This window comes from Oncorhynchus mykiss, chromosome 2 (genome assembly GCF_057628025.1).
Source record: "Oncorhynchus mykiss isolate SJ-2025 chromosome 2, ASM5762802v1, whole genome shotgun sequence".
Lineage (NCBI taxonomy): Eukaryota > Metazoa > Chordata > Actinopteri > Salmoniformes > Salmonidae > Oncorhynchus > Oncorhynchus mykiss.
This window is the reverse complement of record NC_143023.1, coordinates 70,953,756-71,072,302: the sequence shown is the minus strand read 5'-3', so window position 1 is coordinate 71,072,302 and position 118,547 is coordinate 70,953,756. Positions and strand designations below refer to the sequence as shown.

The following is a 118,547-nucleotide window of genomic DNA, read 5'->3' as shown; positions in this document are numbered from 1 at the left end:
AACATTAAGTTCCTTAAGAGTACATCTTGGGCTATGTAGACCCCTGAAAGATAGACAGTAATACTGTGCTTTCAGGTGGCGTTGGTCCATTCAAGGGGATAAAATGCCCTCATTGGAGTTTCTTTATGCATTGCATTGCCATAGATCTATTGGAAAGTGAAGTTGCTCCTAATATTTGTGTCTGCAAGCTCTTGTTCCACCTTGGCAAATCAATAGGGTCAAGGATAGGCCGACTGCTTGTTTGTGCAGGCTATAACACTGATCACATGCATGAGATGGAATGAGGCATTAATCATATACAAAAAGATGGTCAGTGTTGTCCTGGCTAAATCTAAATGATTCAAGACCCCAGGCAGTATTCCATTTTAATAGTTTCAGAACAAATTGTTATTAATCATTTGTAAATGCATTATAACCCATTAATGAATGGGTAATAACAAATTGGTCAATATAGTGTGATAGCCAGTCAGTGCTTGCCAAATAGTGAGCCAATATTTATTAACAATTATAAATGCACTTACAAATGAGCATAATATTGAACCGTTATGTATCATCATGCAACCTTATTTTCAATCGCTGCACAGTTAAACAATAGTTATTTTCTCACTTTGGGTGTGATGCATTGATGCTCTGTCCCAGAAATGGTTGGTTTTCAGACCAATGGTCAACTCCTATGATATGTGTTGCCCCCCGTTTGAAAGCCTGATGATACATTTGTACACTGATTTATTCCAGGAATGAAGGACTCGTCTGAAGAACTCAATCCATATTATTAGTGTGGTTCGCTGGGTTCTGAGAAATTTCCTCGATTTTGTGAAATCTGCCCATCTGTGAAACGAATTTGAAATACAGACGCCCTGGAACATGCCCAGAATGTTCATGTGACAGTGTGTCGTGAAGAATCAGGATGGACATTGCTATGAAAAGTGTGCAAGCGCCAGACAGAAGAGACTGAGCGAAATAAACGTTGTTCACAAGGTGCACATGTTGACAGAGTCGAGAGGGTAAATTCTCGATACAATTTGTTTCACTTTTGGATACAGAAGTTCTGCTGGAGGATTTAGCGCTCTGCTCATATAGCTAAGTTGCTAGCTAGCTAACGTTTTCTAGGCCCCCTTCCTACCTAGCTAATAGGAAACGTTAGCTAGCTAGCATTAGGTAAAACCTCAAATTAATTTTTGAATATGGAAATTATGCTAGACGATTTAGCACTAGTTAATATTTAGCATGATATAGTTAGCTAGTTTGATGGCTAGTTAGCTTTGCTAGCTAGGTAGCAAACGTTAGGTGCCAGCTAGATAGCCAACATCAACATGACAGAATTTTCATGCGTTTTTGGATTAGTACGCTAGCTAGCTAGTTATCTAACCTTTAAACTCAAGTAGCTTTGTCTAGGTAGGTAGCTGATAAGTTAGGTAGTTAGCATCCTTTGTCAGCAAACTAGTGGTTCCATTTTTAAGAATAAAGTACTATCTAGCTAGCTAACTAGCTAGTGTATAAGCAAAATTGTGATAACTAGCAAACCCCTTTAATCTGTATTAGCTAACGTTAGCTATTCGTGTTCGCAAGTAATGTTGAACACTAGCAACGAAAGCTAGCTATTATTGTTATTATTAGCTAGCAGTGGATAACATAAGTAGCTAAGCCTAAATGGTATAAATCATGATAATGATGATACTAGAGTTGTGTTGCTGGAGTGTCTATGCTAAATTGTCATAAATTCCTTTTCTCTCCCACAGATCCCTCAGACTCCAGGATGGGAAATGCTTAACAAGAAATAAAAAGGTGGAGACACAGAAGGATACCATGAGACCCTCTGTTTTATTTTAAATAGTTAATCTGTTGACATTTTATATTCTGACTTGTAACGTTAATGTTTAAAATAGGTCGAAAAAGACACCCCCTGTTTATTTAAATTAGCTAGGCTACTCACTATACCAATGGTAGGCTACAGATTTGAGTCACTGCGGTTAAAATTGTTTTCCCAATGTATCTTTCTATTACATTACATTTTGTTCTTACTATGTATTACATGTTTGAGGAGAGTGTGCTATAAATGTTTGCAACTCGTTAATAAATAGGCAGAATGTTTCCACTTTTTAAGGTATATTTTTCAGCAGTTATAAATGTTGGTAACTCATTTGTTAATGGTCAGATGATTGTCACTTTAAAATAGGGTATCATTTTAGCAGTTATAAATGTTGATGACTCAGTTATAAATGTTCATAGGTCTGACACTTTAAAATAAGGTATACGTGTAACAGTTTACATGATGGTAAATCATTTATAGATGATTTGAGAGCTCACTCAGTATTAGGTACTTATCACTACATTCATGAGTGTCTGCCAAATGAATAAAATGTCAAATAATAAAAAAAATACAAATTGTGGGTATGAAGAACAAAACATTCAACGTTGTGAGAGAATACCTCCACTGTTTTACCAACCAAAGGTATTACAGTTACCATTTCACATCAGAGACTTCACCATACTTGGACTGTCACAGAGAATAGGTAAGTGTGTTGAAAATATCTGGTAAGGGTTAATATGTTAGGAATGATGATTGAATAATGTTCCGTATGTACATTTGGCCAGGGTCTCAAAAGTGGATCAAGACACATGAAAACCAACATTTCCTGTTCCTGGGAAAGCACCAATTCATCACACCTACTACAAGTGTGAAAATAATTGTTTCAGTGTGCAGCTATTGAAATTAAGGTCAAATGATGATACAAATGGGTTAATCTTATAAGCATTTGTACCTGCATTTATAAATGGTTAATAACTAGGTAAATATTGGCTCCGTTTTTGCACTATATTGACGCGATATAACCGTTTATTTACATATGATTAAATCATCGTTAATAGCGTAATTAAACCCCTTATTAATGGAACCTTATTGTAATGTGTCGGATATTAGCCTGCATAGAGATCAAATAAACTAAAATATATTTTTTACTTAGGCGGTATTAGGCTTGGGTCGGGCCCTACCTTGACCTTTGTTTCAATGTGGACAGACCTACCTTGGTTGGTATTTGAAAATGCTAGTGAGACAGGAGTGGTGTAACTGGTGTTGCTTGTTTTAACAAGCGGGCGCGGCGTCTGCCACTGGATCCCATAAATCCACGCATCGAATGATGATCACCCAAGGATATTTATTTAGACTAAACTATGTTATAAAAAAAAGCCCAATCTGCTCCCTTCCTCTCAACCTAACTTTCCCTCACAGTCCCCTTAGTTCCCCCCCAGTCCTGTTATGGTGATATCGCACTCACTCAGCTGTCCATCACAGCGCTTTGGTTTCAGCCAATCAGTGTTCCCAAAAGCAACCTTTATTATTCAACCTTTATTTAAAAACAAATTCTTATTTACAATGGCAGCCTAGGAACAGGGGCAGAACGACAGATTTTTACATTGTCAGCTCGGGGATTTGATCTTGCAACCTTCCGGTTACAAGCTCTAACCACTAGGCTACCTGCCGCCCTTAACTAGTGTTTATTACCGTGTTCAAAACCATCCGACTTCAGTGCGTTCAAAACAACTGCGACATCTGGAAAAAAAACAGGCTTCGATTGCGAAAAATCGATTTGGATTCCAACTCGCGAACTCTGCTTTCCAGCCTGAAAAACTGACGTCATGATTTGACCTCGTATTTTTCCAAGTTCCTAGTTGTTTTAAACGTGACATTAGTCATCGGAAGAAGACAAGTATTGGATGGTAACCAAGTGTTTACTAGGAAGATTGTGCGTGCACGTAGAAAGTGAGTTATGGGGAAAACTGTTGGTTTTTTTATGCTGCTAAACGATGCTTAGTTACTAATAGTACTTGTTTATTTTTTATGTAACTAAGCAAGTCAGTTAAGAACACATTATTATTTACAATGATGGCCTACAGGGGCAGAACGACAGATTTTTACCTAGTCAGCTTGGTTACTGGCCCAACGCTCTAACCACTAGGCTACCTGCCGCCCAAACTGTGCAAATACTCATGCAATTAAGGCAATGCTGGCACTTAGACAATGTAAACAACATGCACAATCTAAAATAGACAAACCTTAGCTGCAAGATAACAGTACTGTTACAATACAGTTACACATAAGTCATTTAGAGCTGGTTATTTGTATAGCCTGTATGCGCACGCTACCACTGCACTTTCATAGTTATTGCTACTGTTATTCCATGGTGAATTCTAGAACCTGCTGGAAGTCTCAGAGATGGTACTTTGGTCTCATAGACTAGATGTAACATAGTCAACGTCAAACCCGGACACTCATATAGTATGATATGTTAAGTTTGGTATGGTTACATAAGATAGAAGGTTACTTAAGGCAAAAAGGAAAGGAGGGTTGTATAAACCGAATGTCTAGCAACCCAAAGGTTGCGTGTTCAAATCTCATCATGGACAACTTTAGCAACTTTGCAACTACTTACTACTTGTTACAGTAGGTACTTTGCAACTACTTGGTTAGCTAACCTTAACCCCTAGCTAACGTTAGCATTAGCCACAACTTAGTGGAATTTGTACCATATCATGCGTTTTGCAAACTCGTAATCTCAAATCTTTCGAATTGTAATTAGTAACATATCATACAAAATTAATGATGGACATCCACATATTAATATATAACAATGAAATGTAACATACCATACTAAATGAAAACGTGAATAAAACTGTAAATACATAATGCTCCATGCATACATGCTGTATACTACAGTAGAAACGACAACATGATATACAGAAAATAAGGCACGTACTTTGATAGGAACGCACACATTATTATTGTTATTATTTGTTAGGAAAACAACAATGAAGGCAATGCGAGCGCCAGCCAGAAAATGTATTAGGGGAAAAATGTTTGTGCAAGACTACAGAAATGTCTGCTTACATGATCTACAGAAACACTTGGGAAAGTGCTTGGGCTCTCCTTGAAGAGGCAAGTTTGTCCGACTCAGTAATGCCTCAAACATAAATTGCCTGCAACAGTGAAATGGGATACTTCTATGTGAATTAATGAGGAGGCCAGAACACACCTCAATTCAAACTGTTGTTAGAAAATAATTAAAAATGTACAGGTTGAAATATAACCTGCCCTGCCTGCTAATTATCTGTAGGCTAACTGTCCTGTTGCGTAACAATCACATTTTGTAACAGTGAGTGCATTCTGACATCACTTGCATAAAAAAACTCAGGCTGGGGCAACCTTTAGAGATATTTGGAGTGTGAAAGTACCAACAAACGGGTGTGATCGTTCTATAGTGGTTCCTGTTGTGTACGATCAAACCGGTGTGATAAGAACGCTTGATTAGAATGCTTATATAGAACGTCCATTTTTGGATTGACACAACAATCAGCATTTGAGCTGGCCACACTTTTTTTTTCATAGAAACATTTTGCACAAATCCACTGGCTACAGGTTATCTACAAGTCTCTGCTAGGTAAAGCCCCGCCCCATCTCAGCTTACTGGTCACCATAGCTGCACCCACTCGTAGCACGCGCTCCAGCAGGTATATCTCACTGGTCACCCCCAAAGCCAATTCCTCCTTTGGTCGTCTTTACTTCCAGTTCTCTGCTGCTAATGACTGGAATGAACTGCAAAAATCTCTGAAGCTGGAGACTCATATCTCCCTCACTAAGCTTTAAGCACCAGCTGTCAGATCACTGCACCTGTACATAGCCCATCTGTAAACAGCCCATCTATCTACCTTCCACATCCCCATATTTTATTTATTTATTTATCTTTCTCCTTTGCACCACAGTATCTCTACTTGCACATTCATCTTCTGCAGATCTACCATTCCATTGTTTTAATTGCTATATTGTAATTACTTTGCCACCATGGCCTTTTTATTGCCTTAACTCCCTTATCTTACCTCATTTGCACTCACTGTATAAAGACTTTTTGTTTTATTTTTTCTACAGTATTATTGACTATGTTTTGTTTATTCCATGTGTAATTCCGTGTTGTTGTATGTGTCGAATTGCTATGCTTTATCTTGGCCAGGTCGCAGTTGCAAATGAGAACTTGTTCTCAACTAGCATACCTGGTTAAATATAGGTAAAATAATAAAACAAACAAACACAGTCCTTACAAAGTTATGTCCAGACTGTGACCAGTTTCTTTTTGGATGCAATGTAAAGACATTCACAGAAGTAGCTGCAGCATAACACAATCATCCAAACCCGGAAAATGTAGGCTACGTTTGTCCTAGCGCTAACTAAGAGATTGACTTAACACAAGCGGTCATATTTTTTATAACTCTCAGCTGACAGAAACTACAAAATGAATTAGCTAATAGCAACTACTATATATAATTAATCACATCACGGGTGAGCTCACCATTGATTGAAATAATTGAGTAAAATCGAAAGAAATCCGAGGATGGGTAGCTTGTATGCATGTTGAAGGGGGTGTGTAGTCTACGATTATCCACTTCCTGTCACGACTCCTACCGAAGGTGGCTCCCCTTCCCGTTTGGGTGGTGCTCGGCGGTTGTCTTCACTGGCTTACTAGCTGGCACTGATTCTCCCCCCCGCCCTTGTCTGTTTATTGGTTACACCTGTTGTGTATTTGCTGATTAGTTGGACTTTAGTAGCCAGCCGGCCCGCCTGCTCTTTGTGCGGGATTGTTTTGTGTAAATTGTGTGCACGTCTGTGGATTACGTGTTTCCCATTTCATGGGTTTTGCTGGACAGTTTAAGTCCCCGTGTTTGGGGCGTTTGTTTTGTTGTACCCCCTGTGTTTTCGTGGGGTTAGCTTACAGTGCATTGCGAAAGTACTCGGCCCCCTTGAACTTTGCGACCTTTTGCCACATTTCAGGCTTCAAACATAAAGATATAAAACTGTATTTTTTTGTGAAGAATCAACAACAAGTGGGACACAATCATGAAGTGGAACAACATTTATTGGATATTTCAAACTTTTTTAACAAATCAAAAACTGAATAATTGGGCGTGCAAAATTATTCAGCCCCCTTAAGTTAATACTTTGTAGCGCCACCTTTTGCTGCGATTACAGCTGTAAGTCGCTTGGGGTATGTCTCTATCAGTTTTGCACATCGAGAGACTGACATTTTTTTCCCATTCCTCCTTGCAAAACAGCTCGAGCTCAGTGAGGTTGGATGGAGAGCATTTGTGAACAGCAGTTTTCAGTTCTTTCCACAGATTCTCGATTGGATTCAGGTCTGTACTTTGACTTGGCCATTCTAACACCTGGATATGTTTATTTTTGAACCATTCCATTGTAGATTTTGCTTTATGTTTTGGATCATTGTCTTGTTGGAAGACAAATCTCCGTCCCAGTCTCAGGTCTTTTGCAGACTCCATCAGGTTTTCTTCCAGAATGGTCCTGTATTTGGCTCCATCCATCTTCCCATCAATTTTAACCATCTTCCCTGTCCCTGCTGAAGAAAAGCAGGCCCAAACCATGATGCTGCCACCACCATGTTTGACAGTGGGGATGGTGTGTTCAGGGTGATGAGCTGTGTTGCTTTTAAGCCAAACATAACATTGTTGCCAAAAAGTTAAATTTTGGTTTAATCTGACCAGAGCACCTTCTTCCACATGTTTGGTGTGTCTCCCAGGTGGCTTGTGGCAAACTTTAAACAACACTTTTTATGGATATCTTTAAGAAATGGCTTTCTTCTTGCCACTATTCCATAAAGGCCAGATTTGTGCAATATACGACTGATTGTTGTCCTATGGACAGAGTCTCCCACCTCAGCTGTAGATCTCTGCAGTTCATCCAGAGTGATCATGGGCCTCTTGGCTGCATCTCTGATCAGTCTTCTCCTTGTATGAGCTGAAAGTTTAGAGGGATGGCCAGGTCTTGGTAGATTTGCAGTGGTCTGATACTCCTTCCATTTCAATATTATCGCTTGCACAGTGCTCCTTGGGATGTTTAAAGCTTGGGAAATCTTTTTGAATCCAAATCCGGCTTTAAACTTCTTCACAACAGTATCTCGGACCTGCCTGGTGTGTTCCTTGTTCTTCATGATGCTCTCTGCGCTTTAACGGACCTCTGAGACTATCACAGTGCAGGTGCATTTATACGGAGACTTGATTACACACAGGTGGATTGTATTTATCATCATTAGTCATTTAGGTCAACATTGGATCATTCAGAGATCCTCACTGAACTTCTGGAGAGAGTTTGCTGCACTGAAAGTAAAGGGGCTGAATAATTTTGCACGCCCAATTTTTCAGTTTTTGATTTGTTAAAAAAGTTTGAAATATCCAATAAATGTCGTTCCACTTCATGATTGTGTCCCACTTGTTGTTGATTCTTCACAAAAAAATACAGTTTTATATCTTTATGTTTGAAGCCTGAAATGTGGCAAAAGGTCGCAAAGTTCAAGGGGGCCGAATACTTTCGCAAGGCACTGTACATACATACATGCATACATACTGTATGCGCCTACACTAGAAATGACAACACAATATACAGAAAATAAGGAAATTACTTTGATAGGAACGCACACATGTCCAAAGTTGTTATTTGTAAGGAAAACAACAAGGAAGGCAAAGCGAGCGCTAGCAAGAACATTTTCCAATTCTAGCAAGACTGCGCAAATATATGCATACTTGATCTGCACAAACATGAGTGAAGTGCAGTGGGTTTGCGATTACCAGCACATATTCCTGTTGATAGATATGCCACCGGTTATTATGCGATTACCAGCACATATTCCTGTTGATAGACATGCCCCCGGTTATCACACAATGAGACACAAAGAAACGTTACGTTGTATCAACAACCTGCGGCCTACTCAAGTTTTTCACTACTGCAGATTGTTTGTAGACTGAGAGTGATTTGGAAAGCATATGCTGGTCACCTTAGATATTATCCAGCAGGTGCGTGCTGTGTTATATGCTGAGGGTTGTTTTCCTAATATCTTTATCCATTGAATATTTGTGATTTTAGGCTATGACCGGTTAGTGTGAAATGTATAATGTATTTGTTATTGGTATATTGGCTTTTGAGAAGTAATGATTATAGATTAAATTCCTGTTCAGTTAGGCCCTATGCCTAGTTTGGAGTCAGTGGTGTGTATCCATGGATGCCAAGGGAAGCCAGGCTTCTCCAAATATTTGACCAATAAAAAATGTCAATGATAAAATAATGTATCCTTCGTCTCTCTGTGTTTTCATAATTTCCCTTCAATTTGCAAGTGGCTGAATCTCACCTGAGAAATCATCCGAATGAGGGAAACAGTGCCCCTCTGTCTCAGTATGTGTAGCCCATGTTTCTGACACTGTCTGAACCAAAAGAGTATGACATGTTGCCACTGTAGCATTTGATTGATTGAAGCCAGAAAGCATTTGGCCTCCCTTGATAAAAAAAACGTCTGAAAAAATTAGTCAATCAGTATTGAACTGAGCTCAACTGTGGGTTGTCCTGGCACAGCAAAACGCCCCCTCAAAGGGGAGGCCAGTTTGGATTTGGCTTCCAGCCAATCAAATCACATCCAACGCAAAATGTAATTCTCAGAAAAACGTGTCGGTCTCTGGTCTACTTATTTTGTCATCCTGCAGAAGCTAGCTTTCTAAATCATCCTTTTCCTAATCCATGGATGGAGATGGGGATTTGGACTTGTTGTTTTGACTTAGATGTAGACTATGCTCACGTTAACTATACTGAACAAAAATATAAACGCAACATATAAAGTGTTGGTCCCATGTTTCATGAGCTGAAGTAAAATATCCCAGAAATGTTTCATACAAACAAAAAAGCTTATTTCTGTCAAATTTTGTGCACAAGGTTGTTTACATCCCTGTTAGTACGTATCCTTTGCCAAAATAATACATCCACCTGACAGGTGTGGCATATTAAGAAGCTGATTAAACAGCATGATCATTACACAGGTGCACCTTGTGATAGGGACAATTAAAAGCCACTCTAAAATGTGCAGTTTTGTCACACAACACAATGCCACAGATGTCTCAAGTTTTGAGGGAGCGTGCATTTGGCATGCTGACTGCAGGAATGTCCACCAGAGCTGTGACCAGATAATTTAATGTTAATTTCTCTACGTAGTTTTAGAGAATTTGGCAGTACGTCCAACCAGCCTTACAACCGCAGACCACGTTTATCCATGCCAGCCCAGGACTTCCACATCCGGCTTCTTCACCTGCGGGATCGTCTGAGGCCAGCCACCTGGACAGCGGATGAAACTGTGGGTTTGCACAACAGGAGAATTTCTGCACAAACTGTCAGAAACCGCCTCAGGGAAGCTGTGTGCTCGTCGTCCTTACCATGTTATTGTCCTGACTGTTGTTTGGCATTGTAACCCAACTTCAGTGGGCAAATGCTCACCTTCGATGGCCACTGGCACGCTGGAGAAGTGTGCTCTTTACGGATTAATCCCGGTTTCAACTGTAGCGGGCAAATGGCATCGTGTGGGCGAGCGGTTTGCTGATGTCAACCTTGTGAACAGAGTGCCCCATGGTGGGATTATGGTATGGACAGGCATAAACTGCAGACAACAACCACAATTGCATTTTATCGATGGCAATTTGAATGCACAGAGATAACGTGACGAGATCCTGAGGCCCGTTGTCGTTCCATTCATCCGCCGCCATCACCTCATGTTTCAACATGATAATGCACAGCCCCATTTCGCAAGGATCTGTAGACAATTCCTGGAAGCTGAAATTGTCCCAGTTCTTGGCCTGGATACTCACCAGAAATGTCCCCAATTGAGCATGTTTGGGATGTTCTGGACGTGTACAACAGCGTGTTATAGTTCCTGGCAATATCCAGCAACTTCGCACAGCCATTGAAGAGTGGGACAACATTCCACAATCAACAGCCTGATCAACTCTATGTGAAGGAGATGTGTCGCGCTACATGAGGCAAATGGTGGTCACACCAGATACTGACCGGGTTTCTTAACCACGCCCCTACCTTTTTTAAAGTATCTGTGACCAACAGATGCATATCTGTATTCCTGTCACGACTTCTACCGAGGGTAACTTCTCTCCCTGTTCGGGCGGCGCTCGGCGCTCGGCGTCGCCGGTCTACTAGCCACTACCGATCCCTTTTTCTTTTTCTGGTTGTTTTGTCTGTGTTCCTTTTCACACCTGGTTTTCAATTGCTTTGATTTCTGTGGGTATATAGGGCAGCTGTTACCTGCCGTAATTCGTGCAGGATTAGACTTGTGTGTATTGCGTTCGATGGTATTTGATGTTTGTTGTTTTTTTCGCATTTACGCACGTGTATGTAAAGTGTCGGAACTGTGTTAGTTCCTCCGTGTGTTTGCACGATTATTAGAGAGCGTAGTTTTGGGATTTTTGTTCTGTGCCATTTGCATTGCTGGACTATTATTAAACACGCTCCTCAGACATCCCTGCTCTCCTGCGCCTGACTCCTACACCTCTCACCAAGACGCATGTTATCACAATTCCAAGTCATGTGAAATCCATATAATAGGGCCCAATTAATTTATTTCAATTGACTGATTTCCTTAAATGAACTGTAACTCAATAAAATCTTTGAAATTGTTGCATGCTGCGTTTTATATTTTTGTTCAATGTAGCTAGCTAACTTAACTGGTTCATTGTTGCCCATGTGAGGAAGTTAGGCTAGCAAGCATTTCAGCCTATGACAACAAAAACTAAAAGCATACTGTATAACAGAGCCAAAGCCAACACTTCCTTTGGCTGCTTTTCCTTCCAGTTCTCTGCTGCCAATGACTGGAACAAATTGCAAAAATCACTGAAGCTGGAGTCTTATATCTCCCTCTCTAACTTTAAGCATCAGCTGTCAGAGCAGCTTACCGATCACTGTACCTGTACACAGCCAATCTGTAAATAGCACAGCCAACTACATCATCCCCATATGATTACTTAACCTCTTGCTCTTTTGCACCACAGTATCTCTACTTGCACATCATCATCTGCACATCTATCACTCCAGTGTTAATGCTAAATTGTAATTATTTCGCCTCCATGGCCTTTTTATTGCCTACCTCCCTACTCTTCTACATTTGCACACACTGTACATAGATCTTTCTGTTGTGTTATTGACCATACGTTTGTTTATGTTTAACTCTGTGTTGTTGTTTTTGTCGCACTGCTTTGCTTTGTTCTCAACTGTCCTACCTGGCTAAATAAAGGTGAAATAAAATAAATACAATTTTAAAAAGAGCCATATACTGTTTTGCCAACATGAAAGAGAGGAGGATGGCATTGGGCGTTCAACTAACTAGTCTACAAGTAGCTTGAGTCCCAAAAATCGTTTTTACACACACACACACACACACACACACAATTCAATACCGTGGACAGCCGCATGATATTTAGCAACATTGATTTGACTAAATTGTTTCAGGTATCTTCAAGTTTGTTTTCACTGTATTAAACAAAGCATATAGCCTTGTTGATATGATGATGTAAATGTTTAACTTGAAATGGTGCTGGAATAGCTGAGGCAGTGCTGCTGTTATCTTTCTGCTGATTGCAGTAACTCCGGGGTTCTAAATCAGTAGTTGACCATGCTGCTGGTCATACCTGTTTGTTACATGCAATATTTACTTTGTGGACTTTGTGATGAAACCAACGTATGTGTAGTTGAATTTATTCCGCCACTGTATGACTGTAGTGTTTTTGTTGTCTCTGCCTTATTGTATATCACGGTGGCGTATGAAGAAATGGGTTATAAAGCAAACAACACAATTATGACAACAGGTTGTAATTATGGCTTTTTCACTGACTTGGCTTGGCTTCCCAACTGATATTTACCCATGCACCGCCACTGTTTGGAGGCGATCTGCAGAAGCCAGTCATAGCTTCAGTTATTGGCTATTTAGTTTAGGCCTATTGTCTGTTATTTTAGTCTTCATTCTAGGACAGAGTTCGTAAACATTTTGTAAATAGGCCTACTCATGGATCCAGCTCACCTAGCCCAAAACCTGTAAATAAACAAAATAAGCTAAATTAAATTTTGCACCTGATTCCATCTGACTCCTTATGATTCACACACCCCTGACAGTAGGGTCCATTATTTACTGGTCGTAATAATGTTAGCATATTCATGGTGGTAAATAAATTGAATGAATATGGTCAGGCTATGCAGGAGTTTCCAGTGTTAGATATGGATGTGAATAGATTGCTTTTACACCACCTGCTGGTAAGTATTGGTACTGCACTCTTCCACACTAGTTCAACCTTCTTGCCTGTCTACATCATAGTTTTCCCAAAATATCAGTGAAAGTTATACTAAATCAGTAATAGCAATGTGAACTATTCAGTTTCAAAATGCACTTACTGCACTTATGTATTATGAGAGCCAACTTGGGCTGATCTATATAAAATGATGCATGTGAATAATTATGACACTCCTCTCCATCACTCCCTTATGAAGGCACATGGAGTTAGTGTTTGAGCACATATTGAGGTGTTTAATAATGCTGACAGCCTCTACTGTTTGGGACATCACAGGTGGACAAAATCTAGGTAAGAAAGTTGTTCACTTAATTTACAGAATAAGTGAGAGAACCTAAAATAGACAGTAGAAGCCAATAGTTTTACTTTAGTGAATGTAGAATACACATTTTTACAACAATCTCTAGCATGGTATCTTAGTCATTCAATAAAAAGTTCACTAGAATATTTATTGTATAATGAAGATAAAACAACACATTCAAGGGAAATAAAATGCAGATCAACTTAAAATTCTCTCTTGATTTTGTTTCATTCATGGCAACAAAGTCCAGCTTGTGCCGCCAAACGGTTTGAGTATCCAAACCGCAAACAGCTTCTTGAAGTGAACTATTAACTACAAACAATTACCAAATACATAGTTCTGTTTATAAAAGCCATACAGCAAAGCAGTGTACTCTTGCACAGCAAAGTGAAGAACGCTCTTTCAACAAAGTTCCGTTGTCTGATATAATCCTGTTCTTTCACATTCAATAGTTGTGCAGGTTTTTACACAGCACATAGACCAAAAGAGCAAGTGTATCACTTTACGTTCTCTATACATTCCTTGTGTGAATCTTACTTCACGGGAGGGCAGAGTGGGAAAGACGAACCAGTCTCTATGTTCTGTAATGTATGTCAGCTGCATTAGCGGCGTTAGTTTGGAGCTATGTGAGGCTTTTCTTGATTTATAACATGAGTCATTCTTTGGGATAAGGCTATTTTCTAACCGTGCATATAAAGAGTGAAGCTAGAAAAATTCCCTGATGTCCTATCAAGTGCTAAAGTGTGCATGCCATTTGTAATGAAGCTATGAATAAAAGACTGCTAAAGTCTTGTTGGAATAGTGTAATGGTATTATTGCTGTTCTGTAACCTGACATGTGTTCAAATGGATATTAAATCAGTTATGCTGCGTTTCTTATGCATGTCTAAAATAATTCAGAATTGATCAAGACTGAGGAAAATAATTTGTTCAAAAAGGTAGACATTGATAAAATATTATGTGCAACTGGCTATCCAGCTCCCTGACTCTATGGGACATGCAATAACATTTAATAGTAGATTGGACCCTTGAAGTGACGTTTTTTAAGGGTCCGCATCTGGGCAGAGTATGAGTTGGAAACTGCATAGATCACTATTGGCTTATTGCCAACTGCTATGGATCAAATGAAGGGGTGGAGGACAGGCGTGGAGGAGAAACACACAAGGGAAAATATAGCAAACGTAAAGAGATACTCCTTTTGTACAGCAAACTTCTCGTACAAATGTGTGCAATCCAGCAGTGTTGGATCAAGTCTATTCTGTTGCATTGTCTCTAGTATGTATTAGCTGCTGAATTGTCTGACACTTTACCACTGTGGGGATGGGGTATAATGCAAGCCAAGGCTACATGTAACAGACAATGACGTACATGCTTGCATGGTCTGATATGCCCACACAGGCAAATATACAACAGTGAAACAGAAAATGGCTGCTGCCACTCACCAGTACTACACACTTATGGGATCATGATTTCAGGGTTGTTCATTTCCTACTAGTGATGGGCCTCGAACATAGGGTATTTTGCTGTGCCAATTTATAAAACTGATTAATTTTATACATAATCATGACTGAGGATTACATTTAGGCTATGCTATTTACAATGTTTGCAACTTAATTTACTCATAAGTGTGAACATTTTCACCAGAGAGTGATCCATTAATGGATCATTTAATTAACCATAAATGGGTCGTTCCACCAATTCGGTGCCTTTTGAGAAGTATTAACTTGGTATACATTTTTTTTTTTGATTCCACCTACTTTTTAGATTCTGTCATAAAGAGCATACATCATCTCAAGATGTTAGTGTGGGAAATACGGGTGCTGAGGGTGCTGCAGCAACCCTGAACAATCTGAATAAAACTAAAAACTAATCAGCCATAAATCCCCTCGTGACAGGGGGAATGGAAGCTTGTTGTGTGCAACAGAGAGTGGCAATTGAATGCAAGCTTCACACATTTAAAAAATAAAATAATAATTCTAGCCTGTTTATCTATGAGTAAGAAGGTTGACGTATAATGCTCAACCCACTCAGTTTTCCACCACAAAACACCAGATAATTGCCAAAAAGAGTAGAACCAGTTCACCTGCTTTTACTGTATGATTTGACCATTAGATGTTCAATATTTATTTTGAAAAAATGTATATTTAAAAAAGAATAGTTTCACCATATTAAAACGAGAGTTCAGTTCCGTAACTGGGTTGACCTTAAATGAATGTAAATTAATCATTATCACATGAAATAAATAATCTCCAGGAATGACTTTGTCAAAGCAATGAAATAACTTGGGCTTTACAATGATGGTGAAACTTGGAGAGATTTTGCGATGAAGTGGGTTAAAATCTTCCTTGAAGTGACACGGGACATGCAGATTTTGGGATTAAGTGGGTTAAAATCTTCCTTGAAGTGACACGGGACATGCAGATTTTGGGATTAAGTGGGTTAAAATCTTCCTTGAAGTGACATTGGACATGCAGATTTTGGGATTAAGTGGGTTAAAATCTTCCTTGAAGTGACACGGGACATGCAGATTTTGGGATTAAGTGGGTTAAAATCTTCCTTGAAGTGACACGGGACATGCAGATTTTGGGATTAAGTGGGTTAAAATCTTCCTTGAAGTGACACGGGACATGCAGATTTTTGGGATTAAGTGGGTTCAAATCTTCCTTGAAGTGACACGGGACATGCAGATTTCGGTCACTTTAGAAAGCCTTTATTCATATTAAAAAGTATATTAGTGTACAAAACGCTTTCCATGACAGACTGACCAGCTTAATACAGGTGAAAGATATGATCCCTTATTGATGTCACTTGTTAAATCCACTTCAATCAGTGTAGATGAAGGGGAGGAGACATGTTATTAACTAATGATTTTTAAGCCTTGAGACAATTGAGACATGGATTGTGTATCATTGCCATTCAGCGGGTGAATGGGTAAGACAAAAGATTTAAGTGCCTTTAAACGGGGTATGGTAGTATGTGCCAGGCGCACCGGTTTGTGTCAAGAACTGCAACTCTGCTGGGTTTTTCACACTCAACAGTTTTCTGTGTGTATCAAGAATGGTCCACCACTCAAAGGACATCCAGCCAACTTGACACAAATGTGGGAAGCATTGGAGTCAACATGGGCCAGCATCCCTCTGGAGTCCATGCCCTGACAAATTGAGACAGTTCTGAGGGCAAAAGGGGAGAGGGGGTGCAACTCAATATTATGAAGGTGTTCTTAATGTTTTGTACACTCAGTGTATATTAAAGTGCACTTAATTTAACATAACAGGCGTTTAAAATGCAATATTGGTGCACAATTTCTACTTCAAATATCAAAGTGACGCAAAAGGCACTCTTTTCGTGGAGCGACCCAAATAGGTTTATTGGCATGGTTCATGAAATGGCATGTCTTTCAATCGAGCAAAGCACAATCACAATGGATGGTTTTTCAATGCTGAGATGGGACCTTGGGTTTGAAAGTTGGCAGTGTATTCAGCAGCTACAGGTAAATAGCCTAACCCTAAACCATATTTTCCTCAGCGTTGAGATTATCCTTCACAACATAAGATATAGTGGAACTTTAACCTTACATCACTGTTATTACAATTTCTTAAGGACAGACATTCACCACTATTAAAGGGAAAACAACCTTAAAAACTACTCTCTGGAAAGAAAATCACTGACTATAATGGTAGTAATTCAATTTTGAAGAAAGTACAGTATAATTAATAAAATAGTAAATATTAACCAGTGAATAATCTACTTAATAAGGATCTCGCCCTGTAAACATGGCAGTAATCCACAAAAATATACCTTTTTCTTGAATCTGGTGATGGTACAATACATACGTACTTACACCAAGGTGATATATATATATATATATATATATTAAAGTTGCTATTTACATAACAAAAGAAAGTGTTTGGCTCAAATGTTTAATTTAACAAACAGAACAGCAAGTGTTCATGGCTTGAGATATTGATTCAAGATCTGGCTTGCATGTCTTTATAATGTTTGTAACAAAGCACAGTAAAAACAAAACTAAAATGAACAATTGTTTTTTGAGAGAATTGCTAGGAAACCATAGCTACAAAATAACAGAAAGAAACGTACAGTACAGCTTTGGCTTACATTACCAATGAATTGTTGGAGCAATGAGAAGATGCCTTGCTATTACCATGTTACCAGTTCAACTGGACAATTTCCCATCATGTTAATGTCCCATATATCAGATTATAAAATGAATGTTATTATTGCAATATACTTTTTCCTATTTATTTTAGAACTAAACACATGACTCTGAGCCATGTCCTTCCCATACAGGGCTTTTCCTGTCTAAAACCACACAAGGGAAACCTCTTTCAAATGAAAAACAACTATTTTTAGTCTCTGAGGTCGAAATTGTTTTAAAATTTGATTCCACATCTATTGATTTAATAAGTTCATAGAAGAGACAAATTGAGACAAAGTTGTATGAGATTAAAGTCGTATGAGTTTACACCATGTAGTGAAACATGAGCTCTAACAGTGGACGCCACAAGCAGGGGCCCTCAGCCAGCAGGCAACACTCTTGACTTTTTGGATTGTTTGTAACTTGCAACCACAACAGCGAAAACAGCAACTACAAGTGCCAGACTAGACCAGTGACTACAATAATCTAGATTCGTTTTTTTCTTCTTTTTTTTTTCTTTGAACATCAGACTCCTGCAAACATCTAATTCGCACCCAGTACCTGATAACATCTGTTTGTGTACATAATTCAGTCCAACTTCTTGATTGTTTTTCTTATTAATGTGAGACGTATTTAATTTATTTGCCATTCTCCTTCTTACAAAATGAAATGGAGTTAAATAATAATATTATAATGATAACTATAAGGACCTTTCCTACCCCATCCATCTCTCCCCCAAGTCTACCACCTCCCTCCCTCCGTCTGACTAGCTGGTGACTGGAGGCCTGACTGAGTGACTCTATGTCACCCAGGTGTCCATGCGCATGCGCTTGACAGAGGGGCTCTCCCTGTTGTCCTCGGTTCCGGCTGGGGGTCTGCCCAACCCCATGGACGAGGAGTGGAAGTCCGGCCGGTGGTCTTCGCGGTCGCTGCCATCGTACGAGCTGCAGGAGGAGCTGAGGCTGTCCACAGGCGAGCGGCCCAGGTCCTGCCGGCTGGACGCCTGCTGCTGCTGCTGCTGTTGCTGTTGCTGCTGGGGGAAGCCAGAGGAGGTGACGCGCTCCCGCGGTGGGGAGATGGGCTCTGACTTGATGTTGATGTTCTGGCTGGTGTTGATAGAGAGGTTGGAGCCCTGAGGTAGGTGACCACCACCCCTGTAGAGAGGAACAGCACGGGGTCAGTGGCCATTTGGATAGTAACATAGATCAGGTGCTTGGAGTGGTGGTTGGAAAATGGACATTTGAAAGAGTCCAAGCTATGTACTTTGAACGTGTATATAATGTGTGCACTGAATATTCTATTAATGTGTGGGTGTCTATGTGTTTGTGTGTGTGTTTGCTAGTGTGTTACTCACACCAAAGAGCTGAGAGCTGCCTGGCCCAGTTGATGTTGTTGCCATGCCGACATGGAGCCCAAAGAGAGCCCTGGAGAGCCGAAGCCCTGTAGGGAGGAGATCTCTGCACTGCTCAGGGAGTACTCTGCAACAACAACAGCACCAGAGAACAGTGAGTTACACACACTCCCCCTCCCACTGCTACTGCAGCGGCACCTCTCACCACAGGAGACCAGACCAATCAGTAACAGCCAGACAGGCAGCGCCGTGGCAGGGGACAGAGGGGTAGACTCACCGGTGTTGTAGCCGGTGGGCATGCCTGAGTAGACCAGGCCTTGGGGGGGCAGACTGGGGGTGGTGACAGACACTACTGGGGTGGCGAGTAGCTGGGACTGGGAGCTGCTTATCCTGTGGGTGTTCTGTAAACAGTACAAAGAAAACAGGTTTAATGAACAAAACAACCCTGTAGGGTGCTGTGAAGGCTTACTGTAGTGAACCCAAAGTGCAAGATGGTAAATTGATATAGCTAAAAACATGTTACAGATGTGTTGTGCATAAATTAGCTGCACTGCATTTTTTTAAAGTCATAATATGATAAGACTATAATAACTTAGCAATGACAAATGCAATACTACTTCCCACCAAGAGGTAGCACTGTAGCTTCAGGTCACATGTAGCTACAATCCAGATAAAGTATTGAGCCATGTTTGTATTATATGATGACTGTTTGACAATATGTGTAATAAGAAAAAAACTATATCCCATAAAGACTTAAAGACTGTTTTTGTCCAATATTGATCAATTGAATGTTGTTTGTGGGTAAATCTGTAAACAGATTATCAGAAACAGGAATAACGTTTTGAAATAGAAAACCGTTTTACACAATAGTGGGATTTTGTGCTGACATGCACTCGTTGTTGTATTCAGATTTCCTTACAAGCTAAGGCAAATGCTCTTCAGCACTCAAATTGTTTATAGACTGTGAATAAAAAAAACGGTCAATTCAATGACTACCAAAGATGTCTAAAAAAAAGAAAACAGATCTCTTACAACTACTGCCAGAAAGAGAGACAGGTCCTTAATTTTTCATAACATATAGTAGCTACTACATATCTCCTAAAAAAAACGCAATCCTGGGTGCAGTGGCTGCATGCTGTCCCAAGCACACAGTCACAAAACACAGTGCCTTCATGCAGCAGCAACAGGATCACACAAGCTCTGAGAAGGCCAATCATGGTAGTCACTCATTAGGACCACAAACTTACTGGTCAAATGTTGGGTCATTTATAGATCTATGGATTCTTTAGTCAAATCTTCTGAGAATATAGTATTCTGTTCATTATGTACCCTCTAATATAAACGTTTAATGCTACACTTGTTTGTTCTGATGTGAAAGTGAGACTATTTTGCTAGCACCTAACAGAGGCAAAATGGCAGAGTTAGCATGAGCTGCAGGGCTGTTTGTGATCTGGGGGGTATTAACATCAAGAGACACCTTTTACTGCATCAATCTAGGAAACACATACAGCATGTCATATCAAATGATTACTCTGTGATCTGGGCAGCTCTGGTGTGGCAATTTGTAATATAGTGCAGTTGAGGTTTCATTTGAGGCAATATTGCATCATGACAGTTTGATAACTTCCTTGGAAATATCCGTTGCTCCTACTCTCTCCAAACAGATGACATCATCCAAAAACAAGCTTCTCTAAGAATTACATAATCCACAATGAAGTAATCTGCCCCTCCCCATGAAGAACAATCCAAGATTTGAAATCTGTTCTTTGGAAATTACTTTGTAATTTTATACATATTACAAAACCTTTTGTTTAAAACAATTCTACTGTTGAAGTCAGAAGTTTACATACACTTTAGTCCAATATATTTAAACTCAGTTTTTCACAATTCCTGACATTTAATCCTAGGTTGGGATGGTGTTCTTCGGCTTGCAAGCCTACCCCTTTTTCTTCCAAACATAATGATGGTCATTATGGCCAAACAGTTCTATTTTTTTTCATCATACCAGAGGACATTTCTCCAAAAAGTACGATCTTTGTCCCCATGTGCAGTTGCAAACCGTAGTCAGACTTTTTTATGGTGGTTTTGGAGCAGTGGCTTCTTCCTTGCCGAGCAGCCTTTCAGGTTATGTCGATATAGGACTTGTTTTACTGTGGATATAGATACTTTTGTACCTGTTTCCTCCAGCATCTTCACAAGGTCCTTTGCTGTTGTTCTGGGATTGATTTGCACTTTTCACACCAAAGTACATTCATCTCTAGGAGACAGAACGTGTCTCCTTCCTGAGCGGTATGACGGCTGCGTGGTCCTATACTTGCGTAAAATTGTTTGTACAGATGAACGTGGTATCTTCAGGCGTTTGGAAATCGCTCCCAAGGATGAACCAGACCTGTGGAGGTCTACAATCTTTTTCTGAGGTCTTGGCTGATTTCTTTTGATTTTCCCATGATGTCAAGTAAAGAGGCACTGAGTCTGAAGTTAGGCCTTGAAATACATCCACAGGTACACCTCCAATTGACTCAAATTATGTCAATTAGCCTATCAGAAGCTTCTAAAGCCATGACATCATTTTCTGGAATTTTTCAAGCTGTTTAAAGGCACAGTCAACTTAGTGTTACATCCGTTGTTAGAAGGAGACCAAGGTGCAGCGTCGTAGGCGTACATTTTACTTTATTTTCAAATGACACCAAAAAACAACACAATACAAACGAACGTAAAGTACTGCAGACTCCACAGCAACTATGCAAAAACAAGATCCCACAAACTAAGGTGGAAAACAGGCTGTCTAAGTAGGATTCCCAATTAGAGACAACAATAGACAGCTGCCTCTGATTGGGAACCATACCTGGCCAACAAAGAAATAGAAAACTAGAATGCCCACCCAAATCACACCCTGACCTAACCAAATAGAGAAATAAAAAGGCTCTCTAAGGTCAGGGCGTGACACTTAGTGTATGTAAACTTCTGACCCACTGGAATTGTGATACAGTGAATTATAAGTGAAATAGATCTGTCTGTAAACAATTGTTGGATAAATTACTTGTGTCATGCACAAAGTAGATGTCCTAACTGACTTGCGAAAAAACTATAGTTTGTTAACAAGACATTTGTGGAGTGGTTGAAAAACGAGTTTTAATGACTCCAACCTAAGCGTATGTAAACTTCCGACTTCACCTGTACGTAACGATGTGTGTCCAAACTACTTTCTTGAAGTAACAAGACGCAGGAGTGATAATGATCTGTCTAATAGTTCTAGTGAATGTGTGCATCGTGTGCTCACTCACAAACAAACAGAAACATTAAAGCATTCCCTGAACAACACATGGGAGTGGCGGTGCACATGGGAGTGGCGGTGTTGTGGGGCACAGGACATTAGACAGGTTGAGGCATCTTGCCAGGTTCATAACATGCAGTGAAACACTGACGCTGCTCTTCAATTCTCAATTTAGTCTTTATAAAAACAAAATCCATTCAATCAAATAAATTCAATAAACTCAAGGTATTCAAATCTACAGTTCAAGAACAGCCTTTACTCCTGAACATGTTATTACTGATCTATTTGCCTCTTGTTGTTGTTATGATGAAATTGAAAGTGTGTTCATTCAGCCATTTTTCTCAAAACTCACCAAATCTATTTCCTCCTCCTCCGACTGCTCTCAACAGAAGAGAAGAAGAGAGGCAGGGTTACAAGAGAAGGTCAGGGTGGCTTCTACAGTCACCCTTTTGATGTTGAAAACCAACGTCTTAATTGCCTGATTGTATTCCACGAGTAAAAGTAATCTAGACGTGCCTGTCCTCTAGACTTAAATATTCACTCTGTCCTCTAGACTTAAATATTCACTCTGTCCTCTAGACTTAAATATTCACTCTGTCCTCTAGACTTAAATATTCACTCTGTCCTCTAGACTTAAATATTCACTCTGTCCTCTAGACTTAAATATTCACTCTGTCCTCTAGACTTAAATATTCACTCTGTCCTCTAGACTTAAATATTCACTCTGCCCTCTAGACTTAAATATTCACTCTGTCCTCTAGACTTAAATATTCACTCTGTCTTCTAGACTTAAATATTCACTCTGTCCTCTAGACTTAAATATTCACTCTGCCCTCTACTATTCATGTTACCTTGCAAAACCTTTCCTTTCTTTGTCAAAGGCAATACTGTACAATGCTTTGGATAAAAGTGAATACTAAATGACCATGTTATAACACTTTAGCTTGGGTTTGTGACCATTTCAGAGTAAGACCTATCGTTTTTGAACCCATAACTATTTGCTACTCAGAAGGTTACTGGTGTAAAACCAAAATGGGTCAACTTTAGAGTCAATTATTAAAGACACTACAGCAAGAATGGTTTAAGTCAGCAAACACACTTAATGACTTGGACTCACATTGAATAAGTGCTTAACCTCTCATGCATCCATCTAATTACATCATCAATCCTGAGGCTATAGCTTGACTCATTTGGAAGGCTCTCCACTTACTTTAAATAAAACTGAGTTCAAGAAACTAAATCTGACTAGTTAGGTCAACTCAATGCAAACTGTAATGTCATAAAATATTTGTAGCTATCTATAGAGTAGAGTAGTCAATGAGGTACAAGTCAATGTAATACATTGACACCTGCATATTGTGCATTTTTGCTTCACCTGGTAGATTATAGGAGTCTCTGTATGTGAGGCCTACTGTTCTGCTAGAACTGGAAGCCTTTCTTCCTTCTTCCCTGTGCTGAGGGACTGACTGTGCCCTGGCCAGGACTGTCTTAATAATACCCACACTCAATCAATAGCGACAGGAAGACACGACAAGGGCGACAAGATATTATCTGGCTCACACTCTGGGCCCCTGATTAAGCCTTCATCCCCACTCTGTCACACTGAGATGTGATTAATTTAATACCATTATGGCCTAATGACAGGCTGTCTGAAGACCTGCCAGCCCACAACGCTGCCTTAACCCATCTGGAACGCTGCGTTTACATTGACAGAGCAGAGCCGAGCAGGCCCTCCCTTTTGTCTCAATAGTACTGACACATTCAGGACTTCTAGAATCTCTCTGTCTGAAACATTGTAATCCTGCTCAATAGTTCTAATAACGAACACTAAGGCTGCATTTAGACAGGCAGCCCAATTAAGATCCTTATTTCACTAATTGGTCTTTTGACCAATCAGATCAGCTCTGAAAAAGATCTGATGTGAAAAGATCTGATGTGATTTGTCAAAAGACCAATTAGTGGAAAAAATATCAGAATTGGGCCGCCTGCCTAAACGCAGCCTTAATTGCTTTGTCCTTGTGATGTGTGAATCTCTGTGTTGTGGAAGCTACTCTGAGAAGATAGTTTACCAAGCTACCAATTACTTCACACTGAAAGAAGTTAAGCTACACTAATGCCACCCATATGGAAAAAAAGTTTAACTAAAGTTACTTTAAAAAAGTATTGTGTAGTTCCAGTAGTTAGCTACACCGCTACATGGTAAAACAGTAATTAACTACTGAAAACACTACCTAGATTTGAATTTAGTTCAACTACCACCAAGCTACTGCAAATGTAGTTAAATTACTATATGTAGTTCACTACTCTCCAACACTGGAAGCTCTGTGGTTTGGTTTGGGAGCTCCACCACTTCCAGATGTTGGCATGGTAACACACACATGTTGATCCCTTGCTCCAGGCTGGTAGATGTATCAGGGGTACCCACGCTATGGTAACCCCAGGTATATTTACCATACAAGTGTCTTGGAGGAACTCCCATTGCTGAGAGCTCCAGCTATCAGCAATGGGAGTTAGGTTGGAACGAGTCAATGACTGGTTAATGTCTGAAACCTTTTCTTCCCATTTAGATTTATGGCCATGGCAGTGTAGTGCAGCCTCAGATGCTCAATGTGGTCAGAGCTCTCTGCACATTCATTATCAGAATTAGAGAGGGCCTCTAATTTCAATATTTATAATTGAGTAACTGTTAACGCACCTGGGGCCTCATTTATAAACGTTGTGTACGCACAGAATATGCTCCAAAACACGCAAAAGTTGGCATTTATAAAAAAAGTAACTTGACTTGAGAATGTGCTTGTCGTCCCGCAATCTTTAGGCCATGCGTAGGACTACACATTTTCTAGTGGTTGAAGTATTGCATTGCATTGCAAGAAGGAAAAACGACCCTATAGTAGCCTTGTGCAAATGGGGAATATACTGTATGATGACCCTCTTATTCATAGCCAAAATCCGAAGCGTAGCTTAATTTAATGGTAGAACAGACGGCTCACCTTTTCCATTGACGTTTGATGCCTGAATACTGTAATGTGAAATTTCTTGAGTAGACAGTATTTCATTTATTTACATCATAACCATTGCAGCATAAATTCGTCACTTTCTCTGGCCACGATGAGTTCATAATCCCAAAGTGGCCGTACAACAAATGACCATGCGCATCTCTCATATAATTGGACCTATTAGATAGGCTATTATAATTTCAATCGTTTTTACTCTATCATCCAAAAGGGAGCGTGGTTTATAACTTACAGTAGAATTGAACAGGTGAACAGACAGTTGATCTTCCACATTGAAATGTGTAGACTACCACTGTAAGTAGGCCTATTGTAGTTTACATTTTTTCCCGAACAGACAATGTTTCAGAATTCACGGGCAGCGCATATTTTGGTTCGGGAAAAAGTACATGCAAAACAGTATTGAATTCAAACGATCTGTTTACAGGTCCACAACAATTTTCCATTGTTTCAGAAACGGTCAGATACAGCAAATGTCACTACAAAAGGAAACATTCTGCCAACACCTCCAAAAACATTTGATCACGTTTCCATTGCTATTTCCTTCAGATACTCTCTTGGCCTAATTCCAATACCTCCAAAAACATTTGATCACGTTGCCACTGCTATTTCCTTCAGATACTCTCTTGGCCTAATTCCAATACCTCCAAAAACATTTGATCACGTTTCCACTGCTATTTCCTTCAGATACTCTCTTGGCCTAATTCCAACACCTCCAAAGACATTTGATCACGTTGCCACTGCTATTTCCTTCAGATACTCTCTTGGCCTAATTCCAACACCTCCAAAGACATTTGATCACATTTCCATTGCTATTTCCTTCAGATACTCTCTTGGCCTAATTCCAACACCTCCAAAGACATTTGATCACGTTTCCACTGCTATTTCCTTCAGATACCCTCTTGGCCTAATTCCAACACCTCCAAAAACATTTCATCACGTTGCCATTGCTATTTCCTTCAGATACTCTCTTGGCCTAATTCCAATACCTCCAAAAACATTTGATCACGTTGCCATTGCTATTTCCTTTAGATACTCTCTTGGCCTAATTCCAATACCTCCAAAAACATTTGATCACGTTGCCACTGCTATTTCCTTTAGATACTCTCTTGGCCTAATTCCAACACCTCCAAAAACATTTGATCACGTTGCCACTGCTATTTCCTTTAGATACTCTCTTGGCCTAATTCCAATACTTCCAAAGTATGCATCAAATAAGGGGGTTATTGTTACCATAAAAGGTTAATAATGGTCATTTTTTAGGCGGCGTTAAAATGCTCGTTCACACCTGCACAGTTTTACGATAGGTCTGATTTACCGTATAGCGGGAAGAGTGTAAGTTTGGCATGCGCCAAGTTTAGAAATCACAATATTTTTGTAAAATGTACGCAAGGATTATAAATGTATCCCTGGGCCTCAGAGATACAGTATAGCCTAGCTAGCTGCTGTGCTGTTTGTGTTCTTGTCACTGTCCAGAGTCTAGCTCCTGTAGGTGATCAAATACAAATGCAGCATGAGAACGAATGCCGCTCGCCGATTTCTGTTGATGTAATAAATGAATCTAGGCTGCAAGTAAACCAGAAATGAAGCACGAGGTCCTCAGACAGCACTGATATCCTCAAGCAAGGAGGACCATTTCTCCTGCTCCAAAACATTTCCAACATTGCACACTATACCACAATAATACCATCACAATCCTGTGAGGGGGAAAATAAAACTCCCTCTGTTGCACACATGTGAGGTACAAAGAAGCCAAAATCGGTGCAGCCCCGAGGTAGATGCACGCAGTGTTCTACCAGTCAGCTCATGTGCAGTGAGGAGTGGGGACTGTAGGCTACTCACCAGTGGGGGCATCATGCCTTTGCTGGATGGGGGGATCAGCACTCTCAGGTCTGGCTTGCGGTTGCCCATCCCCATGTTCCCTCCAGGGGGCGGTGGAGACTTGGTGGGCATGACTTTCCCCAGGCCGTTCCCGCTGGTTGCGCCCAGGAGTCCCGGAGAGCCCCTAGGGTTGACAAAGCCGTTCCCTGCAGAGAGAGACAGAGACAGAAGCAGTCATGGGACTGTGAGACACTACAACAACAGTCATCTGCCAAATCTCCAACGCACCATTTCAAAGCTGCATAGCTTGCCACGGCACGCAACGTTAAGTGTTCCCAACCCTCTGGGAAGTTTTAATAGTCTCAGATAATTATCCTGCACATTTACCAAAATAAAACGTCCATTTCAGAATTTATGAGCCTTTCATTCTTGCTGTGAGTGACGATATCAAAGTCAACTCCTTGTATCCTGGGATGAGGAGCAATTCCCTTAACAAATGTACTGTGACTGCTATTTAAGATGGGAATAGCAATCCATTACAGTTGGGTAAAACTGTTTGCTAAGGATTGTTATGGTACTTTTTTGGTGTGACAATATGAGAATACAATGTCTTGCTACAGTGTGCAAGACTATCTATGTACTCATTGTACTGTATTCGTAGTACTATATACGTATGTGTGGACTGTCATTTCTTCTTTACTCTAATGGTAGATTTACAGAACAATGAGTCATAAGGCTGGTTTACCCCCCACCCAGAGTCACTTCCTGTGGCAACTGTTCTAAAACAAAGTGAAAGCAGGCACAGGGCATTGACACCATCTCAGAGCTGATCAGGAGAAGGACCAGTACAGCACATGTCACACAATGTCTGGACTGGGGCTGAAGTGAGCTATATATGCTCTGAAATCAATTACATGCTATGCTATGAAATCAATGTGAGAGTATTTGCAAATGCACTAGCAGTTTATATCTCTTTTTGATGCATTATTCAGCTATAACCATTCTGATGCATCAGAACATTGAAAAAATGGATATCAGAATCTGGAGAATAATGAGAAACAGAGGGATGAAAGAATCAATGCTATCTAGTATTTCATCAACAGATCAGTGTCACACTTCAACAAGTAACTGAGCACTCCATTGTGTTGTATAGAGCCCAGTGAAACACAAGCAGGCTGCAGGATAAGCAGGACCTAGTGACATAATGGAACAATCACCTCTCTAGCTACAGATAAGAACCCCCACAATACACGGCCAAATAAACAGTTATGAGACATACAATGGTATGTCACAGCTGAATCAACAGCTACTATCGCTCCCAGCACTCGCTTTCATCTTATACTGCAGTAAAAACTAAGGTGCACGCATATAATTAGCTATGTAAATTACCCAAACCCTACAAATATGAGACACTGTTATTGCTTATATTTTTTAAAATCCAATATTTTAACATAAATATAGGTTAATTGGAGGACGAGTACCATATGGGTCATCCACTGTTGTTTCACAAACGTGAATGTGTAGGCATTTCAGGCAGCAACTATGGCGTAATGGAGAAAAAACATGCTCCTTGAAGCTAGTTGTACATAGCCTACAGCCAGTTGTGCACAAAAGCAACATGCAGAATTGTAAAGTACATTTGTGTAGAGCATAATGCCTGAAATTGCTGATTAGCAAAAGACGTAATTGAAGCCAGTATCCATTTAAAACAGTCACTAAAACGGGGCACCATTACAAGACAGAACAACTGTTTCTACCTTAAAGTACATTTTAAAACAAGAAAATGATCACATGCAGAGATCACATGATCACACAAGCCTTTTGGCAGAAACATCTTTGCACATTTGTTTTCTGTGTGTTATCCGAACCAGTGGTTCTTCTGCCATCAAATCATCAGTGAATGAACCTAGAACATGTAGAATGTTTGGTTTCTGTGTTTGGGTAAATAAATATACTCTTTGTTGTAAATAATTAACACCGCCCACCGTGGGAGCAGGATTACATAAGAGGCTGTATGTACCACTCAAACATTTAGTTTTCATCTGAACGTAAGACAAAATAAACTCTGTTGACTAAATTGTGCTTTCACTAGAATGCATTGAAGAGCAAGTGATGCAGAACTGACCAGACCTGACTGTCATTAGGCAAACACCAGAGGAACTTGAGTCTCAGTGAGGGAAGAGAATATGCATACATGAATGAGAAAAGATTAATGGATGTGAATCAAGAGCCTCTAATAGATTAAGTGGAAAAGAGAGCAAATTCTAATAATAGCGTCCATTAATGAGCCTGGATAGAAACTCTTTAGCGGGTGCTCTGGTATTGTTTTGGCTCAGGAAACCGAGAGCAGGGCCACAGTTTGTGAGACTGCAGTGCAGTCACTCACTCACTAGTTAGTTGTTCCAAGAAATCCATATTCCACTCGGAGGGCCCCTTAGTATAAAAACAAATACAGTTTAGAATGCTTTCTTAATGGACAAAACACACACTGGAAGTGGTAATCCACTGGGAACAACGGCTTCCACGGTTCTCAAGAAATAGAGGAATAATATGTTCAGATAGACTCTTTTTGACACACAAACAGCCCTTGCAATCACTCTTTAAGAGCCTGTAACTCTCCAGTATTAATGAAGGAATCTGCACCGCTTGCAGGCATATTGCATAAGAGAGAGAAGAGTCACATCCCCTAACATTCTGACAAGCTCTCATTCTTAATGCTCAACAGAGTGAGAGAGAGAGCATGGAAAGAGTGAAACTGTGTGCAAAGCATCTCTCATGCATTGAGGAGTGTGACTGTATCACACAAAGAATTCCACATTGGATTGCTAATTAGGTGTAAAAAATGATATCACAGAGTTGCTTTAATTACATCCATATCATTTATGTTTGAGCAAAGCATAAGAAGTTCATAGCCTTCTCGTGAGCCAAGGTTTAGGTATTTGAACGAGAGCCAAAACAGATGGCTCATTTTAGACAGAACAATTGAAAAATAATTGCTATCAAAAACTGCTCTCTGAAAATACAGAATTAAAATACAGCTACAACAATTTGCCTGCAAATCCAGAATACTGCATGTGAATATTCTGTGAATATTCTGACCCTCACTAGGCTTAAGTCATGATCACTTAGACCCAGACTACCATGTGGAGCCCACTGCTCTCCTTATTGATCATGATTCATGTCTGCAGAGCACTGGGACTGAGCCACTGTGAGAACTCTCCACACTTAGAAAAAAGGGTTCCAAAAGGGTTATTTGGCTATCCCCATAGGATAACCCTTATAACCCTCTGTAGAAAGGGCTCTACATGGAACCAAAAAGGGTTCTGACTGGAACCAAAAAGGGTGCTACTTGGAAGCAAATGGTCCTTTCTACCTGGAACCAACAAGGTTCTTCAAAGGGTTCTCCAATAGGGACATCCAAATAACTATTTTAGGCGCCTTTTTTCCCTAAGACTGCAGGAAGAATAGTGGAGCCCTTCCCCCTTATTTAATCTTAAACACGGGCTTTTATGCAACTCATGTGCTAAATTAACATCACCCCTCTGCAGAGCCTCATTTACCTGAGGTGCCTGTAATGTTCTAGGAGTGAAATTACTGTATGAAAATCTCATTTCTGCTCCACGTAAGATGTGGTGTATTAACAGAAACACACTTTCATGTGTTAGTTTGTCAGCTGCCAAATCCTGTTATGATCTCAGATTGAAACCAGACTCATGTTCATTCTTAATGAACACATATAGTCAACTCATATCACATGTGGTAAAGACCTCCTTCACACTGCTGCAGAAAGGAAACTACGAAAACGGCTCCGAAAAGCTTTCAAGCTACAGTTCATATGCTTCCACAGTGTGGAGGAGAGAAAAGCTAAGGTGCAATGACATGCCATGTCATGTCCATGGACAAAATGATTCATTTGCACTTTGCCGCTGTACGTCAATATGAAGAAAGAGTTTTATTTCTGAGGACAAGTGCTGGCATATCAGATGAGATTAGGGTTTGGATCAGTGCCACCATTCCCTAGGCTTAATCAGCGATCCGGAGCATTTCCCAGGACACTCTCCGTGCTTGTAAGCCCCTCTTAGTGGCGATATCAAGCCACACCACCGGAGGAGAAAAGAGAGCGAGCAACAAGACAGAACTGGTGCAAAAGGCCTCTCCTCTCCCAATAGCTGCTGCTTGTGAAAAATCAGAGCTATGTAAGGAATGGCCATCTGACAGCAGCACTGAAGAGAGAGAGGTTTCTCTTCCAAGCAGTCTGTGTCTGCTGTTCTACCCAGTTTGGTACAAACAACAGCTGCAGTCTCCTGCCAGTGTGCCAACGGCTGACACCCCTCCCTTGGCATGGGGGCGGCACAGCACCCCACAACCTTACCGCTTACCCAGCACAGGGACAGGGCTCCGAGCACTGCCAAAGACCAAATACAGACAGACCAAATATTTCACTCAGCCCTGACTGAGAGCATCGAATCACCTCACCAACCACAGACTCAAACTTATACCCAGCATATCTATGCTCACGAAGCAGGACATAATTAAATGCATAATCTATAGCTTTAAATATAGCATCTGTTGATTGCATAATGTATTTTCACTACTATCATAATACTGTATCATATGATACACAGTGGCCTGTCTGGTAGGTAGAGGGTTAACGTCCACCTGCCTCTGCCTCTCACACAGCACATAGCAGCCATGACAGGCTGTCCGGTCATTGTGTACAGAGGACTTAGAGGGGTGTCATGGCCGGAATACCTCCAGGGTTCTGCTGGCCTAGGCATCTTGCAGGCTCTCTCCAGCCTTATAAGGGCTGCCATGGTACTGGGAAAAACAGATGCACCTGTCAATAGAGGGAAGGAAACTAGAGGGAGGGTCGGATGGAGGTGTCAGTCTTAAAGGAAACACTGTGTTTATTTACCTTCCAAAGAGAATCTGCCGCCTGAACCCTACCTTTTAATATGTTAACCCTTTCATGCACAAACAAGTTCACAATGAAAGGATAGTCCTAAGAAAATATATAGTGACTGTTGTCATCCCTAAACCCCAAACAAAACTTGTACCACAAACATGTTTGGAGCGACACAAAGTGAGCAGCCGATTGAGAACAAGAGGCATTCTTAATCTGTTACTATCCAGGAGGAACAGATGGACGTGTGACCTTCCTGGTGTCCTTGGTGGTTTGATTGTGTGTCACCATAGCGGTTGGCCAGACATTAGCAGCTGCTGCCATTTTCCTCTGTTACTGTACTCAACCATCTACGCCTCTTCTGTGGAACACATTGGCAAAAAAGATCTGTCCCTTTGGACTGACTCTTGGAGCTTTGGATGCAATCACTTCACCAACCTGTCTAGCTGCATTTTGAATAATATACTGAACATACAGCATCTCTGTCAGGGTTCTGAGGACAGAACATGCTGACACTCAGCTTGGCTGTTTTGCTATACAGTAAGGACAGTGTACCATCACTCTAACATGTACAGTGGGGCAAAAAAGTATTTAGTCAGCCACCAATTGTGCAAGTTCTCCCACTTAAAAAGATGAGAGAGGCCTGTAATTTTCATCATAGGTACACTTCAACTATGACATACAAAATTAGAAAAAAAAATCCAGAAAATCACATTGTAGGATTTTTTATGAATTTATTTGCAAATTATGGTGGAAAATAAGTATTTGGTTAATAACAAAAGTTTCTCAATACTTTGTTATATACCCTTTGTTGGCAATGACAGAGGTCAAATGTTTTCTGTAAGTCTTCACAAGGTTTTCACACACTGTTGCTGGTATTTTGGCCCATTCCTCCATGCAGATTTCCTCTAGAGCAGTTTATTTATTTATTTATTTTACCTTTATTTAACTAGGCAAGTCAGTTAAGAACAAATTCTTATTTTCAATGACGGCCTAGGAACAGTGGGTTAACTGCCTGTTCAGGGGCAGAACGACAGATTTGTACCTTGTCAGCTCAGGGGTTTGAACTTGCAACCTTCCGGTTACTAGTCCAAAGCTCTAACCACTAGGCAGCAGTGATGTTTTGGGGCTGTTGCTGGGCAACACGGACTTTCAACTCCCTCCAAAGATTTTCTATGGGGTTGAGATCTGGAGACTGGCTAGGCCACTCCAGGACCTTGAAATGCTTCTTACGAAGCCACTCCTTCGTTGCCCGGGCGGTGTGTTTGGGATCATTGTCATGCTGAAAGACCCAGCCATGTTTCATCTTCAATGCCCTTGCTGATGGTAGGCTTTGTTACTTTGGTCCCAGCCGTCTGCAGGTCATTCAGGTGGTTCTGGGATTTTTGCTCACCGTTCTTGTGATCATTTTGACCCCACGGGGTGAGATCTTGCGTGGAGCCCCAGATCGAGGAAGATTATCAGTGGTCTTGTATGTCTTCCATTTCCTAATAATTGCTCCCACAGTTGATTTCTTCAAACCAAGCTGCTTACCTATTGCAGATTCAGTCTTCCCAGCCTGGTGCAGATCTACAATTTTGTTTCTGGTGTCCTTTGACAGCTCTTTGGTTATGGCCACAGTGGAGTTTGGAGTGTGACTGTTTGAGGTTGTGGACAGGTGTCTTTTATACTGATAACAAGTTCAAACAGGTGCTATTAATACAGGAAACGAGTGGAGGACAGAGGAGCCTCTTAAAGAAGAAGTTACAGGTCTGTGAGAGCCGGAAATCTTGCTTGTTTGTAGGTGACCAAATACTTATTCTCCACCATAATTTGCAAATTCATTAAAAATTCTACAATGTGATTTTCTGGATTTTTTTCCTCATTTTGTCTGTCATAGTAGAAGTGTACCTATGATGAAAATTACAGGCCTCTCATTTTTTTAAGTGGGAGAACTTGCACAATTGGTGGCTGACTAAATACTTTTTTGCCCCACTGTATATGAAGACCATGTTAACTTACTGCCTTCAATGTTCCCAATACTCACAGACAGACAACAAATACAGTCCTCTCGCATGCAATAAATGACCAAGAACCTGACAAAAGCCACCGATGTCGCAGGCCATGTCGCAGGCCATGTCGCAGGCCATGTCGCAGGCCATGTCGCAGGTCATGTCGCAGGCCATGTCGCAGGCCATGTCGCAGGTCATGTCGCAGGCCATGTCGCAGGCCATGTCGCAGGCCATGTCGCAGGCCATGTCGCAGGTCATGTCGCAGGCCATGTCGCAGGCCATGTCGCAGGCCATGTCTCAGGCCATGTCGCAGGTCATGTCGCAGGCCATGTCGCAGGCCATGTCGCAGGTCATGTCGCAGGTCATGTCGCAGGCCATGTCGCAGGTCATGTCGCAGGCCATGTCGCAGGCCATGTCGCAGGCCATGTCGCAGGTCATGTCGCAGGCCATGTCGCAGGTCATGTCGCAGGCCATGTCGCAGGCACATGTACATGTATACAGACAGTGAGGTGAAGGCCTTTTGGGCAGAGCCACAGACAGTGAGGTGAGGGCCTTTTGGGCAGAGCCACAGACAGTGAGGTGAGGGCCTATTGGGCGGAGCCACAGACAGTGAGGTTAGGGCCTATTGGGCAGATCCACAGACAGTGAGGTGAGGGCCTATTGGGCGGAGCCACAAACAGTGAGGTGAGGGCCTATTGGGCAGAGCCACAGACAGTGAGGTGAGGGCCTATTGGGCAGAGCCACAGACAGTGAGGTGAGGGCCTATTGGGCAGAGCCACAGACAGTGAAGTGAGGGCCTATTGGGCAGAGCCACAGACAGTGAGGTGAGGGCCTTTTGGGCAGAGCCACAGACAGTGAGGTGAGGGCCTATTGGGCAGAGACACAGACAGTGAGGTGAGGGCCTATTGGGCGGAGCCACAGACAGTGAGGTGAGGGCCTATTGGGCAGAGCCACAGACAGTGAGGTGAGGGCCTATTGGGCAGAGCCACAGAGACCTAATGAGTTCCTCCTGGAGGACCTACTGTACCCGCTGGGCTGGGGCTCACGCCACGCTGGCACTGCCAGGTCTGTCCTACCCAGCATGCCACCTAATGAGATGCACGAAATTATATTATTAACCATCTGTATCCTTCAGCTGGGAGCCACAGGGATCAGGGAAGAGCTGCACTCAATCCCTCCAAAGAGGCTGGGGTCATTCTCTCAGTTATCCACTGACGTAGAGCATAATATGAGGTGTCTGGAAATGTTTAGGATTTAATAGTGGAATGCATGGAAACAACATGCAACACCATACAACTTCCATCACTTCTACCACTACTGGGAGCTATCAGTGAGAGGGAATGCATTCTCTCTGGTTCTATGGTGAGTGGGCCATTGGCCCTGTCCTTACTTTGTGCAGTCATCCAAGTCAAAGTTGCCAAGGAATGGCCCTAAGTTTTCTTTAAGGCAACTATGCCAGTATTCCATAGTTTGTAAAAGGGACATGTTCAGGTCCACACTTTAGTATTCTGACCACAACACCACCAGCCAGTAGCCTTGCTTTTGTTTACCTATTATGGTAATAACCTAGTACAAGGAACTGAACAACAAAATATTATTTACCTGTGAATCTACCCACTGAATAGGTATACAGCAGTACTGTATGTGTTTGGGTACAGTAGGTACTTTACAGGCACAGTGCACATGAATTCAGCTGTTAACTGGGTGAATGAGATGGCAGTAAGGCTAAAGACTGCCCTGCTGTTTCAGTGGCTCCCCAGAGAATAGAGAAATTGTATTTTACCCAGCTAGGTGGTCATGCTGCAGTTGTGGTTACCACTTTTCATGTGACTGAAATGAATACAAAAGTCACACATTACTTATTTCCAATGCAGATGGACTTCAAGCACAGTGCTATTTTTACCATACAGAACTCTGCATCCTGATGAGGCATGGACTGGCTGAATGCACAGACCCCTCCACGCAACACAGAGGATGTAGCTATTGTGTTAAAACATTACCAGTTCATCCCACTTCCTGTGAGCAATACAAGTCTTAAAAAGGTGTCAAACATGAGTCATAATGCAACCATTACTATAAACAAGAGCGGTAAACAAGTGGTAACATGAGCTCACTGACACCACTGGACATTTGCTTGAGTCATGAAAGATCCCTTCAAATAAGTGGGACTTTTTTTCATAAACTAGATGCAAATAGGCCCATTGCAAACATATCACATATCAGGCAAATATGGAGAAAGTTATATCTGGAAGAGCAAGAGTGAAACTGGTGGATAAAGATCTGAATCTTTACCACCATGGATGTAGAGTCCGTTGTAGTGAGAGAGAGAAAAACAGTGAAATGTAACAGTACTGACCTGCATTGCCTTGACTAGGGGGCCTCTGCTGGCCCCCGCTGGAGCCCACATTCCTGTGTAAGGAGGCCTGAGCGGGAGAGAGCATCCCACTGTCGCTCAGAGAGGCTACGGCCTGGGCCTGGCTGCTCATGGAGCCTCCTGGGTTGTAGGACATGGTGTTCTGGTTGGAGACTGGCACTGCCACATGCATGGAGAAGTTCTGCTGGGGCAGCGCTGTGGGCTACAGGAGGGAAACACACAGACATGGGGAGAATCAAAGACCTGGCACTGGGCTGAGGGTCACAGGGGGAAGGAGACGGCAGAGATGGCATCTGTGATGGTGCCACATCAATCATATCGGTATGGTTAACAGAGCAGTCCTATTAACTGATGGCAAATCAACTGCAGCTGGCAAGTTGTTCATGTTCCTAATCCAGGTTGCTTATTATACAAGTGTATCGTACACTCTTACACATTCACTTCCATTAACATCGCATTTAGTCTGAATGGCCAAGAAATGACCACAAATAATTATACCCTTGGTTTGTAATGGGATTAAATAATAACTGTCTTGAATAATATTCTTTAAAGTGGAATCTGAAAAATTGCTGTACTACATATGATGCTGTCATAAACTTGTATAATATATTTATAAATAATATTGCAAAAAATGTATAAATTAACACTATGTTATTGTAAATGCACAAAACAATCATTTTGCTATATAAAATCATTACACATCACTGAAAACATGACATATTCCAAAACATGCCCATTAGCTGTGTACCAGGTGTTCAGTCTTGCACTGTAATAGTCAGCACTGCAAAACAACGTTTTCTCTTTTAACCAGGATGGTGTAATTGTGTCATTTCCAACAATGTGAAAGCATTTTGGATAAAAACGTATAGTAAGAATGATGAGTTATAATCACGTGACGTTAATATTACTCTCCTCCATGTCTGTGCAGTGCTAACTATCCACAGTGTGTGAGAGTGACTGTTGACAGTGAGACCACTCCATTCAGCATAGTCCAGTGAGGCAGTCAGTTAGTGCTATTATTAGTGTGTTAATTGCAAACAGTGGTGCCCTCCATGTCAGAATTAGAGAAAACAACAGTTGAAGCACTATACTTTATGCAGGATTCTATGATTGCCACCCGCAATAAGATCACTCTTGTCTCAAGGTTAAGCTCTGTGTAATGGTAGTAGCTTGATGAAGGACTGGAAAATACACAGTGATAGTCCACTGATGTTGTACTTTAGGGGGACTGTACACTTTAAAAAATATCTCCCCTTTGCTCATTGTATGGTCTCTCCTAGTTCCCCATCTCCTAGTGGGGCGTCCTCCATTCACTTTGGAAAATCACACACTTAGAAAAAAAGAAGCCATCTAGAAACTAAAATGGTTATTCAGCTGTCCCCATAGGAGAACCCTTTGAAGAACCCTTTTTGCTTCCAGGTAGAACCCTGTTGGGTTCCATGAAGAACCCTTTCCACAGAGTGTTCTACGTGGAGCCCAAAAGGGTTCTTCAAAGCGTTCTCCTATGGGGACAGCCAAAGAAGATTTTAGGTTCTAGATAGCACCTTTTTTTTGTATGATTTGCTCAGGTGAATGGAGGACGCCCCAACAGGAGATGGGGAACCAGGAAAGACCATACAATGAGCAAAGGGGAGATAAACATTATTTTATTTCCCCAGTCACATGATCTGGCCACTGTGGGACTAAAAGAGATTCAATTTTCACATTAGCTTGGGGGTGAAAATTGAGTTTTGGGAAAAAAAACACATCAATCACTAAAGCTAGAGAACAAGTCAATATTTAAGCCAGAATGGGAATATTATTTTTTTCCAGGGGGAAATGTACATTGATAATAAAGAAGCTTCTCCTCTGGAATAAAAAAAATGCACTATCCTTTTCATATAGTTTTCAAATGTTTCAAATAATGTGAAGAAACGTGATAATTCCAAAAGATCTTTGAAAAGGTTAAACCTATCAACAACAATGTGATCTTATCAGGCTGTGCCAAAAAATAAGTTGCAGTACAAATAAACAAAATGAACAATTACACTTCCAATGAATGGAAAGAAAGGTTATGCTTGAATAGTCCATGGTTGCTTATAGTAGTTGACAGAGGTTGCAGGGTGGGATAATGAACAAATAAGAACAAATAAAAACCAAAAGGTCAAAATCCTTTGTGCCACAAAGCCAAGCAGCAAGAACATTGCATTTACTTACGATTTTATGATTTCTCATCATATTATCAAACTCCTCATTAATTTTTTTATACTTTTCTTCTGTGTGAGGGGTGAGGACATATGAGGCATCGGGGTCCGGGCTATCACAGCCTCTGTGTTCTTTCTTGTTTAGCGCCTGTAGTGAACATCAACATAAAAACAGGAATCAACACAAAATGGCAGGAGAGGGAGGAAGTACTTACACCACAGCGCTTGTACATTAAATCACTCTCTTCGCTTAGTTTGCCGAAACGGTCGTCCATGAGGGGGCTGTGCCCAAAACAGTCATCTGGATCAGGACTGGCACACAGGTCATTATGGCCTTTGTTTCTTAATTTCTGAAATAAAATTGCACAATTCACACACAATGTATACTGCAGGAAACTCAGTCTATTACCACATGACTCTCTGTCTAGCTAGGTTAAAATACATCCCCTACAAACCTGTTCCCAGAACAAAACATGAACATTGTCAAAAATATAAACATTTAAGACATCATTCAAGTCAAGACGCAAATTAATTTAATAATTTAATAATTCATAACGCAACCATTATAATAAACCTGCCCTAGCATGTACATTTATAAATAATAAAACATACCTTGAATTAATTTCTTATTTTTTTGGCCTGCCAGTGTGCTAGTGTGAGCTGTGAACGATACAGGTACTGTACTCCTATGCAATGGTTGACAATGACAGAGAAATTGAAATATCACTCCTTATCCTTTCATCATTTAGAGATCTTCAGCATGGGAGAAACTAAATATTTATCTGTCTGTGTCTCTGACCCTTTCTCTCTCCTCTATCTTCCTCCCTCTATCTCCCTCCCTCTATCTCCCTCCCTCTCTCTCGCTGCATGTGTGTGTTTCAATACATATTTCATTATCTTTCAGTTATCATAAGCCACCCAGCTGGAAGACACCACGGCATAAGAGGATCCCACAGAGCAGCAGTTCAAACCGTTGCAGACTTTAATTCTGCATGGTTGCCACTCGCAGGATCTTATCAATGTTAAGTAATGTAGCAAATAAAATAGTTTATTATATGTGGTCAAAGACGCTTATTAGAGCATGAAATGGAGCGATTATTGTAAGAGGAACGAGCACACAGTATGGTGTGTTGTGATATAGAAGTCCAATGAGATTTGTTTTACAGCTTAAAAGAATCCCACACTATAAAACAAAGGAAATAAAACCAGTGTTGTGTTTGTGGTAACTTTCTATCAGAGGAGTGGTTCTCTTGTCTTCGTTAAGAGTCTGAATGACGGTGCTTACATGAGCCGATGACAGCTCGGGACAGCATGTGATATCAAGCCAGTCAGAGCAAATCAAGCTTAATTTATATGTGTGTTGTTCAGGTTCCCCTAGCACACTGGTGCAGGTCCAGAGCTGTGACCTCCCCTGTCTCTGGGGTGCGTCTGAGCCAGATATCTACAGCAAGGCCACTGACTCCTTTGGATGGAGAGGTCACAGTGTGAGGGAGTGTAGTTGGGCCCAAAGACACTAATGAGCCCTTAGTCTCTGCCTCCGTCTCCATCACCCTGGAGGTAACGCACTGGCTGCTGTGTGTGTGTGTGTGTGTGTGTGTGTGTGTGTGTTCATGGTTGTTGCAGCAGCAGCTGGCGTCTGCTGACAGCTCTCTGACAGTACAGTGGTGTCTCGGCTGATCTCTATCTAACAACGTGTCTTACCCAACCCTGCTTTCAGTCGCTACCAACACGCTGACGAGCTCTGTATGACACATTACTGTTGGATTTCCTAGGCTTGAAATGTTGTGAAACATAACTTGGTTACAATGTACCTGTCTACCAAGGCTCAGTTGATCCCAGCAAATTGACCAGTACTGAATTAAACGACCCTCTACTCTAGTTTAGGCACATGATGAAATGGTGTAGAATATAAAAGCTTAAGCAGGAGAACTGAAAAGTACCTAAATCTCATCAGTCATTTCTGTCTGACAGTGTTGCTGAGGAGAGAGAGAAAGTCTCATGAGTAATGAATGATCAAAGCCGGCCCTAGCCTTTTGGGGGCCCTAGGCAATTTTTTTAGTGGCCCCCGTTTTGAATGGCGAATAGGAAAAAAATATGTTTCAGAGTTAATTTCCTGCAATTCTACACATTTAGCCATGACTTATGCCATGTTAATACGATATCTGAGTGACATTGACTAATAAAATCATTGGAGGCTCCCTGTAGGTCAGGGCCCTTGGGCAAGTGCCCTTCGTGCCCTGTCGATAATTTGACCATGATTACTACAAGTTTAGATAGCTGGCTAGAGTAACTTAACAATCTAAAAAAAAAATGCTGACTTGCATTAATTGAGTGACTGTCAGTGACTGACATAACATGAGAAAAACTGCTGATGCACAATCAAATGTCGAAATTGCACCTTGTGTAATCTACTATTCTAACTCTCAACAGTTGAGACCCCAACTGAGTTACCCTATAGGCCGGGGGCCCTAAGCAACCGCTTATGTCGCTTATGCCTAGAGCCGGCCCTGAGAATGATACACAACATGTGTAAATGTGCAGTTAGATGCACTTGTGTTTGGTGTGGTACAGAGCAGGGGCATTCTTCTTCTTCTAAAAAAAAACACCTTCCTGTTTACTAAGGCTGTTCTTTAGTTAGGCTCCCGTAAAGGCTGTGTTTACTACGGAAACTATGCACTTTCTCCACCAGACTGCCACAGATCTGATCAGGACCTGCAAATTAAAGTCCCGACCTGCTCATTATGTGAATAGCTGGTTTGGGCTGGTCGGCCATGGCTGTGTGAGATGGGCAGGGCAGCAGGCAGCACTTCCACAACAAGCCTCCAACCAGCCGCACCCCTCTGGCCCTTGGCCGTGATCACTCAGAGAAGGGCCAGTGGAAACATCCAGTGCCAGGGACACTCAGCATTCAGAACAAACCATGGAACATGTTGCACTGAGACTAAACAACACAGAGTCTAACAACGAGTGCTCATATCTAGGTCATTGTCCATAAGAGATGGATTCATAAGTAAATATTGATCACCCTGATTAGAGATGTCCTGAAATGCAACATCACTTAAAATGAGGACATAATCATGCATGCCTAAAGAAGAGTGAATATTTCCTCCGAGGTGCTCCTAGCTGAGCATGCTCAAGAGTGAAGATCTGGGACAGCATGGCCGTTATTCCTCCTTAAATGACTTGGCATGTTTCTGGTGTCCCACAGACGCTGCCCGCAGCTCCCAGTAAATGGATCACTAAATCAGCACATGGCCAAACAGGTGTCTCTCTACCAAACACCTGTCAGGCCCTGGTTCCCCGGCCCAGCCAATCACAAACAGTCTCACACCGACATGGCCTTAGAAGGGGCCACATGGAACCCTGAAGGCCATCAAACCTTCCCCCAGCCAAGGATTTTACTCCATAATACAAATACATCAAAGTATTGGTAAAGCAATTCAAATCTTACACAAAACCTAGAAAACAAAACCAACCAACTCTGAACGCATTGGGTACAGATGTCATTTCAATGTTTAGTTTTGATTTCCATTTGGTTGAGTTGTCGACTAACGTGAAATCAACAAAAACATTTCACCATGTCACTGCATTTAGGTTAAGAGTTGGGTGGAAAAAAAACATGAAATGATCTTATGTTGATTCAATGTCATCACAATTATTTTTTGTTGTTAAAATGACATGGAAACAGCGTTGATTCAAACAGTTTTTGCCCCGTGGGAAGTATGGTAAACAAAATCCAAAATAAAACAAGCCTCCCTTCTATTGCTTTTCAAATTCTAGCTCTGAAACAAATTTTCAAAAGTCATGTCAAGCTGTGTGGTTTTATGCTTATTAAGAAAGAAAAGTTGGAGGGGTATGAATACAGTTGAATGGAGAGATTTTCAACAACAACATTTATAATGGAGGTTGGGTGGGGGTGGTGGGTCTGTCTGTGTACGGAGCTGCAGTCAGAGAGTAGTGACGAGTGAACTTGTGTAATCTGTTCACAAGGCCCGTGGAGGCTCATAAAGTTCAGTGGGAACCAGGCCAGCAGCTATTTTCTCACAGCTATCCAGACCTGGATTGATAGAAATGTGTCTCTATACACCAAACATGTTAGTCGGGGATTCTGACATCAAACCAGCTGGACATCATAGTGAGTGTGTGAATTTAGCAGTAAGAGAACAGGCTTTCTGCTTTTCAGGCCTTGAAATGTGTCTCTCCATTCTCAGTATTGTATGCCAAACCAACATACTGACAATCTAGTGTACCTGTATCACTCATCTCCTCCATAGTGCCAATAATTGTTAATTAGAGCTCTAGGGGCGCTATTTCATTTTTGGATAAAAAATGTTCCCGTTTTAAGCGCGATATTTTGTCACGAAAAGATGCTCGACTATACAGTTTTGGAAAGAAAACACTCTGAAGTTTCAGAATCTGCAAAGATTTTGTCTGTAAGTGCCCCAGAACTCATTCTACAGGCGAAACCAAGATGATGCATCACCCAGGAATTAGCAGAATTTCTGAAGCTCTGTTTTCCATTCTCTCCTTATATGGCTGTGATTGCGCAAGGAATGAGCCTACACTTTCTGTCGTTCGCCCAAGGTCTTAGCAGCATTGTGACGTATTTGTAGGCATATCATTGGAAGATTGGCCATAAGAGACTACATTTTCCAGAGGTCCGCCCAGTGTCCTTTGTCTAAATTTGTGCGTAATCTTCAGGTGCGGGCATTTTCTCCTGGGATTCAGGAGAGAAAGCATGTGTCCAAGAACGATGTATCAATGAAGAGATATGTGAAAAACACCTTGAGGATTGATTCTAAACAACGTTTGCCATGTTTTCAGTCGATATTATGGAGTTAATTTGGAAAAAAGTTTGCGTTTTGAGGACTGAATTTATGGATTTTTTTTGATAGCCAAATGTGATGTATAAAACGGAGCTATTTCTAATACACAAGGAATCTTTTTGGAAAAACTGAGCATCTGCTATCTAACTGAGAGTATCCTCATTGAAAACATCAGAAGTTCTTCAAAGGTAAATGATTTTATTTGAAGGCTTTTATGTTTTTGTTAATGTTGCGTGCTGGATGCTAACGCTAATGCTAACGCTAAATGCTAACGCGAAATGCTAACTCTAGCTAGCTACTTTTACACAAATTATTGTTTTCCTATGGTTGAGAAGCATATTTTGAAAATCTGAGATGACAGTGTTGTTTACAAAAGGCTAAGCTTGAGAGATGGCATATTTATTTCATTTCATTTGCGATTTTCATAAATAGTTAACGTTGTGTTATGCTAATGAGCTTGCTGATAGATTTACACAATCCTGGATACAGGGGTTTTTTCATAGCTAAACGTGACGCAGAAAACGGAGCGATTTGTCCTAAACAAATAATCTTTCAGGAAAAACTGAACATTTGCTATCTGAGAGTCTCCTCATTGAAAACATCTGAAGTTCTTCAAAGGTAAATGATTTTTTTGAATGCTTTTCTGTTTTTTTGTGTAAATGTTGCCAGCTGAATGCTAATGCTAAATGCTACGTTAGCCATCAATACTGTTACACAAATGCTTGTTTTGCAATGGTTGAGAAGCATATTTTGAAAATCTGAGATGACAGTGTTGTTAACAAAAGGCTAAGCTTGAGAGCTAGCATATTTATTTCATTTCATTTGCGATTTTCATGAATAGTTAACGTTGCGTTATGGTAATGAGCTTGAGTCTGTATTCACGAACCCGGATCCGGGATGGGGAGATCAGAAAGGTTAATTTAGCTGAAACTCACAAACATACACAGGAGTATTTGGAGTTTTTGGAGCAGTGTGTCAATTGTACTCTTTAAAAATCTTTATATTTTTTTTATATTACATTTCACCCACTATAGAGTATAGTGTTCTATAAAGATCAGCGTTTATGTCACATAAAATAAACATGAATGTAACACTCAAAAGACTGACAGGGTATTATTTTTTTTATTTTTTTTTACAATTGGCTGAGTTGAACGCCAACCGCAGAGTTTATATCATAGCCCCATACACATTCAAAACTGAGGCCACCATCATTTCAGGAGTTAAAAATAAAGTGGAGCTGAGGCAGTTGTGAAGCTGTTGCGTAAGCCACCTACATTCCCTGTTCCTTGTGAAGCTCTTTCACTGAAACAGTCTGCCTTGGATAGAACACCATTACACTCCAATGCCCCCCACTTGTGTCAAGAGCTTTTTAGATTTCACTTATTCATGTACTGTACCTGAATAAAAGGGAGGTTGGAAGAAGACAGTGAATGCCGCTATAAAAGACAAACTTCTCAAATGTGGAGAGAAGGCAGGTAGAGGCTGTCTTCCAGTGTGCAAAGGTAGCTACACAGAACATACACCAATATCATACTTTAAGAGCCATTATTATTGTATTATAGTCTATACAAAGTATGTATAGTTGAACTATTTCTCCTTCTGTAGAGTTCATCCCCACCCTGCTCATTCTGCACTGTTGTGAATGAGCTTGTTGTGCCTGTTGCCGCACTAAGCAAGGTGGCATGCTAATCCTCATGACATCACCATTGTGTCCAGTCCGTTCCATCTAATGTGCTTATCAAAAGGGCCTCTTTGAGTGTGAAGGCAGTTGAGAATCAGCATGGGGAGGCGGCTGATAGCAAGGCTTTCATCTGCTCACAAATATATTTCTCTTATGTAACATCTTAAGAGACAAGTCTTTCAGTGTGAGTATGCTCCCATTTTTCCTTTGGTGCTGTAGATTTCACTTGAGGGGGGGAAAGGAACTGTTGGTTGTTCTCGTTTGCACTCTATCTAGTGGCTGTATGTATTGTATGCCATTACCAAGGGCCCTAAAAGCTTTTCCTGTCTACTCCCTGGTACTGGTCATGTTACTGGTATGGGAGTAGGGAAGTAGGGAGGGCTAGATAAGGAAAGTGGGTTTTGATTCCCAGACATATCTGGTTCAATCTCATGACCATTCCACATCATCAGTGATCTAAGTGATATCAGGATATGACCTCTCTGTCAGACCATTGTCTGACTCCTCAAATCAAAGGAAATGCAGCAGCAGGGCCTCCTTCTCAGTTGGATGGGACGGACTGCATTTTGTTTGGTTATTATTATCGGTCTGCAGCTGTTTGGGAAACAATATACAGTCTGTAATCCGATCCCCTCCAAAAACAGGACAATGGCGAGACAACAGTTAGTTCCAAGCTGACACACCAAAAATACTAACACATGCAGACATATAAAAGGAGAGTGAGCCTAACTGAGCAGTGGTCTGCGCGTGTCTAAAGGAGGCAGACAGGGAAGAGAAAGCCTCCGTCTCAGCTCAATGTACAATAAAGCAGATAATTACTGTGGTTGACCGGCTAGATTATCACTTTGATAAATATAGCCGCTATATTATTGAATAAGAATCCATTGCACTGCAGCGAGCAATACTTTTCCCTCAGAGAGACAGCTGCTCAGAGACTGTTGATTGATGGACGCGACAAAGATATTAGTTGCCACAGTCAAAGAGAACACACTTTCAATCAGCGGCGTGGATATTTTCAGAAAATTTTGCCAACTGGGAATTGAAGTCCAAATTGAGGATAAAGGCATCTCAAAGTCATCATTATCTACATCTTTAAAAGATTGGGAACAAATGAGACGAACACGCTCCATTACATCCAACTAGCTCTAGACATCTATAGAGCACCATGTGGGTATATTGTAGATGAAAATAGATTACATTCAACATAAAAAGGTGTAAAAACGTATACAATTAAAGTAAATAACCATTCACTAAGTTCACATCTTCCCCTCCCGACCTCCCTCACTGTCTCTCTCTCTCTCTCTCTCCCTGTCTTTCTCCCTGTCTTTCTCCCTGTCTCCCTCCTTGTCTCCCTCCCGGTCTCTCTCCGTCTCTCCCTCCCTGTCTTTCTCTCCCTGTCTCTCTCTGTCTCTCTCCCTGTCTCTCACTCCGCCTCTCCCTCCCTGTCTCTTTCCCTGTCTGTCTCTCTGTCTCTCTGTCTGTCTGTCTCTCTCTCTCTCTCCCCATCTCTTCCTCCCTGTACCCCCAGAGTGGATCATTAGCTGTCAGAGCCCTTGAAACCGTACCCCCGCCCTCAACTCCCATTCCTGCTCGCTTCTAAAATATTCATAAGGACAATTAGGAGTTCCGATAAGGCGGGTGTGGAGGGCAGGTGTGGGCACGGAGGGCTGGGGGCGCACAGCGGAGGGAAAGGGCAGGATGTGCCAGCAGGACGTCTGTTCTGCAACACTCTATACCCAGACCACAGACCTGGCCTCATCAATCAGCAGCCCTTCCTCCCTCCCTGACACCCCCTCCTCACTCAGGCAGGCTAGTCGGGGAGGGTGGCATGATGCCAGCTAACCCCCTCCCCCTCCTCCTTCCAAGTAACTCTGCTCTGCCCTCGCCCCTGGGCAGAGGGGAGGGGTGGGGCGTCTCACACTACCCATTGGGATGGGCTCGTGGCTGTTCCTCTGTCCATTCTGGTCACTGTGGTCTCTCATGTCAGCGCTGCACTACACAGCGGGCAGCAAGGCGCTCTAATGGTGGCATGTCTGTCATTAAAGTAGTTCAAACCAAATTAGGACAGCTCATGTGTGACCTATTTTACATATTCTGACGTTTATGACGTGTCTGTTAAGGTTGTCAATCTGGCTGTTCCTATATGAACCTGAAAGAATAATGAAGTGGTTATTCTCTGAACATGGTGTTGCATGTTGCCACTGAGCTGCATGTAATGAATTATTTTCATTACAAGTTAGGCCTTGCTTTACAAAGAGTTTTACCATACGCCATGGTAGGCCTGTGCCAGTTAATCAGTGCCATATGCCTCTAGAAACTAAAGAATACATCACTTAAGACATTTTAATAAAGTAAAACACAAAGGAATCATATATCATGGCAATGTTGAAATCATTCAAGTGTTTATGGGATGATGTCAGCTAAATGTAATCCACAAACATTTGCCAGAACAATGAGGTAGAGAGCAAAGAATTGTATTAGTAAAGGTCTTCATTCCTGGTGTTACAGTTATTACATTCAATCATGTATTTAAGTGTTGGAGATGCTTTCTCCCTCACGATCTCAAGTTGAATCAATAGGATCATAGAAATATTCCATTAGCCACGGTTTGATGCCTAGGGATGAGCTCTGGTGTTAGCATTAGCAAAGGGCTGGGGATGAGCTCTGGTGTTAGCATTAGCAAAGGGCTGGGGATGAGCTCTGGTGTTAGCATTAGCAAAGGGCTGGGGATGAGCTCTGGTGTTAGCATTAGCAAAGGGCTGGGGATGAGCTCTGGTGTTAGCATTAGCAAAGGGCTGGGGATGAGCTCTGGTGTTAGCATTAGCAAAGGGCTGGGGATGAGCTCTGGTGTTAGCATTAGCAAAGGGCTGGGGATGAGCTCTGGTGTTAGCATTAGCAAAGGGCTGGGGATGAGCTCTGGTGTTAGCATTAGCAAAGGGCTGGGGGTGAGCTCTGGTGTTAGCATTAGCAAAGGGCTGGGGGTGAGCTCTGGTGTTAGCATTAGCAAAGGGCTGGGGATGAGCTCTGGTGTTAGCATTAGCAAAGGGCTGGGGGTGAGCTCTGGTGTTAGCATTAGCAAAGGGCTGGGGGTGAGCTCTGGTGTTAGCATTAGCAAAGGGCTGGGGGTGAGACTTGTTAGAATGCAATGCAACGTATTATGCATTGTTTTATACTGAACAAAAATATAAAATGCAACATGTAAATTGTTGATCCCATGTTTCATGAGCTGAAAAGAAAATCCCCAAAATGTTCTATATGCACAAAAAGCTTATGTCTCTCACAGATTTGTTTACATCCCTGTTAGTGAGCATTTCCTTTGCCAAGATAATCCATCCACCTGACTGGTGTTGCATATCAAGAGGCTTATTAAACAGCATGATCATTACACATGTGCACCTTGTACTCGGGACAATAAAACGACACTCTATAATGTGCAGTTTTGCACACAACACAATGCCACAGATGTCTCAAGTTTTGAGGGAGCACGCATTTGGCATGATGACTGCAGGAATGTCCACCAGAGTTGTTGTCAGATAATTGAATGTTAATTTCTCTACCATAAGCTGACTCCAATGTTGTTTTAGAGAATTTGGCACTATGTCCAACCGGCCTCACAACCACAGACCATGTGTAACCACGCCACCCCAGGACCTCAACATCTGACTTCTTCACCTGCGGGATCTGAGGAGTATTTCTGTCTGTAATAAAGACCTTTTGTTGGGAAAAGCTCATTCTGATTGGCTGGGCTCGGCTCCCAAGTGGATAGGCCTATTTCCTTCCAGGCCCACCCGTGGCTACGCCGTTGCCCAGTCATGTGAAATCCATAGATTAGGACCTCATTTATTTATTTAAATTGACTATTTTCTTTATATGAACTGTAAAATCTTTGAAATGGTTGTGTGTTGTATTTATAGTTTTGTTCAGTGTATGTGTAATAATTAGGTTGAACACTCATGTTGTCATTTTCTATGCCTTGTTCCTTTTCCTGACAGAAAGTTTTCAATCTTTCTCACTTTGTGGATTCATAAATGAAGTGTTGGTCGACATGTAATAAGGTGCAAATGATTGCTTTATTTTTCAAATCAAATCAAAGTTTATTGGTCGCGTACACAGTTTAGCAGATGTTATATCGGAACGCTATAAGCGGAATGCGTATGCTACTAGCTCCTAACAATGCAGTAAAATGACAAATAAGTACACAAATAATTCAAACGTTTTAAAAAGGAAAAAGGAAAGTCAGTATGAATCCAATTAACAACCCCAATAGCACTGTAACAGCAATCAAAATGCAATCTATACTATATTATACTATATCATTAGACTATACTCTATATTCAGGTCTGTGTAGTGTTGCTTGTGTAAGATGCTGCTGCTCATGCTGTTGCTCAGACTCAGGCCATGATGAGCCAGGTAATCCAGCCCAGCGGGCTCTGTCCCCCTGCCAGGTGCCAGGTAACCTAGGGACAGGTTAGGATCTGTCTCACTTGCCCCAAGACTGGGTTCAAGAAGTGAACTGCACCCACACCAACCAGTTCTAACACAAGAGAGTTTAACAGCAACAAAAACATCAGTGGTTATATCACAAACATGTCTGAGGACATAAACCACTGAAACACTAGTAATACCTTTCAATCACACAGCGCCTTTCCCTAAGCTACGGACACAGTACATGACAAAGAAGCAACATAATACAAATCCTACTCAGATGAGCAGCAGAAGGAAAATGTTATATATATAACAAAAAGAGCCCGAATGCTGTGTAATTTGTCATTCAGTCTAAAAAACATGTACTCGTGTGTCATCTCTCTTTTTTCCCCTTTGTGAATGAGCGTGAGTGTTATTTGTACAAAGCTGCGAGTGCAGAGCTTCAGCACTTGAGATTAGAGCATGGCTCATTAGTGTCATTGGAGAGTAATGTTTACCGGGGACCGCCATGGCTGTTGTTCTCTCTCCTTTTATTCCACCCTCTCCAAGAAGACCTAGTTTTGAAATGAAAAATACGTATCACACTTGAGAGGGAAGGATGGAAAAAAAACTCTGACGTCAATGAAGCACGACATGTGCCCGAAAACAAAAAACTATTGGCTGTAACCTGGTAACAAGCATCAAAGTGAAGAGTGCAGAGGCTTTGTTGACGAACAGGGGCAAATGGCTAACAAACACACGTGCACACACTCTCACACTTCATTGGAGACTCTACTGGTTGTGATAAACTGAGGAAGATTTCACTGTTCATGTCCTCTGTTTTTCTCAAACACTGACATGGGTTTCCACAGCAACCAAGTCACAGTGAACGTGAGGGAGAAGAGACAATCATAGTCCATTCACGGTTTGTTACATAAATGTGGACTGAAATAGGATGTTCTATGAAAGACTTACATAAAAATTATCACTATTGTTTTTTTTTCATGGAAGAAAAAAACTCCTAAGACAGTGGTGACCCTGTTTCTAGTGAAAGCCCAGAGGAAAAGGAGTCCTTGTCCTATAAAGAGGTGCACTTTGAAACCCAGCAGGAGACTGGCTACAAAACCATTAGCACTCCTTCACTCAGCGATGCAAAGGAAGGCTTTTCAACCAACATGTGTACTGCACCTCAGTACATGCGAAAGGGTAACGGTTCTGTTATCTAGGAACTACAAAGAAGAAATCCGAAAAATGTATCAAACGATATTAAACTATATGACAAGAGGAGCTTGGCTTCTTTCAGAGGATGACAGAAAACATTTGTACAACAAAGCCTGACCAACAACTTGACACTGGAAGTAAAAATGGAGTAGTGTTTGTGTGCCATTCTTTCATTGTGTAGTGATAAAGTACAGTGTGTGTTACTGTAAATCAGAGTGAACGTATTAGTATCGCTCCCTAGTCACATGTGGAGGCAGATGAAATGACTCAGGTGAAAGAGGATTGCAGTGCCAAGCATATTTCCTAAAACCACAATCAACAAAAATATATCACAGTGTTTTATCTGGTCTTTTATGCAAAGATAGTGCTGCTATTTCTGCTTTCAAGTTATACATTCGTGATTCCTTGTTTATTTATAGGTGCTTATATATATGCCTGTGCTCATTGGCCTGCTCAGAATACGGTGTTTGTTTTGATGGTGCAGACTGATTGTACAGGTTAAAGTGATGCTTCAACGGTTTTGTATCATTTCAGACAGCAGTTTTGAAAGTAGTGCTCGCTCACGAGCCAAAACTGGTGACTAAGTTACAGGGGCGTAAATCATAGTAGCATCCACATTACTGTAGACGTATTTAGAAACATTCTATTCTTATTTACAATAAAAGTGACTCCAAAATGACACAATACATTATTTACACTTTGTTTCTATTGGACACAAAATCATCTGAAACACAACCAAAACAAACAGAAAATGGCTTCAACAAGTTGGTAGAGTCACAAGCTTGATGCAGTCATTGTGTGCTTGGAATATGGGACCAAATACTACACTTTTGACTACTTTAATAAACATATGAGTGAATTTGACCCAATACTTTTGCTCCCCTAAAATGGGGGGACTGTGTACAAAAAGTACTGCACGTTAACCTCATAGTCATTGTATCAAATTCAAAGTGCTGGAGCACAGAGCCAAAACATTTGTCACTGTCCAAATAGTTTTGGAGCTCACTGTATTTTTGCATTTTGTATGATACAGTATATTACGAATTTGTAAGTGCTTAAGATCCTGGATTGCACCTTTAAAGGACTTTCCTGGAATACACAGCAACAGCAACACTCAAGCACCTGTACTGAACTGGATACAGACAGCAGAGATGTAGGTAAATAGCCCTTTGCTTCGTTTTTCAAATCAAATCCATTACCTAAATATGAATATTAGAACAAAATAAAAAATGTATTAAAGATCAGCCTAAATACGTGTTCAGGGCTGACCCTTGCATTTCCATTTCAAGTCACATTTGCAGAGCACGTTCCCAGACACTGACGGCCTCAGTCTTCATAGTATGAATGTATGGGGAGAAATTGACACTTCTATTCATATCCTACTCACTACCAATCCCATAAAGAATCCTGTTGCGACAAATATATCAATACAGAGATGGCTTCTGAGATAAAGTCGCCAATACAGCTTATCAGATACTAAATATTACAGTTATAATATCTCACCATGCATAGTACTCTACCAAACCCCCTCTATGGATATAATTATACAAACCAGGCATAGGTAGAAATTATTTAATGTATCATAGGTTATAAAAGTGAAGGGGAAAGCAAATTAATGTCATTTTAATAAAGCTTGAGAGCCCAAAAGTACATATTTGTTTTTCTGCTGGAATATTAAAGTTGGGATCGGCTGGTGTATCAGAATGCCCTGAATCTACTTTAATACATCTATGTCAATAGAACTAACATTTGACTGAGCTTAAGGTGTATTTCTAATATCATGGATGCTCAGAGAGAGAGAGCTGTAGCTGCATAGCAGTAAGGATGAGAAGGTGCTGCTGAAGAAAACAGATGAGGAATTTAGACCATGAGGTAAACTAGTCACAACATATGATGAAGTACAACTTATGGGAACATATCAAATTAAATGATGGCACTATAAAGATGAAAAGGCTGAGTACTGCCCAATGCGTTCTGAAATCTTGCCAGGTTATATCACTTTGCAGGCAGTGTAACCCTGATGTATAGTGTGGACATTGTATGTAGAATAAGTTTAGTAAAAACATGTGTTAATTAAGGGAAGTGGGCTTTTAGATTCTCCCTCCAAGCAACCTTACGCAGACGAGCCAGTGCAGCTAACTATGCGTACCCTTCAGCCATCTCAAATGTCAAACAAGGCTTTAGTGGACCACAGAGGGATTCTGGGCACTGGCCAACCCAAAGTTAAGTCGCTACGTTAAGCACTTGCCAATTAAAATGTAATATTGTCTTTTGTGTTGTCATCTGTGCATATCAAACATAAATTAGGCCCCTGACCCCTTTTAGATTAATCTTTCAAACTTGGTTAATCATCCAGGATTGGGCGAGTCAGTGACATCACTGGAGTGTGAGGTACATATGTGGGATCTTAATTTGAGCCAGTTTGCTACAGCAGGAAAAAATCCTGCAGCAACAGGAAATTATCATTATTATGTGGATTATAATAGACATTTTTGTAGGGGGTGATACACTTTTCGTCAGGGCAAATCAAGTCTGACAGTTCAAACCTTAGAAGACTTTTAAAAACTCAAATACACTACAAGTTTGAATTTCCTGCTGGGTGGGAAAATGATCAAATGAAGATCCTACATCTGTAAGTGCCATGATCCGTGTGATGCCAGTAACTTTAAGGCAGGGGAATCTCTTCAGTACACAGCAGTTCTATGTTCTCCTGGGATGCAACACTGTGTCATAATATGATACAGTATGGTGATTACTGACTGTTCATGACTCAAACAAAATGTCTGAAATTGAAACCAAGTATTCAATTTAGACTGAAGCTTGGATTTTTTACACCTTTGTCTTGTTTTATTGAGACAAATACTGTTAGGTGCATGTTTACAGCAGACTTCATTGTATGCACTACTTTCTACTGAACATCGACTACAAAATCCTGTTTCACACCTACCAAGCTATCCACAACTCTGGACCCAAGTGCCTGTCTGACCTCATTCTACCCTCCTGCCCCACACGCACCCTTCACTCCTCCATGTCTGTCCCCCTTGTCAGCCCCGCAGCAGACTAAACACTATGGGTAACAAGGCTTTCAGTTGCACGGCTCCACGGCTGTGGAACGCACTTCCAGACACTATTAGGGCTGAGTCTCTTCCAGACACTATTAGGGCTGCAGAGTCTCTGGCCTCCTTTAAGACACAGCTCAAGGCAGTGCTGTTCAGGAAAGCCTTCAAGGACCTCTGCTATTCGTGTCCTCCGGATCTGGCCACACCTGTATATAGCTTTGATTGTTGTTAATATTATTATTATTATTATTATGACTGTTATAATATGTTCCAGAGAGCCAGGAGTGGTGACAGCTTCTCTCTGTGCCAGCCTGAGCCTCATGTGACTGTCCCCATTATCTTGGAATGTCACAACTATAGATACACAAGCCTGAATCTGTCTCTGATGCTCCACAGAGGGAGCCACTAGGCGTTTGATGTTTATCACAATGTGCTTACTCACTAAGCCTAAGTCAACAAGAGTATGGTCATAATATTCAACAAAGACTAGCACCATCTCACAGTAGAACGCTTTTTCAACTATTCATTTCTATGATTGATTCCTGCATTTCAGGAACAGTCGTGTGTATACACGTATTAACTGGGAAGCCTTGGTGTGGTTACTTGGATTGGAGAGATAAACTAAAATGAAAGGACAAATGTTTCCATCATATCATCACTGCATTATGTGGGCCATTGAAGTGCAGTTGTCGGGCATAAATACATAGCATGTCATGCCGTTGCAAGGTGTCTGGTGTCCACTGCCTGAGAAGCAAGATTCATCTCCATAAATGAAAGGAGTAGATCTTGTCAAGTGCCAAGAGTCAAAGTGAGCAACGTATTTGTCTATTTGAGGACTACATCGTTAAATTGATAGCGCCACTATAATAAAATGAAAGAATTTCCATCATGATTTTTGCCTAATCAAATAAAGCATCTGTATTTTGATGGGTAGAGTGAAGGGTTTGCAACAGAGGCTTTCCTTTCCCTCTCTTCCTCTCGCTCTTTCTGTGCAGACAATTTTCTTCACATTCACGTTCTCCGCAGAAGCACCGGGAGGAAGATAATTGATCAATCAGGCAAATTGAACAGTCTGGACGGCTAGCCCACCATAGCAGATGTGCCAATTTGCATTCATTAAGACAGAGATGAGTCTTAATCACTGTACTGGATTTGATTGACAACATAAACAGCCCCTGTCTCAAATCCTGGGACCACTGCTTTTTATAGCTCTTTTCTATATTTTAAATAGTCATTTCTATATGCAATGGCATGTGTTTTATGATCCACTGCCAATGGCCAATGTGGTTACTATAAGCAGGCTTAGTGGTGAAAGAGCGGAGTGATTTAAATGAAACGTAGTGGGGGAAAGAGAGAAAAGCAGGCCCAATAGACCTGACATTATGAAATGGTCAGGATTTACATATATCTTTGGCTTATCATTCTGAATGGTGAGTGCCATTCATCATAACAGATGATCATTGAAAGTAACAATACTAATACATCTAGAGTCATTTATACGCTCATTTTTTTCACTGAATGAGTTGTTCACCTTTAGAACACTCAACAATGACAAATTATTCATTTCCAAAAGCACATTTAACAAAGATGGCCTCTCTAATGTCGCTGGGAGATAAAGGGGAATTTGCATTTGACTGCTCTTACTTACTCCACAAGACGGGCCATGTAAAAAGACAAACAAAAAAAAGTGTAGTCCAGCTCTTTACAAGCCCAGGCATGCTATTTGAGTAAAACTGCAGTTCCAAAATTGATTAAGGACATTATTACTAGCCTGGACTAAAGTGTAGCCTACCAGTTGTGTTTAAACTAGTACAGCTGTATAATCCCATGCAATTATATCCACATCCCCTATTTTATGAGATTACTTTAAATGTGTTCAGTCAATGTCAATTTCGTTTAAATGCAAACTTGATTAATCCAAGCATTGCTGCAAACCGTAATTGTGTTGAAATGCTCTAAAGAAAAGCACAGATGGACATTCCTGTGAAGTTGATTTCAGGGAATCGCAGCTAGACAGTGAGGAGTCTGTATTCAGAGTTGCAGAAGAAGGTTATAGAACAGCTAAAGGAAGATTTCATTAGTTGGGGAGGAAGAGGAGAAGGGATGATTTGATTATTTTAATTACCTACAGCAGCATTTTCATTTGAGGTACAAATAGAATTCAATAATAAACACAACAACACTGTAGGACAGCACCCAAATCCAGACATGAACAGCAGTGATCTACTATACAGGGTAGTATGACATATGCAAGCTGGTCTGTCTGTTTCTTTATCACAGTGATATTGATCCAGTTGAAATGCATTTGATCTATCCTCTGTACATCAGCCTTAATACAGATTCTCAGATAAAAGGTTCACAGGTTTCTCACTGCAAACTGCTAGTGAAAGGGTACCAGAAACTAAATAAAGGGTACCAGAAACTAAAATGATCCTGTAAAAGCAAGCTTTTCTTCTCTACTTGCCCCTGTGTTCACTCAGCACAGGAAAACGGCATGGCAAGGAATGACGTTTTCTCTGGCAATATATGTTCTATAAAGTCCTTAGAGACCCAGACAGGCTTGCCCTAACCTCTGAGGAAAGGAAACAGTACATCAATCCATCCAGCATAGCTACTCAGTAAATAAAAGGTTGCTCTGAGAGCCGGGTCTTTGAAAGGTGAGACGCAGATGAGATCAGATGGGAACAGGGAGACTTCTAATCAGACGGAGAAGTGGACGTGATCCACAAAGGGAGATTTCATGCAACAGTTCACCTGTCGCCCGGAGTGTTGCTGCAGTTCAGACCACCACACACACACACACCGCACACACATTTATGCCCAGGCACAGCGATCTGAGCCTGCTGCTCTGGTCTCCACAGCGAGCCAAGTTTGAGACAAAATCCATAGCCCTCCACTGGGTTATCAAACTGTGCCCCAGGCATGTCTCCATCTGAGGAAAACATGGCAATTGCTCTCCCACACTGCAAGGCCCAGCCTTTATCTACAGATGGTACTACTGAGCAGGAATGTGACCTTTGATTTGGCTTCGCACATGGAATTGGAACGTATGCTGCCCAATGAAAACTCAGAAAGGATTTGCTTGGTCTCTCAAGCGAGGCAGGTGAGCAAATGACTGTGTGGCAATTATCAGTTTAATGCAATTTCTACATTTAGAGGAGTGTCAGGGTGAGTGTCTCCATGTGAGACACATCACTACAGAGACCAGTGCAGGCTGCTGAGGGGAGGACGGCTCATAATAATGTCTGGAACAGAGTAAATGGAATGGCATCAAACACATGGAAACCATGTGTTTGATGTATTTGATACCATTCCACTTATTCCACTCCAGCCACTACCATGAGTCCGTCCTCCCCAATTAAGGTGCCACCAACCTCCTGTGACAGAGGGAGAGAGAGAGAGAGAAAGTGAAAGACACAGAGAGAGAGAGGGAGGGAGTGAGATAGATCTATCCATTATAGACCCATTCTGTGCTTCTCTCACCCATTTACACTAAGAAGGGAACTATTGCTTCATTAGGCGTGCAGTCATCCTATATCCCAATGATACTGACTACACCCAGATAGGGAAGCAGCAGACAGATAGACAAAATACAACTTGTGCTTTTGTCATTTCAAAAGGATAGTCCGTGTTTTAATGATAAAGATCACATCTATTGGCAATCTCTGTGTTCTGCAAGAACGAAAGGACATTCTGAACATTTCATTTGTCTTTTATTGAAGACGCCACCTGGCTTTCTCTATATAAACACTTCACAACAGGATGCAGCCAACAGCCTGGGCTAGATCAGATAAGCCCACAGCAGACACTGAGCTCTATCTAACGGCTCTGACATTTGCTCTTGTGCCGCAGCACTTTTTGGAACAGTGAATGGTGGGTAGTGTGGAAATGTTCAGAATTGGAGCCTGGACAGGCCTGGTTACTTCTGCTCTGCTTCTTCACTTCTGAACCTTGGCCACATAGCCAGCAGGGTTAGAGGGATTTGCACATATCTGCACAGATGCTGGCCGAGTGAGCAGGGACAACGCTGCATTGTTCTCCCCTTTCGATCGCGCCGCAAGAGCAGGGCAGAATCCTTGCGAGTGGCTAGAGGGGCTATGAGGGACATGAACAGATCGCCACCAGCTTGTACTACACACTACACTTCAGTTAGTGGCAGTGCCCCCTAGAGATGACACTGTGTGCCCTGCAGAGTACAGTACATGACATTTACAAGATACAGCTAACATATACATCAATAAACTACAATGGCAAAAGGTATACACTACTGTACTGTAGAATCAGTACGGGAATCTCTACAAAAAGGAAACGCCTATTTATTAAGAGCAAATAGAGCAAATGATGGATCCTCTTCCATCTGTGAGAAACAGTTTTAGTTGTTGTGCTTTGGTCCTGATGAATCCAAGAAGGACTCCCGAGTCACGGCAGAAAACAATCATAGGGTCAATTTTACATAATTGTGGAGTGTGTCCATGTATTTTTAATGCAGGTGAGACCCTGCTTAACTCAGAGGGAGAGAGATCAGGGCCCCTGGTGGGGGACTGAGGCTGCTGGATGCCAGAGCACTGTTTTGCAGCTCTGCCAAGCAGGTAATTTACTAGCAGCAGTACCATGAATAAAATATACCAGGCACAGCTGACTCCTTTCATGCTATTGGATGCTAAGTGAAAGACTTTTAAAAACATGGGATTCTTGGAATTTATGTATCATACTCTGTATCCCTTTCCTGCAGTCAAATGACTAGTGGCCTCATGGGTGGAATGTTATTCATATTTTTCATAATTTCATAATACACAAAGATAATTAGGTGTTCCTATGTCAAACGGTTTTGTTATATTTCTTCTGTGATGTATATAAAGAATAATATCAACTCTATATCTGACATGGTACAGGTGTCCTCTTTTTTTAAGCCCATAACCATGTGTGTGAGGTGTATACTTTTGTTTCAAAGTAGATTTGTTTAAGACTATCAAGAAACCCTGATTTAGCCCACCACAGTAAGAGGTTAAACTCCTGATGTCTCTTTGTCGGACAGAGTAATAATAAGGTACAGTGCCTTCAGAAAGTATTCCCACATCTTGCATTTTTTCACATTTTGTTGTATTATAAAGTGGGATGAAAATGTATTTAATTGTCATTTTTGTCGACGATGACTCTGTAATGTCAAAGTGGAAGAAAAATTATTTATTGTTTCTATTAATTAATGGAAAATTAAACACTATTATAAACTGGGTGGTTCGAGCCCTGAATGCTGATTGGCTGACAGCTGTGGTATCTCAGATCGTATACCACGGGTATGACAAAACATGTATTTTTACTGCTCTAATTATGTTAGTAACCAGTTTATAATAGCAATAAGGCACCTCGGGGTTTGTGCTTAAGAACAGCCCTTGGCTGTGGTATATTGGCCATATACCACACCCCTTTGGGCCTTAATGCTTAAATATATCTTGATTAGATAAGTATTCAACCCCCAAAGTCAATACCTGATAGAATCACCGTTGGCAGCAATGACAGCTGTGAGTCTTTCTGGGTAAGTCTCTAAGAGCTTTGCACACCTGGCACAAAATCGTGGCATAAAACGTCTAAAATCTTACAGTCTGCAAAGGCCTTTAGTGAAGAATTAAGACACCAGCTTCAGAAAACAGGTTCTGAATAGGTTGAAAAACCACAAGTACGTCAGTAAGAGGTATTTGTATCCAGAAGGATCACATAATCACCCCCATTTTCTTTTCAGTGATGCTCTTGGCCGACAGATTAGGTAGGCTGGCATAACAAGTGGGTTCTTCTTCTTCTGTGAGTGTTTGGGCATGTAGACGGATACTAGCTGCCAGGAAGACCAAGTGCTGCCGGAATTCTCTCCAACACTCTTAGAGCCAATATGAATCTCTAAAGTATGTTCACTACACAATGCTGTGTAATGAAACCTAACATTTAAAGACTTTTTGTTTTAAATGGTGGTATAATAATTCTGCCATTCATCCATGCATGTATCTACAGTACAGTATAATCTGGGGGAAACAGGGTTTCCATACTGTTTGGACAGCTACTGAGTGTAGGCCTGCGCTGAACTCATCTCTCATAGCTTATCAGAGGCTGCAGACGTCCTCTGCCTGACTGGTAACTAAAAGGAAACTGTTACCGGCCCTTCAGTTGACATTGACCAAACAGTGTATTTTTCCAACATAAGCATATACATGGTTTTCCTGCCATGGCACAGTGAAAATGTGAAGCCACTCACCTCGACAATGTCAGAGTTAGTTCTGCTCTCGTGGGGCTCGTTGTACTCAGTGTATTTGAGCAGGACCTTGTCCATGTCTGTGCTCGCATACTGAAACAGTTTGTTTGAGCTGTTGAATATGATCAGGGCTATCTCACAGTCACATAGAACGCTGAGCTCATAGGCCTTCTTCATTAGCCCAAACTTCCTCTTCGTGAAGGTAACCTGAGGAGACACAGACCAACATCATCAGTTACACACAGAACAAAATCAGATTCAAAAATTACTATTCAAATCCAGAAAATATGCATAAATAAATCCACACAGAATTTAGTATGCATGTATAAAAGACCGTGCTTAAACAGAATTGGAAATGATGTTGAACGGCAGCCTGAGGGTGTTTTTACTGCTTCGATAAGGGGTCAGGCTGCAGCTGCAACGTTTCAGAACTAAAAATAAGACACTTTCCTATCTCCATCTCTCATAATACACATGTCATAAGTGTATCCCTTTAGGAAAACTACAGTGAGGATATGAGGCTGGTGTGACTGGTTAGCAGGCCGGAGGTCAGGCAGTGTAAAGTCATGTAGCGGTTCAGTAAGCTGAATCAGGGCGTTGGGAACAGGGATCCATACATTACATTAGCTCCTGACTCCATGTACGGTACGGACAGCGGTCCCTCCCTGCCCCTGCATCACTCTGCCTGTAACACGAGCCCATAGACGGGACTGCAGGTCATGCATCACTCTGCCTGTAACACGAGCCCATAGACGGGACTGCAGGTCATGCATCACTCTGCCTGTAACACGAGCCCACAGACGGGACTGTAGGTCATGCATCACTCTGCCTGTAACACGAGCCCACAGACGGGACTGTAGGTCATGCATCACTCTGCCTGTAACACGAGCCCACAGACGGGACTGTAGGTCATGCATCACTCTGCCTGTAACACAAGCCCACAGACGGGACTGTAGGTCATGCATCACTCTGCCTGTAACACGAGCCCACAGACGGGACTGTAGGTCATGCATCACTCTGCCTGTAACACGAGCCCACAGACGGGACTGTAGGTCATGCATCACTCTGCCTGTAACACGAGCCCACAGACGGGACTGTAGGTCATGCATCACTCTGCCTGTAACACGAGCCCACAGACGGGACTGTAGGTCATGCATCACTCTGCCTGTAACATGAGCCCACAGACGGGACTGCAGGTCATGCATCACTCCAGTGGTACTGACACCTAACCCTCTCTGCAGACTTTCTGTCCTGCATCTCTCAGCTCTGTCTCTGGTTTCCTGTACCTGATACACATGTCATTATGTAACACTGCGTTATTGCCTTTGCAGTACTGTATGCTATGACCCTCTTTCATTGTAAAACCTGATCCAGGCAAACAGGGAAACAAGGAGAACGTACAAGCTGTTCTGTAATGTTGTTTATGTGAAACACCTCCTCAATAGCATTTATGCAAGCTTATCATCCTCACAGTGTGCATCATGTAAAGTGCATTCAGTTACAGTACACTGAGAGCTATGCTATGGATATGCCAGTGAAAGCTGTGCTTCAGGCCAAAGGAGAGTGAATGTGTCTGTATTCACTTCTGCCAATTTCACTGACCTACTAAGAGGAGCTGAGCAGATGAGCTGGCTTTGTTCAACTTTAATTGGTCACAGCTTGCGGCTACCCTCATTTAAAATGGCATAATGCAATATAGTCCTATGAGTTGCATAGCTTATCTGTCTCCACTCAGACAGTGGGGTCACTCCAACTGTGAAAAATGAATTTCAAATGTTCCACACTACAGGTAATTACACAGGTCCATTATAAATCTGGGAGACACACAGACCCATTCCACATGTAATTTGACAGTCACTGCTCCCATGTCAGGTGTGGACATGATGACAAAACCGAATACCAGAATGACATTCCCTAAAATGACATATTTTAATAGTATGAGTTGGAAGTCTTAGAACATGTTAAAGGCCAGTGCTGTCGAAATTCTGCTTTTCCTGTGTTTTGTATCATATTGTACGACAGCTGATGAAACTAACACTGTAAAAGTGTGAAAAAGTCTGATAAGTGCTATTTCCTGACAGTTGCTGGTTGAAAATACAATCTACACAGGACCTTCTAATGAGCAGGTTTTTTATTATTATAATTGTAATATTGTTTTTATTATTTTACCCCCTTTTTCTCCCCAATTATTAGTTACAGACTTGTCCCATCCCTGCAACTCCTGTACAGACTCGGGAGAGACGAAGGTCGAGACACTCTGCTCACTTAACCCAGAAGCCAGCCGCACCAATGTGTCAGATGAAACACTGTACACCTGGAGACTGTGTCAGTGTGCTCTGTTCCCGGCCCGCCACAGGAGTCGCTAGAGCACGAAGAGACAAGGACAACCCAGCCGGCCAAACCCTCCCCTAACCCGGACAACGCTGGGCCAATTGTGAGTCGCCTCATGGGTCTCCTGGTCGCGGCCAGCTGAGGCACAGCCCGGTATCAAACCAGAAAATGCAGTAATGCAGCTAGCACTGCGATGCAGTACCTTAGAACGCCACGCCACTCGGGAGGCCCTAATGAGCAGGTTTTGCATGCGTGGAGTTTCGGCTTGCCTGGTGACATCACAGACATCGCAGTAAATTAGTTAATTAGTTAATAGACCAATGAAAGAGAGTTCCACCACTTTTCAACCTCATATACATTATCTACAGCACCATACCAGTGTCTACATATGTGAAAACGGTATGTTTCTATGGTCTGTGGTTAAATAGATAAGAACGGTCCTAAACAATGCTTGTACGTGACAGGGTAGGACTAAAAGTACGAAAATGATTTTCAAAACCTGCAACAAGTTTCCAGCCAAACGGAATGTATTGTCTTGCATCACTGTGAATCTCATAGTGTTTCAAAATCACCGCTTTGGCTATTGATGATGTCATCAGGTTGAACTTTCTTACTTTAGATTTTTTTCTACATTTTCACATATGTAAACACTGGTAATGTACTGGAGATAATGAAAATGATGTAGAAAATGTTTATAATTGCCTATTAATTGTTACCCAGAAATGATTTGATATTGATGTAAAAACATCTGCATTCACAGTAAGTTTGACATATGGATGTATACGAGTCCTGCTGGAGAGCAACTCCTCTATATATTGGTTTTGTGCATGTCATAGTGCTTATTTGTGCTGTGGTGGTAATACGCTCCATGAGGGCAGACAAGGGTATGTGCAGTCTTTGTATCCTTGGTCCACAGAGGACCATTCCCCACTCCATTCTCATCAGACCTGACTATAACACAGTACAGTAGGCTACAGTAGCTCCTGGTGCAGGTTAATGGACCTGTGTGTGACAGGTCAAACCACCTGACAATGACCTCCCTTGACTCACACTCCTTCTCAGAGCTGCTTGCTTGTTACTTGTTTGTTTAATCGGCTGGAAAGCACCTACTGTCATGTGGGGAAATGATTAACAAATGGACTGCATTTTAGCAGATGAGTATGTCTGCTAAGCTAAGCCATGGAGGGAGGGAGGGAGGGAGGGAGCGTTACCTTTCAGCAGGAAGCAGGAAGCTAACCCTGGGTGAATGAACTGAACTGGTGAGCTGGGACTTTGTTCCACCTGGCTGGGCTGGCTCTCGGTGTGCTGAGTGGAAGAGCAGGGCCACAGCGCTGTGCTGACCCAGGCTCCTGCTTCATTTCACCCAGAGGAGCACAGAGACCCTGCTTCGTTCCGCATCGCCCCTGCAGAGCCAGCTGCTTACCCTTAAAGAGGCGTGTTCCCTATTCTATTGTACTGTCTGTATCCTTGCACTGACTGGACACACTGTAGGACGCATGTCTGACATGGTTTCTGTTCTGTATGCCCTGATCAAAGAAGATAATACAGACATGGCAAACAATATGTCCACATACTGTGCTTCATACTAATGTACAACAAGGTATATCTTCATCATAAAAAAGCTCTTAGATGCAGCGAGACCAAGCCCTTTGTGTCATGACTATCAGTAGCCTACACCGCAGAGTTGAGTCCTTGCTGAGGCGTGGGCCTTTGGGTTGACACCCCCCAGCCACTGTCCTCTATGGGGTGACTGCCTGGTGAGACAGTGGAAAACCACAGACATGCTTGAGGTCACGTGGGCTAGTCTGTAGGCAGGGTTTTCTATTGCTCACCGCGTCAAAGACACCCACACACATAGGCACCATTCTATGGGTTCCTCAAGAATTTGGATGGTGCTTCAAGTGTAATGATTATGTTTAGTTAACGTCTAATTCGTGCAATGACAGTGACAGCGAAAGGAGAATCCACTGTAAATCATGTAAAACAAACTACTTTAGGGTACCACAAGTTACTAGTGTGCTACTGTTATCCTCTGCCAAGCAATCAACTGCAAATATAGAAAAAACAAATGACTCAACTATTTTAAACTCTAAATATAAAATGGATCCATTTCTCCAACTTTCTGTAGCCTTTGATAAGGTCATTATAATAACCCACACAATGCCTAGCAGACAGACAGTAATTATATTAGCATTTCTCACCTGATTGTGCGCCTGGCTGAAAACCTTGACCTTTTCAGATTCTCTCTCACTGCTAGTGACGAGCTGGGGGTGCTAATTCTGCTCTCATAGAAAACTTTCTCCAACTACTTTTTCTTCAGGTCTCCACCCCTCATCATATCTATGAACTGCATGCCTCAGGCATTGTGCTTCCGAAATTCTCCATTGACAACTGTAGTCAGTAATTAAATGTGGGAAGATGAACGAAGAGGATGTTCAATAGAATGTTTAGCTTGGTCAAGTGGTTTTATGTGTTGAACTACTATACTGTATAGCATTTGTTGCCAGAGATCAAGCTGAGTGCATGGTCATCTTGCTCTGCCATGATATGAACTGAATACCTAAATGATCCTGTCTCCAGAGAATGACAATGATGGAGGGACCTGTCACTCGTCGGGTCTATCAATTTCCAGGAGTCAACATGACAAACAGGCCATCAGGGCTGGCTTTGGGGTGATAGAGGTGATGCCAACCCATTGAGGGAAAAGGGAGATGGAACTCCATGTCCACTCTAATGGTCTCCATGGCAGACAGGGGTGTGGAAGGATAGGTAGGCTTGGTTGGCTGCAGAGCATGTGTGCCCTGACACCAGCTGGGAGAGTGACCCGGGGCCCCTGGCTCCTTGGCTGTACAGTACTAGGCACAAGGCCTTTCCTCCTGTCCTGTCTGGCTGGATCAGCTCTCACAGGGAGGATAGACAGCTCCAGGACCCCTGTGCCAATGGACCACCGCAGGATCAAGAGGCCTGACCCACCAGCTGGGCTTGACCTCGGAACCTAAATGGACAATCCTTCCCATTAGACCACAAGAAATGAGCCCACCACTCCGACCTCCTCTGATAGGTCTATATTGATACTGGATGTATAGAGTTTACTCGGCTGAGCCGGTGAGAGGACTGGTGCTAGAAAATAATGTAATTATCATTCCTTATTGGTCGTAATTTGAATCATTAAATTCATAACGGTCTGTCTGTCCTGATGGGTAGAAAAGATTGAATAATCTCAATCTGCCAACAGGAGCAGACCATTATACTTCCCTCACTAACCTCTTGCTAATACTTCACCATTGGAAAACAAAACATCATTTTCCCTGTTTCACATATAGCTGCTACCCTCTCATTTGTAAGGCAGTTAAACATGATATTTTTTCAAACATGCGTCATAGATGCACTCCACCTAGCCTCCCCTGTTTTCCACCACTTCACCTTCCTTTATTCCCTCTCCATTCTCTACCAACAAGGTTTTTACCTGTTAAATAAATAATGGAGTTGGCCCCGGAGCTTTCAGAGTTTCAGAGTGGGGAGAGAAAGAGATGAAAAATAGAGATGTGCTCTGCTGCTCCCTGGTGAGAGAGGGAGAGGGAGAGGGAGAAGGAGAGGGAGAGGGAGGGGGAGAGAGAGAGGGAGAGGGAGAGAGAGATAGGGAGAGGGAGAGAGAGGGGGAGAGAGAGAGGGAGAGGGAGAGAGAGATAGGGAGAGGGAGAGGGAAAGAGAGAGCAGCACTGTGCCCACAGCAAGGGCAGGCAACCCTCCACCCAGCAGAAAAATCATCAAACTTTTAATGACTTGGGCAATTACCCCCAGTGAGCCTGCTTAATGGCATCCAGAGGACGTCATTAGACACGAGGAGCTAACTACGTAGCGTTCCCTGGGCCAGACACAGCCAGTCACACTTTTTTCTTACAGTAGTGAGTGCAAACATTTTCATACTTTATCATAACTGGTCCCCTGTGGGAATTGAACCCACAACACTGCCTTTGCAAGTGTCTACCAACTGAGCCACCACAAAACAAGGTCACTCTGTACCTTCCAATGTCCTTTCACTGGGAGGGAGTCCCCAGCACACGCTGCTACTAAAAAGCCCCACCGTCTCCTCCATGGCCTCTCACATAGTCTTTGTCTCCTGGTACAACATAACAATCACAACACAATCAGGCCACAACAGAGAGTTTCTCTGTTTGAAAGGCACTTCTCATCAGGTCATATGAGGCAAATTACATTATTAAATCAGATTCCCCCTCAGGGAATCGTCTCAGAACATTCCCCTACTCTTGAATTATTCAGCCAGATTTTCTAAATGAGACAGGTGTGTGTTATCATTTGGAGTATTAATTGTAGGGTGGTGCACTTGGGTAAATCAGGCCTTTCACTGGCTGGGCTGAGCTGAGGATTGATCCATCCATAGTGATTCTGTTGTCGAGCTCCATTATAGAATTCATCGTTTACACAGGTTTGCAATTAGTATGTCAGGCAGGCTGTTCTGCTCAGTGAGACTGGCTGAGCTGAGGTTTCTACCTGACAGGACCTCAGCCGCCATCTTTCATACACCTAGAGTATGAAGAGAAGGAACGCAGTAGAACCAGGGGGGGGGGGGGGGGGGGAGGTTCATGAAATCTATTCATGAAAAAGTGATTTGGTTATTAATACATTTTAGAGAATTGACAGATGAGTCAATCCAAAGGAAAGCAAAGAAACTTCCTAGAAATGACATAGTTTACATGCTCTGCCTGAGCTCTGCATGGGCTCTGCATGGGCTCTGCCTGAGCTCTGCATGGACTCTGCCTGAGCTCTGCCTGAGCTCTGCATGGGCTCTGCCTGAGCTCTGCCTGAGCTCTGCATGGGCTCTGCCTGAGCTCTGCCTGAGCTCTGCGTAAGCTCTGCATGGGCTCTGCCTGAGCTCTGCCTGAGCTCTGCATGGGCTCTGCCTGAGCTCTGCCTGAGCTCTGCATGGGCTCTTGAGGCTAATCTTTCTGCCATAAAGCGTGAAAGGTCAACAACCCTTCCAGAGCACTTCCAGTGTTGATGTTAGAAGAACACCCCTGCTGCTGTCCCCGTGCAGCGTCCTGTATTGCCACACTATTTAATTAGGAATTATGGCAAATTTCAAAAATGTTTCTATGCTCCTAAACCACTCTGACGCATTATTGGACTGTCTGTCAAAGTGGGAGAGCGAGGTAGAGCTAGAGTGAGGTAGAGCTAGAGCGAGGTAGAGCTAGAGCAAGGTAGAGCGAGGTAGAGCTAGAGCGAAAGCTATGTTACCAGGTTATGCAGCCCCCCACTCTCACTGCAGCGCTAGATAGGACTTTGTGGAATAATGCAAATCTACGAAAAATATAAACATCCTGTCACAGAAATTACTAAATTCTGGAAGTCCAATCGATTGTGAGATATGGCATATACATTTTATGCGATAAACTTGGGTCACGGGTTCACAATTTGACATTTTCTGAGACCTTTGCCAAGCAAGGAGGACAGGAGCCGACCTAATCCTACCTCCCATTTTACTTGCAACCCCATTGGAAATAATTTCCCCTGTCAACAACCCCCCACGACACATCTATTTCTATGGGCACAAGCACTGTTCATGACACAAACTATTCACAACCCTCTTGTTGGCGTGTGTTTGAAGCTTATTTCCTGCAATTATACACATTTTGTTATGTCTAATGTGTATTCATGTGATATTTGAGTGACTTGAACATTACTGCAAAATCTATGGGCTAAAAAACCTAGCTAAAATGTGGGTGACACTTTGCTTCAGTATTTATTTCTCAGGCTCGTTATGTGTTTTGTTTTGCGCATTGGACTCTTACCTAGATGGACTCGCGCCTGGTAAAAACATTATAGCGTATTACGCAATATATTCCAAAATTCTAACCAAATACATGACATTAATTAGGCGATTAAGGTTGTGAGCACAGTGTTTCTGATCAGATCGACAATGATCTTATTTTTTTTCCTCCCCAATTTTCATGGTAGTTACAGTCATGTCCCATCGCTGCAACTCCCGTACAGGGAGAGGCGAATGTCGAGAGCCGTAAGTCCTCCAAAACACAACCCAACCAAGCAGCACTGCTTTGTGACACAATGCCCACTTAACCCAGAAGCCAGCCACACGAATGTGTTGGAGGAAACACCGTACACCTGGCGACTGTGTCAGCGTGCACTGCACCCGGTCCACCGCTGGAGTTGCTAATGCACATCCCTGCCGGCCAAACCCTCCATAACCCGGATGACTCTGGGCTAATTGTGCATGGGTCTCCCAGTTGCAGCCGACTGCGACAGAGCCTGGACTCGAACCCAGACTCTAACCCAGACTCTGTAGTGGTACTGCGATGCAGTATCTTAGACCACTGCGCCACTCAGGAGGTTGACAATGACCTTCTAATATATTTGTGTGGCTACGATGCCATCTTTAGAGGCCAACATTTTCTGCTTGGTTTCCGGTGCATTGAAAAACGAATGAAATAGACTACTACCAAGGTCTGATGATGCTTCTGACAATATAGTAAAAGGTGTGTTGTGTTGGGTGATGTGCTAAAGTCTGTAGGCTATTTTGAAAACTGCCGGTGTGTTGTGTTTATGAGGAGTCCCCTCCTGTGTGTGTTGTTGCATGAGCTGACTGCTGTTTCCTCCTTGCTTGGCAGAGATCTTAGAAAATGTAAAAATGTGAACCCGAGACCCAAATGTATCATATAAAATGTATATGCCATATCTCACAATCGACTGGACTTCCCGAATTGAGTATTTTTTCGCTGTGACAAAACTTTTATATTTTCTGCATATTTGCGCTGTAGTGAGTGGGGGGCTGTGTAACCCTGTGACCGAGCTCCGAGTGAGAAAGGTGCACACTTTGACAGACAGTCCTACAACAAGTCAGAGGGGTTTAGAAACATAGTGACATTTTAGAAATATGTCGTTATTCCCCATTAATGCTATGAATATGGATTGCTGGCCATGCGGATAAAGATTCTAACTGTCTTCTGATAATGAGCCTGAATGCTAATGGCCATTCCCCCTTGGTTAGGAGCACACCCCAGGGAAAGGGGACTGTGTGTTTCATGGTCCATAGAGAGAAGATACACACACATCACATTATCATGGTTAAGTTTTATTGTAGCAGCACTCCCAGTGTTTTCACAGTGTGTCCTATTCTCATAGAAGAGTAATGGCAGCGCCTGGGCTCTTCTGATAACCATTCTGGGAGATGAAGAAGTGTGACATTTCAAAATCGTATTGTGAAACAATCAAGGCAACGGTAAGCATGTCGTCCCCCACGAATGATGCAGCGCCCCCCTTAGGCCAATCAGTGTGATTTTGTAAATGATGGATCTCTATGGTAAGACGCATCATGTGAGAATGCTATTAATTGACTACAGCTCAGCGTTCAACACCATAGTACCCTCAAAGCTCATCACTAAGCTAAGGATCCTGGGACTAAACACCTCCCTCGCCAACTGGATCCTGGACTTCCTGATGGTTCGCCCCCAGGTGGTGAGGATAGGTAGCAACACATCTGCCACGCTGATCCTCAACACTGGAGCCCCCCAGGGGTGCATGCTCAGTCCCCTCCTGTACTCCCTGTTCACCCACAACTGCATGGCCAGGCACGACTCCAACACCATCATTAAGTTTGCAGACGACACAACAGTGATCACCGACAGCGATGAGACAGCCTATAGGGAGGAAGTCAGAGACCTGGCCGGGTGGTGCCAGAATGACAACTTATCCCTTAACGTAACCAAGACTAAGGAGATGATTGTGGACTACAGGAAAAGGAGGACTGAGCACGCCCCCATTCTCATCGATGGGGCTGTAATGGAGCAGGTTGAGAGCTTCAAGTTCCTTGGTGTCCACATCACCAATGAACTAGAATGGTCAAACATCCAAGACAGTCGTGAAGAGGGCACGGCAAAACTTATTCCCCCTCAGGAAACTAAAAAGATTTGGCATGGGTCCTGAGATCCTCAAAAGGTTCTACAGCTGCAACATCGAGAGCAACCTGACTGGTTGCTTCACTGCCTGGTACGGCAATTGCTTGGAGGGTAGTGCGTACGGCCCAGTACATCACTGGGGCTAGGGTGCCTGCCATCCAGAACCTCTACACCAGGCGGTGTCAGAGTAAGCCCCTAAAAATTGTCAAAGACCCCAACCACTCCATCATAGACTGTTCTCTCTACTACTGCATGGCAAGCGGTACCGGAGTGCCAAGTCTAGGACAGAAAGGAACAGGTAATCAAATGGCTACCCAGACTATTTGCATTGTGTGCCCCCCCCAAGCCCTCTTTTACGCTGCTGCTACTCTCAGTTTATCATATATGCATAGTCACTTTAACTATACAGTCATGTACAGTGAGGAGAACAAGTATTTGATACACTGCCGATTTTGCAGGTTTCCCTACTTACAGAGCATGTAGACGTCTGTAATTTTTATCATAGGTACACTTCAACTGTGAGAGACGGAATCTAAAACAAAAATCCAGAAAATCACATTGTATGATTTTTAAGTCAACCCCTCTTTTACACCACTGCTACTCTCTGTTCATCATATCATATGCATAATCCCTTTAACCATATCCACATGTACATACTACCTCAATCAGCCTGACTAACCGGTGCCTGTATATAGCCTGGCTACTGTATATAGCCTCTCTACTGTTATTTTTCACTGTCTTTTTACTGTTGGTTTATTTATTTACTTACCTATTGTTCACCTAATACCTTTTTTGCCCTGTTGGTTAGAGCCTGTAAGTAAGCATTTCACTGTAAGGTTGTATTCGGAGCACGTGACAAATTAACTTTGATTTGATTTGATCATTCACGCAAGTTTCATCAAAATCGAGCCAATGGTATCTGAGATATCGCGTTGGTTAGCTAGACTGATAATCATGAGGGTTCACAGCCAATTTAGCAATCAGAAACAACCTGAACTGATGTTGTCGCTTACTTCCTTTTCCTTTTTTGCTGATGTCACAGGTCAGTGCAGATGGTGCAGATAATACAGCTCTGGCAGGAGCCTGCTCTCACCTGGACTGCTATTTGGATCCCACCCAGAAGCAGGTGTTATGCTGATAATTGGCCCATCATGTAGATTTTGGTTTCTCACTTGGCTGAGCCGCATCCCACACAGTAACAGTCAGAGACATGGGGGAGCGGGAGCAGCATTGAGAAGAAGGGGCATGAGGTCTCATGTTATCACCCTCAGGAGGGTGAGCAAAACCTCAATTCGCTTTCTGTGTGCATGGCATAAAAGTTGTTTCACCCACTAGAGAGTGCAAATGATATTTTGAGAGGGTGCGAATATGATAAATCCTATTGGATCGGGCTCAAAGACCACGTCTCCATACTTTATCATGGGTAATGCAAAATATCAAACACATTGCTGTTCACAGGAATACCTACTACCTGACATATATCTACATATTCTGCATATGTAATGCAGAGATAAGAAAACTCTAGGGATTTTGGTTCTCCACAGATACAGTCGGCCTCAGACAGTGGTTGAGCAGACAGGACGGTACTGTACTGTTTAAGCGGGTTATATTTAGCATGAGCAGACAAACAGAGTGATTTCCAGGGCAGGCCTCTCCTCTCTGTGGCTGGCCAGTACCAGATCCATGGCAGTTAGAGTTGAGGGAGAGAAGGGTGCTCTGTGTCCGGCTAACTGACCCACCCTACTAATGAGAGGGTGGTGTGGTGCAGTGGCTGCTCCTAATTACTACCAAGCAGCTGCAACCGCATGGAGCCGCGCGGAGCCCAGCGAGGGGCCCTGTCAGGCCAAGGGACAAGCCCTCCAGTGTGGAGAGGCCGCAGTCGCCTCACTTCGCCCCGCTCACTGCTCAGTGTTCTGGGTTCACTCCCACGCCAAGCAGCCCCCGCTGCTGCCTGCTATACTACTGCTGCTGCCTCATCAACTTCTCCTGCTGAAATTGCAGGGTAGCGGGGGAATCATGTCTGTAAATAAGGCTGCACTGACAAAAAAATGTCATGGTTCTTGTTTATCCGGCTGGGGACTTTCTGTTCAGATTCATATTGTCACTGACAGCAGCTTCAGTTCCATAGAACAGGTATCCTATCCAAAATATTACCCAATATAGAAATGGCATTTTTACTCCAACCCTTAAACTGGAGAGATATACTTTCTCTTAAAGGACTGGATAATGTAAATTTATTACAAACAATAAATGGTGTTTATTGGATTGAAAATACTTGAGTCAACAATTCACTCCAGAGAAAAGTGCTACTACCTCAAATAGAAATGGTTGCTATATGAAAACATACAATCCTGTGAAGTCAGTGGGCACTTTGAGTCCCTGTCAAGAATTCACCACAGGTGGTAAGCGGTGAGAAGACAACTCCTGTTTTCAACACTGTAGGCCTCAGGTAGACAAGTGGGAGTAGCCTGCTGCCATTGGCTTGTGTGTGGAGAGAGAGGCATCTTTATGCTGAGTGGAGGGCATGGGAGAGGGGTGACACTGACCTGCCTGTTCCTCTCATCCATGATCCTGGTGATCTGTATCTTCTTCCGTCCCATCTCTGCGTTCTGTTCGGTCTCTCTGACACTTCAAGAATATCAGAAAAACTACCGAGCTCGTCTTCTTCCTTATCTCCTAGCACATTGTACAACACTCTCTCTTCTCTCTCTCTCTGGCTCTGTCGTTTTCGTGACCACACCACAATCTGCAGGGAGAGAGAGAGAGAGAGAGAGAGAGAGAGAGAGAGAGAGAGAGAGAGAGAGAGAGAGAGAGAGAGAGAGAGAGAACAGAGTTAACATAACACCCAGTGATCTCTTCTCGGGCACAACAAAGCAGCCAATGGCTCTGTGTTCCATTCCCTGACACATACAGAGAGGTTATGAGACAGACAGGGGAACATGATGGCACCTTATCTCCTCACCTGCACTTCCACAGCAGCTGGAGCCACTGTCAGAACACTTCAGACTTAAAGGAGAAACCGTTCGGAAAATGCTAAACGCAATTTATAAGTTCATCTGCTCTTTAGTGTTGAATAGGCCTGATTCAGAACCAATGATAAAAGTGCCTTTCAAGAGCTTTTCATACATAAGTGTGAAATTATCTTTTCCATTTTATGTGAGAAATGACTGCATTAAGCTCTTACTGAAGTACAAGTTGCCATGTGGAGCTGGTGTTGACTTCCAACCAAGTCAATGTCTACTGGGTATATCTGGATTTGATCTTTAAGCCTAACAACCAGTAGCAGGATGACAGAATTACAGAGCTTTAACAACAAAAAATGTATCCTATTCTCTCTCGCTCTCTGTGTCTGTCTTACTCTCATATGTACACAAGTAGTCAGTCAAAAGTATTCCTAAGATGCCTGTGAAGACCGAGCACAGAGCTCCACTCTTCCTTGGCCAAAGCTTTTGACACGGTAGACCATTCCATTCTTGTGGGCCGGCTAAGGAGTATTGGTGTCTCTGAGGGGTCTTTGGCTTGGTTTGCTAACTATCTCTCTCAAAGAGTGCAGTGTTTAAAGTCAGAACATCTGCTGTCTCAGACACTGCCTTTCCCCAAAGGTGTACCCCAAGGCTCGATCCTAGGCCCCACGCTCTTCTCAATTTACATCAAGAACATAGCTCAGGCAACAGAAAGCTCTCTCATCCATTTATATGCAGATGATACAGTTTTATATTCATCTGGCCCCTCTCTGGATTTTGTGTTAAACGCTCTACATCAAAGCTTTCTTAGTGTCCAACAAGCTTTCTCTGCCCTTAACCTTGTTCTGAACACCTCCAAAACAAAGGTCATGTGGTTTGGTAAGAAGAATGTCCCTCTTCCCACAGGTGTGATTACTACCTCTGAGAGTTTAGAGCTTGAGGTAGTCACCTCATACCAGTACTTGGGAGTATGGCTAGACTGTACACTGTCCTTCTCTCAGCACATATCAAAGCTGCAGGCTAAAGTTAAATCTAGACTTGGTTTCCTCTATCGTAATCACTCCACTTCCACCCCAGCTGCCAAAATAACCCTGATTCAGATGACCATCCTACCCATGTTAGATAACGGAGACGTAATTTATAGATCGGCAGGTAAGGGTGCTCTCGAGCGGCTAGATGGTCTTTAGCATTCGGCCATCAGATTTGCCACTAATGCTCCTTATAGGCCACCTTACTGCACTCTATACTCCTCTGTAAACTGGTCATCTCTGTATACCCGTCGAAAGACCCACTGGTTGATGCTTATTTTAAAAACCCTCTTAGGCCTCACTCCCCCCTATCTGAGATATCTACTGCAGCCCTCATCATCCACATACAACACACGTTCTGCCAGTCACATTCTGTTAAAGGTCCCCAAAGCACACACATCCCTAAGTCGCTTGTATTTTCAATTCGCTGCAGCTAGCAACTGGAACGAGCTGCAACAAACACTCAAACTGGAGAGTTTTATCTCAATCTCTTCATTCCAAAACTCAATCATGGAAACTCTTACTGACAGTTGTGGCTGCTTTGCGTGATGTATTATTGTCTCTACCTTCTTGCCCTTTGTGCTGTTGTCTGTGCCCAATCACGTTTGTACCATGTGTTGTCATGTGTTGCTGCCATGCTATGTTATTGTCTTAGGTCTCTCTTTGTGTAGTGTTGTGTTGTCTCTCTTGTCATGATGTGTTTTATCCTTTATTTTGATTTGATTTATTTTTAATCCCAGCCCCTGTCCCCGCAGGAGGCCTTTTGCCTTTTGGTAGGAAGTCATTGTAAATAAGAATTTGTTCTTAACTGACTTGCCTAGTTAAATAAAGTTTTTTTTGTATTCCTCATCTGATCCAGGCCGCTGCCAGCTATGCTCTTCAGATGATTAAGAGTACACCCAGTCAGGTTTAAATCCTCTGAGGTGGAGGAGGTAGTTCCCACGTGAGGTACTCTGTAACCTGCCAACCTGGTCACTGGTTCAGACTCCAGCAGGCCCGGTGAACTTTGATCTCTGTTCTATGAGAGATAGATATCTCCCTGAAAGAGCATTCATCACTGACACAGTGACATAATTTACAAGCAAATGGAAAAATGCTTATATTCACTTTAGAAAAGAACCTCTGGGCAAGGTTAACATTGTAGTATTCAGCCTCGGTCCAGCAGAGATACAGTTAGCACCATAGACCAAAAAGCAGCGAGAGCTGACTAACATCATGGGACCAGAAATGGCCAGTTCCAGTGGCACACAGTAATTTTAGGCTTTGAGACACTGGCATTATAGTGTCTGGCTGTCTGAATCTAACCACTGTTAGGCAAACTCAACATGAGATCACCTAGCCAACAACCCCCAACCCACGCACGGCTGTCCACAGTAAGGAAACTAACTACGCAAACCCCCTTGAAGAATTTCCCTAAACCACATCACAACAAGTCGGTGAGAACGACAGTGTTCTTTTTCATTCACTGTTTCCAAATACTCCTACTGACACTTTTTCTACTGGTGTGTCTGTATGAGTGTGTATTTCTGTCCGTCTCTCTCGCTTTGAAGAGCAGTTGACTTGCTTCTCTTGACACTACTGTACAATTGTAGGCCTACATCTGAAGACAGTGAACCACACACATTCCACCTCGTCTCTAAACTGTGAGAGGATCTGTCATAGCAGTCTAGTACAGTGCAGGTTCTTGTGGCATAATGCCTTGTGTCATGACATTTCTGTTACGTAAATATGAGGTGACAAGCTGAGGTCCCTCAGACACCAGGTTTGCTACTGCACTCTGCTTGGTACAGCTACTATCTGAAGAAAACACAGAAATAGATTTCCTTATTCTATCTGTAAATCAAATCAAAAATCACATTTTATTTGCCACATGCACCGAATACAACGGGTAGACCTTACCGTGAAATGCTTACTTATAAGCCCTTATCCAAAAATGCAGTTTTAAGAAAAATAAGAGTTAAGAAAATATTTACTAAATCAATTATTACTATTATTATATATTTGTTTAAACACAATAAAATAACAATAATAAGGCTATATACAGGCTATATACAGGATGTAGTTGGATCATTGTTGCTGGGTAGGAATAACATTTAACACAGTAAAAGTTTGATTTCCATTACAAAAATTCAGATCAGTTTTAGCATAATAAAAGGTGTTATAAATCTATGCATAACAACTGCTGAATGTTAAAGCATGGTTCTCAAAAGAGACAGCAGATGGGAGACAGACAATCAACACCTGTACTGTTTTTATTTTCTTCTTCACTGATGCATTATGTATCAGTACATCTGTAGCATGTGTCGATTACTAAACCTTTTCACATAGCTGCCTACACATAAAAAAAAGTCTAAGTAAAAAGTACATCAAAGTTAATCCATAACTGAACTAAAATAAATGCTTGTGGGCTAACTGCTTGATGGATGTGAAGTCAACTTGTTACAGTTGAAAGTAGTTTGGACACACATCGTTACATACAGTTGAAGTCGGAAGTTTACCTACACTTAGGTTGGAGTCATTAAAACTTGTTTTTCAACCACTCCACAAATTTCTTGTTAACAAACTAGTTTTGGCAAGTCGGTTAGGACATCTACTTTGTGCACGGCACAAGTCATTTTTCCAACAATGGTTTACAGACAGATTATTTCACTTAGAATTCACTGTATCACAATTCCAGTGGGTCAGAAGTTGACATACACTAAGTTGACTGTGCCTTTAAACAGCTTGGAAAATTCAAAAAAATGATGTCATGGCTTTAGAAGCTTCTGACAGGCTAATTGACATTTGCTTGACATCATTGGAAAATCAAAAGAAATCAGCCAAGAACTCAGACAAAAAATTGTAGACCTCCACAAGTCTGCTTCATCCTTGGGAGCAATTTCCAAACGCCTGAAGGTACCACGTTCATCTGTACAAACAATAGTACGCAAGTATAAACACCATGGGACCACGCAGCCGTCATACCGCACAGGAAGGAGACGCGTTCTGGCTCCTAGAGATGAAAGTATTTTGGTGCGAAAAGTGCAAATCAATCCCACAACAACAGCAAAGGACCTTGTGAAGATGCTGGAGGAAACAGGTATCTATATCCACAGGTTATTGACATAACCTGAAAGGCCGCTAAGCAAGGAAGAAGCCACTGCTCCAAAACCGCCATAACAAAGCCAGACTACGGTTTGCAATTTACGGTTTGAAACTGGGGACAAAGATCGTTCTTTTTGGAGAAATGTCCTCTGGGCTGATGAAACAAAAATAGAACTGTTTGGCCATAGTGACCATTGTTATGTTTGGAGGAGAAAGGGGGAGGCTTGCAAGCCGAAGAACACCATCCCAACTGTGAAGCAGTGGCAGCATCATGTTGTGGGGGTGCTTTGCTGCAAGAGGGACTGGTGCACTTCACAAAATAGATGGCATCATGAGGATGGACAATTATGTGGATATATTGAAGCAACAAAGTCAAGGTAATGGAGTGGCCATCACAAAGCTCTGACCTCAATCCTATAGAAAATGTGTGGGCAGAACTGAAAAAGCGTGTGCGAGCAAGGAGGCCTACAAACCTGACTCAGTTACACCAACTCTGTAAGGAGGAGTGGGACAAAATTCACCCGACTTATTGTGGGAAGCATATGGAAGGCTACCCGATAACATTTGACCCAAGTTCAACAATTTAAAGGCAATGCTACCAAGTACTAATTGAGTGTATGTAAACTTCTGACCCACTGGGAATGTGATGAAAGAAATAAAAGCTGAAATAAATAATTATCTCTACTATTATTCTGACATTTCACATTTTTTAAATAAAGTGGTGATCTTAACTGACCTAAGACAGGGAATTTTTACTAGGATTAAATGTCAGGAATTGTGAAAAACTGAGTTTAAATGTATTTGGTTTAGCTGAATGTAAACTTACGACTTCCACTGTATGTACTGTAGGTAGAGAGCAGAGTTGTAATCCTGGCTGTGAGTTGTGTCCTAATCTCGTTGGGTGACAGAGGAGAGCAGGGCAGTGCCGGGGCAGCAGAGGGGATGCAGAGTTACACTAAATCCTGGTGGATTACTGCAGCACGTGGAGACGGGCCAGCACTGCAGCGTGTCACCAGTCACAGCCTCGGCACGGCACGCTTCTATACAGGTGGATGTACGTAACCCTCCACAAGGCTCGCTAACTAGAGCATGCTACCATGAGTCATACCACTTCCATTGTTTAGCGCTCAATGATAACAATGGTAAACTGCAGCTAAGTAACATAACTGATGTCAATGGGCGGCAGGTAGCCTAGTGGTTCAGAGGGTTGGGCCGTAACTGAAATGTCACTGGTTCGAATCCCCAAGTCGACTAGATGAAAAATTTGTCAAATGTGCCCTTGAGTAAGGCACTTAACCCTAATTGCTCTGGATAAGAGTTTCTACTAAATGATGATTAAACTGTCACTGACTCTCCAGGTCCATACAACCATGGTGTTTTAAAGGTGATGTTAACTGAGCTATGCATTGAAAGCTTTACTCTGTGTTAATCACGCTTGATAGGATTATTCTGTCCATTTCACCTTGCTGGTAAGAATGTATACACCTCACCATGTACTCTTTAGAAGACATTGATAATGTACACCTGCACCACTTAGCCTTTCATTTAAACCAGTCCAGCACTTCGTAAAGGTGCTTACCAAACATTTGCACCACAGAGATCAATGCACAGTGAATATGTCTCTATAGGAGAGACAACATCAGGCTGACATCAAAATCAATACCAGCTACATGACACACAGAATGTGTAGACGAATCCAAGCCTCATTTACAACCATACGAACCAAGAGTGTAAATACAGTGGGATGTTTTGAGCATTGTTGTTTAGGTTAAAAAGTCCTCTTAGATTCTTGGAATTAATATAATTAAGAGTGATTTCTGGCCACGGAGACAGGCCCAGTAGCAGCCGCTCTCTGTCTCTCTGTCCCTTCCTCCCTCCCGTGAGACAGGCCTCTGGGAGATGGGGAGGGTTGGTGACGGGGTCGGCCCTTTCACACTCAATAAAACATGCTCCACTCCCATGTAATTACTGAACACAGCACATCCGCCTCACTCCCTCACTCACTCCCTCTCAGTCAGTAAGCCTGAATAAGCTCTGCACGTAGTCACAGAGCTGTAGGCCTAGTATTACTTAACCTCATATTACATCTTACACTGCTGTCCAACACAAAATACGACATCCTATATGGTTCATTTCATTTAAAGGATGAGACCAGATCATCTATTGTTGACCCTGTTATTGGCCATACTACATTCAGAGCATGATGTGGTTAGAATGATATATCTTAAAGCCAAGAAGAACATCTAATGCTTTGAATGTTCAGCTCTTACTATCTTCAAAGACTCTATACATTCAAATGTGTGTACTGTACTGTCTAAGTGAGTGTTTAATGTGAGGAAAGCCTAACCCATTTCCCTTATTACTCTGACTGTCATGGACAGGAGCCAAAGTCCTGAGCATAGCCATGACAGTTGTGCTTCCTGTGTGTGAAGAGCTCAGTTTGACTATCCTACCACAGGGCCAGGTCACGGAGTGGGCAGACAAGACTCAACTTCCTGCCTCTCCACTTCCTGTTTTTAGGACCACTTCTAAATGCCCACTGCAGGGGAGGGATAGAAAAAAGGGAGGGAGTGTGCCTTGGGGACACCCTTACTCTCTGATCTCCTCCACGTGTTGCCTTCCTGACTGTAACTCTGAGACTAAACAACAACAGGACTCCATCTCCTGTTCATTCTTTCTGTGTGTTTATTATGTTTACAGTACAGGGCCATTAGACAGGCTGGACAGGCACATGCTGCCACACCAAGCACTGCACCACTTTCTATTCAGTTAGATGTCAGGCCTTTCCTTGTTTTGGCCAGGACTGATAATGACTTGAAACATTTCCGGAGCTACATAATGATGAATAACTACTCCATCACACACTAAACTAATGAGCAGTAAAATACTGATTAAACAGAGTTCACACTTAACAAGAAAACAGCAGCGCAAAATGGTAGCAATTTAATCCCAAAACTTGAAAGTGGAAGGAAATGGCTCAGTTCCAGTTTGTTAGGCTTTAAGCGGTGTGGGGACATGGAGCAAAGTAAACCCTCATGATTCTGCTGCTTCGTTTCAATGAGACCCTGACATAAGTGCATTAAGAAATGAACACCCCAACTCTTTGTTCTTCCTATCATCATGCTCTGCTGTACCTGGAAATGGGGCTGTTGGCCTGGGGGGGAGTGGAGGAGAGCCAGCCTCTCTCTCTCCTGCTCCTACACTTCCCTTTGTGAGAGCACCCTTATCTCCCACTCCAGCAGGGAGAGGTAGGATTGTGGCCCGAGAAGCAGCATCACTAGTGTTAATGTCTCCTGATGCTAATCTGACACACGGCTGATCCTGCAACAACCACTTTCTCCATTCCTCTCTCCCACTTTCCAGCTCTCTCTTTCTCCATTCCTCTCTTTCTCCCTCTCTCCCTCCACCCCTCCCTCCTACCCCTCAGTCTCTCTCTCACTCTAACTCTGTACATTCCCTCACCTCTGTTTCCAAGGCAACTAATGAGATATAATTAATAAGATCTACCAAAGGGGTGTGTGAACAGAAATGAGTGAGAAAGAAGCCTTGAGAAAGAGAGAGAGCTGCTTGCCTAGTGAGCTAAAGAAACTCCTTTAAATGTGTGTGCATATTGGACTTTCTACAGCTTGTTAACTTTCTTTGTAGATCATTACTTGGGGTGACATTATCTTCCTAGACAATGACTTCAAAAACATTTATGAGAAGTTAAGACGATTACTATATTAGCACCATGATAAACCACACCCTTAGAAATAGCTGGGGTACTTTGAACCACTACAAGCCAAGTGAAAAATCTCATAATGAACATTTTACATTGAGTAAGTGCCTTATGTTACTGACAGAAGGGATGTTAAAAATTAGTTTTTTTTAATGATATTGAAATTACAACAGAAAGTGTCTTCCTCCTTTATTTCACATAATACAGTAGTTATACTCAAGTACGCTAGAACGATGTGCGCTGAGAATCGGGAAGCAAGTTCAGGGAGTGTTTTAATAAAATAAACATAATACAAAACAAGAATCTCGAACAACGCACAGACATGAAACAGAAACAATGACGCCTGGGGAAGGAACCAAAGGGAGTGACATATAGGGCAGGTAATAAAGGAAGTGATGGAGTCCAGGTGAGTCTGACGATGCACAGGTACGCGTAATGACGTCTTAACGAGCAGCCTGGTGACCTAGAGCCCGGAGAGGGAGCACAAGTAAAAGTACCCCCTCCCTGACGTGTGGCCCCTGCCGCAGGACGCCGACCAAAATGGCGATCCTGGGGAACAGGAGCGGACCGGTCACCTCTGCAGAGGTGCAGGAAACCCATCAATCCAGCTGAGATGCAGGAGTATGGCGACCTAGAGCGCCGGAGAGAGAGCATAACTAATGGTACACCATCCCCGGCACGTTCGGCTCCAGCCGCAGGACGCCAACCCAAGGGACGATCCCGGGGATCAGAAGCGGACCGGTCACCCCCGCTGATGCACGGGAACCTGTCACCAGCTGGGACGAGGGAACCTGACAGACCGGCTGAGGCAGGGAAGTCTGGCGATCTGGTTGAGGCATGAGAGCCTGACGAGCCAGTGGAAGCAGGGGAGCCTGGCGATCCAGTGAAGGCATGCAAGCCCGACGAGCCAGCTGAGGCAGGGGAGCCTGTCGATCTGGCTGAGGAATGAGAGCGTGCGGAGCCAGCCGAGGCAGGGGAGCCTGTCGATCCGGCTGAGGCAGGAGAGCCTGCCGAGCCAGCTGAGGCAGGGGAGCCTGGCGATCCGGCTAAGGCAGGGGAGCCTGGCGATCCGGCTAAGGCAGGGGAGCCTGGTGATCCAGCTGAGAAATGAGAGCCTGTAGCGGCTCCCAGACCCAACGTAATTCCCACCGAAACAACAAAAAAAAAACACTCCCTGATGCTTCCCTTAGGTGATGCGTCATTCTGTAACTATGTGCGCTAGGAGTCAGGAGGCAAGTTCAGGAAGTGTTTTCATAAAATAAACCAACATAATACAAAACAAGAACCTCGAACAACGCACAGACATGAAACAGAAACAATGACGCCTGGGGAAGGAACCAAAGGGAGTGACATATATAGGGCAGGTAATAAAGGAAGTGATGGAGTCCAGGTGAGTCTGACGACGTGCAGGTGCGCGTAACGATGGTGACAGGTGTGCGCCATAACGAGCAGCCTGGTGACCTAGAGGCCGGAGAGGGAGCACACGTGACATACACCTTGATATGATTTGAGTGGATCCGGCCCTGACGTACATTGATATGATTTGAGTGGATCCGGTCCTGACGTACATTGATATAAATCTGAGTGGATCCGGCCCTGACGTACATTGATATGATTTGAGTGGATCCGGTCGTGACGTACATTGATATAAATCTGAGTGGATCCGGTCCTGACGTACATTGTTATAAATCTGAGTGGATCCGGTCCTGACGTACATTAATATGATTTGAGTGGATCCGGCCCTGACGTACATTGATATAAATCTGAGTGGATCCGGTCGTGACGTACATTGATATGATTTGAGTGGATCCGGCCCTGACGTACATTGATATAAATCTGAGTGGATCCGGTCCTGACGTACATTGATATGATTTGAGTGGATCCGGCCCTGACGTACATTGTTATAAATCTGAGTGGATCCGGCCCTGACGTACATTGTTATAAATCTGAGTGGATCGGGTCCTGACGTACATTGATATAAATCTGAGTGGATCCGGTCCTGACGTACATTGATATAAATCTGAGTGGATCGGGTCCTGACGTACATTGATATAAATCTGAGTGGATCCGGCCCTGACGTACATTAATATGATTTGAGTGGATCCGGTCCTGACGTACATTGATATAAATCTGAGTGGATCCGGCCCTGATGTACATTGATATAAATCTGAGTGGATCCGGCCCTGATGTACATTGATATAAATCTGAGTGGATCCGGCCCTGATGTACATTGATATGATTTGAGTGGATCCGGCCCTGACGTACATTGATATAAATCTGAGTGGATCCGGCTCTGATGTACATTAATATGATTTGAGTGGATCCGGCCCTGATGTACATTGATATAAATCTGAGTGGATCCGGCCCTGACGTACATTAATATGATTTGAGTGGATCCGGTCCTGACGTACATTGATATAAATCTGAGTGGATCCGGCTCTGATGTACATTAATATGATTTGAGTGGATCCGGTCCTGATGTACATTGATATAAATCTGAGTGGATCCGGCCCTGATGTACATTGATATGATTTGAGTGGATCCGGCCCTGACGTACATTGATATAAATCTGAGTGGATCCGGCTCTGATGTACATTAATATGATTTGAGTGGATCCGGCCCTGATGTACATTGATATAAATCTGAGTGGATCCGGCCCTGACGTACATTAATATGATTTGAGTGGATCCGGTCCTGACGTACATTGATATAAATCTGAGTGGATCCGGCTCTGATGTACATTAATATGATTTGAGTGGATCCGGTCCTGATGTACATTAATATGATTTGAGTGGATCCCTGACGTACATTGATATAAATCTGAGTGGATCCGGTCCTGACGTACATTGATATGATTTGAGTGGATCCGGCCCTGACGTACATTGATATAAATCTGAGTGGATCCGGCCCTGACATACATTGATATGATTTGAGTGGATCCGGCCCTGACGTACATTGATATGATTTGAGTGGATCCGGCCCTGACGTACATTGATATAAATCTGAGTGGATCCGGCCCTGACATACATTGATATGATTTGAGTGGATCCGGCCCTGATGTACATTGATATGATTTGAGTGGATCCGGTCGTGACGTACATTGATATAAATCTGAGTGGATCCGGTCCTGACGTACATTGTTATAAATCTGAGTGGATCCGGTCCTGACGTACATTAATATGATTTGAGTGGATCCGGCCCTGACGTACATTGATATAAATCTGAGTGGATCCGGTCGTGACGTACATTGATATGATTTGAGTGGATCCGGCCCTGACGTACATTGATATAAATCTGAGTGGATCCGGTCCTGACGTACATTGATATGATTTGAGTGGATCCGGCCCTGACGTACATTGTTATAAATCTGAGTGGATCCGGCCCTGACGTACATTGTTATAAATCTGAGTGGATCGGGTCCTGACGTACATTGATATAAATCTGAGTGGATCCGGTCCTGACGTACATTGATATAAATCTGAGTGGATCGGGTCCTGACGTACATTGATATAAATCTGAGTGGATCCGGCCCTGACGTACATTAATATGATTTGAGTGGATCCGGTCCTGACGTACATTGATATAAATCTGAGTGGATCCGGCCCTGATGTACATTGATATAAATCTGAGTGGATCCGGCCCTGATGTACATTGATATAAATCTGAGTGGATCCGGCCCTGATGTACATTGATATGATTTGAGTGGATCCGGCCCTGACGTACATTGATATAAATCTGAGTGGATCCGGCTCTGATGTACATTAATATGATTTGAGTGGATCCGGCCCTGATGTACATTGATATAAATCTGAGTGGATCCGGCCCTGACGTACATTAATATGATTTGAGTGGATCCGGTCCTGACGTACATTGATATAAATCTGAGTGGATCCGGCTCTGATGTACATTAATATGATTTGAGTGGATCCGGTCCTGATGTACATTGATATAAATCTGAGTGGATCCGGCCCTGATGTACATTGATATGATTTGAGTGGATCCGGCCCTGACGTACATTGATATAAATCTGAGTGGATCCGGCTCTGATGTACATTAATATGATTTGAGTGGATCCGGCCCTGATGTACATTGATATAAATCTGAGTGGATCCGGCCCTGACGTACATTAATATGATTTGAGTGGATCCGGTCCTGACGTACATTGATATAAATCTGAGTGGATCCGGCTCTGATGTACATTAATATGATTTGAGTGGATCCGGTCCTGATGTACATTAATATGATTTGAGTGGATCCCTGACGTACATTGATATAAATCTGAGTGGATCCGGTCCTGACGTACATTGATATGATTTGAGTGGATCCGGCCCTGACGTACATTGATATAAATCTGAGTGGATCCGGCCCTGACATACATTGATATGATTTGAGTGGATCCGGCCCTGACGTACATTGATATGATTTGAGTGGATCCGGCCCTGACGTACATTGATATAAATCTGAGTGGATCCGGCCCTGACATACATTGATATGATTTGAGTGGATCCGGCCCTGACGTACATTGATATGATTTGAGTGGATCCGGTCCTGACGTACATTGATATAAATCTGAGTGGATCCGGCCCTGACGTACATTGATATAAATCTGAGTGGATCCGGCCCTGACGTACATTAATATGATTTGAGTGGATCCGGTCCTGATGTACATTAATATGATTTGAGTGGATCCGGCCCTGACGTACATTGATATAAATCTGAGTGGATCCGGTCCTGACGTACATTGATATGATTTGAGTGGATCCGGCCCTGACGTACATTGATATAAATCTGAGTGGATCCGGCCCTGACATACATTGATATGATTTGAGTGGATCCGGCCCTGACGTACATTGATATGATTTGAGTGGATCCGGCCCTGACGTACATTGATATAAATCTGAGTGGATCCGGTCCTGACGTACATTGTTATAAATCTGAGTGGATCCGGTCCTGACGTACATTGTTATAAATCTGAGTGGATCCGGTCCTGACGTACATTGATATAAATCTGAGTGGATCCGGTCCTGACGTACATTAATATGATTTGAGTGGATCCGGCCCTGACGTACATTAATATGATTTGAGTGGATCCGGCCCTGACGTACATTAATATGATTTGAGTGGATCCGGCCCTGATGTACATTGATATGATTTGAGTGGATCCGGCCCTGACGTACATTGGCAATTTAAGTTAAGGTACAACAAGGTTTAGACAGTGACTCACACAAACATTCCAAAGCATGTTCTGCATAGCTTGCATAGTAAATAATAATGGTTAATTGAGTTTACAGCTACTGGGACATGACAAAGCTTCTTCACTTGTATAACTATTTTAGCGCGCATCTTAATCAGACCAAAAGTTGAAGACTGAAGTTGTTGACCTATCTTGCTCAAGTTTATATATTTTTTTCTCCCATTGACATGTATGAGAGTATGAAGTGTAGGGGACAATGATGCAGTATTCACAGACTACAGAGTGGTTGTGTTGAGGAGGCAGACCAGAGCAGGCCAGGCTGCGAGTGGTTAATCTCTCCCAATGATGACTGCTACCTCACTCCAACTCTCCACTGACCCAGCTGTAATCCCACGTTGGATCAATGCAAGTTCAAACAATCATCCATCCTGCTAGCACCTAACTCTGGCTGGGAAGATGGAGTTGCAGACAGGGACTAAGCTACTTATCACCTCCACAATGACATCATCAGGAAAACCCCAGCGGATTAAGTGGCTCTTCTCTTGGTGAAAATAGTTTTAGACCCCCATCATATAACATCCATCAATAACCTGGGAGAAATAGACGACTGCAAAAACAAATCTCTTTAGGAGAGAGGTCAATAACAGAACATACAGCTTTACAGCCTTGCCAATCAAGATGGATATACAGTATTATTGTTACTTTTGAATGTGTTCCTATTGCATGAAATCACCAAGTTTCAAGGTATGGTAATGTCTGGATAATAGGCTACATATCCAGAAGGACAGAAAAAGACAACATGAGATGCTGACAGTGAAACTGAGCGCTATCAGACAGACACCCTCACTCTCAGTCACACAGTAATGTCAGGGGATGAGAGGACTATGCAAGGTGACTTTGACTAAATGCCTGGGGTCCATGACAGAAAGCCATTGACTTGACTGTGGCATATTTTTCTCACTTATCACCATCCTAAATCCTAAAAGCTTGTATGATGAAACTAAGAGGGCATTAACACATATTCCCTTTGGCTTGAAGGCACAGTAAGAAGAATCTGAGGCCAGTAAGTCACCTGCAACAAGCAGGAGACACAGTGTACTGTGATCACTGCCAACATGTACAACCTAACTGGCTTAGCAGACAGCCAGTTACCCTGACTGCTCATGTATCTTCTACAGGCATGGAACAGTGCATTGAAGTTCAGACAATAGAGCTCGATAAACGTCGTAGTCCAAACAGATGTTGTTGTGCTGGAGCTGGTGTATGAGTGTGAGTATGTGAGCGCACGTGTGTTTGTGTGTGAACTTAAAGGGAATAGAGAGGAAACAGGAATAAAACCTTGAGATGGAAGAGTTCCCCCCACCCCCATCCCCAGCCCCAGCTTTCTAGCCGTGTGTGGTAGCAGCAGCGTTGTAACATAATTACTGCTGGGGCGCCTCTATTCCCAATGATCCATTTGCGTCAGTCAGGTTTTCGAGCCGAGCCGATGAATGGATTTTCAGTTTCTCAAGGATAAAGAGATGACCCTATCCTAACTGTTGTATCCATTTCATGTGCAGAGGCCACTCTCCTTCTCAAGGTTTGTCTCCTGATGCTAATTGCAGTACAGCGCTTTAGCATGAAGAAAAGGACGCAAGCTTAGAGTAATGATTTTTTCTTCATTAAAAAGGTCTGGTTGAGAAATGCATGATATACATTGAGAGGAATTATACTGCCGGTTATTCAGATTTGAAAAAAAAGAAACCCGCTCAGATTTGCAATGGTGAACAACCCACAAGCTAAATGCAAATGATATGCAACTATTTTAATTTGAGCATCTTGCTGTTTTTGGATGAATCCCAAAACGTATTACCGTGTTATGTGACAGTCACAAATCACTTCTAATCAACCAAAATGTCATATTCTACTGCCAAAATGAAACTGACTAAGTGTCTAAGCACTCACATCAAATTAGGAGTAACGGCCAAACACAGTCACTCAACATCACTGTCTCTGAGCCAAAACCTCTCTCCAAAAACATTTAATCACCAACATCCCTTATGACAGTATGTCAATTTTACCAGTGAATTTCCTGACACGAATCAGCATCAGAATCTGACATTCTCTATGGATGAGCACTTCAAGTGTCACAGCGCACCCAAGTTCTCCTTTTCTAAATCAATCTGATAGAGTCACAGATGACACAGGTCTAAAAGAAATGCACAAGCTGAACATTCCAGAAAGTTTTCTGTACATTTCTGTACACTTTCTTCATCCTTCATAATCTCAACTTTTCAGGGATATCAGGAAAAGCCCATTTTCAGAGTCTCCTATAAACATACATGCACCCAGACCCAAATTCCTGCATCCTAAAGGTTAGCATGGCAGCCTTGTTGGACTGTGGACCTGTTGTCTGTGTGATGTGATGCTATGTGTCCATTTGCATGGTTGTCCATCATCACAGGGACTTCTCCCCAGGGAGGATAATCACACCAACACAGAGGGGTGTGACACCCCCCTACCCTCAGCCCCCAAGGCACCCTGCAAACTGTGTTAAGCGGCATGGCAGCCTTTTGATGTTCCACAGACCGCAAATCCAAAATGGTAAACAGCACAGATGAATCAAGATCTTCTTCCTGGGGGAATACGCTGTGTAAGGATATTAGGGACGCATTGCATTAATGTGTCTCGGCACCACTACATTTACCAGCTCTCATCCCCACTAAACGAACTGCACATCCAGATGAAACATTCTGATACAGTTTAGATATGTAATTCTTCAAATATGTTGTTTGATCAACAGCAGGCAGATTTAACTATATAAACAAATGAAACTACTCTGAGTTTACCATGTTGTGTTACACATGATGTGCACACTGTTTCTGTTGGTTGATAGTGTGTTAAGTCCTGTCTTGACCAACAGAGCACTGGTGCTTCTTTTAATGGATTTTTTTGTTCTTCACAAAAATGGCTTAGAATAAATATTAGATTTTCTCTTTCCATGTTTCTCTTGCTCTCCATCCCTCTGTTTCTCAGTGTTCCATTACATAAAAGGTTTATGCAACCCAAGCAGCATGGACCATTATGACTCATGAAAACTGTGAAAGGTTCAACATTGATTTGATTTTTTAACAAAGAAAATGGATGACTCAACACATGCATCCATGGATGATCGTGGAAATCACAAATATAACGCTAATCCCGTAAGGAAAGGGTACAGAGGTTGGAAGATCATATAATGCTAAATAACAGAATTGTAATTTGAATAGACTGATCTCAATATATAGCCAATAAATCCATGTCACTTTGGCAAGGTAAAACCACTTATTTCCATTGCAACGAAAGCCCTGATTTTCATTTTTCTGTTCACTGGTTTCAATTTGTTGTTTCGTGTTTTTTGCATGATAAAACTCTTCCGTTTATTGTAAAGGACTGCTTGTCAAGAACGACAGGGGAAAGAGGAAAGATGTACAGTAGCGATAACATTAAACAACCACATCATATAGGCACCAGAGAGAATGCTCAGTGGACGCAAAGTTGTTTTGCTTCAATACCAAGCCAAAGCTGAGTAACAACTTTCACTTTGAAATATAGATGTGCTCTTATATAAACGCTGTCTGCCTGGTGCATGACTGGCACTTATGCAACCAGCGTTTGAATGGGGGCATATCCTTGGAAACCTTATGCTTGTACAGGACAAAAAGAACAGAAAATGTGTCATTCTAAAGTATCTACTCTATCAATACTTGTTGTTTGTTGCTCAGAACACCAAATCTGAACCGAACATAAGAACTTTCCTCCAGCAAATATGTCCCAAGATCAAAAATGATGTATTGTAAATGATCCAGGAATGTATTTCTTATGCCACGGGCTCAACATCAAATAAACGATATTATGAATATTTCCAGGCATTCCAGAGAGAATTGGCTTAGTTTACATAATGATTCAGTACCTCCATAAAGAAGCAGTGCTAGAGAACAACAAGGAATTATGTATGGATGAGAATGTAAAGCTGATACAATCTATCTTTACCACAATTTGCATGTTTTGTTTTGTACTTTGGGATTTACAAGCACAGCTCTGCCTTTTGGAATTTCCTAAATGTCCTCTGAGTCGATATTATACTAAATGAAACCCATTCTTTTCAAAGTCAATATGACAGATGGATCAAACACAAAATAAAGCTGTTTGACAGATCATCATACAAACATATCCTCCCATCCATACATATCCTCCCATCCATACATACATAGTGTGCTACACACACACACACACACACACACACACACACACACACACACACACACACACACACACACACACACATACATATAGACACATAGACACATACACAGACAGAAACCCACTGGCCCTGCTGCCTGCCTCTCCAGGAATCTTTCCAACCCGACTGTTTTGTGATAGCCTGTGGCCCAGTTGCTGGTGACGGATGCCTCTCCCCCCATGCATGGTCTGAACACTGTTGGCAGCTTGGTCAGTGACAGGGGGGCCGAGGGGAGAGAGGGAGGGGACTAGGAACAAGCTGGGGAGCAGAGAGTGTGACACTGGCCGAGTACATCCAGAGAACAGCTGATACACCAGTGGGATCAGTCAGTCTACTATTTCACCTGGATCAGCAGCGCACATGCGCCACACACGGCACACAGTCTGGTCCCAGGCAGAGACAGACTGGACTGGGAGAGAGAAGGAGAGAGGGAGGGCAGAGACAGCTGGCAGACTCAACAAACTCTCACACAGAGGCTTAAGAGAGCCAGGCTCTGGAGACTGAAATTAGGGTACAACTATTGCAGCCAGGACAGGAATTAAATATATATTTTTGCGATGAAGAAAGAAAATGAGTGCCTTAATATAAAACTTTGGTTTTACATTCCAGGCGATAACCTGTACTGTATTACTGCTCCCAGCGAGATTGTGCGACTACATGTTTTCATACAGGAGTGGTGTAATGTTTTCCCTGGTTGGATGCTGCCAGGGCTGTAAAGGCAGAGGGATGATGTCATGCCCAGCCCAGTAAAAGTGATACGTCCCCGTCCCGGCTTTCACTTCTCCTAATAAGGCAGGGGTCAAGTCTCTTTCATTACACTAGCGTAGGAACATCGTAGGGGAAATTGATGGGGAGAAATATTGGCTCTACTGCTTAGATTAGGCTTGGGCGGTATCCAGTTTTTCGTACCTTCATACTGTTCTTCCCAGGATTCACAGTATTACCGGCATAGCACACAAGGGGGCAATAAAAACTTTTTAAAAAGCGCATTGGGCATTTTTACCAGAATGCTTAAAACAATTGCACAAGTAATAGAAAATTCTCAAGGAAACTTTCAGCTGAATGCTAACAAGCACAAACCAACAAAGTAATTATAAAGACAAATTCAGCTTTGGTGATGTACTGGGCCGTATGCAGTACCCCCTGTAGTGCCTTGGGGTCGGAGGCCGAGCAGTTACCATATCAGGCAGTGATGCAACCCAGCAGGATGCTCTCGATGGTGCAACTGTAAAACCTTTTGAGGATCTGAGGACCCATGCCAAATCTTTTCAATCTCCTGAGGGGGAATAGGTTTAGTCGTGCCCTCTTCACAACTGTCTTGGTGTAACCGGATAGCATACACATGTAACTTCATCACTTCATGTCAGCTGTACAACAGAGAGAGACTCACCAATAGAATGTTATGGACATATCAGGTCCCGCTTTCTCCTGTTGTGCTGTTTACAACAAACATGTGACTGGCTGATGTTCAGGGGAACTACGGAAATAATTAAAAAATAATGTGACAGGTGAAACGAAGAATGCAATCCGCTTTATCTCCTTGCACACGTTGAGTGCTGGTATTGATACTGAACAATATAAACACAACATGTAAAGTGTTGGTCCCATGTTTCATGAGCTGAAATAAAAGATCCAAGACATTTTCCATATGCACAAAAAGCTTATTTCTCTCAAATTTTGTGCACATGTGTTTACATCCCTGTTAGTGAGTATTTCTCCTTTACCAAGAAAATTCATCCACCTGACAGATGTGAAATATCAAAAAGCTGATTAAATAGCATGATCTTTACACAGGTGCACCTTGTGCTTGGGACAATAAAAGGCCACTCTAAAAATGTGCAGTTTTGCTACACAACACAATGCCATAGATGTCTCAAGATATGAAGGAATGTGCAATTTTCATGCTGACTGCAGGAATGTCCACAAGAGCTGTTGCCAGAAAATGTAATTTTCTCTACCATAGGCCGCCTCCAATGTCGTTTGAGAGAATTTGGCAGTACGTCCGGGCCTCACAACCGCAGACCACATGCAACCATGCCAGCCCAGGACCTCCACATCTGGCTTCTTCACCTGCGGGATCATCTGAGACCAGCCACCCGGACAGCTGATGAAACTGTGGGTTTGCACAACCTAAGAATTTCGGCGCACACTGTCAGAAACGGTCTCAGGGAAGCTCATCTTGTTGTTGTCCTCACCAGGGTATTGACCTGAATGCAATTTGGCATCATAACTGACTTCAGTGGGCAAATGCTCATCTTCGATGGCCACTGGCATACTGGATAAGTGTGCTTTTCAGAGATGAATCCCAGTTTCAAATGTACCAGGCAGATGGCAGACAGCATGTATGGCGTTGTGTGAATGAGCGGTTTGCTGATGTCAATGTTGTAAACAGAGTGGGTTTATGGTAAAGGCATGAGCTACGGAATGCACAGAGATACTGTGACGAGATCCTGAGACCCATTGTGGAGCCATTCGTCCACTGCCATCACCTCGCGTTTCAGCATGATAATGCACAGTCCCATGTCACAAGGATCTGTACACAATTCCTGGAAGCTGAAAATGTCCCAGTTCTTCCATGGCCTGCATACTCATCAGCCATGTCACCCATTGAGCAGGTTTGGGAAGCTCTGGATAGACATGTGCGACAGCGTGTTCCAATTCTCGCCAATATCCAGCAACTTCGCACAGCCATCTAAAAGGAGTGGGACAACATTCCACAGGTCACAATCTTTTGCCTGATCAACTCCATGCGAAGGAGAGTGTTGCACTGCATCAGGCAAATGGTGGTCACACCAGCTACTGACTGGTTTTCTGATCCACGCCCCTACCTATTTTTTTAAGGCATCTGTAATATTTGTTAAGGCATTTACTTATATGAACTGAAACTCAGTAAAATCGTAAAAATTGTTGCATGTTGTGTTTATATTTTTGTTCAGAGTACTTAACAAGTAGCTTCAAGTACTTCAAAGAAATAGTTTCAACGATATTGAAGGTATATGAAAACCATCCCGTGGGTATTTCCAAATACCCCGGTATACGGTACACCGCCCAACCCTAGCTTAGATCATTTACAGTGTCAAAGCAAAGGTGAGTAAAGACATCCTGCCCTCACAGCAGAGAGATGGTGGAACTTGAACTCTAGACTGAGTCCTTTGGTGGACCCGACCCCCTTTCAGACCAGAAGAGTGTGTTAAGTCACTTCCGTTCACTGGTAATAGACATGTTGTGTGCTGCAGGATAATGGGAATTACGACATCCCTCCAGCTGTCCAGGTTCAGAGGGCTTCACAGACAGGCAGAAAAACAAGGATACAGTCAGGCCCCAGGCTCTTCCTCCAGCCCACATTGCCTGACTCGCTCCAGCTGCAGGAGGCCTGATTGTTCCCACCACCAGCTACTGTACTTACTGACTGCACGGGATCACACTAGGGACTATGACTTCCAGATCCCCAAACAAACAACTGCAAATCTGTTTATTATTCAGAAGACCCCTGGTGGGATTCAATTCTATATTATTGTATATTTCTTTTGTCTGAGCAAATACCATAGTTTTCTACCAAATGCTTTGGGATATCTTACACAACCCTGTGACCATGGCTAGTGCCTATAAGAATAGCCCACAGATTCCACCGTATGATCCTGCTGATCCTCTAACATCACATTTATATTTGTCACATACTTTCGTGATCCACAGGTGTAGACTAACAGGGAAATGCTTACTTACTGGCCCTTCCCAACAATGCGGAGAGAAAGACAATATAGAAATAATATAAATGTAATAACAAATAATAATACAAGTAATAATAAATACACAACGAGTAATGATAACATGGCTATATAGACGGGGTAGCAGTACTGAGTCGATGTGCAGGGGTACAAGGTAATTGAGATAGATATGTACATATAACTAGGAATAAAGTGACTAGGCAACAGGATAGCTAATAAACTGTAGCAGCATATGTGATGAGTCAAAAAAGTCCGTGCAAAAAGGATCAACGTAGTCCGGAGAGCTATTTGGTTAACTATTTAACTAACTATTTAGTAGTCTTATGGCTTTGGGGTAGACTTGGTGCGTCAGTACTGCTTGCCGTGCAGTAGCAGAGAGAACAGTCTATGACTTGGGTGGCTGGAGTCTTTGACAATTTGTAGGGCCTTCCTCTGACAACACCTGGTATAGAGGTCCTAAATGGCAGGGAGCTTGGCCCCAGTGATGCACTGGGCCTTACGCACTACCCTCTGTAGCGCCTTGCGGTCGGATGCCAAGCAGTTGCCATAACAAGCGGTGATGCAGCCAGTCAAGATGCTCTCAGTGGTGCAGCTGTGGAACTCATTATCAGATTGCCTTCTCAACAGGAGCAGCATACACTATGTTTATCAGTGACATTGATTAGAAACAAAATGTTCACACACAGAGCAACCTTGCCTTTGTATTGCCTGTATAACATGCATGGAGCTTAAAGTGCAAGACATTATACTATTCAGATTGAGGGAAATGTTTTAGGCTTTATAAGCTGCTTGTCTATGCATACTGTAAATATATAGTACTCTCAAAATACATAAACTCAACAAGAAAAATCAGGTCTTCATGGGGACTCCAGACTTTTTATGTTAAGATTAAGTGGTTGCGTCTTAAATGTGATACAGGGGAGCATATTAGCGATCACAAGAAATCTTTTGATCTGGCAAATTAGATTATAATGTATTCCTTTGATACTGTATATGCTTTTTCAAAGTCTCATTGAAATTCAGTCAAAGTGCAACTCAGCAAATTGATGTACTTCAAGGGAAAATTAATACAACAATTTTGATCTATGATACTGTAGGTATTCAAATCAAATTCTATTTGTCACATGCTTTGTAAACAACAAGTGTAGACTAACAGTGAAATGCTTTCTTATGGGTCCATTTCCAACAATGCAGAGTTAAAGATAAAGATTTTTAAAAGTGTGTGTGTGTGGCATAAGTATGCATGTGTGCGCATAATATGTGTGTGTGGGCAAGTGATTTGACTCGCAGTTTGCATGCGCAGTTTGACACATACCCCGCAGTACCCACGATTATATCCGCAGGGAGGGCGAGTTAAGGGTAATGAAATATTGTGTGGATGAATGGCAGGTGGGTGGCGGGCAGGTTAAATAAATCGGGGAAAAAAATACCTTAAAAAAGCCATAAATGTAGTAGTAGTAACCTTCTTGTGCAATTTATATCGATAGGCAACATTTAAGTTTTTCTTTCATTATTTTTGGCTATCTGGCATTAGTGCGTAAACCTAAGCTTTAGGGCCTAACTGTACGCACGCCAAATAGCCTACAAACCAATCGCAAAATGTTTTTGGGAAGGGACAGAAAACGTTAATGTCTGTCCATGGAGGCAATTCAAAAAGTATCATTCAAAAAGAGAAAAGCTGCGAAATGGAGTTTAAAATAAAAAGAATGCATGGCGAGAAAAGTCATGTTTGGGAAAGATTTGGTGAAGTGGTGAAAGAGGATGATAGCAATGCCAGCTATGCTATGTGAGATGATTGTGAGGAACTATTGTAAGGTTCTGCTTTTCTTTTCTTAGTCAAACTTGTGTTCTTTTTCTTTGTGTTCTTGAACGTAGCACTGTTTCTTTGTGTTCTGGAACGTAGCCCTATCTTTCATTTTTGTTCATTTATTTCACCTGTGTTTGTTTCTCACCTGGTCTCATCAGCTCCCTATTTAGTTAAGTTCTTTCTGCTTGTATGGTTGTGAGGTATTGTTTTGGTTTTGACTGCCTACCTGTGTTTGACCATTGCCTGCAACCACGATTCCTGCCTTCTGAGTTTATAGTGAATTTAGAGTCAATTTAACAGCTACGTCTATCAACAGTTGTCACAGTGACATTCTATTGAAATTGTTACTTGCATAGTGGATTATTTTGTTGACATGTAGCTAGCTAGGTAAACAATGAACCATAATCCCAACTCATGACGTTACTACCCTGCATGAATCTGAAGGTAGCTAACCAACCAAATTCAATGTTAACTACCTACAACTAACAAAGCAAATGGCTTTGAGATACAAATAATATTACTAAACAGATCATACACGTAATATTAGCTAGCGAACCAGCCAGTTAACTTTAGCAAGCTAGCGAACAGTACACGTTGATAGACGTGTCTAACCAAAATTAGAGACGTGTGATATCTGAAAATGTAGCTAGCTAGATCATGGATGGACGCTTCTCCCTTTCAATGATGCCATGTTTGCCCTCAGTTTGATTGAAGACGTAATCTGGAGACAGGTGTTTTCTCCACCTCCTTAGCTATGCTACTCTAATTCCACTGATTTCAAAACTCGGTCCTCCAGAAAGTAGAGAGCAACAGTTATGTAGTTCTACTACGTGATATATATTTTACAAAAGCTGCGTTAAGACAGGATTACCTACACATACTGACCAGCTCAAATAGACAGAAGCGTTCTACATGGCAGACCAATCCGAACTCATGTCCAGCCCACTCATTATGTCAGCCAATCATGGCCAGCAGGAAGATTGGTGTCTTTTTCTGTGGCTAAATCAACTAGGTGCTTAATTTAACAATATTATTTGTATTTACAGATGCCATACAAGTTTGTTGTTAAGGCACATGAAAGTTCACATGTTCCAGAAGGCATTTCTTCCAAAAAAACACATTTTGATTTATTTATTTTAAAGTTTACATTCAAATCGCTCTCCTGTGAAGTAGTGACCCGCGACATATGCCAGGTTTCCTGAAACGAGTCACATTTACATCCAAGCAAAACTGAAATCTTATCAGAAACATTTTAGGTCGTTTTCACAGCTTTCTATTACCTTCAAACTGGTAAAAATGATTTGGAAATTTTGCATAGATAATCTTTCCTGTTTTTTTTCCCTCCCCGGTCCCTAAACGTCTTTGCTCTGAAAACTTTACCTATGTCAACCACTGAACAAAGATACAAACACAACATGCACAAATGTCAAAGATTTGACTGACTTACAGTTCATATAAGAAAATCAGTCAATTCCAATAAATGTATGAGGCCCTAATCCATGGATTTCACATGAGACACCCCCAAAAAAAGTTACGGGCGTGGATCAGAAAACCAGTTAGTATCTGATGTGACCACCATTTGCCTCATGCAGCCAACACCTCTCCTTTGCATAGAGTTGATCAGGCTGTTGATTGTGGCCTGTGGCATGTTATCCCACTCCTCTTCAATAGCTGTGCGAAGTTGCTGGATATTGGTGAGAACTGGAACACGCTGTCGTACACGTCAATCCAGAGCATCCCAAACATGCTCAATGGGGAACATGTCTGGTGAGTATGCAGGCCATAGAAGAACTGGGATATTTTCTGCTTCCAGGAATTGCGTACAGATCCTTGCGACATGGGGCCATGGATTATCATGCTGTAACATGAGGGGATGGTGGCAGATGAATGGCACAACAATGGGCCTCAGGATCTTGTCACGGTATATCTGTGCATTCCGTAGCTTACACCTGCCCATACCATAACCCCACCGCCACCATGGGGCGCTCTGTTCACAACGTTGGCATCAGCAAACCGCTCGCCCACACAACGTCATACACTCTGTCTGCCATCTGCCTGGTACATTTGAAATCGGGATTCATCGGTGAATAGCACACTCCTCCAGCATGCCAGTGGCAATCGAAGGTAAGCATTTGCCACTGAATTCAGTTAGAAAGCCAAACTGCAGTCAGGTTAAAACCCTGGTGAGGACAATGAGAACGTAGATGAGCTTCCCTGAGACGGTTTCTAACCGTTTGTGCAGAAATTCTTAGGTTATGCAAACCCACAGTTTCATCAGCTGTCTGGGTGGCTGGTCTCAGACGATCCTGCAGGTGAAGAAGCCGAATGTGGAGGTCCTGGGATGCTGTGGTTACACGTGGTCTGCGGTTGTGAGACTGGTTGGACGTACTGCCAAATTCTCTAAAACGAAGTTGAAGGCAGCTTATGGTAGAGAAAATAACATTCACTTCTCTGGCAACAACTCTAGTGGACATTCCTGCAGTCAGCATGCCAATTGCACGCTGCTAGAAAATTTGAGACATCTGTGGCATTGTGTTGTGTGACAAAACTGCACATTTTAGAGTGGCCTTTTATTGTCCCAAGCACAAGGTGCACCTGTGTAATGATCATGCTGTTTAATCAGCTTCTTGAAATGCCACACCTGTCAGGTGGATGGATTATCTTGGCAAAGGATAAATGCTCACTAACAGGGATGTAAAAAACTTGTGCACTACATTTGAGAGAAATAAGCTTTTTGTACGTATGGAACATTTCTGGGATCTTTTATTTCAGCTCATGAAACGTGGGACCAACACTTTACATGTTGCGCTCATTTTTTTGTTCTGTGTAATGCTGGTGTGGTTAGCTTGCTTTCCAGCTAGCTAGCCAAATTTTCTAAAGCCTTGAGGCGTTGGCTAACCTAGTTAGCTAAAGCCTTGCAGTATTGGTTAACCAAGTCTTGGTGGATACTTTAAGCCAGTGATCAGCCCCTTAACAAAATCCCATACTGACAAATAGAAATAAAACCACAGAAACATAATGTTAATCAATGTTAATATATGTTATCCAATGATAGTTAGTTATATGTAACTATGAATTGTGTGGGCGGCGGTTTGCTGATGTCAACGTTGTGAACAGAGTGCCCCAGTTTGGCGGTGGAGTTATGGTATGGGCAGGCATAAGCTACGGACAATGAACACAATTGCATTTTATCAATGGCAATTTCAATGTACAGAAATACAGAGATCCTGAGACTTTGCAATGTACATAAATATAAAAACATTAACATGTAGTGTGTGTGTGTGCATCTATCAGTTACACATACAGTACCGGTAGAAAGTTTGGACACACCTACTCATTCAAGGGTTTTTCTTTATTTTTTGGAGACATCAAAACTGTGAAATAACACATAAGGAATCATGTACTGTAGTAACCAAAAAAGTGTTAAATCAAAAATATATTTTATATTTGAGATTCTTCAAAGTAGCCACCCTTTGCCTTGATGACAGCTTTGCACACTCTTGGCATTCTCTCGACCAGCTTTATCAAATCAAACTTTATTTGTCACATGCGCCGAATTCAACAAGTGTATATCTTACCGTGAAATGCTTATTTACAAGCCCTTAACCAACAGTGCAGTTCAAGAAGAGTTAAGAAAATATTTACCAAATAAACTAAAGTAAAAAATTATAATAAAAAGTAAATAACAATAACAAGGCTTTTAACAATGCTATATACGGTACCAAGTTAGTGTGCGGGGGGGGGGGGTACAGGTTAGTTGAGGTAATTTGTATATGTAGGTAGGGGTGAAGTGACTATGCATAGATACTAAACAGCGAGTAGCAGCAGTGTACAAAATGGAGGGGGGTCAATGTGGAGGGGGGGGGGGTCAATGTAAATAGTCCGGTGGCAATTTTATTAATTATTCAGCAGTCTTATGGCTTGGGGGTAGAAGCTGTTGAGGAGACTTTTGGCCCTAGACTTGGCGCTCGGTACCACTTGCCGTGCCCCTGAACTCTTGTGTATTTTCTGCAATATGCAATGATATGGGCGCGACCATGTAACGCTTTTAAAACATACAGAAGTGCGCTGGTTATCAAGGGGCATAAGTATTGACACGTTTTTTTTTATCGAAAAACTTACTTAAAGTTTTCTTTACTGACAATAATTTTCACTTGTCTGACCGCTTGCATGATGACGAGTTTCTCACACGACTGGCCTATCTGGGTGACGTTTTCTGAATCTTGGATTACAGGGACTCTCCGCAACTATATTCAATGTGCGGGATAAAATTTAGGCTATGATTAAGAAGTTGGAGCTCTTCTCTGTCTGCATTAACAAGGACAACACACAGGTCTTTCCATCATTGTATGATTTTTTTGTGTGCAAAAGAACTCAAGCTTAAGGACAATGTCAAATGTGAAGCACCTGAGTGAGTTGGGTGCGCAATTACGCAGGTACTTTCCCGAAACAGATGACACAAACAACTGGATTCGTTATCCCTTTCATGCCCTGCCTCCAGTCCACTTACCGATACAGGAACAAGAGAGCCTCATCGAAATTGCAACAAGCGGTTCTGTGAAAATTTAATTTAATCAGAAGCCACTGACAGATTTCTGGATTGGGCTGTGCTCAGAGTACCCTGTCTTTGCAAATCGCACTGTTAAGACACTGATGCGCTTTGCAACCACACACCTACAGTTGAAGTCGGAAGTTTACATACACCTTAGCCAAATACATTTCAACTCAGTTTTTCACAATTCCTGACATTTAATCCTAATAAAAATTCCCTGTCTTAGGTCAGTTAGGATCACCACTTTATTTTAAGAATATGAAATGTCAGAATAATAGTAGAGAGAATGATTTATTCAAACTTTTATTTCTTTCATCACATTCCCAGTGGGTCAAAAGTTGACATACACTCAATTAGTATTTGGTAGCATTGCCTTTAAATTGTTTAACTTGGGTCAAAAGTTTCAGGTAGCCTTCCACAAGCTTCCCACAATAAGTTGGGTGAATTTTGGCCCATTCCTGCTGACAGAGCTGGTGTAACTGAGTCAGGTTTGTAGGCCTCCTTGCTCGCACACGCTTTTTCAGTTCTGCCCACAAATGTTCAATAGGATTGAAGTCAGAGCTTTGTGATGGCCACTCCAATACCTTGACTTTGTTGTCCTTAAGCCATTTTGCCACAACTTTGGAAGTATGCTTGGGGTCATTGTCCATTTGGAAGACACATTTGCGACCAAGCTTTAACTTCCTGATGTCATCAGATGTTGCTTCAATATATCCACATAATTGTCCATCCTCATGATGCCATTTATTTTGTGAAGTGCACCAGTCCCTTCTGCAGCAAAGCACCCCTGACAACATGATGCTGTAACCCCCGTTCTTCATGGTTGGGATGGTGTTCTTCGACTTGCAAGCCTCCCCCTATCTCCTCCAAACATAACGATGGTCATTATGGCCAAACAGTTCTATTTTTGTTTCATCAGACCAGATTCCAAGAACACAGGATGAGATGTTACTATCCTTTGTGCAAGCACTTCCAAGAGTTCATGAACAGTGAGCCTGGTGAAATTTGGGGAGCGCATCGTCAGTAGTGTACCTTTGGTTCCTAGAGTGTTTCGGACTATACACCCTCCCCAAAGGCGGCCAGCGACAGGGTGATCAATTCTACGCTTGCGTCCCATTCCCAATTAGTCATAGGAGTTAGTCAGAGGACATTTCTCCAAAAAGTACGATCTTTGTCCCCAAGTGCAGTTGTAAACTATAGTCTGTCTTTTTTATGGCAGTTTTAGAGCAGTGGCTTCTTCCTTGCTGAGTGGCCTTTCAGGTTATGTCAATATAGGACTTGTTTTACTGTGGATATGGAAACTTTTGTACCTGTTTCCTCCAGCATCTTCACAAGGTCCTTTGCTGTTGTTCTGGGATTGATTTGCACTTCTCGCACCAAAGTATGTTCATCTCTAGGAGACAGAATGCGTCTCTTTCCTGAGTGGTATGACGGCTACGTGATCCCATGGTTTTTTAAACTTGCATACTATTGTTTGTACAGATGAATGTGGTACCTTCAGGCGTTTGGAAATTGCTCCCAATGATGAACCAGACTTGTGGAGGTCTACATTTTTTTCTGAGGTCTTGACTGATATCTTTTGATTTTCCCATGATGTCAAGCAAAGAGGCACTGAGTTTGAAGGTAGGCCTTGAAATACATCCACAGGTACACCTCCAATTGACTCAAATTATGTCAATTAGCCTATCAGAAGCTTCTAAAGCTATGACATAATTTTATGGAAATTTCCAAGCCGTTTAAAGGCATAGTCAACTTAGTGTATGTAAACTTCTGACCTACTGGAATTGTGATACAGTGAATTATTAGTGAAATAATCTGTCTGTAAACAATTGTTGGAAAAATTACTTGTGTCAGATGTCCTAACCAACTTGCCCAAACTATAGTTTGTTAACAAGAAATTTGTGAGTGGTTGAAAAATGAGTTTGAATGACTCCAACCTAAGTGTATGTAAGCTTCTGACTTCAACTGTATGTGAGAGTGGATTCTCAGCCCTCACTAGCATGAAAACGAAATACTGGCACAGACTGTGTGTGGAAAATGATTTAAGACTGAGACTCTCTCCAATACAACCCAACATTGCAGAGTTATGTGCATCCTTTCAAGCACACCATTTTCATTAACCTGTGGTGAGTTATTCACAATGTTCGATTAACAAATAAAGTTTAATATGTAAGATGGCTAACTAAAGAGCAAAATTATTGATTATTATATTATTATTTGTACCCTGGTCCTATAAGAGCTCTTTGTCACTTCCCACGAGCCGGGTTGTGACAAAAACTCACACTCATTCTTATGTTTAACAAATGTATTGTATTGTGTGTGTGGCCGGCTCACAATGATGGCAAAAAACATAATTTGAGAGTGTGGTCCTATGGCCTGGTATGCAGCTGGAAGTTGAAAGTTTGAAGGGTACAGAACTATAAAAAGTTTGGGAACCACTGATCTAATATAACCCTAATTTTTGATAACATATGACACAAATATTATAGAATGAGAGACCAGACGTCTCACAGCTGCAGTGTGACTCTGGTCAAAGCCAGCAGAAGCTCCACCTAGCAGAAGCTTTCACAGATTAACCCCAGAAGCCACACTGCAGCTAGAGAAGCATGCATCTACAACTTCTGTCTTTTCACTTTATATCTGCTGTCAGTCCTCCGTATTTTTTTTTATTTTACCTTTATTCAACTAGGCGAGTCAGTTAAGAACAAATTCTTATTTTCAATGACGGCCTTGGAACAGTGAACAGGTTAACCACCTGTTCAGGGGCAGAAGAGGGGTTTGAACTTGCAGCCTTCCGGTTGCTAGGCCACCGCTCTAACCACTAGGCTACCCTGCCACCCCATTATAACTCAAGTCAAGTCACTTGACTTGGGAGTGGTGAATAGATTAAACTTAATTGTGTGGTTCTTGTCCTACTCCAATTAAGTAACACCTGAAAGTTAAGTGTGTCACATGGCCAGTAATTTCTTTCTATGACACAATGTCAGTTTAGCCCTCTGGTTTGTTTATCATGTGTACCATAGTGGCACTGCATTGGCTTTCTTTTCATCTGTAGATAGCCTGTCAAAAAAACACTCATAAATAAATACGTCTAAAGATAGGAGTGCACTGTTGATCCAACATGACTCAACACGAAAACAGCTCTAGTCAATTTCACATAGGCCATTTCACATACGCCATTCCAACACAATGCTTTGTAGAAGCGAAGCTCGTAGATTTACTGTACATGGGGAATCAAAATATGGCCTGTGTCAATTTGGCTTTGGAGAAGAAGTTATTTCTGCTACTGCTGAGACTTTAAAATGGCAAACTGATGGAAAATTAGGAAATTAAGCAAATATGAGCGCTCTTATCAGAGGTAGGATTTTCTGTCATCAGAATAGAATGCTTTGAAAAACCAGCCTACAGGAGACAGTCCAAATCAATACAGTATAGAGAGACACATGGATCAGAATGTACTTAAAACTCTCAAATATAGAATTGTGATGATTAATAGCTTTAAAAGGGTAAGGTTATTATAAAACCTTAACTCAACTTACACTATGCAAACTTTCTCTAGTGTTTACTTAAAAAATACAAATATACATTCAAAGTTGACTTGCACTCTTAACCCTGTGTGGGCCACTTATACAGGGGAGGGGGAGAAAGAGACAGGGATGATAGTTGTGAAAGAGGATTAACTGCAGATTGAGGCTGCCACTTTGGTTTAGGATCTTACTGCTGATTCTCCAGTATGGCCAGAGAAAGCTGAGGGGTAAGGACACCTCCGTCTGACTGAGGGCTCGCAGGGGAAGGGCAAAGAAGACAGGAAGAGGCTGTCGATCCTTAAGCCGCTCTGCCCTGCTCAGCAGCACATGTGCTGAGTGGGCCGGCCGTATGGGGCTGCTTACTACCAGAGGTCACAGCCAAGGGCAGGGCAGTTGAAAGGTCACTGTTAGCTGCTCCCTTAGACAAACAGTACGTTAGTGAGTGGTTCATTAGTGCTTCTCTGTTAGAAACAGTGTTTCTGGCCATCAGAGGTTTATAAGCCACTGTAGTTCAGGATATTGATATCTAGGTCAGAATGATAGGGGGCTAATTGTCAACAGAGTTGTCTTGCTGATATACTACAGTGACATAACAGGCAGATGTGATAAGAAAATATAGGCCTATAGGAAATAATGGTGTTTTTTCCATTTGCTTTTCCAAGTACACATTAATCCTGGGTCGCACCACTGTACATTATTAGTATATACAGTTGAAGTCGGAAGTTTACATACACCTTAGTCAATTACATTTAAAGTCAGTCTTTCACAATTCCTGACATTTAATTGTAGTAAAAATTCCCTGTCTTAGGTCAGTTAGGATAACCACTTTATTTTAAGAATGTGAAATGTCAGAATAATAGTTGAGAGAATGATCTATTTCAGCTTTTATTTCTTTCATCACATTCCCAGTGGATCTGAAGTTTACATACACTCAATTAGTATTTGGTAGCATTGCCTTTATTTTGTTTAACTTGGGTCAAATGTTTGCGACCAAGCTTTAACTTCCTAACTGATGTCGTCAGATGTTGCTTCAATATATCCACATAATTGTCCATCCTCATGATGCCATCTATTTTGTGAAGTGCACCAGTCCCTCCTGCAGCAAAGCACCTCCACAACATGATGCTGCCACCCCCGTTCTTCATGGTTGGGTTGGTGTTTTTTGACTTACAAGCCTCCCCATTTCTCCTCCAAACATAACGATGGTCATTATGGCCAAACAGTTCTATTTTTGTTTCATCAGACCAGAGGACATTTCTCCAAAAAGTATGATCTTTGTCCCGACATGCAGTTGCAAACCATAGTCTGTCTTTTTTATGGCGGTTTTGGAGCAGTAACTTCTTCCTTGCTGAGTGGCCTTTCAGGTTATGTCAATATAGGACTTGTTTTACTGTGGATGTAGATACTTTTGTACCTGTTTCCTCCAGCATCTTCACAAGGTCCTTTGCTGTTGTTCTGGGATTGATTTGCACTTCTCGCACCAAAGTACGTTCACCTCTAGGAGACAGAACACGTCGTCTTCCTGAGCGGTACGACGGCTGCGTAATCCCATGGTTGTTTAAACTTGCATACCATTGTTTGTACAGATGAATGTGGTACCTTCAGGCGTTTGGAAATTGCTCCAAAGGATGAAACAGACTTGTGGAGGTCTACAATTTTTTGTCTGATGTCTCATCATTTTATGGACATTTCCAAGCTGTTTAAAGGCACAGTCAACTTAGTGTATGTACAGTAAATTATAAGTGAAATAATATGTCTGTAAACAATTGTTGAAAAAATTAATTGTGTCATGCACAATGTAGATGTCCTAACCGACTTGCCAAAACTATAGTTTGTTAACAAGAAATGTGTGGAGTGGTTGAAAAACAAGTTTTAATGACTCCAACCTAAGGCTATGTAAACTTCCGACTTCAACTGTAAATGTATATATACAGTACCAGACAAAAAAACATCTCAATTGTGTTGAGGTCGGGTGATTGTGGAGGCCAGGTGAAGAAGAAGAGTGATGGAGTGCTGCATCAGATGACCTGGCCTCCACAATCACCCGACCTCAACCCAATTGAGATGGTTTGGGATGAGTTGGACCGCAGAGTGAAGGAAAAGCAGCCAACAAGTGCTCAGCATATGTGGGACCTCCTTCAAGACTGTTGGAAAAGCATTTCAGGTGAAGTTAGTTGAGAGAATTCCAAGAGTGTGTAAAGCTGTCATCAAGGCAAAGGGTGGCTACTTTGAAGAATCTCAAATATATTTCGATTTTTTTTTTTTTTTAAATGTTTACTACATGATTCCATATGTGTTATTTCATAGTTTTGATGTCTTCACTATTATTCTACAATGTAGGAAAAAAAATATAGAAAAACCCTTGAATGAGTAGGTGTGTCCAAAATTTTGACTGGTACTGTGTGTTTGTGTGTGTATACACACACACACATGCATATATATATATATATGACCCTTTTCTTTAAAAATATATGAATTCTGCATAATAAGTGTTTGAATATGATTTGATAAATAGTATTACATTAACTTGAAAACCACACTGCCATATAGGAAAGTAAGCCATATTTATGAAGTGTATATGTGGTATACTAGCCTGTGCCAGGGCTGGTCCCTGATCCCCAGGCTAAAGGTTTGGAATTCATCATCACAGCACGTTAAGGGCCTGCCTAATAAAGTTATAACTGTGCTGCATTAAAACATGATAGACAGTTTGATTTGGCACACTCCACAGAAACGTATTTGCACAATAACACAGACTCAGTTTTGTGAGATTGAAGGAGAGAAAAAAAATAACAAGGAGCAAATATTTTGATACACATTTTAAATTATGATTTTGTATGTTTGTCAAACATGTCACTGGCTGGTATCCTGGGGTAACTAACGCATTTAGCATCAAAGGTGAGGCTCTGTGGCCTGGTGGTGAGACAGGAGGCAGCCAGGGGTTTCTGGGTTTGGAGCTCAGCTCTCTGTTGGGTCGGATTGTGGGGTTGGGTAACCCTGCTAGGACACTGCGCATTCCTCTGGGTTACACAGCTATTCATGGTTTGGTCATTCTGGGATAGAAGAACTTCATTTATACCCTTTTATTTATTCAAGGTACTTAGAAGGCTTTCCTTTAGAACTGAGAGTCTAGTGAATACACAAGCAAAATATGGCCTAAAACATTATCTGCAGGGCTCAAGATTCTGCATCCTGCCTCCAGGTCTCACGGGAGAATGCTGGAATCTCCAGTTTGATGATGGAGCTCCAAAAAACAATGAATCATGTTGCAGAGAGCATGCGCAAAGAGCTTTGTAACAAAAAAAAATGAAGCAAAGTGGACATAGAGAACAAGAGTAGTTTCTCCCCGTTGTTGAACTGAGAAATATCTTTAACGTAATAGCCAAAGTGCCCTCACACCTAACATTGAGAAGAAGAGAGGACTTACTACATCAGGTCACAGTCACACTAGGGAATAATGAGAGAGAAACAGTGAAACAGCTACTAATATACACACATACTTTGATGAAAAAAAGTTCATATGACCTTGCAGGGCCTTTGCAGATACTTGTTTTTTTGTCTCGAGGTTGTGTAATACACAACCTTTCTTCTTTGCCTGTCTTCTTTGTTATTTTATCAATCTATCTAAAGAAGATGAAAATAGCTCATCATGTTAGCTACTGGTTCTTTTTAACAAACATTTAGCTAGTCTTGTAGAACTCTCAAACAAAGGCTATGTCATTTGCTATAAATCTGTGCCTGTGAGCCAGCTGCAGTTGACACAGTTCAACTCTCCAGTGTACTGTAGAGGAAGTGCTGTGCCTACAGTACACTGATGTAACATGGTGAACACTACAAAATCCATGTATAGCTCAAACTCTCATGTAACCAGATGGTTTTAATGATTTCCCCCCAACGTATATAAAGAGATTAACCAAAAGGACCAAATAAAACATTAAACATGAATGGAGATACATGTCAATTACAATCAAAAGTAAGTATATCAAACATAAATAAACAGCAGAGTAAATAAACAGGTAAACAAGAAAGAGGGGGAAAAGAACGTGTGGCTCACCCAACTATCAAAGCAGTGATAACCTCTTTATCGGACCAAGAATATCCAGCTCCTGTCTGTCTGTCTGTCTCTTCTTTTAGCCTTCAATGCTTCCCTCACTCGCGTTAAGCTTCCTGCAGATTTCTCCTCCTTGGGAAAAATGTCCTGGGAGGGGGAGAGGAGAGAAAGTGTTTTGCTCAGTGATTCAGAGGCATGGTGTCAACGGCAGCATTCTTTTTCTGACAACCAGCATTAATTGCAGATCAGACTCGCCCACACACTCCACATTTCTCCTGTGTCTCCTGGAAGGAGCTGAGATCAGACTGTGATATTCTGGTGCTATGAAGAGGAGGGTTGTGGGAGACCCTCCAGGCCCACACTTATCGCACCAATCACCACCTCAGAACTTATCCCTCTTACCTGGGTCAACTTTCTCCACTCAAACCAAAGGCTGTATTTACACATCTATCAATGTATAAAGAGACATTTAGGCCTATACACACCCATGATGTAATGTGGTAAAAGTTTAATTTATTTGACCTGGTAAAGGTCAAATTCATTTGATAACTTGTTCTACTGCACCCTGACATAACACTAGAGCGTAAAAATGCAGCTCATGTTGCAGTAGACTATTACAGACAAGTAATGGGTGGTTATAGGTGATATGGGTGATTGCAGTAGCATATTGCATGTTCTTAAATAAGTTTACTCTACTTCAACTTGGGTGGAAGCTGTCTGACTTGCTATATGTAACTCATCCACACCCTAGACATAAGAGGTCACATGAAGTGCATCAGGAGCAACAGGGCCTCATTATTGGTTAAGCCTTGGGCGTCTCAGAACCTAACGTCGGCGGATTGGAGGGTGCTTTGTATTGCTGCATTAATAGTTACTATCGGTCTGCTGGGGAAGTAATGTAAATGCAACGGGGGGGGGGGGCTCCTCCAGAGGGGACCAAAATAGATACTCAATAAAAATACACACAGATATGCCTTTATATTGCTGCCAAGACGGCTGTCCCTGAAAAACGTTGCTATTTTCATTTAGTGCCAAGCCAGGAATACCTCATGGTTGGGGAGACCATAGGGAACGTTAGACATTTATCAGTCAGTCTCGGCCAAACACACTCTTTACCTTCATCTGGATTTATAAACAATGGGGTTAAGTGAAGACGCCATAAACGTTTGTCCTTAAGCTGACTGAGACAGTTAATTATCTACTACACTAAGGTTTATTATTTTACTTTCTCAGTTTGTGAGTTTACAAAACAATATGTTTCATTAACAAGTTCAAAATGCACAATTGGTACAAACAATCAAATCTCAATTTACACTGACAGGTGCAATATGGCACGTGGACTTAACAAATATGATGAGCAGAGTGTAATTTATTATAATGTTGAACGTTCACTTACTGGTAACTATTTATGGTCATTTTCAATAGCAGATAAATTATTAAAACAAATCAATGCCTCCTTCCTACCTGTTAAAAATCTGTCAGGAGAGCAGACACACATGTTGAGGTCATTCTCCTAACTATTCCCCATGACCTGACTGCCTCCCATCAAGCTTGTAATTAGATATTAAAACCTACTAAACAGGTGCAGGGACTAATTCCATTGTGGAGTGTTGCTGTATAATTTAGTTTATTCTTCACTTAGAGGAAGCTTAATTCAGCCAGGAGTGAGTGACAAAACCTACATTCAGATTACGTGTATCCTACACAACATAGATTTTCACCTTAATCGTGCAATCAATATCAGGAGAGTAGAGAGACAATGGTGGAAAACATACATTTCTCCACAGCAGAGGTGGAAATGCAAAGTGGCCATTAGCTGACCAGAACCATATACATTTCAGGACTTCAATACAAAGCATTTGACTAATAAACTGTCACTTTCAACATGGATACTCTTTGATTATAACAATGTCATTGCTTGCTTAGGCTACTAGTTGGTATTGTGTCACCTATTAAAATAAGAAAATCTACAGGTCCACAACCAAGAAAATGCATTCGAGTTTACAGTGACAGCAAGAAGCCTATGGAATGGATATAGGCAATATCCTTACTTTTAATCTCACAATCTTTAGTGGTTCAGACATCTAAATCAGCTGGCCATTATAGTGTACGTCAAGCAATTAAAGTACGCACAGAAAATTATAATGGATTTCAAAGCAATCCATGTATTCAAAAGCCAAACAGTCGTTTGATAGCATGTAGACTATAGTGATGATGTGATGGCATTTATGTGAATGTAAAATACATGTTTAATGTCGGTAATACAAAACAAAGTTCAATTGAATTAGCAAAGGTATGCCTCCCGTTGTATGAGAAGTCCCCGACACTGACTGTCAAATGATATTGCGCGCTCTATGATAGCTTATTGTAGCCACTGTAACTTAGTTCCAGTAAAGTCATAGCCATTAGTAATTCAAGACGATTGATAAAAGCTATTATTCTAAAAAAATATCCTTAAAATTACAGAGTCCGAAAAAGTTTATCAAATTAACCGTAAACGATCAAATTAAATAAGATAAAGATAGCGGAACTCTTCACTTAGTCGATTGGGTCAACAAGTACAAAGACGCAGGTTCATACGATCGATATGATTATTAAATAACTGTAGCCTTTTCATAGGCATACAAATAAAAATGTTTTTATCCAGCATAGACACAGAAACTGACATAATATAATAGCGCTACAGTATGGGATGGCTTTTCACTCTACGTCTCCCTCTTGCGCTTTCTCTCTCACACGAGTGCAATATTGTTGCTATTTTTATTACTCACCTTGTCTCTCAAGTCCCTCGCTGAATATAGATACTCTATATCAGAGCCTCCAATGGATACCGTGTGCGTGGAACATTAACGTAATTTCAGTCACATTTACACACAACTGCTATTTTAGGGAGCAGCCAAACTCAGTAGAGCCAGTTTCTTGTCAGTGAGACTCCTCCCCTTATCTGACGAACACCAGACGAGTTAGAAATCAACCTCCTCCCGCCCATGTCTATCGTTACAAAAACTATACCCAAACTTGTTTAACTTTCATCGTAGGCTACCTATATACCTCGATAAATGTGACTTTTACAGTGAAATAGAATGTCAAAATGACAGTGCGCGAAGGCATGATATTAGGCTATCTGATGACATGATTAGTAAGATGTGCTCTATGTTACTCAAGTAGGCCGAGCCTATGTATGCTATTTACAGTTTGGTAAACTTTATATGGTTTGTATCAAATTTACAATGATAATAACATAGTAATTGCATTCTTGCTACATGATAATTGGAAGTCTTGGTGTCAACATAGCACCCCTGCCCTTGTATTCCAGTGTCAAGTTTTAAATCTGCTACATCTGTGTCTTGAGCTACAGGCAAGTAAATTAGTGAGACATAGGAAGTGTAATACAACAATGTAGGCTATCTTACATTGTAAGTGTTTGACAGTGTAAATGTGGCAGCAACTGTACTCAAATTCATTCAAATGACGATATAAATTGAAATCTCAGCAATAAAATAAAATGTAAAAAATTATTCTAATTATGATTGTTGGCTTCTTTCACTTCACTCCCTACGATTGACGTCATATGTCTCAAAGACAACAGCAACTCGGGAACATTGATTTTGAAAGGACATGTTTCTGATCCAATTGAAATACTCAGTGGCTGGTCAGTAACCAATTACAGAAGGGAGGTGGGATCTGAATAGCTGGCATGTGGCAAAGTCACGTGTAAGTGCAGGATCTGAGGAAGAGGAGTGGTGCGGGGCTCACATTGTTTTTACCAGGATTTAAAGGAACAGGTGCATGTGGAAATAAAGTAACGCTATTGTAACTTGACAATTTGTGATGAGATTTTGCATTTGCACCTTACCAGAATGGGTTTAGGAAACACCTATAAAATAAATAAATGATATGGCACTATTTTCATCAATGTGCACAGTCTGCACACACTGATATGAGCTGGTTAATACTATCATCAGTTTCATAAGCCATTATGAATTATTCAATGTTTATAAAACCTTTATACATGATTACAAGTTACAAATAATTAAGTTCTTATTTATTAGTAAGTTAGGATATTCATAGTTTATATATTTAGTATAGTTTATTGAAGACTATTCATGAATGTTATAATGTGTTACCCATGAGGTTAAAATAATAATAATAACATTTGGATGTCCATTGCTATAACTCATTAGATGGACAACCCTCAATGTATTTGGGGTATCAAATTCTTTCTCTTCTTTAAAATGACTGTATGCAGGAATCAGGAAAATACTGGCCTTATGTCAGACTAGTGTGTGTGTTAGGAGCACAAGTGAGCAGCACCAAGTGACTGCATGGAAACAGGGTGTGTACACTACACAGTAGACCTGCCTCTACAGACACAGAGTTACATCCCAGGCATGTTCGATCTCCAAAATCCAGCAACTGTGTCACAGTAATGAATCCTTCAAATTAAGCTCTCCTTAATCCCACATTAGATTGTTCCTATGGCTGTACTATCATTGATTTTAGTGGGTTTATTAATCCGTTTCTGTAGCTCCACTTTGGTCCTGACAAAGCACAAGCCATCTGCAAAAATGGTCCTGCCATGGCGAGGCATATTCTGTAGATCTGTTTCACAAACACTTGTTAGCCCCGGTCCACTGAAAACCTCACCATGTTCCCCTGAAAACCTCCCCATGTACCCTTGACAACCTCCCCATATAACCCTGACAACCTCCCCATATACCCCTGACAACCATCCCATATAACCATGAAAATCTCCCCATACCTGAAAACCTCCCCATATACAGTACCCATGAAAACCTACCTATATATATACCCCTGTCAACCTCCCCATGTACCCCTGAAAACCTTCCCATGTACCCCTGTCAACCTCCCCATGTACCCCTGTCAACCTCCCCATGTACCCCTGTCAACCTCCCCATGTACCCCTGAAAACCTTCCCATGTACCCCTGTCAACCTCCCCATGTACCCCTGAAAACCTTCCCATGTACCCCTGAAAACCTCACCATATACACAGTTACTTGTGATATTAATGAAGAAAAAGTGTATTGTTCCACGGCCCCAGCTTGATAAGAAAGTATATAGAACTGTTGGCAGATCATTTTTGTTAATTTCTTTATCATAAGCCACCTCCAACGTCATTTTAGAGAATTTGGCAGTACTTTCAACCAGCCTCACAACCGCAGACCAGGACCAGCCCAGGACCTCCACATCCATCTTCTTCATCTGCGGAATTGTCTGAGACCAGCCACCCAGACAGCTGATGAAACTGAGGAGTATTTCTGTCTGTAATAAAGCCTTTTAGTGGAGAAAAACAAATTTTAATTGGCTGGGCCTGGCTTCCAGTGGGTGGGAATGGCTTCCAAGTGGGTGGGCCTATGACCTCCCAGGCCCACCCATGGCTGTGCCCCTGCCCAGTCATGTGAAATCCATAGATTAGGGCCTGATGAATTCATTTGAATTGACTGATTTCATTATTTGAACTGTAACTATGTACAATCGTTGAAATTGTTGCATGTTGTGTTCATATTTTTGTTCAGCATAATTTACTAAGTTTGTGGAAGTGGATTTGTATATTTGTGTATGTACTCTATAAGAGTGTGTTTATGCTATAACATGCTATAGACTTTCACAGTGTGTTCATGCAATAACATGTCATAACAATTTATTTAACTATGCATATCACCAATTTCAAATAGTTTTTTCTTTGATTCTATAAATATCATCAACCAGGTTATAAATCCTTAACACATCAACTAAGATTTACATCATAGTGTGAAGTCACAGTTCAGCATTTCAACACATGATTGAGGCATAACAATAAATATCACCATGTTTGTTTGTGAATTAAAGAGATTCAGGGGAATGACTTCTCAGTAGAAAGAGCTGTTGCTCACCCATCATTGCTTTCATCACCAACTAAATAGTACTGTTGAGTCCACACTTCTCATATCCAACCTTCCTCTTCCATGAGTCAAGACAAAGATGCCACTCATGACACCCCCCGACCTTTGTGTAACACAAAGGCCTATGTCACTGCGTGTCTCACCTGTTTGAGTTGTTGCACAAATGTCTTCATCAGAACCTGCTGTAAAGGGTCTTCAGGTTTTTTCCTGCAAGGATTCACTTTCTATATCTCATGTTTCCTCTCTTTATCTTTCGGTCTCTCTTCTTTGTATCACTTGTTCTCTCTTTTGTACTTCAAAGCCAGACCAGCTGGCTTTGGATGCTTTCCTTCTTGCCCCTGAGAGGCCTGACTTCACACCCTCTGCCTCCTCCTGTCCCTTGGTCTTTCTGCCGGGAGGGAGTGGGGCGACAGCAATTTGAAGGGTAGGACCCCAGATGGACGCAGACATCCCAGGCATGCGTTGTTTGACAGGGATTGGCTCAGGGGCTCTCTGGAACAGCCGCAGCTGTCAGTCATGGGCACAGAAGGTGTTAGGAGGTTTTCCTTATTGTGTTATTGTGATTCATATACACTGAGTGTACAACATATTGCTCTTTCAATGGCATAGACTGACCAGGTGAATTCAGGTGAAAGCTATGATCCCTTATTGATGTCACCTGTTAAATCCACTTCAATCAGTGTAGATGAAGGGGAGGAGACATGTTAAATGATTCTTAAGCCTTGAGATAATTGAGACATGGATTGTGTACGTGCCATTCAGAGGGTGAATGGGCAAGACAAATGATTTAATTGCCTTTGAACTGGGTATGGTACAGTAGTACCTGCAGGCACACCAGTTTGTGTGTGTAAAGACCTGCAACCCTGCTGGATTTTTCACCCTCAATGGTTTCCCGTGTGTATCAATAATGGACCACCACCCACAGGACATCCAGCCATCTTGACACAACTGTGGGAAGCATTTGAGTCAATATGGGCCAGCATCCCTGTGGAACACCTTCGACACCTTCTAGTCCATGCCCCAACAAATTGAGTCTGTTCTGTTCTCAAAAGGGAGTGCAACTCAATATTAGGAAAGTGTTCTTAATGTTTTGTACACTCAACGGGCAAACATCATGACTTATCAAGTAAAAATGACTTTTCCTGATAAAAAGTGGCTCTAGTGTATTCATGAGCTGATGACTATTTGGTCAATAAAATGACCCATAAACATGATTTACAGTACTTTTAATGTAAGGTTCAGGAAAGAGATCCTTCATCTCTACCTAACGGCAGTAGACGCAACACCTTTCAACTCAGTCGGTTCTTCCACAGGAAGCATATTATCATGAAGTATGAAAAAAGTATGTTAACAAAGTTACAATTCTATAAAAAAATGGATATGCATGAATTATGTATTAATATCAAATCATATATTTGGCATGAATATTAAGTCGCAATAACACAAAAGATAACAACTGGTTCCATCAGAGCTCTGATGGGAGACAGCTGGCATTTCCAACTTTGCACCATACCACAAATAGCTCCAGAGACTTTCCTTCCAATTAAAAAATGGATTGAAGAAAATACCCCTCAGACAGTACATTCGAGTCCAGTTTGATCTGGTATATGATATTGAAGAAAGAAATAGATGTTTACTTTGTAAATTAGGACACCACAAAGTTCCCTGTGTCACACACTTTTCAGAGACCTTGGTCTGGCCATGCAGCTCTGAAATAACACTTATCTGAGGCTCATTAAAACAGCCCCTCTAAAAAGACCTCAGCGCCCCTCTCCAATCCCTGACTCTTCAATCTCTGCTTTTTCAATGGGGGCACTCTTCAAATCCAGTCATGGGGCAGAGACAGTCAACAAACCACATACAATACATTGTCTTGAAACTTGATTTGAAATGGGTTTTTTTGACAGAATTTGTTTTGAAAGCAACTGTAAGAACTTGTACATACAGTAATGTCTGAATGTAACAATACACTAATATAGAACTCCCCCCAACATGTATTAAAGCTTGTTAAAGATATTACTTGAATTCATAGTAAGAATAATCATTAACACATTTACATTCTTACTGCATGTAATTGGCTGCAAACATATTATTTCACAAAACATAGGAAGGAAGTCTACAGGTGAAAGCACTCTGTTTATTTCTGAAGGAATAAAGCAGTAAGTAAGTTGAATGTTAGATAACCCTGTCGAACATCTAAAAATACCCAATGTCTCACAGTCTGGATGAGTTCTCTCATTACCAACTGTAATTAACACTAACCAAGCCCAGCGTAGAGCAGCACACAACTGTTAATGTAGAGGTATGACATGTGTAATGAGAACGACTCATTACGATATGTAATCTTAGTTCCCTGAGGGAGAGGAACGAGATGTAGCACATAGCTAGGGGAATACACAACCACAACACACGGGTCAGGCTGAACAAGATCTATAACCATGTGGGTTGGCCAAGAGACATGTCACTCATGAATTAAAAAGTCTCACCTTCCATGGGCGAAAACACAAGTCCCACCTTCATACCCAGTCCAAAATACATCCCTATCCGAAACCCCTAGGTTCCACCTGGTCCTCTGGTAGCCTAGACAGAGGTTCCACCATATTGCTTACACCCATCCAATCCTGTCAGATCCATGAAAACAGTTTAGGGGTGAGGGTTAGGGTCATGTACCGTAGTTGAAGAGTCACAAGCCCTTGCTACTCTGTACAATTGGTGAATATCCTCAGGGCAGGGGAGAACACAAAAGGGAGCACAGTAAATGAGTACGATCCATCTTTGAAGACAAAGTACAGGTATTTCTACATGTTATACAGTTGAAGTTGGAAGTTTACATACACTTAGGTTGGAGTCATTAAAACTAGTTTTTTCAACCACTCCACAAATTTCTTTTAAACAAACTATAGTTTTGGCAAGTCGGTTAGGACATCTACTTTGTGCATGACATAAGTAATTTTTCCAACAATGGTTTACAGACAGATTATTTAACTTATAATTCACTGTATCACAATTCCAGTGGGTCAGAAGTTTACATACACTAAGTTGACTGTGCCTTTAAACAGCTTGGAAATGTCCATAAAATGATGTCATGGCTTTAGAAGCTTCTGATAGGCTAATTGACATCTTTGAGTCAATCGGAGGTGTACCTGTGGATGTATTTCAAGGCCTACCTTCAAACTTGGTGCCTCTTTGCTTGACATCATGGTTCATCTGGTTCATCCTTGGGAGCAATTTCCAAACACCTGAAGGTACCACTTTCATCTGTACAAACAATAGTACGCAAGTATAAACACCATGGGACCACGCAGCCGTCATACCGCTCAGGAAGGAGACAAGTTCTGTCTCCTAGAGATTAACGTACTTTGGTGCGAAAAGTGCAAATCAATCCCAGTACAACAGCAAAGGACCTTGTGAAGATGCTGGAGGAAACAGGTATAAAAGTATCTATATCCACAGTAAAACAAGTCCAATATCGACATAACCTGAAAGACCGCTCAGCAAGGAAGAAGCCACTGCTCCAAAACCGCCATAAAAAAAGACAGACTAGGGTTTGCAACTGCACATGGGGACAAAGATCGTACTTTTTGGAGAAATGTCCTCTGGTCTGATGAAATAAAAATAGAACTGTTTGGCCACAATGACCATCGTCATGTTTGGAGGAAAAAGGGGGAGGCTTGTAAGCCGAAGAACACCATCCCAACCGTGATGCACGGGGGTGGCAGCATCATGTTGTGGGGGTGCTTTGCTGCAGGAGGGACTGGTGCACTTCACAAAATAGATGGCATCATGAGGCAGGAAATGTATGTGGATATATTGAAGCAACATCTCAAGACAACAGTCAGGAAGTTAAAGCAAATGGGTCTTCCAAATGGACAACTTTGGAAGAATGCTTGATACTTCCAAAGTTGTGGCAAAATGGCTTAAGGACAACAAAGTCAAGGTATTGGAGTTGCCATCACAAAGCCCTGACTTCAATCCTATAGAAAATTTGTGGGCAGAACTGAAAAAGCATGTGCGAGCAAGGAGGCCTATAAACCTGACTCAGTTACACCAGCTCTGTCAGGAGGAATGGGCCAAAATTCACCCAACATATTGTGGGAAGCTTGTGGAAGGCTACCCAAAACGTTTGGCCCAAGTTAAACAATTTAAATGCAATGCTACCAAATACTAATTGAGTGTATGTGAACTTCTGACCCACTGGGAAGGAGATGAAAGAAATACAATCTGAAATAAATAATTCTCTCTACTATTATTCTGACATTTCACACTCTTAAAATAAAGTGGTGATCCTAACTGACCTAAGACAGGGAATTTTTACTCTGATTAAATGTCAGGAATTGTGAAAAACTGAGTATAAATGTATTTGGCTAAGGTATATGTAAACTTCCGACTTCAACTGTATATACTGTATATCATGCATGTTTTTTCTAGTGGAGTAACTTTGACAATATACATAGAGGTAGGTTATTGTAATTAGTACCTGCATCTGTGCTCTTCTTAGGAGTGACTGAGGTGGCATG

General features: G+C 42.0%; 1 protein-coding gene and 2 long non-coding RNA genes across 8 annotated transcripts; 2 read left to right on the top strand and 1 right to left on the bottom strand.

Moving 5' to 3' along the window:
- Positions 1–735: 735 nt before the first annotated feature.
- On the top strand, positions 736–2,406 carry LOC118941478 (uncharacterized). The gene is made up of 2 exons (XR_016488163.1): positions 736–978; positions 1,740–2,406. It is a non-coding gene; the product is annotated as an uncharacterized LOC118941478 (long non-coding RNA).
- Positions 2,407–16,801: 14,395 nt separating this feature from the next.
- Positions 16,802–114,478, bottom strand: LOC110495445 (myocyte-specific enhancer factor 2A). Of its 6 annotated transcripts, none has more exons than XM_036954863.2 (10): positions 114,174–114,478; positions 108,130–108,273; positions 72,763–72,962; positions 59,958–60,161; positions 38,539–38,673; positions 36,325–36,544; positions 27,096–27,280; positions 19,246–19,369; positions 18,972–19,095; positions 16,802–18,771 (listed from the first exon to the last, which is right to left on the bottom strand). In XM_036954863.2, the coding sequence occupies exons 3-10, from the start codon at positions 72,814–72,816 to the stop codon at positions 18,417–18,419; spliced, it is 1,401 nt and encodes a 466-aa protein (XP_036810758.2). In that variant the 5' UTR covers positions 72,817–72,962; positions 108,130–108,273; positions 114,174–114,478; the 3' UTR covers positions 16,802–18,416. The 6 variants fall into 6 exon arrangements, with proteins under 6 accessions (XP_036810758.2, XP_090062746.1, XP_090062748.1 ...); XM_090206620.1 differs by lacking the exon at positions 38,539–38,673 and adding an exon at positions 38,741–38,875 and having other exon boundaries at positions 114,174–114,433; XM_090206622.1 differs by having other exon boundaries at positions 38,539–38,875; positions 114,174–114,423.
- LOC149985217 (uncharacterized) lies at positions 42,060–44,451 on the top strand. Its single transcript, XR_016488162.1, has 2 exons — positions 42,060–42,810; positions 44,266–44,451. It is a non-coding gene; the product is annotated as an uncharacterized LOC149985217 (long non-coding RNA).
- Positions 114,479–118,547: the final 4,069 nt, after the last annotated feature.

Coding starts and splice junctions, on each gene's coding strand:
- LOC110495445 (XM_036954863.2), bottom strand. CDS start 72,816: ATGGGACGGAAGAAGATACAGATCACCAGGATCATGGATGAGAGGAAC. Junction 60,162..72,762: donor TGGATGAGAGGAACAGGCAG/GTCAGTGTCACC, acceptor GTGTCTCCTCAG/GTTACCTTCACGAAGAGGAA. Junction 19,096..19,245: donor GCCCACCGGCTACAACACCG/GTGAGTCTACCC, acceptor TTGTTGTTGCAG/AGTACTCCCTGAGCAGTGCA.